Source organism: Lutra lutra, chromosome 11 (genome assembly GCF_902655055.1).
Source record: "Lutra lutra chromosome 11, mLutLut1.2, whole genome shotgun sequence".
Taxonomy (NCBI): domain Eukaryota; kingdom Metazoa; phylum Chordata; class Mammalia; order Carnivora; family Mustelidae; genus Lutra; species Lutra lutra.
Genome location: NC_062288.1, coordinates 53,913,249 through 54,055,616, shown reverse-complemented (window position 1 = coordinate 54,055,616; position 142,368 = coordinate 53,913,249). Strand labels below are relative to the sequence as shown.

Sequence of the window (142,368 nt, the reverse complement as noted above, 5' to 3'; positions counted from 1 at the left end):
GAAGGTAAAAATGGAAGTAAGTCAAGTTGGTTTCAAAAACCTTAAGTGACGTTGGTATTTGGGTATGTATTTTGTTCAGAACAAGATGACGAGTAATGACGATGCAGGATAGCTTCGTATCTGGTCGACAACTGGGATCTGGCCTCAGACTGTTCATCTTTACTACATTCTGACTATATGCCTTCAGTATGTTTCAGAATTCTCTGCCTTAATCTCACCACCTGTAAAAAGGGACTGATGATATAGCCCACCTGGTGGGAAAGGAGAGGGAGAGGAGAAGCAGGCTCCCCACTGAACCGATGCGGGACTCGATCCCAGGACCCTGGGATCATGACCTGAGCTGAAAGTAGCCGCTTAACTGACTGAGCCACCCAAGCACCCCACCTTCCAAAACTTAATCATAAAAGTAGGTGAACTATAATTTGCAGTCAAAATTTTCAAGGAAGTTATGCAATTTCCATTTTCTGACCATTAGCTCTCTTCCAAAATTCTTACAATCTGGCCCCACCATGGCCAGACCCAATGGTCTAATAACATCAGCCTTCCATCCTCTGGCCCAGTCAGCCCCTAGACCCTGTAGCCTGCATCTCACTGACATGCTTCTCTCATGACCTTAGGAAGCAATGCTACCTTGACCCTCTTCCCACATCTCTGATTGCCACATCTCTCTGCCTTCTTGTCTCTCTCTTCACTCTCTTTCCTAATTGTAGAGCTGCCTTACCTGTACTTTCTGTTGTTTATACTCTCTCCTTACCCTCTGTTGCTGGTTCTAGATCTTTCCTCAGACAGCCAGCACTAGAAATCATGTCTTCCAAGACACAGGATGGTGTCTTGGAAGGTGGCACAGGATAGTGTGGAAGGAGGACGGGCTCTGGAGTCCATCCATTGTGCCTGCTCTTTGGTCCTGCCACTTATTATTTGCCCATGGAAGTGGGCGTTCTAATGAATATTCCCATGTCTCAGTTTCCACCTTTCTAAATGAGGTTATTACCATCTAATGCATAGGGTTGTGCTATGTTCTAGAAAGTTCCTTCCTAAGGACCTGGTGTGGTGGAGGGCATTCGATAATACTGTTTCCTCTCCTCTTCTCTCTCACGTATAGGCCATTTCCCACTTCTTAGGAGATGACTCTTGGATATTTATCTCAAGTCCTGATCTCTTGTTGAGCACTCATGGCCTGATGGGTATCTTCCTTTGTGTAATTCACCATCTTCTCAAATTCAATGTCTTGGACTGAATTCATCAAACAAACGAGCTGTTAATATTAACATTTTGCATCATACTTTTAGTTTTTAGGTCTCTCAAGCACTTTCTTTGAACTACCTCTAATTCCCACTTACTCTGTTCAACTCCCCCAGGCAGCCAGTATCAGCTCTTCACCAATCCCGTATAGCCTTTGCATGTCCTCTTCATCACCCTCCTTTAGGGCTTATAATGTCACTCTTCAAGTAATGATATGTAGTCATATTGGGCTCCCACCTTCACCTTCAGGCTTCCCAAACCAACCTACACAGCAATGCCAGTCCAAACTTCCAGAAGCCTAGTTTCGACAACATCTTCCCCTGCTCCAAAAGCCTTTGGTGATTCTTCAACAAGTCCTCAGTGTTCACTGAAGACTTTCTGTGACCCAGTCTGTGAACTTGTCTTTCTAAATTTGCCTTCAACCAATCTATTACATAACCTTACATTTCAGTAAAAACTATTATTCATTTTTCTCAAAATCACACTTTTCTAACACTGAACTTTAATTTAAAAAATTGTGCCAAAATACATACAACATAAAGCTTACCATCTTCACTATTTTTAAGTGTACAGTTCAGTGGCGTTAAGCATATTCACACTGTTGTGCAACCAACACCACCACTCATTTCCAGAACTCTTTCCATCTTGCAAAACTGAAACTCTGTAGCGATTAAATAATAACCACATCATTCCCTCCTGTCCTCAGCCCCTGGCAACCACCATTCTCCTTTCTGTCTCTATAAATTTGTCTCTAGGTAGTTCATACAAGTGGAATTGTACAGTATTTTGTCCTTTTAGACTGGCTCATTAGCATGATGACATCAAAATTCATCCATCTTGTAGCACGTGCCAGAATGGTCTTTCTTTTTTAAGGCTGAATGATATTCCATTGTATGTATATGACATCTTTTGTTTATCAAGTCATCTGTCAATGGACACTTGGGTTATTTCCACATTTTGGCTGTTGCAGATAATGCTGCTATGGACATGGGAAGGACACATCCTACTTTTGAAGCTTTGCTCATGCCATCTCCTCCCCCGAGGAGATAGCCTTTCTCTTCCTCACCACTGATTAGGATTCTCTTAAAACCAAGGTCTGGGGCGCCTGGTGGCTCAGTCAATTAGGCACCTGATTCTTGATTTCAGCTCTGGTCATGATCTCAGGGGTGCTGTGATCAAGCCCTGCATCAGGCTCTGGGCTCAGTGGGGAGGCTGCTTCTCTCCTTCTTCTTCTGTCCCTCCTTCCATTCTCTCTCTCTCATTCTATCTCCTCTCTCTCAAATAAATAAATAAATCTTTAACAACAAAAACAAAAACAAAGTTCAAGGTGTAGGTTGAAGTAACATTGCCTGAAGCTGTCCCAGTCACTGTTACAGGAGATATTTAGAGAATGCTCACTGGCACTTGTCGTGTACACCCTCATATTTCATTTTTGTTTTCTTATGTGAATGTTTTATAAGCTTTTTGAGGAAAAATATAATGGGAAGTCAGTTAATAAGTTACTACAGAACTTGATTTAGAGACACAGAGTAGGTATATAATTAATAAATTTTATGAAGATGGTTATGGGGAGGAGGATATGAAGAAAGTGTCAAATCAGCAGAGACTATTTTCCCATTCAGAACCTGAGGACTAGGGGTGCCTGGGCAGCTCAGTGGGTTAAGACTCTGCCTTCAGTTTGGGTCGTGATCTCAGGGTCCTGGGATTGAGCCCCACATTGGGCTCTCTGCTCAGCAGGGAGCCTGCTTTCCCCTCTCTCTCTGCCTGCCTCTCTGAATTCTTGTGATCTCTGTCAAATAATTAAATAAAATCTTAAAAAAACCAAAAGAACCTGAGGAGTATCTATCAGTTTGGGGCTTAGACCTTCTGTTAATATATATATTGTCCTTGTCTTACCCTGTCATGGGCAGAGGTAATCTTCAAATCTAACCTGAGAATTTAAAATGGTTTTGATAAGCTTGTAATATGGCTTAGAATAAGCAGAATGAAAATTCAATATGAATGATCACAGCTGAGCAAATTGCAGAAATAAGCTCTAGACATGGTCGAATATTCTGTGCCGCAGGAAGATCTTTTGAAGCTAGTTGACCATAGGCTGCACATGGGTCAGCAATGTAGGAACATGATGCCATGGTTAAAGGATGGATTTTGATAGGATATGATACAAAGAAATATAATATGAATTACCTATATAGTATTTTTTTTCCCCCAAAGGGGGAAAAAAAGTGGGCCATTATCAAAGAATTGTTTTTCTATAATTGTGGTTTATGATTTGTGGATGTATCTTGAGAACAATAAACATAAGTATATATAACCATTTACTGAAATATTTATTAAATACCTATTATGTACCAGGCATTACAGCAGAGTTACAGGGTAAAGTACAGTTCCCATAGAAAAGATATAAATTGCAGGGGAGCCTGGGTGGCTCAGTCAGTTAAGCATCTGCCTTTGGCTCAGGTCATGATCCTGGGGTCCCGGGATCAAGCCCCACATCAGGCTCCCTGCTGGGGAGTCTGCTTCTCCTTCTCCCTCTGTCCTCCATTCATGCTCTCTCTCTCTTTCAAAATAAGTAGATAAAATTAAAAAAAAAAAAAAAGATATATGGGCGCCTGGGTGGCTCAGTGGGTTAAGCCTCTTCCTTCGGCTCAGGTCATGATCTCAGGGTCCTGGGATCGAGCCCTGCATTGGGCTCTCTGCTCATCGGGGAGCCTGCTTCCCACCCCTGCCCCACCTGTGTCTCTGCCTACTTGTGATCTCTCTCTCTGTCAAATAAATTAAAAAAAAGAAAAGTTTTCTGTTTTAAAAAAAAATTTGTAAATTGCAGCTTTAGAGATAGGCAGATTAAAGACAATTAAAATTCAACAGAGAGATATATCACAAGATCCTCAAGTAATAGGGAGTGGAAATGTCTAAACGTGACTAGGTTGCAGGACTTGGCCAGGGAAGTCTTCCTGTCTTAGAAGTGAAGCAGTTAGAGATGATGGTGGGGTGATCATTTCCCATACATAAAGTCACTTGAGTCATGACCCACAAGCGAGAGAAAATGTGGCTGGCTCTAGCTAGTCAGGACGGAGATATAACCAGCATTACAGATGTGAGCCTGGACAGTGGTGGGAAGCAGCTGGTGAGAAAAGTATGTCTCAGGTCATAAATGAAGGGCTTTAATTTTAATCTGTAATTTAGTACTTTATCCCTTGAACAGTACTTGACCCATTGCAAACATTGTATATTTACTGTTTGGACAAATAAATGAGTGCGTCACAAAGCCCCTGGGGGAAAATGGTAGAAAACAAGGTATTTGAACCTGAAGACAGCCAGCCTCTAAATGTTATTTTATGAGGAATGCTATGGCATGTTCTCGATCTCGTCTTGAGGATAGCACCAAACAGAAGAACAGAAACCAACAGGAGCGCATTAAGTTCTCTATAGGAAAGACCCCGCTGACTGTGGACAAGTCACTCAGCAACAGCTTCGGTGTTTGAACTCAGGGAGGCTGGGGACTCTTCCTCGGAGAGCACCCAAACACGGTCACGGCCCCCTCTGTGGATAGGTGTAGGTGTGCTCCTGCCTAACTGAGCTGCTGAGAGCCTTTGCTGTGACCTGGGGAGCAACCTCATGCTTCGAGTACATGAGCAACAGCTCTGCATCCAAGCTCAGCGTTCACATAACTTCTTTCTCCCTGCTGCATCCTGACTGATGTGATTACAGTTTTATTTTGACTGCTTTCAAGGTAACCTTTTCTGCCCTTTATGTGTATTCAGGAGAGTTGGCAGGTAGTGGTGCCCAAATTGCTTTATAGTCACCTGTGGGGGCGGAGGGAGGGGGACAGAGGACATTTAAAGAAAGAGCCGTTTGCTGTGGTCCCTCCGGAGACCCTCCTGCCGACACCCCTCATTACCTTTATCAACATTATCAACATTCTGCTTTTGCACTGCAGCTATAACCCGCAGCCTGGAAAACCGGCTGGTAGGAATACTCAGGGTCCATGCCTGGAAGCCCCTCGGAGCACCCCACAGTGTTTCCTGTCCTCCAAGCCTCAGCCTGGCCGCCCAGCCCTCAGCTCTGGGCTGGGGTGGCGGGGCAGGGTGGGAGGGGGAGGATCAGGAAAAATCGGGAAATCGCCCTATTCCAAAAAGGCTTTGCCAGGTTAGAGCCAACACACGGGAACACACAGTCTGATTTTCATGATAAAAGACCATTTTGCATATGAGAAACATGCTTCCAATCCTTGCTCAGGCCACTGGATCTCCAGTGCCATTTTTGCTGGCCCCATCAGCAGCCTCCTGGACTGGGTGGCCGCGGCAGGAGTCGTGGAAAGGCTGCCTTAGGGCTCAGCAGCCAGGATTTGCTAATAGAGACAATACCTTGCCCTGAAGGCAGTTTCCAGCTGCAGCCCCGAAGCACACACGTTGAGAATGTATCACACAGAACTGTCAGTCAGTACTGGAGCCAGAAAATTGTTGTTTCAAATGTTACAGTACAGGAAAATCGCCTCTCTGCACTTGCTGCCAAAAAAATGACAGCTTAATTTATGCCACACTGAAGCTACATTACAGAGCCATTCAGCCTGGCAGTGAAGTACGCTCCATGCTCACGTCTTCCCCCTGTGCAAGTGCGCTGGGGAGAAATACACAGGGGCTATAATGAGGACAATTGGCCGCAGGGCTTGCCATGTCAGTGGAACTAAATACAGGTGAAACAGTATCAGCCGTAAGATACATCACCCCTACCTCATTGGCAAAACCCACTTCTGCCTGTGGGACAGCAAATATTCAGGAAGGCTTGGTGGCAACATTGTTATGCACGGGGTAGATGAAGGAGAGACGTGCTGGTGTCAGCCCCCCGGGTTTTATGTTGAGGGGAGGTGCTGCAGTATTACCCTGTGACTTTGAAAATTATGTCAGTATCCTTGATGCAGACCTTCAAAACTTGGCAGTGTTTACCTTTTCTGGAATTAAAAATCTGACAGTATTATACTGTAGCCAAGTATCTGTATTTTTTGTCTCCAGGTACAGTAGAGTATTAGAGATATGCTTAATAGTCAAATTTTAAAAAAACACACACAATCCAAATAATTATCACCGAGGTTGACTTTGACGCCCATTTCTGTAATTTTCACACACAATGAACCACCATGTACTTGAACGGCAAACAATATGACTTCTTTGGGCAGCAATGACAGAAAAGTTAGAGCTCAGCTAGAGGGGTTCCTTTTCTTCACATTCTCAGCCACGAAACTTCTATAATGTCATCCCGATCCTAATAAATAAATGTCTATTTTCGACCGGCATTTCATATGAGGAATCAAAGTCCCCTCAATAGAATCACATCTGAGGACACCACGGCCACTTAATAAAGGAAGCCAGGCTTCGGAGTCACTTTCCTGAATGCTCTCTCTCCCAGAATGGCCCTATGGAATTGGAATTTAATTGGGCTTCCGAATGTTTTGCCAAGAAATGCTTTGTAAATAATTTGCAAAACATTTATAAGGCAACTGTTGTAAACCATCCCAGCTCAGAGAAGGCAGGTTGTCTGCAATTGGCTTCTCCCTGCTCAGTAAGCCATTCATAATAAAATGAGCGGCCCTCAAAAGAGAGCAAATGCATTTGCAATGGCTGTTGATGTGCTATAAATCATTCTCAATAAAACGACTTGCAGAGATAAATGATACATATCTATTTAATAATCCATTATCCAAAATAAATATTCTACCTTAAAATAAAGCAAATGCACTTGCACTGGTTGTTGATGGGTTAGAGCTGGTCAGGCTAATGGTAACATGATGTGTAAAGCGGAACTCTTGTGTTGTCTTGCGGGCTCGGGGGAGATTAATATCTCTTCATAACTCATCAATAAAGATGCCTTAAAGTAAAAGCATCAACCAAACGTCCCCATATTTCTGTAACCATACTCGTTTAGCTTCTTCATTGGGTGCCATTGTTTTCAGAACACAGGCTTTTATAGAGAATGGTTTTGCCCAGGGACGAGGTGTTACCAGACTATGAGAAAGAACGCCAAAGAGACAAATCTCTCATCTCCAGGAGTTTATCACGGAAAATAGGCAGTAGCTACAGCAGAATGGACACTAAGCAGTAAGAAAAACACTCACGTTTTTAAACAAGCAGGAGGATAAGGGGCTATTCTGAAAAGTTGAATTTTCCCAGATTTAAAGTCCTACTGACCTCAACATGGGGTGTACAAGGTAGACAAGCTGCTCTCCATCCAAATACTGTACTCACGGCTCCTTCTTCCAGCATCCTTTGGTCTGGGTAGCCCTTGGCTCAGTTTTCAGCCCTGCAGGTCCCCAAGCAGGATGACTTGGGACAAGCCAGCTCTCTGTGTTGGATTGCCGATGGCTCTCCAACCAGGAGCCTCAACTGCACCTGATGGGCAGAATTTCCATAAGCTTTAAAAACCTTTAATTCTTAACATTTTATTTTCTTTTTAGGTTTGCATTAGTATTTTCATTCTTTTGCCTATCATTTTGGTTCCTCGGTCCTGAAAATTTGAACTCTAAAGCCTAACACCATTACCCACTTAGGTTAGAGCCTAAAAGGATGACGGCAATCATGGTACTACTGGGTACATGTCATATTCAATTTGTTGAATTTACCATTCAAATATTCCCATGTATCTCCTTGTATAAAACATGACTCCTGCCTTCCCCTCACCATCTGGAGTCCAACAAAGGAGAACCTACTTGTTCGGTGGCTTGTAGCTGAGTGGGGTTCTCTGTTCTCATGCCTGTCTACTGCTCACAGCCTCGTCTGTAATCTGGGCTACCTGTCACAGGACTCTTGCCCCAAGCTGAACGACAGGTGAAGTCTAGCTATGATTAACTGAGAGTTCCATAAGGCCTTCGCACACTCCCACGTCATGCTAGACATTACCCACTCATTTGCCTCGCTTTTTCATACTCCTTAAACTGGAATGTTTCTGTTGCTGCTGTATCTTATGGAGCTGACTGAAAACATTCCGGGCAATCAGCGCCTGATAGATATACTTGCCACGAGTCATGGGCAATTCTTTCACAGTAATTTTTTCCCCTTAGGGTTGTAGTGGTCAACCAAAAGAAGACCAAGTTGGAACAATAAACTGTATTATTCAACAGGAAATTATTGAATGCCTACTATGGGCCATGTTTTAAGCAGAGCATTAAAACTGACATTATCTTTTGCCTCAAGGAATACATCTATAGCTAACCTTTCATTTTTAATAAAAATCTCTCATCACAGTGCACTTTGATGCCCTTTTTTTTGGGGGGGGGATACTATGTAAGTCCTTTCTTTATAACAACAGAGCGCATATGTCTTCAGGATTGTGCCTTTATGTGCCTGTGGCTCTCCGGAGAAAGAGCTCCAGAAGGCAGCAAAATACGGCTATCACTAGGCCAAAGTTTCAATTGCAGGTTTCTCACTGAATTATACTAACATGAAGGCAGGTCCCCACATCTTTTAGAGCAACTGTTCCCCAAACTATGGAAACAACAGGTATAACTCCTATCATGCTGCTTACCTGCTGACGGTCACCTGCCTGCCTGCCGGATGTTGCCCTCCTGCCGGCTTCTGCGTGGCTTCTTAATTTTACTCTGGAAAAGCACCTTCCTTCTTCCCTGCCTAAACCATTTTTCTTTTTTAACTCGGGAAGTTAACTTTTCTTTATAACCCCTAAAGAAAAAAGTAACCCCGTGAGGTGGTCCTTTCTAAGGCCTGTGGTGCTTCCCGTGATGAATCAAGGGACTGAATGCAAGATGCTGAGACCCCAAAGAAAAATGGCTTTGGACAAATCTAAATGAAGATCGAGCCAAACCAGCTGGCTTGTTAGAGTATATTTGAGGGTCAACAGAAGCCCCTGTCCCAGAACTGGAACTTGATTCATTCACAGCTCCATTGGTAGGGAGCTTACAGCATTCCCCATAGATGCTTTAAGCCATATTGCTGTGTTATGGGCTCCACTATGTGAATATGATGATGTTTTGAAAATTTCTATAAGCCCTTTGTAAGAAACCTCCCCAGTAGCCAGCACAATGTGCAGGCATACTGAACGAAATCTATGTCTATCCCAGCAAGACAACGTGACACTCTGAGGCAGCCATTTTGATACAAGGTCAAGACTTTAGTGATCAAGAGTTCTGTCCCCAGTTATTAATTATGACTAATCACCAATAACTCTGAATACTAATTAAAAGTAAATATAGGGATTTTTGTCCTTGAGGTCCAGAGGAAGTGTGAAACTATCTTGCCTTAGCTTCTCTCAAGCCCATTTCCATCCCATCAAAGGTCATACTGACAGGGGAGTCAGCCCCATGGTTCTGTCTGGTGTCTGACCCTCTAACCTAGACCAAAACTCTAACATCAGGAAAGCATACCCTGCCCTGACCCTTTTTAATCAAACAAAGCTAAGGGAGGGATGTTTACAGGATCTTAGGGTCTGAGCTGAGTGATTTCCAGGTGGGACTTACAAGTGGGGGCCTGATTGGGACTGGGAATTGGTTATGATCCCATACTTTTGGACTGATGGGCAGAGCTAGGAGACTTGAAGCAAGTTTTGATCAGCTAGTTGCTTTGGTTAGGTCACAATCTTATGTTCTAATAGCAAGTATTTCCTGGAGCAAGTGGCTAAGGTTTTTTTTTTTTTTTAAGTCTGGCCCCAGCATTTCTTAATTCAGGGATAGGGAGTTACATTGGTCTCAATTCTCAAGATCTACACTTGCCTAAACTATCAAAGAGAGAAGCACCCCAGAAGTTCTCAAATACACATGCTTAGATGAGGAAACTGAGGCAGGGGCAGGTAAAGTCCATTGCACATGGTTATATCATGAATTGATAGGAAGCTAGCATTTGAACCCAGGCAGTTTGGCTCCAGAGTTTCTATTTACCACCATACACAGCTGCCTCAACAAAGAAACATAAACCATTTTATGTGGTTTAGGTTGTAACACATTTTGACATGACTAAGAATTCAGGATAAGGTGAGACTTACTTGAACAGCAGTTAGGGAGTGGGGAGTTCCCAGAGGACCTCACCAAAGGTCTGTCTCTCAGGCCACCTTCTCTCTTTCTGGGTCCCAGCCAAGCACAGGGCCTGGAACAGTAGAGGGGATGATTAATGTCCTAGGGTATGGAGCTGAGGCTGGGAGAACAGGGATCGGCCCTGCCATCTCTGACACGCCAAGCCTTTTGGCACAGCTCAGTGGTTAAGAGCATGGGGTCCAGACTTTCTTGGACTTAAATTCTGACCGAGGGGGGCGCCTGGGTGGCTCAGTGGGGTAGGCCTCTGCCTTCGGCTCGGGTAATGAGCTCAGAGTCCTGGGATCGAGTCCCGCATGGGGCTCTCTGCTCGGCAGGGAGCCTGCTTCCCCCTCTCTCTCTGCCTGCCTCTCTGCCTACTTGTGATCTCTGTCTGTCAAATAAATAAATAAAATCTTAAAAAAAAAATTCTGACCGAGGGTTATTACGGTGCCAATGGATACCTTGGGCAGGGGTGATAGTTATGGCCCTCTAAACTCCATCAACTGCCACCCAAAATAAACCTCTGCTCTTCAGCAGAAACAGAACATCTGCCTATAAATACAGCTTTAGGATGACTCTCCTGGCTCCCATGTGATCCTCAACACTCCTCCCAACCAAATGGCCTTGCCAAACCCTTCCCATGTCAAAGTTCCACAGCCCCGTTCACCACTGAGGGTGGGCAAGGTGTCTGGCCTACTATACCTCAGCTTCTACACCTGAAAAGTGGGAATTTCAGGAAGGATGAAATACAATCTTTATGTAAGTAACTTAGTACAGTAGTTGACACATAGAATATACTTTGTAAGCATTTGTACAACCTGGGTTCCTTTTATAAGTGAAAAATTGGGATTCACAAACTCTTATCAATATTTCAAAGGAGCACTGGAAATTATAGATCCATCCTTGGGAAGACTGTATAGACTAAAACAGGAAGTCCCTTTGTTTTTGATGGTATTATAATATTGTGACATTTGTTACATGCCCCTAATTAAAGAGAGGAAAAACAATTGCTTTAAAATGCAGTTGGAAGGCACCTGCATGGCTCAGTTGTTGGGCGTCTGCCTTCGGCTCGAGTTGTGATCCCAGGGTCTTGGGATCAAGCCCCGCATTGGGCTCCCTGCTTAGCAGGAAGCCCCCTTCTCCCTCTCCTACTCCCGCTGCTTGTGTTCCCTCTCTTGCTGTCTCTATCTCTGTCAAATCAATAAATAAAATCTTTTAAAAAAATGCAGTTCGTATATACAAAAATTAACTAAGCTTTCTAATTTACACAGGCAACATATTAAGGATTATTAATGAAAGTAATAAAATTACAGTTCTATAGATTTTTAGCTTATTAAATTTCCATTATTAGCCTCAAAGAGCATTTATTAGATACTTATGAACTTAATTCAGAATTTAATAAGTACCTGGTACCATATGGAAAGAAACATGTTAATGCAACCCATACGAACATAAAATCTTCTTTTTAAAATTTAAATTCAATTAATTAACATACAGCATATTATTAGTTTTAGAGATAGATTTTAGTTGCAGAATCTTCTTTTTATTATTATTATTTTTTCATCCTTACCAGACTTTAGAATATCTGTATTTAAAAGCCTATTTCACTGATTCCTTAAGGGTTAAAGTCATATCTTCTAAGAGAACAGACTAATTTATTAGATACTGATTTGTGTTGGTTCTGACTCTATTATTTATCCTCCTCTTCCTTCCAGCAGGTTTCGTGTTCCCTTTTCTGGAGGTTGGAAAAGGGACCTGTTTTTTAGGAGAGGTGATCATTGTGCGTGGAGAAAACGATAGCTAGTTGGAGTGAACAGCACCTCTGTTCTGTTCAAGCCTAAACTCAGTGACAATACTAGATGTCCTGCCATGCAAGAAGGGAGAGGAAGGTATCTCTCCAGTTGCAAACAAAAGAAAGAAAGAAGAGATTTCCTTCAGGATGGGAAGAGGGAAGAGGTCCATAGATTGGACCTATGCAATAAATTTATTGGATTGAAATAAATCCAGTTTTTTGGATTTGGATAAATCTATGCAATAGATTTATTGGATTGGAATAGTTCTAGACACCCATGCGGCTTGGTGTCAGCACCCCAGGGAGGTGGCAAGTTCTCAAGGAAACAGCTGTGTGTACACTTCAGGCACTGAACACAGGCTTCCATCCTCTGCAGAGATTCCCGTGTCCCACAAAAACATGGCAATCAAGAGCACCAGTTACAATGTGTGTGGCAGCTTGATGGCCCAGAGGTTCCTGATGTTCCAGGTACCATGTAAGTCTTCAGCATTTTTGGATGACCTAAAGAGAGATGGCTTGGAAGCCCTAATGCTGTTTTTTTAGGAAGGCAGTTCAGAATCAGATTGAAGTTTCTTTAGATAATAAACTTACAGATTTTATCATTTGTAAGCTAACAGTCCTACTACCATGCATGCTTTCAGCACACTGCTTTGCACATATTAGGTCCCTAGTGAGTTTTTTCTGAATCAGTGTGAGATTGTAGGCGGAAATGTATGGTAGCAATGTTAACTGAGGTTTACACAGTAATGTAGACACTTGCCTCAACAGAGATTCGAAACTATCTAGAAAGCCATTACTTCGGTGATTAACAGAGATGTTGCCACAAGGCAAGTGTATATTATAGAATATGTAGAAAAGGGTAAACAGAATAGTGCCAGTTCAGTGTGGCAATCTTTGTGTCACTTGCTAGCTGAAAGGATGAGTTATGCCCTTGTTTAATTTGTCAGCATTTCAATTAAAACATCATTGGTGACCCTTCCTCCTGACACAGGCTATTTTGTTCTTGCAACAAACTTGGCCATTGGCCACATTTTCTGTTATTGATGATGCGAATTTATGTATTGCAAATATAAATGATTTAATTGCATATATAAATGATTTAATTGCAGATTAGATAAATATGATGTAGCCATTCCCAATCACATAATTATTCAAAAGATGATAATAATTTTGTCCCATTTGTCAAATAATGTTACTGCATTTTAATTTACATTTTCAGAAGATTTAATTAACCAAGTTCTAGGAATTTAGACAGGAACAAGCCGTCTTAAATCCTTCCTGGAACAAGGCAGGATATAAATAAATAAACAGACAAGAGCAGATTGTCCCTTTTACTGATATGATTTCTTTCCTCTAAAGATTCCTTTTTTTTCCTCTCAGAGAAGAATGTGGTGTATTTGAAGTGACCCATCAATATTAAAATTAATAATTATAAAAAACATACAGCAAGTGTATCCCGATTTGGGACTAATATTTTAAGATGTACTTCTTTTGAAGCTCTACTTAGGCATTAACTTAGATCAGGGATACCTAACTAAACCTGGGGTCGTAGGAGTCCTTAAACATGGGTGGGCAAACAATTACATCTTTATTTTTCCTGTAATGAAATGTAGCCTCTTCTTCAATTATAAGCGTAGGCAACAAATCGTAGACATATTTGTAGTACCTGTGATGTCACCCTACAACTTGTTAGATCTGACTGAGCCACCCAGGTGCCCCATATATTGTTTTCTTAATCAAAAAATTATTAAGGGCATGTGGATATATTCTCATCTTTTCGAGGCATAGTTTGTATTTAATACTTTTTTGCCAGGTAAGGTAAGGTAAGGAATTCTTCAAATTCCGCTTTCTGTTTTTTTTTTTTTTTTAAGATTTTATTTATTTGTCAGAGAGAGAGAGAGAGAGAGAGCGTACAGGCAGGCAGAGTGGCAGCAGAGGCAGAGGGAGAAGCAGGCTCCCTGCTGAGCAAGGAGCCTGACATGGGACTCGATCCCAGAACGTTGGGATCATGAGCTGAAGGCAGTCGCTTAACCAACTGAGCCACCCAGGCATCTCTCAAATACCATTTTTAATAATATGAATGTATACACTGTATGTTTTCATATTTCCCACAAATCATTTGACTTATATGACAGAAGAAAGTAAATGATTTAAGAGTTTTGATGTGGGACGCCTGGTGGCTCAGTCAGTTGAGCATCTGACTTCGGCTCAGGTCATGATCCCAGGGTCCTGGCAGCGAACCCTCCTACACTGGGCCCCCTGCTCAGCGGGGAGCCCGCTTCTCCCTTTCTCTCTAGTGTGGGGGAAGTGGCCTTTCCCCCTACTTGTGCTCTCTCTCTTCCTCAAATAAATAAAATCTTTCTTTAAAAGGCAAAGAATAACACTTTTCTGCCATGGGGTGTGGGGCATTAAAGGGAAGAAAGGCACAGGGAGAGAGAAATACCAGAAGAAAGATGACAATAGCTGAAGACCCACCACCACAAGCTCACTGAGAGATAACAGAGAAGTCTTGAACAACAGAATTTGGGATTTAGTGAGTCTGAGAACACAGCCTAGCTCTCATACTTCAAGAGGCATTATTATCATAGAAGGAATCACTTATCCCTGTGATACAAGTATGGACTCCAAACAAAGAACTATGCAAAAGAGATCAGAGACTTTGACCACAGTCCATTTTGGTTTCAGGGGGGAGAAGCAATTTCAGAAGACTCGCAGGAGGTGTCAGGTAGGTGTTATTCCATATATGTGAACGTAGTCAATTGCTCTGTGAGTGCATTCACTTAACTAACCTAAGCCCTGAATTCAAGATGTCCGTCCTTAGCTATGAGGACTCTGGGCAAGTTCAGCCAAAAACCTGGTCACAGTTTGTGGGGCCTGCTTGGTGTTGTTGTTTTTTTTTTTTTCACCAACACCAGTTTTATTCCAGATGCCTAGATATTTCCAGGTGATCCATTCTTAAGCCTTCACTTCATAAAACAAATAGCTTTGGAACAAGGCATTATTTCAACACAGGCTCATTAAGTATAATCTCATGACATTCGGTTTGAATAGATCGTCAAATGACTGCTAAAGATTTTGTCTGTTTTGAGCGAATTCTACGTCTTCATAATCTTGTTTTCACTAGCACCTGAGGAATGTTTCCTTTAATAAAAAGTATTTCAAAATGGATCTAATAAACTATTGGAAACTTGGCACACTCTAATCTGGCCTCTTGAGATCCAGATATGTGCAAGTTTGCTTAAAAGAATTTGAGAGAACATTCTTGATTCCTTGAGAAGTTTCTAAGAAGGAAGATCAAATATTGATCATTATGTTAAAATGATATCACAAACAGCTCTGCTTGGTTTGTATGTCACTGCTGGCAAAAGACCAGTGTTTACAGTAGAGAGATGATGAGACAGTCTCTGTCAGGATCTTGAATATTCCATTTGGAAAAGAATACAGGGGCAGATGCCTTGGCAGGACTGAATGTACACCAAATACAAGCAATAGCCAGCAAAATGCTACTTAGGATAGATTTAATTTGTAGGAGCAATTGATCCTTTTAAAATGGTAAGTATATTTCTGGTCATAACAGTCTAACTTCTGAAAACAACTGAATGCATTTCAGCAGCACAATTTTAAAAACAATGACTTTTTTTACAATGACTCATAAAATAAAAAATTTTAAAAAACTCATAAAAAAATAAACAATGACTCATTTTTAACTTCACAGTGGCACCCCCTTGAAAGGAGACCCAAGAAAATTTAACAACTCTCTCCCAAACTAAGAGTTTTGCAAGAAACAGAAGGATGTCTAGTTGCTAAGAAACCTATCTTTAACATGACCACCCCTAATACACAAAAGCCTCAAAAATGCTTTCTAATTTTTTAAAAAAGAGTTTGTTTATTTGACAGACAGAGATCACAAGTAGGCAGAGAGGAAGGCAGAGAGAGAGAGGGGGAAGCAGGCTCCCTGCTGAGCAGAGAGCCTGATGCTGGGCTCGATCCCAGGACCCGGGGATCATGACCTGAGCCAAAGGCAGAGGCTTTAACTCACTGAGCAACCCAGGTGCCCCTTATTTTTGGATATAATTATGATAGAGTTTCACTTCTATTTTAACAATATATCTTACCATATATATTACTTAAATTCCTAATGAATTTGTTATTTAAGCATTTAATTGAATAAGCACATAAATTTGAATCTGGGCAGCCTTTTCCGAGTCTCAAGAGAGAAAATACGGCAGACAAATTGAAATGCTATCATTACAGTACAATAGAATTGTTTGTAACTGTTTCTAATCCATGGCCCTTGGAAAACTAAAAAATGAAACAGTAAGTTCCAAGCAACAGGTTTAAATAGAACACACTTTGTATTGACCCACTTGTACTGTCCGGATTTTGACCACTGTTTAAGAGAACATGGCTTCAGGCCAGCTATAGAACACCCAAAAACAAACCTTTAAAGACTCAAAGGATGTTTTTACCAAGGAAATCAAACACCTAGCCAAAGGGCATCATAAATAAATTTGGTCTCTTTAAAAGAGGTGTCCCCTTGCCCCCAACAGTCCATTAGAAAGCCTCTTTTCAATCCAACCCATCCAGAGAGGAAACGAATTAAATTCACTCCAGATAACGTTGATGAGTCTGGAAGAAGAGCCTGGAGGCCGGAGGAAAGGACAGAAACACTGAGCTATCCCAGCTATCCAGTAGAGAGAAATCTGTGGGGAAGTTTGGAGGAATGAATGTAAAACTGATTCAATAGTGAAACTAAACCAAGCCATTGAGAGCCCATGTCCTTCTGTGTATCAGGTTAGAAGGAAAGGGCTACTAGTGGTGGCGTGCCTTCTTGTACTGCATCCATTTCATTTGGAGAGCTGAAAGTTTAGGGACAATTCCGTGCAGGGCGATACCTGTATATAATTATCTATAGAGTGGATTAGCTTTTGTCTTGGCTTTTGTATTGCAATCTTCAAAGGATGGATAAGTTTATAAAATACAAATATATTACTAAAATAGGAAAGAACAAAGCAAAGACAATTTCTAAGCCTCGATCTCTTATTATTACACTCTTCAGTTACTCTGAAATGTCTGTAAACACTGATTATTCTCAATTTCTGGACTTAGCTCTTTGCAGCCCAGCAAGGGCCTATAGACCACGAGGTGTGGACCTAGGGTGACACAAAGACTTTTGCATCAGACAGACTTATGATTAGATCCCGTTTGTCATTTCTTATCTGAGTCACTTGGAACATTGTTTAACTGTGTATAAGAGCGTCACACACAGAATCAGCATATGCTCCCAAAACTTACGAGGATCATGTGTAAGATCCATTTTGTATGTGTGAAAATACTGAGATATCCCTGAATTCCCGAAATTTTGCTGCCACCTGAAATTGTTATCAGAAGACAGATCCTTTCCAGTTTTCCTCATTTCTGTTGAGAAGTAATTTTAGATCATCACAGACATTAAGGAGGCCAAGGCTTGCTAATGAAGCATCTCAGGAAAGGTCAAAAGTGAGGGAGAATTGTTTCTGGTTGGGGAGATTAGAGAAACAGTCTAACCACAACCACAACAGCAGCTCCCATGAGTGACTCAAGTTGATGAGTCACCCAAGTGATGTCTTAGGTGACCTCAGGCTGACCTGAGGGGACAGTAACAGGTAGTGAAGAACTCAGTAAATATTTACAGGGTGGTTGCTGGAAGAGTAACTTTCTGAGTTGACAACAGATGTGTCCATGAGTGGAAACAGGTACTACGTTATTTCTTATTTGATACCATTATTATCTTACCATCTCAGGCATGCCATCTTCAAGTGTCCTATCATATACACCAGCCTACATGCTGGGCCAGCAGTTTTCCAAATATTTTTGGCCATGAAACCTACCTTGAAGTGCCATCTTGAATTGGAAGCCCACTGTATAAAACAGATGAAATCATGGTTGTGTGGGTTGAAGTGGAAGGAGGAGAAGAAGTAGAGTTTGCCTATTTTGCCATCCAGATTCAAAATGCCTAAGACAAAACAAAGCACAGCTGGAAAATCTTTGCCCTAAAATTCTACTGCCTTCCATGGAAAGTCCATACCAATGAGGCAAATGAATGGTCAAACTGTTAAAAAAAAAATCAGTCACCAGGTGTTCTTCTCATCTGTAATAGCAGCTGTTGCCTTAGCTTTCTGTTCTCCATTGAGACATCTCTGAGATGTTGACACTCATTGATCCTGCCTGCCTGCAGTCAACTATACTTAGTCTTGCACGAAACCATCTTCTCCCTATCTCTTCATCTCCTTCCTTGTCTCAGTGAGTTCTACCTCAATGTCTACTCCACCACACACTAGCACACTTTCTTATTAGAAAACCCCAAACAAACTCAACCCAAGGGCTTTGCTGTATTACTGGAGCCTGAAGGATATTGTGGACAAAGAAAGGTTAGACAAGTTGTACACCTTGTTTCTTCCCTGTCTTAGTCTTTAACCTTTTCTAGTTAGAGTGTCTAGGGTACCATTCCTCTTGCCAACAACCGCATCTGCATCAAGGGAATAAACATAATATTACCATAACTGGACTTGTATCTGTTTCTTTGGGGGATAAATTCTCTGTAAAATTCTATGTCTACAGGTCCTCAGAGTATACACTACCACTTCAGGTTCAGTTATGGGTAAAGGCAAGGTTTATAGAAATCTCATACATTTAGGGATTTGGTTGAATTTTTCTTTTTCTTTTGGAGCTCTTGGTTTTTAGTATATAACCATAATAGTTCTTATAACACAATTACCTCACTAATAAATGTTAGTGAAATCAAAATGCTATAGTTACATGAATATTCTAGAAATACATAGATGACAGCTTCGTTGTGTGCATTCAGGATAAATTATCTCTTCAGACGAATAACATAATGTAGTCCTTCTATAAGTCATGCCAGCCATGTTCTACAACTTTACAAGACAGTAGGATCTGAGTCAATCTCATACTCATGTTTTTAATCCAAAATGTTTAACCTTGCCCATTTACAATGACATCCTTTAGAAGCACATAGCAAACAAGATTCATTTCCTTACTTAGACATTATCTTTAATAATTTCTGAACTTGCTGACACATAAAGAGTATTACTGTCAGTCTTACAAATAATTTTCTTATAGAGAATTTGTTTGTGTTCGGCTGGAGATACAGAAATCAAATAATAAAATATTAGGCAAATCAACTGATGTCTTGAAAAGATACTTCTTTTCCTTCTATTCAGAATTTGGGAAGACAATTAAAGAAAAATTCTATTCATCCTCTGAGAAATTTTTTTATATTGCTCCATATCAAAACCCATAATGTTTTCCATGGAATATCAATAAGCTGTATCAATTTTACAAATCTTCTCTTGATAGCTAACTAATTAACTCAAAAGAATGGTTGGTGGCCAACAAATTTAAAATAGAAACAAATACCCAACTGTGAAAGACTGGGATTTTTAGAACTGTTCTTCAAATAAACTTGCTAATAAATATGCATTTCTTATAGGCAATGAGAAAAGCAATGTGACACTGAACCACAAAAGACACAACCATACTGTTGAGCAAGGCCAAAGACTGTTGTGCAGCCCGTAGGTGCTGAACGGAGGAAGCTAATGAGAAAAAGAGTGATTGTGACAAGCAATTATGTCACCTATGTGAACAGCTTAATTTTCTAAATTAGCCACTTTGATAATTATGACATCTCATTTGTCTTTTAATTCCATAAGCCCTGAAGTTTACCTTTGATTTTTTCCAATCAGATGAGAGTCTTTGATAAGCCAAGGGTCTATTACGTGTCTGAAAAATTCAGATTTCAGGCTGATTGGCCTTGCTGCCTGCTTCAGCTGGAGCAAATGGCTCTCTCCACAAGGGCCCTCAAGCCTCGCTTTCCTCACTTCTGTTTGCAATAGTGATAGAAAAATGGGGAGGGGGGAGAAATTGCAAAGCAAATTAAGTGTCAACAGGACTGAAGAGAAAACTATTCAGCCTACTTCAGAGGAAAGACAAACTGTTTTTCGAGCACATTAAAAATCACTTTAGCAGCGTCCACTTCGCATGCATGCCCCCAAATTACCAAGTTAATTACAAATTATTCTGACGTACTCACTGAGGCACTTACGAGATCTTCCGAAGACTACATATTCTCGTTTATATTGCACCGACTTAGGAGCTTTACAACCAAGCTGGGGCACATGAAGAGAGCTAGGTATATTAGAAAGACAGATTACTTCAAAGAAGCATCTCAATGACCACTGCCAAATGGATTTCTGGATCAGAGTTACATAGAAAATGAAGGCGAAGACTGATTTAATCGATTTCAGGAACTTTGGTAATCAATTGGCCCCACAACCTCTCTTACTTGAATGTGTGTCTACTTGGCGGGAGGAGGCCAAGAAATGCAGAGGTTTATGCTTAGGTTTGTAACTTAGGTTTGTATGCAGAGATTTATAACTGGTTTATGCCTTTGACAAGGATATGCTCGCATGCCCCTTCAGAGGTAAGGGCATAAGATGAGGTTCAGATCATTCAGATGGTACCAGGGAGTGGATACTCTTGGAGAACTCAGGAGAATTGTTTTAGCCTCTCACATTAAGGCAGTGCCATGCATAGTTTGTGTCACAGGTAGGGCAATGGCTTAAGAAGGTGGTCCTCAGGAATAAGAGATGGCCTGACAGTTCACGCACACTCACATACACACACTCACACACACAATCTTTGACAAGATTTGACATCTGTGTGTGAGTGTGTGAGTGTGAATGTGTGTGTGTATAGGATATAGATAGATCCCTATCTATGTGTGTATGTATCTATCTATAGGTAATAGATAGGGGTGTGTGTGTGTGTGTGTGTGTGTGTGTGTGTGTGTGTGTATCTATCTGTAGGTAGATAGAGAGATAGATAGATCCCTATATCCAACCATGGCCTGACCAGACACCATCAATGAGTGGATGACATTTGTATTTTCCATGTATCCTGAAGGCTGTATGTTATACTTTCCTACTCAGGGCTACTCTTCTAGTTTATCTTAACCTGATCTCCCCAAGAAAAAGAAAGTTTCTGTGCATATCCCTGCTATATATTAGGAAAAGTATTAAATTAATGGATAAGAACAAGTGGTTCCCAAACCTGAGTAATCAGATTCATCACCCACTTCCTCCACCAAAAAGACACCAGGCATAGTCAGCCTTAAATGGGGAATCTTGGGCATCTCCACAGTATTCTGCAACCTTTCTGAGGGTTGGAACTGCACCTTGGTGTTTTTGGGCTGATGCAGAACTCTACACCAGTGACTACACAGAATATAGGAAAGGTCTTGGTGTTCAATCCCCAGCAGTATGGGGCAGGAGTCATTACCATGGCTGAGGTCAGAATGAGATTCTCTTCTAGAAAAACAGGCAGGAACTATGAGTCTGAATGAGGAATTCTTTAAAAAAGCAATCCATTCTCTCCCTTTTTAATATATTGAAAATATCTATAGAGCCTCTTCATAAGATATCTGTCAAGCTTATCATTAGCTTATTTATCATCGCTTGTTTGTAATGGAGTGGGTTCTTAGCCTTCTTTATGAAGATATAATTTACATAGAGTAAAATCTGCTTTTTAAGGTGTATAGTTCTACAAGATTTGACAAACGCATACAATTATATAACTACCACCACAATCAAGATCTAGAACAGCTCCATCACCCCTCTAAAATTACCCCATGTCCCTTTTTAGTCAGTCTCTTCCCATACCCCTAGTCCCTAATAACCATAGATCTGTTTTCTGTCCCTGGAGTTTTGCTTTTCCCAGAATGACATGCAAGGGGAATCATGTAATACATAGCCTTTTTGACTCATTATCATGAAATTGATATTCATCCATACTGTTATGTGTAGCAATAATTCATTCCTTCTATAGCTGAGTATTATTTTGGTGTATTGCTGAACTATGACCTAAAGGACAGTCATGCACTGAAGGACATTTGGGTTGTTTGCAGTTTTTGGAGATGTCATAGAAAGCCACCACAAATGTTCACATATTTGAATCAGGATTCATCAGGGATTCAGCTTCTAGATTCTAGGATCAGTGCTAACAATTTCATAGGCGCTCTTCCCGCAGAATGGATCATCTCGGCCCCTGACCTCAGCTTTCCTTGGATACCAGATCCTCCAGGTCTCCAGGAGAAATTTCTCTCACTTCTTGCACAAGACTTAAAATCTACATTAGAGAAAGGCTCTATATCTTTTGTTTTTCCAGTCCTGGAGTCTCTGCATGCTAATTAGTAAAGGATATGAGCAAGTCCTCAATATTTACTCATTGCTACGTTTTCAAAAGAAATTTCTTCCTTACTTGTTGAGGATCCCCACATCTGCAGCTCGCCTTTCTTCCTTTTCCCATGTGGTGTAGCGTGGAGCAGGCTCTTGACACTTCAACAGGTGGATCCAGAGAAAGGCATGAGTTCCTACTTCCAGTTTAGTGTGTTTTCAAGTTCCAGGGAGTATGAACATTTTACTGTTTCTGAAAATCACATAAATGACAGCTAGGAGGGAGAAAACATCTACAGAGAGTGCTCATGGATACACGAGGAGATTGTGAGGTCAAAGAATTTATCTAGCTTTAAGGAAAGGCAGTCGGAGAAAATTCCAATTAAGCAACCATGTATTTCAGGTTCTGGAGAGTCACTCCATAATCATCACGTCTCTCAGAAAGCATTTACCACAGCTTTCCATTTGGAAAGCAAACTCTCTGGTTCTTCCAGTGCATTTAAAATGTCCCCCTTCAGCCGAATATCTATTGCATCAAACGCGACAAGGCACGGCTTCGTTTTTGATGCCAGCTTTATTTTATTGGAAGGTAATGACTACCCGTCCTGTATGTATTTGGGAGTGGAGGCTATGGGGGGCAGTGGAAAATAGTGAGGCCTGTTAATTTTTTCAGGAGATCATTTTTTTCCCTTGACATGCAATTTGACGCTTAACAATTTTTCTGAAAGTCAAAAGGAATACTACGTTCCCTAATTTTCACAGCGCTATAAATAGCCCCTCACAAAGCATAATTGTATAAAAGAGATGACACTTCTTTATGAAAGAATTTCCACTGGAAAGATAAAAGGAGGTCAGAACTCTTATGTGAGACATGTATTTTCAAGTATTCATAAAAATAGAAATCATCAGCAGTGGGAAAATTCTTCATGATAGACAGTCACACATAAGATACCGGAGCCAAAGCCATTTTCACAGGCGCCAACTGTAGTTTGAATGGAACCCAGCCAAGAAGCGGCTGCTGGGCATTTAGCTCAAGTGCCAATAAAAGGGAAGAGTACACACACACACACACGCACAAACACACACACACTCCAGCTTGTAGAGGTATTTGCCAGAAACGTTTTCGGGCCTCTGCCATCTGGGTCCTGCAGCCATCAATCAGGTCCCGTGGTGACTCCAGCTGCTGAGTCCTGCTCCTAGAGGTGGAATAATGTGGGAAAAATGAAAGAGAAAAAATGAAGAGAGCACCGACAGCAGCTGGAAGGATCAGCGAGCCCGCATTTAGATAACATCAAGACTCCAATTCATTCATAATGACTTTGATGCTATGAAAATTTTAAGATGTCTGCTCGTCTTGAAAGTGATTACACATGCATTTTTATTGTTCTTATTATTTATAAATCACCAGAGATGTATAGGATGATTTATAAAACATTGAAAAGGACCAGGACCCTGTCCCACTAGGTTTTGAGGCTTGCAAAAAGATATGTATGTGTGCGTGTGGTCATACATACATACATCCATACGTATCTATACAACATACCATTATAATTGTTTCAGAAATCATTGGTGGTGATGATATTGACCCGCCACGTATCAAGTCCTTACCATGTGCCAGGCACTAAGTGAGGTCTTCCATAAACTCTTTATTTTAACCCCATAAGAAAGTTATTCTCAGCAGCTTTGTCTTAGAAATGACTGAACTGTCCTCCGTGGACGGAATGGCTTGCGCGATACCCCATCATTGGTCTGAGACAGCTGAGACTTGAATCCACGTTGTGCCCTATCTGAAAGCCTGCGTTCTTAACCTCTGCTACACTGCCTTCCGTGCAATTGTGCTGAGTCAGTCCTGCACACCCCACAAAAGTTTCTGTAACCTGCCAATATTCTGAATTTACAGCACGGGACTGATGAAACAGTGGAGCGCTGATGGGTCGTTCTTCTGATGTTTCGCATGTAAATAAGTCTCTTCCCCTCAATTCCACAGGAGATGGCTCTATTCTACAGTCCCCTGGAGGGCCCCTAGCTTCCCACATCCAGCGGGATGCGGACAATGCATCCAGCCCGTGGGTTCTCCGGGTGAGTGAAACAGGGCTGCTCGCTTCTTTTTTCATCCCCATGAGGATGCGTGGGAGGATGCGTGAAGGCTCGAAGTTCAGATTACATACTTGGCAGTGCGTGTTGTTCTCTCTGCTTCAGGTATCTGTGCCCTCTCTGTTGATTACTTTGGGCCACACTCTCAGTTATCACATGTGACAAAATTGGGGATGGGGAGGAAGAAGAAAAACCTATGTAGGGTCACATTCCCATTCATCTCACCACCTGGTTCATTTCTTCCAAGCTCAGAACTCCCTCTGTCATCAGGCAGAAAGGGAACCCCAGGGAAGAAGGCCAAGAGGACCGGGCATGCAGTCATTTATAACCATGGGCAGCTAGGTCATTTTGCATCAAAATGGAACTTCCTCAAAATCTCATCATTCATACCAGAAGTATTTTTTCTCCGTTTTATTGAGGAATAACTGACATACAGCACTGTATGACTTTAAGGCATGTGGCATGATGATCTGATCTACATAGACTGTGAAATGATCACCACAACACATTTAGCTAACATCTATCTTCTCATCTAGATACAATTTTTAAAAGAAGAAGAAGAAGAAAAGAAAGGGAAAAAACTTTCTCCTTGTGATGATGAGGACTCTCAGGATCTACTCTTTTAACGACTTTCCTGTATATTACACAGCTGTGTTAGCTAGAGTCAACGTGTTGTACATCACCTCCGAGTACTTGTTTATCTTATAACTGGAAGTTTATACCTTTTGACCACCTCAGAAGTATTTCTTAAGGAGTAATATTCCTGTGGCTTACAAAAACATCGTGTGCAGTTGAACTTGCTTAATCTGTGATCACTTTGCCTCTTTGAAGACTTGAGGCAAGGGTATTATGCCATTATAATGTTAAAACGCATCAGTGACTTGATCATTTGAAATGCTTTAATAAAAATGAATTCTGTTAGCTGATTCTGATTATCCACCACCAGAATTTATATATAGGCTTTTAAGACATTTTCCACTTGTCAGATTTTTTTCTGTGCGACATTTAAATATTTAGATTCCACTCTTTCTGGGTATTCCAAATATAGGAAACAGATATCTTAATAGCAGAAATATTAACAGAGTACTCTGTGGACTGTCTTCCCCATCTTGACTTGATTATGTATCAGACCTTTTTGCTTGAAGTGAAGTAGCAGGTAGAGACCCAGAATTCAGTTCTGTTGAGGCTAGGTGTCTGTTAAAGAAATATATTATGGCCAATTAGACCACAATGTGGCTCACTGGATTCCTTCAAAAACTTCTCCAAGACTAATAACTATCAGTAAAGAATACCCTGTGTGACATTAAAGTCTGCAACTAAATATGGTGTTTATCATGCATTCCTTGATCTGTTTAGCAAAATTCATTTATATAATATACATATATGCCAGGTACACACACACACACACATTTTCATAGTAAAGTATTGGGAATCCTGCAGGTGGAAAAAATAATTTTAATATATTAAGCTATTTATGTTTTATATTATAAATATTTTCTTTTTACCCTGGGACTTTTCTCCCATTTTGGCTAGACTATGAGTAATCACTTCCTCAGGGGAGGAGGTCTTACCATAATAAAGGAGATAAAAGACATCTGATAGTCCAAAAAGAAGATTCAGAGCATGAGTTAGAGGAAGACTCCCTGTCCCCCCCCATCCCCACCCCTAAGGGCATATAAAAATTCATGGGATAGAGGGAATGCAGAGAAGGGACGTGAAGGGAATTAGATCCAGCGGGTCTGTATAAAGAGTAGCACAATCAATACAGAGAATGTCCTCTCACATCTCCCCCTTACCATCATGACAGGGCTAGAGGGAATTGTAGAAGGGGAGAAAAGTTATATATTAATATCTTTAACAGTACTGTTCCCCCATTTTTTGAACATAGGTGGTGCTTCCATTTCCCACTGGGCCCCACAAGTTATATGGAAAGAAAAGCTCTCCTTACACCCTAACCCATTCTTTGGTGTGACTGAAACTAGCCAAACCTCATGCAACATGACCGGAACACATGTTGATGTCTGTTCAAGCCCTAATAGCAGCAGAAGGCTCTCCCACCACACCTGCATTTCAATATATCTCTTGATGTTTATTTCTGGAGCATTAAGTACTATTGAAGAGTATTTTATTTCTTGTTAACTTTTTTTTTCCCTCTAAGGATTAAGACATGACTTGTCCCCTACTTACCTAAAACAAATGTGTAGAAAATTAGTGAGATCTCAAAGCCCCCAAATCCAACACATTGAAGGATAAAGTCTGAGGATGATTGATGGATCAATCAAGATAATGTTTAATTATTGAGCATCTATGATGTACCCAGCTTCCTGGGAGATGTCTGAAGGGGGAGGGATGAGATTACATGCAGTCTATTAGTTTTCTTTTGCTGCATAATGAATTACCATGAATCTGTATATCAGCTCAGTTTTTGTGGGTCAGGAGTCTGGGCATAGCTTAAGTGGGTTCTCTGCTCAGGGTCTCACAAGGCTGCAATCAAGGTGATGACTAAGCTACGTGCTCTTCTGAAGGTCTGATTAGGGAAAAATCTGTTTCCAGGATCCCTTCCGTGGTGAGCAGAATTCATCTTCTTGCGATTGTGAATTTGAGGTCCCTATATTTTTGCCGGCTGGCTGCTGGCTGGGGGCTGCTCTCAGGACTGGCCACAGCTGCAGTTCCCTGCCAATGAATGCAGTTCCCTTCCCTCTCCCTAGGCAGCTCACAACATGGCTATTGGCTTGTTCAAGAACTGAATTAGAAACTCCCTCCTTCATCCCATCAGCTCTACCGCATCTGTTGGCTGAAAGCAAGTCCCTGGCCCCACCCACACTCACGGGGAGAGGATTAGGGTGATACTGGCCTGACATGAAGAAGCAGCAATCTCTGGCGGCCTTAGAATTCTGCCTACCACATCCAGGAAAAGGTGGCCATGCTTGCGTATCAGCTAGGGAGACAAGACTAACACTTCCCAGTTACTGAGACATGAAACTAAATGCTTCTGTGGCTTTCAGGAAGAAATCCCATGCCCCACCCCACCCCACTCCACCTGTCTTTTAATGATTCTGATAAGGATTAACCAAAGAATGACTGTAAAGCAGGGGCCAATTTGGAGGTCAACAGTAAGTAAATAACTTAGTCATTTGAGCTACCAGATAGCTGTGGATAAATGACCTACTCTGGTGCAATAGATTACTTGATTTTTATTACTTAAAAGAGGAAAAGCTTCCCTCTTCCTCTTCCCTATGCCCAGGCCCAGGGACCCCTCCAAAGGAAGACAAGTGATGCTAGTATCGCCTGCTTCTGCTCCATAGTTGCCCCTCTCTACAACCATTATGGAGAATATGAAAGAAGGAGCCCACCTGCTCACTGATGCTCAGTGGGGACTTAGAGCCAGCTCTCACTAGAGAGACTTCACCCAGCACTTGGCGGAGGCAGGTTTGGGACGGATGGGATTAGAACTCCATCGTCCTCCAGGAAAGATTGCAGCATTCCAGAAATGCCATGACAAGTGCTCAGAAAATGGAGGAAATTCCTGAGTGGTAAAAGTGAAAATGAGCTGTAATGTGGAAGAAAGGAAGTGGGGGATATACAAGGATTAAAGATCTCATTTTCCATCACAACTGAATCTGGAGATCTGTGGAGGCTAGAATGATTCCCAGGAATGGCAATGTGTTTCTGAGGTGTGGTAGCTTGACCACACTGAATTAAATCTCATTGAACAGAGAGAACTCTTATAAAGACAAATCCTTCCATATATATGCCACTCAACTCAATTACTGCAGTATAATTTTCTTTAAAAAAGTATTTTCAGGGGCGCCTGGGTGGCTCAGTGGGTTAAGCCTCTGCCTTCAGCTCAGGTCATGATCCCAGGGTCCTGGGATGGAGCCCCGAATCGGGCTCTCTGCTCGGCAGGGAGCCTGCTTCCTTCTCTCTCTCTGCCTGCCTCTCTGCCTACTTGTGATCTCTGTCTGCCAAATAAATAAATAAAAAATCTAAAAAAAAAAAAGTATTTTCAATCAGAGAATGTATGCTGATTAAGTCAACAGAGAGTTTTCAAAGTCCATCAAGTCAGAAAATTATTTAAGCAAAAATTGGAACATCATTTAGTTTTTTAGAGTACCTTCTATTTCTACTGATTAATCAAGGGACTTGTCTAAGATTCAGTCCATCCTGGTACCTTGTAGACAACATCTTGGAATATTATATAGGAAATGTATTTAGCAACACATGATATAACTATAATTTATCTCCTGCCATGGGGAAGAATTCTAGGCAGACTCTGGAATAATACCCAATGGAAAAGGATGCTATTCCTTAGGTAGGCCATGTTGTAGCATAAAATGTGTTCAGGCAGATTTCTCCATCTTGTTTTACCTACAGAAAACCTGGCACAATGATACTATACTTATACCAGCACCCTCTGGAATTTTTAACCTTACTCCAGAGGTATCTTGGGTCAAATTTTCATTCAGAAGCCCTCTGGTAAACTTTGCTTCTACTGCAGATTAGACCTTATTCCTTATTTTCACTCATTCAGTAATTGTTGAGTATTCTTTATGGTCAAAGCACAGTGCTATTCAACAGAAAAAAATAACAAAATGTAAGTATGAATGGGCCCCACCCTCTTACAACTTATATTTTAGACAAGAGCAACATTTTGCTGGGTAGTTATCTTTCTCTCAAGTCTTGTGAGATGGAACGTTTAAATGAAGAAGTCTGCTCATACTTCAGGCATAAACACACACCTTTTCATTCAGGAGTTGTCATAATGATCCTTCCTCAGGTCAATTGCTAAATCTGAAAACTTACTGGTCTTTTTTTATATTTTTGTGATTTTTCCTTATCAGCCCTCCACTCTCTTTTGCAGGGCTGAATCAAGCATGATATTCTTTTTATTTGTATTTTCATTTCATTGTCATCCTCTTAATATAAACCTCTTTGATTGCTATCAACTGTAAAAAGTGTTCCTGGCTAAATACAATAGATAGATCTCTGAAGCATTTCATGCAAATTGAATTTTTGTAAATTGAATCACATTTATACTTAGACTATAATTTTAGAAGTATAGTACAAAAGAATGTACATTGCTTCAAGAAATGGTCGAATAAGTTCTGATGCCTAGTAAGAATTATTAAATGAATATGCCTGCATCACATTTTATGGAACATACAAGGTAGGATCAATAAATGGGACACAGAAAAAAATCCACTGTCTAACATTTTGCCTGAATATCAAACACATTCCCACCCCCGCCCCCAGAAAACCTTACCTGCATTTTAAACCTCGGATGCTCTATTTAAGTTGTTGCTCTCTCTCACTGTGGTTGATTCAATTATTTTGCTCAAAGAGAAGAGGCCTGGAGCCCAATTCTCTGCAAATTAAATTTTGCCATTAGGTTAATTTGGCAAATTGGGATTATCATGTGAAATGTTTAATCTACTTCTGACCTTGTCTGACACCTTGGGAGAATTTCCAGTTTTCTCTTTTCAACACGAGTCAATATAGTTCAGGATATAAATCCTACTGAAAAATTCAAAGGAAGATGGGTATAGATGCAAAATGGAACCGACTTTTGTTGAGTGTCTTCTATCTCAAGTCCCAAGCCAAGTACTTTAGATATATTATTTCTCATTTCATCCTACATCAATGCTAAGAAGAATTTTAGTGTATCCATTTGACAGTCAAGGAAACAGGTTTTGAGATATTAAGTAACTTGCCTGAAGACACTCAATAAGAAATGCAGTGCAGTACATGAGAAGAATAGGAATTTCGGAATCAACCGGACACTGGGTTTGAATACCTGCAATGCCACAGGGAAAGGTGTTTAACCTCCCTAAGTCTCAGCTTCTCTATCTACAAAATAGGTCCAATGATACCTCTTTCTAGACTCACTGTAGTTAAAAATAATACACATACAATTCCTAGCATGCAATAGGTGTTTGACACATGACAGTGATGGTTACATACCAAACTCAAGCCTAGATCCAGATTCCCAGCCAGTGTTCTTCCCAGACTCCATCACTTAAAGTGGTTCCCTGGTTAAGGACATCTAGAAACCTCATAATAATCCCGTACACAATAGTATGCTTGGAAAAAGTCCATGAAAAACTGGGGTATCATGGGTTTTTTCTTTTCTGATTTCTCTAACACCAATCAGCAAAAAAAGTGAACAAGGTAAGAGCCCTGATTCCAGCATAAGCAGCCAGACCTTGGGCAAGTCACATAATCCTCTGAGCATCAGCTCCCTGACATTAAAATGGCAAAGCTGGATGAAGGAGATGACCTCTAAGATACCTCTGGCTCTAAAAGTCTGTGATTCTCATTTGAGCAGGACCTGGGAGACCAATCCCAGCTCTTCTTTGTGTAACTCTTCTCTTTAATAAGTCTGTCAGGCAGAAACTAAACCCACAGAAGTGAATGATCAGTTGACCATTTAAAAGCCCATTTCCTCATTCTCTGTTCCAGTTTATCAAGAATCTTGTCATTGAACCATGCATGTAAGCTGGAGCCACAAAAAAGTACCTACAAAAGAGCTGCTTTCAGCCAAGATGGGTTGAAACCAGCCGAACAAGATGATGGTGAGAGATAACCGCTGGTCTGCATGTATCGTAGACCATGTTACTCTTCATGTCAAATTAAAAATTGAAAAGCCTCTTTGAACAAGAGCAGCTTTTCTGTAGCTTCAGCATCTGCCATCAGCAAACAAAATTAACCATCTGAGGGCCATTCAATAAGGAACTCACCTGCTATTGCATTTTGTCAGGTCCACAGATCTGTGTTGTAATGGATAATGTAAAGGATAAATCAACATCAGCTCCTGTTTAAAACACATGGCCCAGTGCTTTCTTCCAATGGACCTTCCAGCAACTGAAGAGTAAAATTCATTAAAATTATCTTGATTACTTATTAATGCTCTTGGTTTCTATATTTTCAAGCTGTATCTTAAGAAAGTATGATTCAAAAACTCAAGTCAATAAATATTAATTGAGTATCTGCTATTTGCCAGGGTCTAAGATAGGCATTGTGGAGACAGAGCAAAGACAAAGGATTTTTAAATGAACAACACATAATATCTGCCTTAAAGAAGCTAACAGTTTAATAATTTCCAAGCCACAAGCTATTTTTTAGCCCTAAGACTTCAACACGGAAACTGAGCTAAAAAAATTTTTTTAAGGGTTTGAAATGAATTTTCCCTGAAAGAAAAAAGCTGGGCTGAAGAAAGCCCAGCCCAATGGGCGTGATGTTGAGGGGTAGGAAGGAGGGAGGAAGGATAATCCCTCCTTGTTCTCTCTCCCCACCCATCAAGTTTGATGATTCTTCCCATATTTCTTTGGGGTTTGTGATCCCAATCAAGGCATAGAGGAGAGCATGGAGCCAGTGGGTTGGACAAAGTTGGCAGTTAGTGTTGTTGTCTTTTAAAATGCCTTTCACCTCATTCTAATTTATATGTTTGAGAATAAATACACAGTGTGGAAAGTCTCATGCAGCCACGTAACTCACAATACAGCTTTTGCCATAATCAAGGAGTCAGAGAAAGGAGAAGCAAGGATGAGAGGTGGGAAATCATTTCTCTCTCTGTGTTGCTCTCTCACTCATAAGGAGAGAAATAGGCTATGGCATTTTGTGATCTGATTTGATGATGAAAATTTAATTTAAAGGTAGATATCTGTACATTGAGATTTGTGATGCTAAAGATTCTACTCCAAGTACATTATTTTACTGATTCATACAGTTTATAATCAGAAATTTTGATTAAATTTTAGATATGTTTTCTTTATACATTATTATTGATACACTTATACACAAATCATACACAGGATACATATTTCACTTATTCATATTACATGCAATGAAGAGAATGGATTCTGGTTTATATGGTTTAAACTCAATGTATCTCATAAGCTTCTAATATTACTCTTCAAAAGACTTAAAAATACCAGAACCTTATCATGTTCTACATTTTGAGTTTGCTGAAGACAATATAGATTTTTTTCCTATAAAATGCAGTAAGAAATAGGAAACCTTCAGGGAAATACTTGTCAGCATCTTGCAACCCCTTTCTCATTCCCCCTCCTACTACCATCCCTATGGCCTCTGCAGTTGTTTCCTGTTTCCCCCTTCAAAGCCCTCCCCACTATACCTACCAGATTCGTCATGAAATTCCACATTCTTTGTAACAGTCACTTGCATAGTCTTCAATATCTCCCTAGTACTTGTGAGACACAAATTAAAACACATGAATTTCACACTCAAAGCTCAACTGGCTCCAGCATACCAGTTCAGCCTTCCTTTGGCTCAGTAAAGCTGGGAATTCAACATGGAACTTTCATCAACACTGTTCCTTCCTGCCTAGAATGCCCTTCTCTCATTTGTCATTCTTTATAGGTCTTTTCAAAACTCCCTCCTTGATCAGTCCAGCCAGCAGGAGTCTCAAGGATGCATGGAGTTGTGAGTTGAGATAATCCTCCTGATTCACTATATTGGAGTTTAACTCATATCCCATAGTCATGTAAAAAGCCATCCTCTCCTGCCTCTTCATGTCCATCACATTTCTATTTAACTTTATCTGGCTTATGTCTTTTTTTTTTTTTTTCTTTCCTGGCTTATGACTTAATTCTGATGGAGACAGGAACCATGATTATACTTTCTAATGATATATTTATGATATATATTTATATCATATATATGTGTATATACATACATATATATATATATGTAATTCTAATTATACTCCTTTCTAATCCCCACGCATCTAGGAATGTAGGAGCTTTGTTCAGTTTGTGTTTTGAAATTTTTTTTACCTTGACAACTTTTTAAAGTAACCAAATGATCTATTGTTAGGAAACGACTCTAAGCATGCTTAATCAAGCAGAAGAGCAATAGTATCAGTTCCCAGAAAATCAAAGTCAACTGTTTTTCACCATGCTGATAATTGGTTTAGATATACTTGGTCAGTTACTAAACACACAGATCAGGCATTGGCAAGATTTACATATCATGTGCCCTTACTGGAGACACAGCAGAAGTGGTGGCAGCTCCTTACGTTACCACTTGTCCTGATGATACCAATTTCTATGGGTCTCCAAAGGAGAGCTGTCCTGTTGGAGGGAAATGAGAACAGTTCTGTGAGGTCATCTGTATGGGTTAAGTACAAACGGGACCCGCAGAGCGCTAAACAAAATAATAGCAAGAATTCCAGGGTTGGCAATGGAGAGGGAAAAAATGGCCAAGCAGGGAGGGGTGAATAAACTCTGCAGTCCTAAAACTCAGAGACTTCTGTTCACTTGGGAAGTGTCTTTAATGATTATTGCTTCCTCCAACAGAATGGCCTCAGGGGTACTATTCCCATTTTAAAGCTCCAGCTCAAGCAAGGATAAACCACCCTTTCCTCCATTGATCTTGCTCTTTTCTGTAGAGCTGAAGGATGAACCTCCATGTGGGCAGAGGAATTCTTGCCTTAGAGGTTCTTCTTCCCTTTGATGGTCATTCTTGCTTCACCGCATGTAAAGGAATGCATCAACTTCCTTACACTTGCTGTTCAGGATTGCTAAGAAGTATCTAGAGACAGAAACATCCTGAAGGACAGAAGGTATGGCTCCTTCTAGCATATAGGGAAATTGGTTGCTCACATCCGGGATATGAGTTAAACTCCAATATAGTGAATAAGAAGGATTATCTCAACTCGTATTTTCACAAAGAAGGGAATAGACTTTCCCTCATTCTTCCCACATTGAGTTCTTGATATTCATTTTAAAATTCAGGATATCATTTCCCTAACAAAGTAGACCATGAAGTTTAGACCAGAAGGAGACAACAATGTAATTTTTCTTAAAAAAAAAAAAAAAAAGTCCTGGCTTCCGTACTCTTAGAGATAAACTACATTTGAGTAAGTTATAATAAGGCTGGGAAAGGAGGAGTGCTCATCTTAAAAGAAAGATTTTGAAAAGAGGTATGTATATACTTGCTCACAACACATCCATGAGTATTTTTCTTATAAAAGACACAGATGTGCAGTATAGGTGTTATTAAGCACTGGTGCCTATAACCATACCTTGCAACATGGTAGATGGCCAGTAATTATTTGTGGAATACATACCAGACAACAGTGACATAGAACTAAGATCATAATGACTACCATTTGGGGACTTAGCACATGTTATAAACTCTTTATATGACCTGTAATCCTTATAAGATTAGAGATAAAAGGATTATTACTCCTAATTTTATTTTTATTTTATTTTTTTTAAAGATTTTATTTATTTATTTCACAGAGAGAGATCACAAGTAGACAGAGAGGCAGGCAGAGAGAGAGAGGGAAGCAGGCCTCTTGCTGAGCAGGGAGCCCGATGCGGGACTCGATCCCAGGACCCTGAGATCATGACCTGAGCCAAAGGCAGCGGCTTAACCCACTGAGCCACCCAGGCGCTCCTATTACTCCTAATTTTAAAGATGAAGAAACAGATATATTGTGGATAAATAAGTAATGTTCACATAGTTAGTGGTCACACAGCTAATGAATGATGATGTCAGTATTTGATTTTAGTGTTCTTACTGGGAAAAAACCTTTTTTTCCCCTACCACACCAATGATGTGGGGGCGAAAAATAACGCCTCTAGTATTCTTACTATGCAGATGCACATTCTTCTCTGTAACAAATTTCTGCTCCCAATTTTACTCTGTCATGCCAACTTCCTGCCCCCACTCCCTGCCATGATATCACTATGGCCAGAGCCTCAAGAGTTTGACTGGCTCAAGACTTCAGAGTCTAAGAGGCTTCTGGATTCAAAGAGGCTCACAGCTAAAAATCTAGAGGCAAAAGTATTTGGAGCTCAGTGCTGAAGCTGCTAAGGGCTTAGAAGGAGTTTTCAAGGAACTTAGAAATGGTGGTCTTAGGTTTTGCCTTGGTTAGGATGCTTTTGACTACAAGTAACAGGGAAATAATGAGGAAATTCATCTCAAAAGATAGGAAATTTGATGGTAGAGAAAACTGCAGGCACATTACAATCAACTATTCAATATTGCCATCAAGAACCTACTTCTTTTTACCTCGCATCTGTCGTTCTCAGGCTTTAGACTCAGCTGTTTTCTTGTAAATGATGCAAGATGGCTGCCAGGGGCAACTGAGACTGGATGTTTCCTTACCTTCAAGAGAGACAAAAAGAGAAAGAGGGAGAGAAGAAAGGGAAAGGAACCAAAAAGTACAATTTCTTTCCTTCGGTCTAATTAGGGTGCCTTATGTCACATACCTATTCCTGGATTAATAATAGCTGCCAGGGGAAAGCCATGTACTCGTCTGAAGGTAAATATCTGAGAAAATGGAGAGTTCTGTTAGGAAGATAGAGGAGAATGGACTCTGAATGTACAACATTAAGGTGCCATTGTCAGAGGTGGCTCGAATGATTAAAAAAAAAAAAAAATCAGGTCGTGGCCCATGGTCCCATGCGTGGCCACATGGACTGTAGCCTTGAGGCAGGTCGTCCCCAAACAACTCCAGTTTGGGGAAAGTATATAACACAAGTATGTATATATTTTCAGCTTTTCACAAGAGTCATAATGTTTTAGGCATTTCATTGGCAGGACTCTGATAGAGAGGATGTTGTCAGAGGTTTACAAAGAAAAGAGTAACTATGTAAATGACCACATGTCCCGGCAGATAATGCTAGTCACTCTGAACAGTTTAGGTAACTTGGATCATTCTGTAGTGGTTCTGTGTAAACCTCTGACAATATCCCACTTAACACACACGCACCCTGAGAGACAGCTCAGGGGGCTGGGTTAGAGCGTGGGCTTGAAAACCAAGTGACCCGAATCCTCCACCCTGTCCCCTCATGCTAGATAGTCTCGGGCAAGTCACTGGACTTTCTGTGCCTCAGTTTCCTCTCCTACATGTAAAATGGCAATGACAAGCAGAGCCACCATAAGGTCGCTCTGAGAATTGAGTGAGGTAATAAATACGAGTGCTTAGAACAATGAATGGCCTGGTAAGTGCTATCTACACGCTAGGTAAAATAAACACCCAGCATTTACAAAGACATGGTCCACCTCGACCACCACAAATATGTGGGGCTCACACACATCCCTGCACGTTCTAGTCCCTTGCACGTTTATTCCTTTTGGTGTTCATAGAGGTCCTCTGGAGGCCCCGGTGTTTCTCTTTACAACCCCTGCTTAAGCCAAGGACCCCAAATCTGCTCGCATCTGACTTCACAGGTCAGCCTTTCTTATTTCACAGAAAACAAAATGGAAGATGGGAATTGCCATCTGTCTGGTGTTTAATGGAGAGTGCTCCCCCCTCTCTCCTCACCATTTTTTTTTATAGTTCACCTATCGTACTCGCGTGCAATTGAATGCCTCTCCCGTACACTACACTTGCCAACTCTATCTCCAGTAATTATTCTGTTTTAGTCCACTGCACTGTACCTGCCAACAAGCTGAAATGTGCAGGTGCCGGTGGCTCAGCACTGCCTGCCTCGCTCGCTCTCCCATTTGCATGCACCCTGTGGTGGCAACCTAATGTGATGGCTCTGACATCGCTGACAAAGGAGACAATGACAGGAGGCCAGGGCTGCACAAGTGCCTCTTCTATTTACCATCCAGATGATTTTTTTTTTTTTTTTGCATTCCCTTTCCCTTCTTTTTCCCAAAGACAGACAAGGTAAGCAACCATACATACTATGCTTTAGGCTGGCATGAGACCCTTGGAAAATACAGCAAAACAAATATCCTCAGTGCCTCAAGGTGGACTCTGGCCCCTTCTCCCTCACCCCTCCTCATCCGCCTAGAAAGTACTCAGAAAAATGAACCATAGTGCGATTCACTGAGCACTTCTTTTGACTCATGGGAGTACAGTTCCCACCCCCCTAAACTTTGGTCAACAGAAATGCCTTTTAAAATGCATTCTATCTTCCTTTAGGGAATGTGACAGATAACAGCTAAAAACGAATAGTTTTTGCTCTAACACACCATTTTTGCTCATCGATTCTTTTCTTTATTCTCTCAAAAAAAAAATCCTTTGGGGCTGGAATTTTCTAAGATTGGACTGAACTTAACCATTATCTAAAAAAAAATTCATTATTTCAAAATTGTTGAGCTATATTCTTTCAATTATTTTTGAATTATGGAAAAAGTACAGTTTTCCCACTCGGACAATGGACTCCAACCATTTACTGGTATGACTCAAAAATAGCGCTTGGCTCCAATCTGACTAGACTCGTTTTTTGTGAAGAGTGAAAAGGAATCCAAATCTTAAAGTCGCATGCTTGGAGCCCTTAACATCATGAATTTCTGAAATTGCAAGTCTGAGTGTGCAATTATTACATTTTTGTCTCAATCTTTTTTAAAGTGCTTCTGTTAAAACCCTCATTTTGAAGCAGCTCCAATAAAGTATTAGTGACAAAAAGCCAAGAAGCTTCAGACATTTTCTGAATTTACTCTCTGAGTCAAAGTGTAGATCAAATGCCTCTTACAGCCTCCCGCCATTTTCAGAGCTGTGTCCTTGACCACAATTCTCTTCTCTCAGACATGCCTTAGACTCACCCCTCTCTCAGTTGCTTCTGATCCTTTTTCCTCCACCTTGTCCCATTTTCCTTTCCCGAAGCTAGCCTCCTAGTACTTCTCTCTATCATGAATATGTTTTTCGAGTGTATAATGTAATACAGGGGCACACAGGAAGCACTGATTTTAAAGGGCTGTGTCCACTTTTTCTCACCTTTCCCAGGTGCTCAGTCTCAGATGATTTAACAGGTAGTTAAATCACTGCCTGTTAGCTGTCTCAGCACTCACAGGGGAGATGGAAAAGTCGCATGGTTTCTGAACGTCAAGAGAATGTTGTAAGGACTGATTGTTTTATGACCTAAAATGGCTTCAGGTGCCTCGAGTGCGAGAATCAAAGAAGGTAATTTGGGATCAGCTGAGATACTCCCTTTATTTTTGGAAAAGAAATTGAGGCCAAGAAAGATAAAGGGACCAGTGGCTTTCTTTATACTTTTTCTCTACCTGTTTTTATTGAAGACTGGCAATGTGCAGCTACTGTCCCAGGGACACCGAGTTGAGTGAAAACAGGCACACTCACAAGAAGCCGACTTGCAAGGAGGAGACATGTGAGCAAACTGCTGTAACCCGCACGGGAAATGCAGCAAAAGAGATGCTGATGGCAGAGAGCTCGAGAGGAATGAAAGCCAGCCTTCACCTTCACAGGATGGGCTGTGGGAAGGGAAGGAATCAGCACTCTGAACGTGTGCCTTGTTGAGGGGCACTCGGACACCTAATGGCAGAAACATGGCTGGAATCTAGGTCCTCTAACCCTCTTTCCTGAAGGAAGGAGCACTTCCCGGCTCCTCTTTTGAAGCCAGTTGTAAAAGTCAATAGCATGATTTTCCCACCCTTTGTTTTTGAACATACCTGCCCCCTGGTGACCACCTAAACGTGGGAGTCAAATTCCAAACTGTCCCAGACCAAACTGGATTGGCACGATGCACGCTCACCAGCTAAAAACGTCCTACAGTAACCCTAACAATCGAATGTTACGTGTTTTGGTTCTCAGATGATTGTTTTTTAACAGCAGTGAATCTGAATGAAAGAAAATAAACAAGAATGTGATTCTCCATCTTAATACCTTTTGTTTCTAAACAGCATAATAAGGTATGTCCAAAATTATTTCTATTTTATTTGTTTATTGATTTGTATGTGGACTCCTTTCTAAAAGGATTTGAGGTGACACAGAAGCCCACACAGGGTAATAAGATTAATTAGAGCAATCGTAACATGTGGGAAGATGGGGGATGATAAGATCCAAAGGTGTACCTTAAAATGATAGATCCACTGCAAATATATTGTATGTACAACTGCTTGGGCAAACACAAAGGAATTTCATATGGAAATCGGTCTTTTTCAGGCATAGTTCAGCAGGTGCGGTCAGAATAGCAATCACATCTTAGAGGCCAACAGCTGCAGCCTTGCCAGAGTATGTGGCCCTAGAATGTCCTACTGCTTCCGAAAGAGCACGTGGAGCCCCTTGGACTGGTTTGCCTTCAGTTTTCAAAAAGAAGGTTTTTTTCAGGTTAAAATGTCCACTTTTAAAAATCATCACAAAGCTGCTACTTTTAATTTCTTTCCAGCTTTACTGAAATATACTTGACATATAATATCATATAAGATGAAGGTGTACAACCTCGTGATTTGACCCACTTCTTTATTGTGAAATGATTACCTTAGCGGGATTAGTTAACACCTCCACCACCTCACATGATTACCCTTTCTTCTTTGTGGTGAGATCCACACTCTTGGCAGCTTTCATGTGTGTAATACGTGTTAACTATGCTTACCATGCCGGACCTTAGGTCAACAGCAGCTATTCATCTTATAATTGAAAGTCTGTAGCCTTTGACCAACATATCTCCCTTTCCCCCACCCTCTAGCCCCTGTTAGCCTCTAGACCCTTCTGCTGTTTCTATGAGTTTGGCGTTTTTAGAGTCCACATATAAGTGATATCATAGAGTGTCTTTCTCTGTCTGAATTATTTCACTTAGCATAATGCCTTAAGTTACATCCATGTTATCACAAGTGGCAGGATTTCCTTCTTTCTCATGGCTGAAGAATATTCAGTGTGTGTGTGTGTGTGTGTGTATGTATGTGTGTGTGTGATATCTTCTTTCATTCATCCACAGATGGACGGTTAGATTGTTTCCATGTTTTGGCTATTGTGAATAATGCTACAATGAACACATGAGTGCAAGTATCTCTTTGAGATCTTGATTGCAATTCCTGTGGATATATACCCACAAGTTGTATTGTTAGATTAATGGTTGTTCTATTTTGAATTTTTTTGAGGAAGCTCCATACTGACCAATATACATTTCCACCAATAATACACAAGGGTTCTTTTTCCTGATGTCTTCACCAACACTTGTTATCTCTTGCCTTTCTGGAAATAGTCAAAATGAGGTGATAGCTCACTGTGCATATCCCAGATGATAAATGATGTTGAGCTTCTTTTTATGTGTCTGTTGTCCATCTGTATGTTCTCTTTGGAAAAATGTCTATTCCGGTCCCCCGTTTATTTTTTAATTGGAATTTTTGGTTTTTGTTACTGAGTTGTATGTGTTCCTGACACGTTTTAGATATCAACCCCTTATTAGATAGCTTGCCAACGAGTGCCTGCCTGAGTGGCTCAGTCATTAAGTGTCTGCCTTCGGCTCAGGTCATCATCCCAGGGTCCTGGGATCAAGCCCTGCACTGGGCTCCCTGCTCAGCGAGAAGCCTGCTTCTCCCTCTCCTACTCCCCCTGCTTTGTTCCCTCTCTTGCTGTGTCTCTTTCTGTCAAATAAATAAAATCTTAAAAAAAAAAAAAAGATAGCTTGCCAATATTTTCTCCCATTCTGCAGGCTGTCCTTTCATTTTGTTGATGGTTTCCTTTGCTGTGCAGAAGATTTTTTTTTTTTCTAAGATTTTGTTTATTTATTTTACAGAGAGAGATAGCAAGCAAGTGAGAGACAGAGCAAGCGAGCACAAGCAGGGGGAGCAGCAGAGGCAGAGGGAGAAGCAGGCTTTCTGCTGAGCAGGGAGCCTGATGTGGGGCTCAATCCCAGGACTGTAGGATCATGACTTGAGCCAAAGACAGACATTTAATGACTGAGCTACCCAGGTACCCCAGTGCAAAAGATTTTTAGTTTGATGTAGTCTCACTTGTTTATTTTGGCTTTTAGTGCTTTCGGTGCCATATCCAAAATGTGGCCAGGACCAATGTCAAGGAGCACTTTTCCTATGTCTTTTTCAGGAGTTCTATAGTTTCAGGTCTTATTTTTAAATCTTTACTGCATTTCAAGTTAATTTTTGTGAGTGGTTTAAGATAAGGGTCCAATTTCATTCTTTTGCATGTGATCACCCAGTTCCCCAAGACTATATATTGAAGGGATTATCCTTTCCCTGTTGAGTATTCTTGGCTCCTTTGTGAAATATTAATTGACCATGTATGCATGGGTTTGTTTCTGGATTCTCAATTCTCTTCTGTCTAGGTGTCTGTTTTTATGCCAGCAGCATATTGTTTTGATGACTATAACTTTGTAATATAGTTTGAAATCAGAAAGTATGATGCCTTTGGCTTTCTTCTTTCTCAGGACTGCTTCCACTATTCAGGTTCTCTTGTGATTCCATATGAATTTTAGGACTGTTTTCTCTATTTCTGTGAAAAATGCCATTAGAATTTCAAAAAAAACATATTAGTAATATTAATTCTTCTGATTCATGGAAATGGAATATCTTCCATTTATTGTGTCTTCAGTTTCTTTCATCAATGTTTAATAGTTTTTAGTGTACAGGTCTTTCGCTTCCTTGGTTAAATTTATTGCTAAATATTTTATTGTTTTTGATGCTATTATAAATAGGATTATTCTCTTGCTTTTCAAGATAGTTTGCTGTTAGTGCTTAGGAATGTAACAGACTTCTGTATATTGATTTTATACACCACAATTTTACTGAATTTATTAACAATAATAGTTCTAACAGTTTTTTGATGGAGTCTTAAAATTTTCTCTATACATGGTCATATACATGATCACATCATCTGCAAACAGAGACAATTTTACTTCTTCTATTTCAATTTGGATAACTTTTGTTTCTTTTTCTTGCCTAATCACTTTGGCTAGGACATCCAGTACTTGTTGAATAGGAGTGGCAAGAGTAGGTACCCTTGTTTTGTTCTCGATCTTAGAGGAAAAACTATCAACCTTTCATTATAGAGTCTGATGTTAGCTGTGGGTTTGTCATATGTGGACTTTGCTATGGTGAGCTACATTCTTCCTGTACTTAATTTATTGAGATATTCTATCATGAAAGGATATTATATTTTGTCCAATGCTTTCCTTTCATTTATTGACTTCTCAATAGATTTCTGTCTTTCAGTCTGCTCATATGATATATCACATTTACTGATTTGCATATGCTGAACCATCCTAGCATCCAAGGATATATCCCAGTTGATAATCTTTTTAATGTGCTATTGAGTTTGGCTTGCTAATTTTTTTTTTGAGAATTCTCACATCTATTTTCCAGGGATATTGGCTTATAGTTTTCTCTTTGTAGTATCTTTATTAGGCTCTGTTATTGGGATAATGTTGGCCCCAGAAAATGAATTTGGGGATATTCCCTGCTCTTCAATTTTTTGGAAGAGTTTGAGAAATATTGGTTTAATTCTTTAAATACGTGGTAGAATTTATCAGGGAAACCATCTGGACCTGGATTTTTCTTCATTGGGAGGTTACTGATTACTGAGTCAATCCCTTTGCTCATTATTGGTCTGTTCTGATTTTCTGTTTCTTCAAGATTCAGTCTTGGTAAGTCGTATGTTTCTAGGAAATTACTGTTTCTAGGTTATCCAACTTGTATAATTGTTCATGGTAGTCTCTAGTGATCCTTTGTACTTCTGTAGTATTAATTATAATGTCTCTTTCATTTCTGATTTTATTTTTCTGAGTCTTCTCTTTGTTCTTAGCATAGCTAAGAGTTCATCAATTTTATCTTTTAAAAAAAAAGTTTAGTTTCTTTGATTTTTTCTATTATTTTTCTGATCTCTATTTCACTTATTTCTGCTCTGATCTTTGTTATTTCCTTCCTTCTGTTAACTGTGGGGTTGTTTGTCTCTTTTTTGGTTCCTAGAGGTATAAATGAGGTTGCTTATTTGCAGTCTTTCTTTTTTCCTAATGTAGTCATTAAACTCTTTAAAATTCCTTTTTAGGCCTACTTTTTCTGCATACCATAAATTTTGGTATATTGTGTTTCCGTTTTCATTTGTTTCAAGATTTTTTGTTTTATTTCTTCTTTGACCTATTGGTTATTCAAAAGTGTGTTGTTTAGTTTTTCCCAGATTTGTTAATTTTCTATTTTTCCCCATGTTACTGATTTCTATTTTTGGAGAACTGTGGTCAGAAAAGATGCTTGGGATCTTTAATTCTCAGTAAATTTTATTATTTTTAAAATTGCTGTGACTTATTTTTTGCCTATCATATGATCTATTCTGGAGAATGTTCTGTGTACATTTGAGAGAATGTGTTTTCTGGTGCTAGTGGATAGGATGTTCTGTGTATATGTTATGTCCATCTGGTCTAAAGTATACTTCAAGTCCAAAGTTTGCTTATTGATATTCTGTATGGATGATGTATCCATTGTTGAAAATGGAGTATTGAAGTCCCCCTCTATTAGCATGTTGTTGTCTAGTTCTCCCTTCAGATCTGTTAGTATTTGCTTAATATGTTTATGTGCTCTGATGTTGGGTGTATATATATTTATGATTGTTATATCTTATGGATGGGTTGACCTCTTTATCATTATATAACGGCCCTGCTTTTCTCTTCTAAACTTTTGAGTTAAAGTCTATTTTGTCTGATGTAATTATGCTATCTTGCCCACTTTTATTTTCTTCTTGCATGGAATATCTTTTCCCATACCTTCAATATGACCTTGTATGTGTCCTTAAAACTGAAGTGAATCTTCCTATTATGAAACATAAGATAAAAACTATAGTCAAGGGAATGTTCAGTTTTTGAGCAAAATTTAAAAGAAATGTAAAGGCCCAGGATAGGCTGTCAAGACAACAGAAGATTCTCCAAGTAAGAAATGGCCTTGGGGCAAGGATCGAATGTAGGATAGTAAAATATTTCAGGGTACAGTTGAAGTCAAGGATAAACCTTTGTTAAGATCTCAGAAAGATGAGACTTATGAATGCTTTCAACTAGACAAAAGGTTTTCCAAAAATCTTAAGAATGTGTCTTCAAGGCTTTCCTGATTAAACAAAAGACTTTCAAGAATATTAGAGGCATTGTCCTGTAGCAGCTCTCAGAGATCCTAAGGAAGAGAAGGACCTATCTTTTTTTTTTTTTTTAAGATTTTATTTATTTATTTGACAGACAGAGATCACAAGTAGGCAGAGAGGCAGGCAGAGAGAGAGGAGGAAGCAGGCTCCCCGCTGAGCAGAGAGCCCGATGTGGGGCTCGATCCCAGGACCCTGGGATCATGACCTGAGCCGAAGGCAGAGGCTTTAACCCACTGAGCCACCCAGGTGCCCCGAGAAGGACCTATCTTAAAGAGATTTGTGGAATAGAATATAATTTGATGTACAGGAATTCCACAAAATTTTTAAAGGAATTGTGTCAGTTGGAACTGAAATGGTCAAAACAAAAAGCCCAAAATGAACCACAATGTAAGGAAGTCAAAACACACAACTGGAGAGTCCATGTGGAGATGTTCTCAAACATGGGGAGAGAAAGAGTGGCCCAGTTTAGTGCAGCCTTTCAGCCAGCCTGGCAAAGACATCAAACATGTTAGTGAAGCCTTTTGAGTTCCTCCAGACCAGACTAGCCACCGACTGAATATTACTAAGTGAACCTGTTGATGCTACATAAGGCAGTAGAATCTCCCAAGTGAGCCCTGTTCAAATTCCTGACCAACAGACTGTGAGCATAATGAAAGCTGGTAACTTCAAACTACTAACTATGAGAGGCACCTGAGTAGCTCAATTAGCTAAGCATCTGACTCCAGCTCAGGTCATGATCTGAGGGTCCTGGGATCAAGTCCCACATGGGGCTCCCTACTCAGCGGGAAGCCTGCTTCTCCCTCTCCCACTCCCCCTACTTGTGTTCCCTCTCTCGCCGTTTCTCTCTCTGTCAAATAAATAAATAAAATCTTTAAAACAAACAAACAAACTTCTAACTATGAGGTGGTTTCTTAGTTATAATAGATAATTGGCCAAAAAAAAAAAAAAAAGTCACTACCAGAATGATGGACAACAGTAATGATACAGCCATCATATTTCTCTAGGCTTTAAACCTTTCAACATATTCTCTCTCAGTAGATATCATACAACTCCCAAATATGATATGTACAACCAGGGAGAATCTGGACCCCACCAAAATTTTTGTTATGTTTCTTTCACATTATTCTATCCTTAAGATCAAATGTCTTACATCTTTTCCCTAACTAGGTATCCAAATATCCTACAACCATTCATCCCCTGAGCAGCTATGAAATTGATCTTAATAGATGCAAATCTGATCTCACTATTCCCAAGCTCAAAATCTTTTAATAGTTGTCCTTGAGATAAAGTCCACATTCTGAACCATTTATCACTCCAGTCTTTTCTTTGCCATTCTCTCGGCGCTCTATAGCTTCAAATCAAATCTCCCAACAAACTATCCTAAATCTAACCTCCAGGCTCTGGCACAGGCTATTCCCTTTGCCCTGGACATTTTGTCACTTAGTCCTCTTGGCTGACTCCAAATCAATCAGATCCTAGTTTAATTTTTATCTCTTTAATGAGACTTTTCTTGAGACTTTGCTCTTTGCTCCTACATCTTGTGCTTGTAGGAGCTTTAGTGCTTATCACTCTCACTTGAACTAAATCTTACTCCAAAATGTGTGTACACTTTTGGATAGGCTACTTCTAATGACCTTATGTTTTTAAGCATTTAAAAAATTGATGAAATTATTTTTTGCATCCAATACACATTTCATTATAAAATTAAAATGCAAAGAGGAAAAAGATAAACAGGCCACACATTGCTGAAATAGTGGCTCAGATCTTTCATAATATTAACATTGATGTCCTCCTGAAATTCCATGAAATTAGAAATAGAGATACCCAGAAGTATTGCTTAAGTGATTAAAAATCTCAAAAATAAAAATAAAAAGATTAAGAGTCTCATTTGTCTTTCCTATAACACAGTAAATCAAAAAGGGCTCTGTCTATTCTATAGGTTATAATGCTTTCCAACTTAGTTTTTGCTGAAAGGCCACTTTTCCTTTTTTTAATAACAGCTTTTAAAGTGAAGGATTTTGTAATAACGGGTTAAAAGATGAACCCTATATTTTCTTCAATTATAATTATGTGGTAAACTTAATGAAATAAGTTTGGAAGTACCGACTCCCAAAGAAGTCAACTTTTTACCTCGCGTTTCTCTACCCCAGAATCAGTAGAATAATTGGGCCAACTAGGATGCTGTAAGAGAATTTGAGTTACCATTTTCTTTCTTGTCCCAAGGATGGTACATGTCTATCTAGTAAGTTCTAGGTGCTTAAAAGAGAAATGAATTCATTACATATACTAGATATCTGAGGAAACAGTGTTTAGGTAAAGTCCTATGGTATTGTGGTAGTTTACTTCTCACCTTGTGGTTGCTTTTTCATGATAATGATTTGAAATACTTCCAATTAAAAAAAAAGCATCTCAGAACAAGCACTGGCCCTCAAGGGAGTTCACCAATATAGGTGCTACTTAAATGCTTTAAAACAAAGATTTGCTTCGCCAGAGAGTGGCTTCCCTTTAATTTAAACCCCATAAAGCAAAATCATGAGAAAACAATGGAGCTTTGTTGGAGTAAAGAAGGCCCTATATCGCCTTCTGTGTTAGGATCATGGTTTTCTTTTTCAAGTGTGATTTCCCATGAACTCTTGACATTTGGTTTATTTTGCAAAGACTATCTTCCCTCTGTCTTGCAGAGCTTCAGACCTTCAGTTGCCAGTGGCCAGCAGACCTGTTTCCTAGAAGACCGTTTCCCAGTGGGCCATGCCATCTTCCTCTAGGGAAGGTTGGGACACTTGCCATGCTTCAGGGGAGTCATGCTCTCTCCAAATGGAACTGGAGCAGTTAGGTTACCTGTAGTTTCACAACTACAGAAGGCAATTTTGGAGTACATGATTTGGCTTGTGCCACAGGTATGCCTTGCAGGGCCGCATTTAGACAATCACTGACGCCAGTCTTCTACTTTGTGCTTATGGCCAACGGCAGTGATGCCACAAAAGGTGTTGCACTGCCACAGACATTATTTTTTCTTTCTATCTTCATTTGATATGGTTTTGATAAAGATATACAACATTAATAAAAGGGTTTCCTCCTTACCCTGGTGCCTACCAGGAACATTACAGTTGAGAGTCACTCATCACAACATCTATAATAAACCTTTTTCCCAGCGTTGCATGTTTTAATTTGATCATAAAAATTTTTTTCTCTTAGCTGAACATGACACCTCCCAGCTTGGGAACACTTTTATTTTTTGAGTAAAAAGTGAATCCACTCGGCAATTTCTAATGAACATAAATAAGTGAAAATTATTTACCCTTGTGCCATTCCTCCCCATTTCATTGCTGTCTTTAGTGACAGAAGTACCAATTTTCAATGTCTCAGAGCCCAATAATTAAAAGTAATTTACTTTGTGTTCTCATACTACAAAGTGAACACATCAAATCACGGGGGCATACTTGGGTTTATATGGAGGAAAAGTTCTAGTAAGTTCCATACTCTGTAGCATCTAGAGGTAATTCCATGCCATGTCTCCAGTGACTCTTTCTTCACACTTTTATGACACCATACCTTTAATACGCTATGCCTTTAGAACACAGGAGGTGTGTAACAACAGTTTATTGACTTGGTTATTTTGTTTTATAAGAAGAAGGTCTTCCTTCTCCCCAGAGAATATCAGAATGTCTCACTCATTAGGAGCAGCTACTTTTCTCTCTTTCTTCCTTCTTCACGGCCCTCTCCTCCTCCCCCTCCTCCTCTCCCTCTCCCTCCTCCTTCTCCTTTTTCTTTTCTTGGTAAGACTTTGAGTGAAATGCCAATGAAGAGCAGGTGCAGATACAAAGATGTATTTGCTGATCTAGAGAGCAAATTTGTGCTCCAGAAAATCCATTAATGCCAACTATGAATGGAAAGAATATTCTGGTCCAGTTTGGCAGGGTACAAGGATCAACCCGCACACACTGGCAAAGTTCATTTTAAGCACTGGAATAGATAAGGGGTCTGGAAGTTTCCGTGTTCCCAGGCCATGATAATCTTCATCACAATAAGATTCCTAGTATATCTTGAAGCTATTTCAGATCTGCCCCTGGGACTGTGCCTAGACCCAGAACGCTTCTTAGCACTCTGAATCAACCAGATGATGACTCACCTGGCTGTTTGAAATCTAACTTCAATTCCCCAATAATTCTAACTTTAAGCATAGCCACTGCCTCAAGCCTCCTCTACCTTTGTCCTACCTACCACTCAGACCCTCAAGACAAAGAGAGTGATCCAGAGCAAACTCTGTGATCATTGGGCACAGCCCTAAGTCCCGTGACCGTCCATGGGAATTCTGAAAAAAATATCAAAAAGTTTGAACAGGATCACAGATCAATATGAAACAATACTTAATTACCCATTTAAGTAAAGTGACAATAAAAGATTTTGAAGGAAAATACAGGAGGTTACACAGGTGTTAGCAAAACTTAGCTGTTTTAATATTATGACTTAGTTTTCCCAAGTAATCCAAGACCTAGTGATAATAAACAGAGGAAAGAGCTTTGATAAAACACAAAACCTTTGCTTTCTAGGGAGATTACTTAAAAGGTAAAGAAAAACCTTTCAGTCTCTTATGGGGCAGACCAATAGTCTAAGAAAACTTGATCTGTTTAGCTAATCAAAGGAAATTAACTTTTAGTTTTACTGAAGTACACTATTACTATTAAAGCTTATTTTTAAAACCCTCATAATAGCAATTCAATGTCAGCCAGCTTAATTACACAAAATAAAATTCGTTCTCCCTCTTCCAAATTTCTATTCAATTTGTCCTTTAGTTTCCCCTTGACCATTTTGTGATCACCACTTTTACTTTGAGATAAACTTACTTTCTTTTCCCTTAACAAAAATGCATTTTCATACTCTCATACCTTTTCCTAGCCAAAAACACATCCTACTTGCACTTATTTCCCTCATTATTTCAGGTACTTTTAACCACATGTATTAGAATTCTTAACCCTTGGATACTTGAATTTCCAGTGAAAACTAAGTAGTAAGCAATTATGAACTGTCTGTCATACCCATTTTCTTTTAGGCTAGCAAATTTATGAAGGGCATTTCATGAGTTCTAGAAGGATATGCTTCCCCATAGTGCAATTTTTCAATGTCAGTTGAAGTATGTTTACCAACAGACCCAAATATCTTTAATTTCTCTGTAAGAAGAAAGCCAAAAGTTTATAAACTTACGTTCTGTCATTCATGTTTCATTATTTTATCTTATTTGGAAATTATCCAGATACTCAAAGATTTTTACCATTTAATTTAACTGAGCAAAACACTGAAGTTTCAAGTTATCAAAAAGATTTTGGGAAGTTATTTTAAAATACACATATGATAATATATAATTATTGCAAAGAAGTTCACCTAAGAACTCTTATCCTGCTTACATCGACCTACATCATTGCCCCCAACAATGATGTTGAGACTACTCATGAACACTTCGTGAGATATGAGACACATTCAGCTAGTACACCAGCTCTTTTTCTTGCTGTCAAACTTGGCAAGAGACATCAGGAACTTATTTGATCTTTCCTAGTCTAAGTAGCTGAAAGTATTATATTTAATGCTGATAACTCTGATGACATGTCTATTTGAACTAAATCAATAAACCTAAACAAGCTTTAATACCAAATAATTTTTCAGATAGCATGAACCTGAAAAGCATTTGGATTATTTTCTGTTACATTTCTGAGAACTTCAGCAATAGTTAATTTATAAATGCTTAATTTTAAGCCAGCTAAGTAGAGCTCCTTACCAATTAATTTTGGCAGTACTATTTGGAGGTAGAAAAATACTCCATATCAGTAATATCTATATTTATTTATATATGCTTATATATTATATATACAATTTATATATATAATTTTTATATATAATTTAATGAGATATATATTATTCACATATATATAAACCTACAGACAGAAACAGATCTTACAGCTTTATTTTTAAATTTTAGCCATGAGATGGGCATGAGAATACAAAATTCACTGGTTTATAAAAGAGTAGTTGGATCCAAACTTTATTTTTGGCAAATGGAATAAATTAACATTACCTGCTTAGATAACGGCTAAAGCTTTCTCTGCTAGTATTTGTGGGGAAGACATTTAAAATATTTCGTTAACCCAATTTCCAAATATCTCTGACTTCCTTTTTTTTCTTCTTATGAGAATCATTTCTCTAAAGTTCACATTTCAAAGAATGAATTTTGGTCCTAGAGAAGATAAGGGTAGAAAATCTACATCACAAAGGCACAGAAAAAGCATCCAAGTTTTTACCAAGGAGTCTTGGGATATCTTTGCCTCTTATAAGAGGTGTAAAGTAATTACAACTAAAACTGTTCCTTTTCTTAGGTGCAAGCAATTCTGTTTCCAATGTCATGATCTTTTACAATATCTCCAATCATTATGAGGTGAACAGAGCAGGTTTGGGGATTGATAAGCTGAGGTGAGCTTTGGATCACTTCCAGAACTACATTTCTGGTTCTATACAGATTTGTAAGGCAAAGAAGTTGTTTCTAATTCCCCAAAGATCTGGATTGTTGCCTGTATATCAAAGGACTCCTTTGGACCTTTCCAATTAAACTTGCTTCTTTCTGTCAAGGATATTTCCAACTAAAGGGCTTTATAATTTAGAAGATCTGCTGCTGTCTGCAAATTCTTTGTGGTGGAAGTTCAGGATACATCTACAGAAGTTATTTCATAGGAAGACCTGAAGCTGGCAGAACCTCATAACAGAGCCCTGGAGATCAGGAGGAACTGTAAGGAAGAGCAAAGTGAGCCCTAATGTTCCTCTTGGGTGCTTCTGTTAAATTCACATCCTGGTTTTTATTTATTTATTTATTTTTAAAAATTTTATTTATTTATTTGAGAGAGAGAGAGAGAGAGCATGAGCAGGGGGAGTGGGAGCGGGAGAAGCAGACTCCCTGCCGAGCTAGAGACTCCCAATGTGGGTCTCAATCCTGGGACTCTGGGACTATTACCTGAGCCCAAGGCAGATGCTCAACCAGCTGAGCCACCCAGGTGCCCCACTTCGTGGCTTTTAGTGTTACATGAATAACCTATCTACCCCGGGCCTGGCAAGCCAGAGTGCTCTCTGCAAATCTTGTGGGAAAAGGGAGGCTAACACAGGTAGATGGGGCCTGATTTTGAGAAGAGGGATTTACATTGGATGTGGACATTAACTTTTGCTTGAATTTCAGGTCCTTCATCTTGTTAAAGGAGTTCCCAAGGCTCGCCATTATATCCTTTTGTGTTCACTTTAACTTGTTCTTTCCAAAGGTACCAATAAATTAATTGTTTATGATGAGAGCTCTCTAAAAACAATGCCAGCAAATATAGAAGTTTTCCCATTCTAGCCGTTGATGAGTAGGGTCTATTAATCTCATTCACCTCTTCATGGATTAACCCAGGATGTGAGAGGATTCCCACAAGAGAGTATAAAAGATGCAGCCCACACAAGCTCTAGAAATTGTACTTGCAGAGTCAGCCTAAGAAAGCGAAGTCCTTCATTGTCGTAGATAATAAGACACTGTAAAGTGAAAACAGTGTCTCTGATCTCTCACAGGAACATGAGACACCTCTATTCGTAGATCCAACTACCTGTGACACCAGGCAGGCACCACAGCAATGGGGTTTTTCCAGCACTAACAAGACAACCAAGATTGAGATGACAAAGACCTCCTATGGACTGGGATCCTTTATGACCAAATCCCCTGAGAGCTGGCACAGACGGACAAAGAGAAGGCTGCATGTGACTTCATGTCTTGGAACCCCAGTCAGCTGGACTGGCCATCAAGACGCACAGTGGTCTGTGTACCTTCTGACTGGCAGACACCAAAGAGAATGTTCTCACTGGCCACAAAGCCAAGCTCTTAGGACAGAGAACAAGACAAAAGGAAAACCTCTTCAGACTATGGTTTTCTTCTTTATGACAATCAACACAAAAGACAGAGATCAAAGAAAACAATGACCACCTCTGAGGGGAAAGGGTCCAAAGGAAAACAAGACTATAAATCCTTACCAGAGTTGCTATACCCAAGGAAGGAGTTCACACAAATATTTCCTCCTGCTAACCTAAATTTAGAAGAAAGGACCCTCACAACTCTTGCTTCCAACAGACCTCACAGGCAGAGACTAACATAGCAAGAATCCTCACCTCCTGGCTCTCATAAGGGGTCCCATGATCTCTCAGCTGCAGCCGTGTCCGAGTGAGCAGTGTTCAGCCAGTTAAGGTCCCATCTGGGTCACTAAAACTGTAGGGCGCAAAGGTTTTCCCTTCTTCCCTTCTAGGTTCTTTGGCTAGTCATATAATTAAGTTGACTTTAAGATTAGCAGGAGGAAAAATATATATAAGTTTAATAACACATATACCTCCTGTAACCATGAAAGAGACCCAGAAAAACTGAGTATCTCCCAAAAATGTGTGAAGCCGTCACCCTAAATACATCATCAGTGAAGACGAAAAGAAGATTGGGGGTGGGGAGTGAGTTATGGGACGTTACCGGGAAAAACACAGTAAACAAGGGTAAGGTTGTGACGCAGGTATAAATTGTTGAGTTCTTCACTGATAAGTGATTCTAGAAATTGAGTCCTCCCCTTCTTCCTGATACAGCAGGGGGACAAATAGAGATTTCCTTTATACATGTAAATGTCTCTTACAAAAGGCTAACTTCTCAGTTTTTAGAGGTTTTCCTGTGTCTGCTGTTTTTTTAAAATTAATCAGCCCCAAATCAGCAATATGCCAAAGAAACATATTTTGGGGTGGCAAAATCTGTTCACAGATGTCATCTATGGCCCAGCCCAAGTGTCCTGCCCTCTGTAAGCTTTCTCCAGACACTCTTACTAAAGATACCCTTGACTGCACAGGCCATAATCATATGGCCGCTAGAGTAATTTATAGCATGTCCTGCCCCTGAGGTGAGCCCCACAGGGGCCTCGGGCATTCCTACCTTGTTTACCATCATATCCCCCAAGCAAGGCACATAGTAGGAGCTGAATACATGTTGGATGAAAAAAATGAATGAATGAAGCTGCTACTTAGGAACTGGATGAAATTAAACATGATGCCTAAATATATAAATTATTTCATCCCAGATTAGGCTTAAAAGGGTAAGAATAGCAGTGTGTCACCTCACTGAAATACTGATTCATTCTGAAATACCGCAGATCGGTTAGGAGCAGAGTTGAAAATCAGGCAAACCGGACAAACTGTCTGACATTCAGCAAATTACCATCTCTGAATCCGTTTCCTCACTTGTAAAATTTTTAAAAATTAAAACAAAATTCTTGAGTGTACTGAGATGGCTGTTTTCCATGGTAACCTTCAACAACAAACCCACAGATGCATGCTTCCTCCAAAGAACGAGATGAGAGAGCTGAGAGACTGAAGAAAAATGCAACCAGCACCAGAGTGCTGTTTCTACATTTTTCCCCGTGAGCAGTTGGTCCCTTGCCCTCGCCACTCCATCGAGCCCATGAAGTATAGCTCAATGAATAACTAACAGATGATTACATTTATGAGGAAAGAGTACTCAGAGCAGACAGCTACTTCCTACAGGTGACAAGCAATCTTCCGCCGGGGCTTCACCTGACGAGTCATTTTGGGACGTGATCACAAGGGTTGGAGACTGATGAAATTATCCTGTCCAACATCAAACACAAAGTGGTTGTAAATCAGCACAGGCTGTGGCAGAAGGAGAGCAGCTCATTCTTTATGCTTTGCAGACAGTCTTCCACCTGGGGGCCGCATCAAGCATCCTAACAATCATTAAGTGACCTATAAAGAGATTTAATTAAAAAAAAAAAAACATTAGTGTATCTATTGACTCGAATCCTTCAGCTGTCTTGAGGAAGTTGATTTGAAGGCAAGTTATATGATTTAAAAACTTGAATGTGCTGAGGCTAACTCAGCATAGCATGGCAACATGTATAAATAAATAGATACCTGTTCGTTATAACTCTCCATTTGACCTTGCCACACGATTGTATGCTGCACTCAGACTATCATCACGCTTCCCGAGGGTCACTGAGGGAAAAGCAAACCAAAATAAAAAAGCCCGCCAGCCAGAGTCTACCCTGGTCCGGGGAGCTCTGCAGAATCAGAAATTGATCTTGCAAATGACTTCTATGAAAAAAGAAGGAATAAAATATGGATGATTTATTTGTGGTATCTGCGGAACAGCACTTGATTTACACATGAGCTAAAGAAATGTGGAGAAAGTATTCTGAAGTTGCCCTATGGTCGGAATCGTATTTTAAGAGTAAAAAATTGGCAGGTTTCATTGAATAGGGAAGGAGCTTTCTAAGGATCCCATTTCCCCATCACAGCGAAAGGGATTTATATGCATTGTTCCTTTTAGTGGTGTTGGGAAGTTCCAGTGTAAATCCTTTAGGTTTCACTGTGGGTACTAGCTATTCAGAGGTTCCCAGTGCTTGACGATTCGCACAAAATTGTGGTTTAAAAAAAAAAAATGAATGGAAAACCTATTTTTTAAATGGTTCTGCCAGAAAGGTAGCTGAGCTTACCCGGGGTCGGGTTGCCAGCTTACACAACCCTAACGCCTTCCTGATTTACTTGCAGAACCTGCTAGGCAAGGGCATTTGAGTGGCTCTGCGTGAAAGGCCGGTGCACATTTAAAAAGGCCGTTTGAATAGGAATTGTGACTGATGGAAAAATACCCCCTGGATTTTATTTAGTTCTTAGTTCTGCATTTGTAATTGAAATGAAGCTTCTAAAACATCTTGTTTCCTTTACATTTTATGAAATCATACCTCTGATCTCCTCAGGGTGTTCTTCAGGTAATTTCTCATCGATGATTGAGGGACATATTAGTTTAATTTTTTTTTTTTAATTTACAGCTTCTCACAAAATAGCCAATAAGGCAGTGGGGGGGGGGGGCGTTGCGGAATAAAAGAAGAAAATACCGCAGAATGTAAAAGAAGGAAAATGCCTCTATTTGAAAAGAAAAGGAAAGTGAATGTACAAGGAGCTCCTGACGGGTCCCAAGGAGCATGCTTGATGGTCTGCGGTGTTCTCTCCGTAGTTGAGCTTTAATTACCCTGCACTTTGTTCAGGGGAAGGTATGTATTGGCTCCTGGCCAATGTGGGCTAAGACTCTTCTTGTCACTACAGTGTCTAACAGCATGTACAGAACAATATCCCAATTAGATCTTTAAGTGTTAGAAATATGATACAGCAGGGCATTTTTCTCAGAGGCTGATCAGTGGGGAGTTTCAAAAACACACAGAAGGTAAGCTTTATTCTAATCCTTTAAACATCAGCCCGAGAAGGCAGCAAAGCAATGAAAAATATAACTAGATGTGTGAATATCTCTTCAGTTTGTAATTTTGTTTATCTTAAAGCAATTCATAGGTCAGAATGGTCAAGCATCATTTTTAAAGAACGTTCCTTTTGCTATTGCTACCTTCCAAGACACAACTTCATTTCTTTGGTAACAAAGGCAACTTTTTTGTGCCTCTTGATTCATAATGTTTTATTGCTAACTGGAGATTTTCTGAATAAATTAACCTGAGGGATGCTTTAAGCAGCCATGTAACTTACATTTCTTCTCAGGTTAATTCTCCAAACTAATAAAAAAGTGAAATGCATCTCTCTCCCGTCCCCTCAGGCTGTCTCTCTCCCTCCCCCTTCCTTTTCTCTCTCTCTCTCCCTTCCTCTCTGCACTCCCTTTCCTCTCTCCACTCCCCCCATATAAAAGAGATGGTAAAAAAAAAAAAATGTGGCAGAGGGAGCAAGCTCCTTTTATTCTTCTGCTCTATTGAGACAATGATTATATAAAATGTCTGGACTAAGTTAAAATAGCCAAAGACAGCCTTTAATTTACACCCTGCAATGGGTTAAGAGTCCAGTCAGTCTTCTCTGTTTCTAGCAGTCACTCTCTTTACAATAATTGAACTAAGTTATTTTAGATGTTAGTATTTAAATTCTTCCCATTGGCCCTACAATCAAACACCACGAGGATTACCAGCTCCATGGATGATTAACTGTTTTCAGACTGAGCGTGTAAAGGCTTCAGATATGCCTGGGCTGATGACAAGGCTGAGAAGAGAGAAGACAGGGACCAGGGCTCAAAACCAAAAGACAGCAGTTATGAGAACATAGGGGAGAAGGGAAAAGTAAGTTCTATTTTCGCACACAGGTGTGGCCTCTCTCGTACACACACACACACACACACACACACGCATGCACACTCGCACTCACACAATGAGACTTTCTTCTATGAGATCAACACAACAGATGGCTTAAGTGTGATTATTTGGTATCATGTTTCAAGTTTTCTTAGTTCACTGTAATCTCAAAAAGCAATGAAATACTGCTTTCTACTGTTGATCATTTCTAATTAGGTACTCCTCTCAAAAAATACCCCATAGATGCCAAAAAAATGGGCACATTCTGTCTTCCGAAGTAGAGGCTAACATTTAAAGAAGAATGAGTGTCTAAGATTCTATAAATGAAGTACCTTAACATGCTGAAGGAAAAGATGGAATCATTATTGGGAAAGGGATTTAAATGAAATTCCTCATTTCTAATTTCTAATATCAGGGTAAAATATGATTGACACAGCCAAGGAGAGAAGTCTGAGATTATGTGATGTAAAACTGCTGTCTTCATGAATCTGCCTTTTTAAAATGGGCTTCACTTCAAAGACTGACCGGTAATGACTGGTGTCTCTGACCACTCTCCCCGGTTTCAGTTCTACCTGGACTCCCCCCTCTGCCCTTCCCCCTACCCCAAAGAGACTGTGGAGCTGGAAAAAAACAAGGCATCTGATATCACCGCATATTTTAAGAACCAAAACCACCCTAATGTTTATTAAGGCATAGAACTGATAAACTTGGGAAGTCTTTTATGGATCCTCAAGGTAGCTATAATCTTGACAGGAGTGGAAGAGAATTTATTGCTGGCCCTCAGAGTCCATTTCAGGGCCTCTCTGGTGCTTAGATTCAAGGATTTTAAAAGCTGACCTAATGAGGGCACCTGGGTGGGTCAGTTGGTTAAGCGGCTGGCTCAGGTCATGATCTCAGGGTCCTGGGATAGAGCCCCACTTCGGGCTCTGTGTGCAATGGGGAGTCTGCTTTTCCCTCTTCCTCTGCTCCTCTCCCTGCTTGGGCTCTCTCACTCTCTCTCTCAAATAAATAAATAAATAAATGTGGTTTTTTTTGTTAAAGCTGATCTAATTAAATGTTTTTATTAGGAGAATAAACAAAATAATAATTCAGATTACCCTTGAATAAACTCAATTCAGTAACCAAGTCACTTACTCTCAGGTAGATGTCTTTCATTGATATGGTAGCTTCCAGAAACAACACAAAACCTTTGTTTTTCTCCAACATCCTTTTATGGATCAGATTGGCACAAGAGAAATCAAGTGACTTGCCCAGGTCTGCATAGCCAGTGAGGTGAGTTGACTCCCTCCTTAAGTTTCTCTGTGCTGCTCTCTAGCCTGCCCTTCTTAGCATTGACAGCATGTGATTAAAAAAAAAAAAAAATCATGTTCCAATAAGATATCCAGCTTGTCAAAGTGGAACCACTTCTTTAAGTCGCCCTTCCACTTACATCAGTGGACACTGTGCCGTGCCATGCTGAGCCACACTGTAGCACAAGTAAAGCAATAATACAGATCTTGTCTTTATTTAAAATATTGGTATTGTGGAACACCAGGCTGGCTCAGTTGATAGAGCATGAGACTTTTGTTCTCTGGTTGTGAGATCGAGCCTCACCTCGAAATTACTTAAACATAAAATCTTTTAAAAACTTAAGTAAAATATTGATGTTGTATTTCTGGCATTTTTTTTTCAATAATTTTAATTCTTCAAAAGGTCATTCAAAGATCATTTTGATGACTGGGATTTGGGCATCCCTACACCTCTTAAATTTTGCATCCTATGCAAATACCTTACTTGCCTCATCTAGCCCCTGGTACTTTAACTGCGACTAGAAGTTTGTACCCAATTTCTCACAATCAAATGTCTCAGAGAGGTAGACTGCATTGGAGAAAGTAGAGGGAAGAAGCCGTCACTTCTGTTCTGTGTGGCTTTTAGCCGTGAGTTCAGGGTTGGAGTGCAGCTTTACGTGCCCCGAGATGGGGGGCTTGTCCTCACCTGCCTGGGACGGAGGAAGTCAGATGGCAATCTCAACTGCTCTGGATTCCTTAACAGAAGGCCTGGGACCTGGTCTGGGTCACATTAGGAAAGCTATCATCAAACCATTATTCTCTTGCTCATTTACATTCTGCTTCAAGCTAGTGTCCTTTGGGGGGCTCTGGAGGCTTGTAGAGGGAGGCGGAGAAAGAGTGACCCTGTAGGGTGTCATCAAGTTGACAGGCCCTTCATCCTGGATTGTGTAGGCTTCAGAGGCCCCTGGCTTCCCTTTTAATAAAACAGACCTGGTGTATGTATGTTTGTGGAAATACAGCAGTCATTCAATGTATACTCACTAGTGTTTCATTTTAAGAAGGTGGAAACACATTTTGCAAGTGTTCTCTTAGCTTAGACAACTGGAGCAGGGAAAGGCAGTATAAAAGTAAATTTGTAAAAAAAAAAAAAAAAGCCTGAAATACTAGATTTTATTGAATTCTTTCAATCAAACCTAAATCCAATTGTAGTGATGGTGACAACCTCACAAAGATTATTCTTGTATTCAGCCTAGCATTTAGCATGTAGTTCTTCATGTACCTGGTCTTGTTCCAAATCAGAGTCCTGATGACAGATTCGGTAAGATAGGGCTTGTAAAATTAAAATAAGAAAAGGACAGAAAACTCAGGGGTGCTTGACAACTACTCAACAACTATTAGATACTGCTTTTCTACTAAAGGAACATTCTGGGGCAAAATATTAGTCTGCAGCAGAATCTGATCTTGCATTAATTGTATGACCCACCTGAGTAGAGCAGACATTACCTACCTGAGTAGAGCAGTCACATTAAATATTAAAATATTTACATTTAAAAAAGATATCCCCCCCCCATAAAAGTTGCAGGTACATGGGAGGAGGAAAAAAAAAATTGATACTCTTTGTGTCTCGTGCTCTGTAAGTTATGTCTGTCTTCATGGATTTTGATAGCTTATGTTTTGCCAGGTTTTCATTTTATCTTAGCTAACACCCCGAACAGAAAACACAGCAAGTAGGTAAAAAAATCATCTGTGAACCATAATAAATGGATTTCTGCCAATGACAGGTCATGATACAGAAAAAAATCTGTGATGACCCTCTTTCCTCTACACTCATTTATCTCTTCCTGGTGTCCACTGATAGATTCTTGCTGTATGATTTATTGCAGAAAAACACCACCTAGAAATGGGCTTTTGATAAAATTGTTCAAGGATTCCTGGACAATAAATCCTAATCTTAACATGCAATGCTGCAGAATGTTTCACCTTTCTTATGCTATAAATAAAATATGCCAAATGTGATAATAAATCCATACATTTAAGCACTATCTATGTAGTTTAGGAAATAAAGTCATAGTATGTCTGCCTGATGTTAATAGCAGCCCCAAGCCTGAGGATATTGATGGCAGTGTTTGTGTATTTGCCATCCAAATTTTTAGCACTTTACAGTACTTATGAAATTTCATGGCTTTTATATACCTGGGAAGGCTTGATCTGCAGAGCATATGTGGGTTAAGCATAATCAGTTTCTGGTGGCTTGAATCAAAAGAGATGTTTCCTGAGCATAGACAACTAGCTCTGGGAGACAGCTAAAATTTTGAGTTCATGCAGAGACCTTTCTCATAATTAATCATCTACTGAGGAAACGATGAGAGGCTCAGTCACTTGACCATGACCCCACTCATGGCCCAGGGTGTGAAGGGTACAGAGCCCTACCATTTAGGCTGCTTCTCATAAGCTCTAGGACAGGTACCCAACTTCCATACATGGTAGAAGGTTGAGGGAGCTAAGCCCTGCTGATCTTCTTTGAGCTGATTTGCTCATCACTGCATGGAAACCTGAAGACTGATTTTAATTACTGAGTTCTTCTAAAGCTTAGAAACAATTGCAAGCATCCATCTGTTCCAAAAGATGGAGGCAAGATCTTAATCGCTCTCAGGATTTCTCAAACTTGACACTACCGACCTTTGGGGCCAGATCATTCTTTTCTGTGGATGGCTGTTCTGTACGTTATAGAATGTTGAGCAGGATCTCTGGCCTCTGCTCACTAGATACTAATATCCTCTTCCCTATCCTCCCAGGTTGTGATAACCAAAAATGTCTCCAGACATTGCCAAATGTCTCCTGCAGGGCAAAGTCCTCCGCAGTCAAAAACTACTGATAAGCCTGTAAAATACATGTTAATAAAAACCATGACATTAGACAGAACAAAACTGAACTTTCATTTGCAGAAAAAGGAAAAAGCAGTAAATTCAAAAGGAAAAGATGATGCGTTTGGGAATGAGAGTGAGTTGGCTTTTGTTTTAAAGAAGGCTGAAAATGTCTGTGGAATGATCTGCCACACACAGAGAAAAGGAAAAGTTCCATGAAATGCGGGTAGTTTGGCTAGTTACTAAGAAATATCATGCATTAAATACCACATTTGCATAATCATTTATGTTGAACCTGACAGAATTAAAATGTAGATATAAAAATAGTGTGTACTTGAAAAGGGTAACCACACTAGAAAGAAAGAAATGGAAATGAGAATCAAAGAACCTAAGGGAAGTTTTTTCCTCCAACAAATTGGAAGTGGAGAAATCCATTATATCATGTGTAGCTTTCTTTGTGTCCTCAGATATTTATTGAAGGTCAAAGACAGAGATGGCTAATGGGTTATGATTATGTGAAATGAAGTGAGAAACAATGTTTCATAACAGCAAACACTTTTTATAGTGACAGTGTATTATGTTCACTAAAACGTCTTACAGCTGCCTTGTCCCTGGTGTCCATAGCTCAAAGCAGGAAAATAATATGTTATTCAAGAAATACATAGAAATTGGGGGTGTGACTTGTTCAGAGCTAGGGCTCTTGTCTCAAGACCCAGGAAAATCTCCCACTAGGCTTTGTCCAACTTGAATAACTATTTACTCTAAAAAAATATTATACTGCTTCCTTCACATCATTTTTTTTTCCCACCTCAGCTCTGAAAAAAAGTTGAATTTTAGTGATAAAGAATTTATGAAGATTTATATCAGGGTCCCATAATTCTGAGCTTGAGAATACCTTTATAATACCAAAAATTTTTTTAAAATATTCTCATTCATGCATTTATGCCTTAATTTATTCAACAAATATTTCTCGAGTGCATCTTAAATGTCAGGAGCACTTAAATGCCAGGACCCCTTGAGATGAGAAAAGGGAAAGAGTCTCTGCCCCCATGAAGCACACAGTCTAAGGAGAGACACAATGTGTTCTCTGCTACATCTGGGGACTTAACGCAGGGCTCAGCACAGCACACATGCTCCGTGAGGGCTTGTTGACATTGAACGCAGATACACATGTAGAATAAAACCCAGACATCTTATTCTGGCCTGTGAGATCCTGCAACATCTGGCCCCTTCCTTCCTGCTCTTCTCTCTTAGCATCTTTCCCCTCACTTTGCTCCAGCCACATGGGTTTCTCTCTGCTGCTCAGGTAACGCCATGCTCCCCCCACCCAACCCCGCCCCACACACCCCAGAGACTTTTCTCCTTGCCTGAAAAGATCTTCTTTCCAAGTCTTTGCCCGGCTGTCTCTGGACAGTTTAGTGTTCAGCAAATGTCCCCTCTTCACTGAGAACTTCCCTCACCTGTCTCTCATTGTCCTGCATTATTTTCTTGACGGCCCTAAGTATCATCTGATATTTTCTTATTTACTCGCCTCTTTGTTTACTGTCTGTCTCTCCATAAAGAATGCTTGCCCCATAAGGACAGGAGCTTTGTCAGCCATGCTGATCGATTTAACACCAGCGTCTGAAACATGTCTGGACCACAGTAGATGTCCAAGTTTTGGTAGGATGCTGAAGAAAAGACATTCATATATTAATTATAAGATACAAGGTTCTACTAAGGAAATAGGGAATTATCATGGAGAATAGCAAGAGGAGGTCTATAAGATATGATTAATGAAGAATTTGCTGAGAAAGTAACATCTAGGCCATGGCAAATTTTATCAGGAATAAGGTGTGCACGGGCCACAAAGGAAAATAAGTTTTTTGTCTTGGAGGGGCTAAGAGGAAGCTGTGTGACTGGAGTTTAGTAAGCAGGCTGGGGGTGGGGTGGGGAAATGGGAAAGCAAGGGCAAACAAGAGTTATAGATGGCAGGAGGCAGCAAACAATGGCCCATGGGCTAAATCTGGCTTGCCACATGTTTCGAGCAGTGCAATTTGGATGGAATACAGACATGCCCATTTGTTTACATATCACCTAGGGGTTTCTCACCACCACAGCAGAGTTGAGTAGAGACTGTCCTTTTTACCAAATTTTTATGACCCGGCTTTCTTTGAAAATGTTTACCAACCTGTAAGACCTTGGAGCCGAGAAAAAGGGCTTGGGTTTCATTTTAACGCAATGCTATGGCAGTTTCCAGACAAGTCTGCAGGTTATTTGACATTCCTTCCTTCTAGACGTGGAGTCTATGTCCCTTTGCCTTGACTCAGGCTCTCATACTACTTCTCAACCAGTAGGATACGGAAGAAATGATGCTGTGTACTTTGGTAGGTTCGGGCTTTAGGAAACTGACAACTTCTGCTTATGTTTCTTACTGCCCAGCCATCATGGTGTGAGGAAGACCAAGCAGCCCACGGGGAAGTCTGCAAGGTGAGGCCCACACAGGTACCAAAGGCCAGCACAGACTGGCCAGCCATGTGAAGGAGGCTACTTGAAAGTAGATCCTCCAGCCCCCAGGAGAGCCACTAAAGTTAAGCCATGCATAGCAAAGAGGAGCTGTTCTCACCCCAGTCGCAGATTTGCTTGCGAGCAAATTAAATGATGAATTGTTGTTTTTAGCCACTATGTTTTAGGGTGTTTGATTATGCAGCAATGGCAACCAGAACAAATGGGAAGGCATTAACAGCATTTTCTCTACATAGTGTCAGATTTCTTTGAACACACAGGATGTAAAATCACTTCCTCAATGTTTAGCCTGTCTCTGTTTTCCTTTCAAACCGTTTTCCATCTGATCACACAACTTCATTCATTCAGTAAATAAATGAATGCCTGCTGCATGGGGGACTCCATGGCGTAACTAGTCAGGGCGTGGTCATTTGAGATTAAAACAGGATACTCAGTTTGAAAGTGAAGACTCATAATTCCAGTACTTCTGTCAATACAGAGGGATATGTTGTCTAAACAATCACTTATACAAAACGCTTTTTCCACTCTTGAACTTGAGCTGTGAAATTTAGTAAGGCCCCCTCTTCTGCCATTTTCTAAGATTTCAAAGAACAGTTCAGTGATCATTATAGAACTCTCATATTAATAGATAAAGCTGGCACTTCACAAATACTGAATTATCCTCCTATTTATGAGTTGGCCATTTTTCTCTAAATGCATACATTTAGTGCCAGGTCTTTCTTAATATATAGACTCTCAATCATTACAAAGAGAATTGGCCGTTAAAATTAGGAAAACGAGTACCTGAAGATGAAAAGATTCAGAAAAACTACAAACATTAAAATGTTCCACACAGAGTCTCTTTTGGAAATCTGGTACTTTGAAGATTGACGTAGAAAAAAGCTGATAGAAAAATTTCTTTAGCGCTATGCAAATTTTCAATTTATGAAAAGAAGCTATATTGTCTCCTACATATAGGGAATAAAAATCACTGGGCTTTTTTTTTTTAATCCTTTCATTTTACAGGCCACAGTAATAAGGCAAGTTACAAAAAAAATTTTTTTTTTGTTTTCTGCCAACTTTACGGTTCAAACTCTGAGTAAGACGGAGCTAATTTATGGTGGAGAAAATGATCTGCATCTGGAATCTCTAGCTGAACCTGCCACATGACTGAGCTAGCTTTTATAAAGAAGCTAGAAATCTGGCGCCACAGCAAATGAAGAAAATGAGTTTAATCACTTAACAAGCTTGCTGCCTTGGATCCTGATTGCTGGAGTTGAAGGAAACACCTAAGAACAGCAGGTAGAAACACTGAATGTCTATGGACCACTGATGACTGGGCATGCCAAACAAGCCAAAACAAGCAAATTTCCAAGGACAGTGAGGATGGAAAAATCCAGGGTTATTAGTGCAAGAGGGGAATTCTGTGTTATCTATGAGGGAGTAGTTGACAAGGTAGCAACTGAGGGGATGTGACTCTAGCCTGTAGGGGAGAGGTTCCTAGTATGTCCAAGTACCATCATGGAATTAATGCTTCAGCCCAGTGGAGTATTTCTTTTCAAAATTCAGTCATTAAGTTACTGCCCAATGGCGGTCCTGAGTCAGAGATGGAGCACAGAGAGACAAAACATGCAAACTCAGAAACATGGAAACTCAGAGCAAGGGAGAGAGAAAGAGCTACAGGACCAAGCAGAACTCTGGAAATTGATTAAAAAGTTCTCTTAAAGAGAATACTGAACACGTTCGTAAAAGAAGGCGTCCTAGAGAAATGGTTTAAGAATGCAAACTCTTTTAACAGCATCTTTAGTGTTCGGCAGCTAGGCTGAATGACAGTTTTACAATGTTCAACTTATTATTAGGCATATATATTATATTCATTATTTTGTATTTAAAACATAAATACTTAATATATGCAAACACTGTCTATTTTAGACAGTTTTTTATGTAACATAGAACAATTTTTTAAAAAGATTTATTTATTTATTTATTTATTTGACAGAGAGAGAGATCACAAGTAGTCAGAGAGGCAGGCAGAGAGAGAGAGGGGTGAGCAGGCTCCCCGCTGAGCAGAGAGCCTGATGCGGAGCTCGGTCCCAGGACCCCAGGACCATGACCTGAGCCGAAGGCAGAGGCTTTAACCCACTGAGCCACCCAGGTGCCCCAGAACAATTTTTTTTTAATGTAACATAGAACTGGGTTGGAATTCTAGCTCAATTACTGTTACATTGAGTGAACTATTAGATATTCCATACCTCAGCACCTAGAAGATGTATGAAAATATAAATGTATAAAACAACCTCATTTGGTTTATTTAACAATCAAAGAGACCATATATGGGAAATACTTGGGACAGAGTTGTAGTTTTTTTAAACTTGAGGATAATAGTTCAGATACCAGAAAATAACATCCCAGCATAGACTGTAATGGGACAAAAATGGCATGGGTCACACAGAAAAGGATCAGCATAGATTTGGAAAATGGGATAAAAGAATATTCTGGACTGACCTAGAGCCAAGGCTCTTCCCTCATTCATACTGTTGAGGAGTTTCTATTAAATTCTTAGCACTGATACAGGAAATTCCACCAAACAGCTTTTGTAGCTTCTTGAATAAAGTTGCAGTTTTATTAATAGTATAGAAAATGTGTGTATGTGTATGTGTGTATATATATATATCTTTATCCCATTTTGAGAGTTCAGTCATTCTCAACATTTCTGAGAAAATATCCCTTTATAAATTTATTCACTTTTTTAAAGAGTAAACTCTACACCCATTGTGGGGCTCAAACTCACCACCCTGAGAATAAGAGTCACATGCTCTACTGACTGAGCCAGACAGAAGGTAAATTTATTCACTTTTATCAGAGGGATAAATGTAAGGATGTTAGAGGTCACTTCCTAGAGGCTGCTGCAGCTCAAAACACCCTTGACCTTTTAAGATACCAGTAGAGGAGCAAAAATGGGGAAAGAGGTGGGGGTTAGGGTGGGCAGGTGGCAATCAAAGCAGACATCTCTCTCCCTCCTCCAACCCAGTGGCAGACCACAGCAGCATCCCTCTAAAAATGCAGATACCCTGGATGGAGTCATGTACTTAACATTAATAGACATTGTCTTCAGTTGAGACCTTACTAAGATTTAGTTGGCAGGCATCTGAAAGCCCAAATGGGATAAATATCAGGCTTGTGGAGCAAAAAGAAAAAGAACAGGGAGCTCCCAAGAAAGATGTAGAAAGAACAGGTGATGAAATGTAAAATGTGAAATATAAAAACTATTTAAAAAAATATAAGAGCCTCTGAGTCATTGTCCCATCTTCCAATAACAGGGATTCCAGGTCATCGCCTTTTCCCACTGCCTGCGAGGTCGTTATCCAAACCACCATGTTCCAAAACAAACAACCAGGAGCTCCAAATCCAGTCCTTTACAACAACCAACCACTATTTGAAAAGATTCAAACCATCCCCTGCTAGAGTAACCTGCAGAATTAGTGTAGACCCTTTAATTACAATATATTCTCTCACTGAAGACAGATACAAATTAGGTCATAAAAACGCAACTGTTTAGTGCTCGCAGTGTAAACTAATGAATTACAAAGAAGTCCACACCCTGCAGTAAGAGTAAGAAAAGAACCACAGAGAAGGATGGCAGCATGTCCGTTCCCTAAGGAGCGGGAAGTGTGCTGGTGGAAATGAGGTGAGAAGTCACGGCTGAGACATAATAGACACCAGGGGAGGAAAATAAAATAAGACGGGACGGTTCACACAAACACCATTTTGTGAGAACCATGAGTTTCTTCATGATGAAATCGAAGTCAAAAATCAATTCTTAGGCATGGGTTCAAAGACACCTCTTTATCTTCTATCTATAAGGACTCTAGTGTTCCCTCCTCTAGGAATCTCCAAACTTGGCTGCCTATCAGAATCCACTCAGGATACTTTTTCAATTCCAGATTTGGTGGACTGCAGACCAGAACCTCTCAGGATGGGCTTTGGAACTTGCGGGTTTGGGAATCCAGGCTCTGGTCCAGTGCCTTTCAGTCATCATGGCTGTTGGGTTTTAAAATGTTAATAATGAACAGTACAAGGGATGCTCTAACAGACACCCATGCACCTACCACCACTTTAAACAGTTTATCTTGAAATAAATACTTCCATAAAGAGAGTATGTAGAAAACCTTTTTCTTTTTAAATTAATGTTTTCAAGTTAAACAACAGTTGAAAAGTCAGCCTTCCTATTGGTCTCACACAACCTGTGATGAGATCTTGATTTTAGCCCTTTTGTCAACCAAGCAATTCATGACATGGTTTAAGCAATGAGATATGACAAAAAGCAAAGTGCTCGTGTGGCATTTTACCTGCCTTATACCTTCATCTCCCCCAGGGGGACTGGAGACAGAAAGGCATAATCATTGGTCTCAATATTTTTTTTACTCTCTCTATTGAAATAATTGTAGATGCACAGGAAGTTGCAAAAATAGTCCAGGGGCACCTGGGTGGCTCAGTTGGTTAAGCCTCTGCCTTCGGCTCAGGTCATGATCCCAGGGTCCTGGGATCGAGCCCCACATCGGGCTCTCTGCTTAGAGGGCTCTCTCTCTGCCTCCTTGTGATCTCTCTCTCTGTCAAATAAATAAATAAAATATTTAAAAAAAATAGTCCAGAGAGCTCCCCTGCACAGGTCCCCCAGGTCCTCCAGGCCCCTCAAGTTTACATCTTATAGAGCCTCTTACATAATTATGGTAAAATATCAACTTCAGAAAAATGCCATTGGTACAATCAACAGGCCTTATTCATATTTCGCCTGTTTTACACACACTCATTTGAGTGTATATGCCTGTGTGTGCAATTCCATGCAAGTTCAGCCTCTAAAGATTCATGTCACCTCCACCACAAACAGAATATATACACAATTCTTCCATCACCACAAAGATCCTTCTTGCTACTCCTTTGTAGTCACACCAACCCTCCCCTACATTTCTCCTCAAATCCCCCCATCCCATCCCTAACCCCTGCCCATCACTAATCTGTTCTGTATTTCCTCACTTTGTCATTTTTAGAATGCTATATAAATGAAACACAGTATGTAACCTTTTCAGATTTTTTTTCCCACTCAGTATAATTCCCTTGAGATTCATCCAAGTAGTTTCATATATCAATAGTTTGTTTCTTTTTATTGCTGAGTAGTGTTCTATCATGTGGATGTATCCCAGAGTGTTTAATCATTCACCCACCGAAGGACACTGGAATGATTTCCAGTTCTGGTAATTATAAATAAAGCTGCTATAAACATCCATGTACATATTTTTATGTGGACATAAGTTTAGATTCTCTGGGATAAATGCCCAGGAGTGTGATTGTTTGGTTGTATGGTAAGTATGTGTTTAGATTTTTAAGAAACTGCCATTGTTTTCTAGAGTGTGCAGCAGTTTCCATTCCCACCAGCAATATGAGTGATTGAGTTTCTTCACATCCTCACCAGCATTTGGTATTGTCACTATTTTTTAATTTTAGCTGTTCTAATAACTATGTAGGGATATCACATCAGCTCTTAATTTGTGCTTCTCTAATAGCTAGTGATGTTAAATGTATTTTCATGTACTTATTAGCCACATGTATATCCTCTTTTGTGAAATATCTATTCACATCTTTGGCCCATTTTCTAACTGGACTGGGTTTTTTGTTTGTACCCCCCCCTCAACGGAGCTTGAGAATTCTTTATAGATTCTAGATAGGAGTCCTTTGTCAATTATGTGGCTTGCATGGGGCACCTGGGTGGCTCAGTGGGTTAAAGCCTCTGCCTTCAGCTCAGATCATGATCCCAGGGTCCTGGGATTGAGCCCCGCATCGGGCTCTCTGCTCAGCGGGGAGCCTGCTTCCTACTCTCTCTCTCTGCCTGCCTCTCTGCCTACTTGTGATCTCTGTCTGTCAAATAAATAAAAATAAAATCTTTAAAAAAAAATTGTGTGACTTGCAAATACTTTCCCCAGTTTGTAGCTTGTCTCTACAGAGCATTTTGTAAAACAAAAGGTTATATTAAAAAAGAGAAAGAACACTATTTTACAGACATGCCAATAAATCGGAGGGGTAACTGAAATTTGATTGTAACAACAGGAAAATATTAATATTTCAGCTAAAAAGTTCTCTAAAATTCTACTGTGCTCATGAATTGGTGGAACTTATTTGAAAGCAAAGACTCCGATAGCTCTACTTTTTTAAAGGAAGTATTACATTCTTAATTTTAATTATTATATGGAGGATAAACCTGTACACATATGTTAATGAGTGATACATGAAATAAGAAATAATAAACATTCTCACTTTATAGAAGTTAGTTTTTGATGGAAGCAGAATACTTGCCTATCGAAATTCTTCCTTTTTAAACTCTCAATGCCCATATCTTTTGTTCTCTACCTTTAATGTGAAAATGTCAAGTTTAATTGTTTGTTCCTTCTTCTGTATTTCCACATTTTCCAACAGTTCACTACTTATCTCTTTTTAACACTTATTGGGACTTTTTCCCTTTGTATTTAACTGGCTCTTAACTATGTGTTCTTTCTCTCCCTTACCACTCAAATTAGTTCCTTGGATTGTCTTTATCTCCCTCCCCAGGTCCTACCTTACACCCTACCATTGCAAAGAATACAATAAACATTGACATTATCTTAAATGATGTCATACCAAGATCTCAAACTCTAATTAATTAAAAATTTATCCATGAAGTTCATTTTTGTCTCTAATTTGCCTCATCAGCTTCATTCTCTAGCTAATATGAAACTTAGCTTAAGTTCTTGGAGCAATATCAATTGAGGAAGCCAGAGACTCACCATCTGAATATGTTGCAGGTTAAGTGAAAAATGCCTATAATGGATTCAGCAAGGGAAGTTTGCTATCCTTAAGTTCTGTCTCAACTGTGCCTCTCTGTACCTTTCTTACTGATCCATGGCTCTGCTCAGTTAGATGATGAGAAGATTTTGGTGGGCTTTTGGCAAAAAGGAGACAACCATGTCTCCTGCTCCTACCATGCAGAGAGTGACTTTCTATTAGTGTGGTAAGAATATACCAATGTAGCCTCTTCTTCCTTGGCTTAATCTTCCAGGTCCTTTCCAACATTAAGTTTTAGCTGTGGCCTTTCTGTGTGATCTGGCATCATGCTGGTGGCCTGGCCAACTTCACAATGGTCTCATCCTTCCCCCATTGCTGCACGCAAGACTGATGCCCATACTACAGTCTCTTCTCTCATGTTGGGCCTTGAAACCTCCTTGGCCTCATCAATTCAGTGTAGCCTACCCAGTCCTACTGACCATGGAATCATGCTGGAACCCTTTTCTGTCACCTGCCCACCCCATCTAATCTTCTAGTCCCTATTTCTGACCTAAACTAGCATTCACTGGTCCCTACTTACCTCTGTATCCCAGTCTTGGGAACCTTATCCTAACTGTTTCTGTGAACCTTGAAATTTAGGGTTTTGACTAGTTCTTTCCAGGATTCTAACCTGCAGTTTCCAGGGCATACTTGGCTTTCTTTTTTGTCTCTTAACATCCTTGTATACTCAAATGGGAATTTTCACTGTATCTCAAGCTATGGATCTGGCTGGTTCTGGCTAAGTCAATTTATCACTATTTTCCCCAGACCATCCAAGAGAATAAAGGTTGAGGTTGATGGATTCAGTCACATTCTTTGACCTTTGACTCTCTACCATATAAACACCACCTTTCACTCCATTTCAACAGCTCACTCATAAAACTATTATTCATTGAGCTCTTCTTAACCATTTGTTTGGTTATTTAATCCAAAATATTTAATCTTGAGTTTTGTGTCTTACAGAGGTTATCCAGATTGCCCAAGTCATAAGAAAGTGAAACCAGCAGGAAAAATGGATTCAAGACCTCTAAAAATCCTCTTCTCCATAAAAGCAATGAGAGTGCTGGTAAAATTGTCAAAATAAGCTTCTTTAGAACCTGAAATAAACCAAATTTCAGCCTTAATTTCAGTCAGGGAACATTTGTTAAAGAAAAAATATGGTGAAATCTTGGTAAGAACAGGTTATTTTGTGGCATCTGAACTTGTGCTATTTTCATTTCTCCCTCCCCAGCTCTGTGGTAGCTTTGAAAACCATCAGATGCAATCACAATGAAAACTAGTAGCCTACAAGCCACAGAAATAGGCAGAATGGGGTTGGAGTTCCTCCAAATCCATTACTAGAGAATCACCATTATTTGACCTACCTGGCAGTTCCACTTGTAGGGCTTGTCTTTATTTGAACTGACTCAGAGCTCATCTGCTGCAAACACGACTTTTCTCTGGAGGCATTTGTTGAAAGTAACAAATGGCAATGTTTTAAAATCAAAGCTGCCTTTGGTAGCAGTAACAGTTGGGGCCAAAAAGAAGCTAGCCAAAAATCTTAAAAGGAAAATCTGGGAAATTTGATGAACATGAGATCTGAAAAGATGTCACATATATCTGAGAATCCAGAAGATCGTGCATATACATAGAACTGAGAGCATGCCCAGAACTTTTGTGCACACTCAGAAAAAATCAAGAAGACTCTAAACTCTTACTTTGAGGCTCTATACAAATAGGCAGTGAAACCTAGGCAGAATTGTAAACTGCCTCCCTAAATACTTAAGGTGTACCCCAACACTAACATAGAACCTCAGGGCCAAAGCTGGGACATATATTCATTCTAAGCATTTAAGGAAACCTTTGTCTAACTAAACTCTAAGCTAACCAAACAGACTTCATGGCCTCACATAACAAAGAATACAGTCTTCAGCAAATTAGTTAAGAGACTTACAAAAACATTTAGCAGAAGCAACAATGATAAATAGCGGTGACAATAAACCCAGAGGAGATTGAAAAAATTTAATTTCCAGAGTTGTCACATCATGTTACATAAAATGTCCAATTTTTGATTAAAAAAAATGTTGAGACATGTAAGGAAACAAAAAGAATGGCCCATTCAATAGAGACTATCCCTGAGGAAGTCCAAACATTGGACTTACTAGATAAAGGGCCTTAAATTTACATCTTAATTATGTTCAATGAACTAGAGGAAATGTACCTAAAAAACTAAAAGAAAACATGAGAACAATGCTTCACCAAATACAGAATATTAATTTAAAAATAGAAACTATGAAATAGAGACAAGTACAATTCTGGAGTGAAAAGTATAAGTGTAATGAAAATGTACTAGAGGAACTTCATAGCATATTTGAGCAAACAAAAGAAAGAGTTAGCAAACTTGAAGACAGGTCAATTTAGGTGATCCTATTTGAGAACTGGAAAGAAAAAAAAATGAGGAAAAATGAACAGTGATTCACAGACGTGTAGGACACCATCAAATGACCTAATATATGCACAACAAAAGACCTAGAGAAGGAGAGAAAGAGAGGAGCAGAAAGACGATTTAAAGAAAAATTGTCCAAACTTCTAAAATTTGATGAAAACATTAATCTACACATTTATAAAGTTCAATCAATCCCAAGTATGATAGACTCAGAAAGATCCACACCTAGACATAGCATGATCAAATTGTTAAAAACCAAAAGCAGGAAAAGAATCTTGAAAGTAACAAGGGAAAGGACTCACCTCAATAATTCTCAATGGAGTAGAAGACTTACTACTTGCTAGATGGCAATATTCCCCACATTGATCTATAGACTCTGTGGGCACCAACAGTTACTTTGGGCGCCTGACCTTAGATTCCTCTAGCCTGGCTGCTCTTTGCCAGGTTCACTTTGACCACGTATTTAATCAGGTCTCTTCTGAAGCTGTTTCAGTGCTATACCTCAGTTTCCTATTTCTATTTAAACTTCTTGGCTTTAACCCCTCGATCCCTTTAAACTTGAGTTGAGTGATTTGTCCACAGTTGCAAATACCATAGCCATGAGGCTGGAGGTGCCCCAAATCTCCACTAAAGGACCCAGCCCAACCTGGACTATGCTGGGAGACTTCTGGGTGTACTTCTATAGGAAAGGAAGAACCAATAGCCTTCTACTTCATGAAAATAAAGACAGGTATGAGCTCCAAACTTATCTTCTCTCCATTTCCCCCCTCCATCTCAGTCCATCCTTACATCTTATTTGAGAAGGAATTACCTCCTGACTCTCAATACCCACACACTTATCTCCTCAAATATCTCAATAGTCTCCTCTCTTATATCTGTCTTCATTTTTCCAGCTCCATTGGATTGCTCCACACAGACTCTAAACCTTATGAAGTCATCCAGCCATGCTACTCCCTCCCATTCACAAATATTCCTTAATCTCTACTTTGATTTCCTATCTAAATCCTTGAAAGGGAAAGCCACACTCCCTGCCTCCATTCCAGTCATTTAGCCAGGCAGGTGCCTTCCTCTTCCATAATGCCAATTGTTCCTGGAAATAGCCTCTTTTGGGACCTTGTTTTCCTAGACTACTTTCAGCTGTGACAAGCTGCGCCTCTCCCCTGATGGTGTACAGATCTCAGCCACTCTGCATTCACCCTTCCCAATTGTTTTAGTCATGGTTTCAGCTGATGTTACACATTAGAGTCATCACAGAGCTTTATAAATTGCTTATACCTGGGACCCACCTTGGATATTCTGATTTAACTGATATGGGGGGAAATTCAGGGAAGTTATACTTCTTATAAACCACTCAGTTGCTTCCAATGTACAAACAGACTTTCCCAAGATTCTGTCCTCAGTTCTCTTCTCCTCTTCTCATTCTCCCTAATATCTGTGGTTTGTTTTATCATCTCCAATGCCTCCAGCTTTACCTGTAACCCCTAGATAACTCTAAACTTCATCTCCAGAGTGGAGTTTCCAATCTCCCTTAGCACATTCTGCTAACTTCTCTATGCATATTCTGCATTGACTTAAAATAAAAGACTGTAGTCCTTAGAAATATGCTGTTACTATTCCTTTTTTCTGTTTCTAAGCAGCAGCAGCAGCATCCACCTATAAACTAAGCTAGAAACCTCAGAGTGAGTCTGGATTACCTGCCCATTACATGCTAACAGTAGCTTACTTATCCAGTGCTATCTACCTCTTACCTGTTGAAACATCACGACTTTAAACTAAAGCCCACCTCAGTTTGCAGCTCCCCCACCTATTAGCTATATTACTTGTGTCACTAATTTCACATTTCTAAGACTCTTTCTTTTTGTAATCTTTTTTTTTTTTCACTTTTAAAGATTTTATTTATTTGTCAGTATGAGAGAGAGAAAGAGAGTACAAGCAGGGAGAGGAGTGGCAGACAGAGAGAGAAGCAGGTTCCATGCTGAGCAAAGACCCTGGGATCATGACCAGAGCCCAAGGCAGTCACTTAACTGACTGAGCCACCCAAGCACCCCTCTAAGACTCTTTAGAATGGGCGTGACTATACTATCACACAGTACCATTCAGAGGAATAAATAAAATGAGGCATTTAAAAGGCCTCTCACAGTAAATGACAGCTGTGCATATTGTTGTAAACTTTGCCCTCCTGATCCCACTAGAACTGAGTCCAAGCCATGATCCTCTCTTCCTTGGACAACACTGGTATGTTTCCTCCTGCTCTGCTTTCTGAAACACAGATCTGATCATATCACACACCACTCATGAGACACCAGTGGCCCTGCCATTCTCCTAAAACATCAGAACCAAGTGTGACAGCACGGTGGCTGGGTGGTGGCTGGGTTGGGAAGTAGAGTTAGCCTTCTTATAGGCTTCAACAGCACTCGTCCATTCTTTGCTAAAGACAATTGGTGTTTTCTCACCTTTATGTAAAATGCTATGTGATGCTTCTTTACATGCTTCACTCATCCTCCATTGAGGTGGCTGCCCCAAGCCCTTGTATACAGAAATGCTGAGGCTACTACTGTCAACTGGGAAGGTTCTCCTGTCACCCGCTCTCTCATCTGCTACTCAATGCCCCTCCACACTCAGAGAATTTCAGAAGCAGCTCTATAGGCAAAATTCTTGGGGCCAGAAGAAGTCAAAACTGTGTTACCACAAGCTGATCACACTCAAGAGAGCATGGAAGCATGGTAACCCTGGGTGGATTTTTTTTTAATTCCTATTCATACACATCTCTAATAACAGCTGCCTCCATGGTTGGTGTGACAGGCAGAAGCAGGGCAAATGTCAAACTACCAATGATAGTGACAATTCAGTGGGTCCTCCATTCACTAAGTACTTAAAATTCTTTTGCATAATTACGCACATCTCTCTTTAAAAATATGTACATATTAGTTTTAGCACAACTAATGATAGCTTTTCTGACACAGGATGTCTTTAGTTTTTCTCAATAAATTGCTATTTTTTTATTTTTTTATTATGGGTTTTGGAATGAAGATTGATTTTTGAACCATTTCGGGGGGATAATAGCTGACTTTTGTGCTACTGTGCCATTGCGCAATTCACATTTCAATAATTAAATATAAACACGCTCTCTCAAGGAACAGAGTCACTTAAAATATGGCAGCGCTTCATTAATAATCGATTTACAGAATCTCTCGTTGTGGAAACAACAGCCTCTCGAAGCTGTCATGACACTGTCAGTCTTGCCAAAGCAGGTAAGAATTACTTCTTGAGCTCCAAATGAAGTCACAAATAGCAATGGTTTCCTTGGAAACTCAGCAGCAAAGCCTCGAGCCACTGTACCTATAGGACTGGGGCTTCCGAATTAGAAGGAAGTTTCCCTCCAGTCTTCCCAAATTGAGGAACTTTTGGCCCAGTGTTAGGAAAGAATCTATATATATTTGCTAGTGAGGCAGGGGTGGGGGAGGAGATAGGAGACCCTGGGAGGTGCAGGCGTGTGAGCTGGGTTGCGGTCAGAGCCCTGCAGCCACAGGCAGCCTAGTTTGCAATGCTAAGGAGGCTGAGAGCAGCAGGACGGGCTCTCCTTGGTCATGAGTCACCCCATTTGAAAAGCCTCTGTGTTTTTCGACTGATCATCATCAAGTCACAAGGCGTAAGGACACTCCGGAGAAAGGAGACAAAGACAATGCAAGTCATATTTTTTTAAAGGGGCATCTAATGACTCTGGTCCTTCATTGTTCTTTTCATGTTATTTGTGGAAGCAGAAAAGTTGGTGCTCCCTTGATAGTTTTAAAATTCTGGTTGCTCTACTTGGGAGGCTGTGCATATACTGCACACTTCTCTCCCCTCTCTCATACTCTTTTTAGTATTCTTTCAAGGGGAAGTCTCATAAATGTACAGGGGAGATGTGAAGGAGTCTTTGGTGCAAAGTGCTTCTCTCACTTTTCCCTGTGCTCCCTCCCTCCCCACACATACCTCTTGCCTTGAGGAGGGAGCCAGGGTCCCAGGGTCACACGTAGAGACATAATTCAGACCAGATGCAGATTGTGAAGGGGCAAGAAGCACCTATGACTTACAAAGTAACTGCATATAATAACGTGCTGGTATGAGAAGATGGGATGACTTCAAAAAGCTTTAGCAGGTCCTTTAGAAAAATGCATTTGCCTGAAAGGTATAAGAGCTGCTGGATCACCAGCCTGCATTTTTCCCTAAATGTACTTTTCAGAGCTACCTATTTATAACTGTAAGTACCGAGTAACAAAACATGAGAAATATGGACTCTTACTGCCCTGCATTTATATAAACTACAGTGGTATAATACATTGCATCTGGAAATTATTACCAGGCACAATTCCTTAGAATGAGGATTTATCTTCATTCACTACCCATGGAAGCTTATATTCTATAGTAAATGAAGCATACTATGTGCATGATTTTCTTTACATCATACTCATTTGTTTATGAAAGATGATTCAATCATACTTGATGATATTCACTCCCTTGAATAAATAAAAGCAGCTCACTGTTACAAGTCCCTGTCGCCACGGTTTCTGTTTGTGGGTGTGGGTTCCATGCACTTTGAGGATACAGTAGTTACCATCACAAACTTTGGAACTAGGCAGACATCAAGTTCAAGTGATGACGTCTGCTATGAGGTTAGAGGCAAGCCTCCAAGACTCAGATGTCTCATTTGAAAATAGGGGTACTGGCTCCTACTTCAAAGAACTGTTGTAGGAATGGAATGAAATAATATCAGTGAACACAGACCTGAGCATGACACACAGCACATCAGGAGAACCATTTGATTTGGACTGACTGCATTTCATATTTGTAACTTATGCTTAATATTTTTGTCATTTGTGTAATTAATTTTTTACAGTTTATAAGCTTTCTATGGATAATATATTTAATTTAGATTGCATTTATTTTTAAGCTGAATTTTTATTAAATTATGCTATTTTGATCCAGTCAAATCTTTTAAATTATATACATCTCTTCTACATATCTCAAAACTATCGACACATTCTAAGGTCTAGTTTGCCCTAAATATGCCTAAGTATAATTTATTGAATGCCACATAGCCTAAATCATCTTAGTAGTTTATTCTTTCAAATACCATTTTTTTGGTGTGTGTGTATATATATATATATATATACACACACATATATACACATATACACATATACACATATACACACACAAATAGCCATTGCTATGTTCCAGGAGCAATATACTAGGCCTCTATGCTAGGTCTCCTAATCTTTTGTAACTGTACTTATTGTCATAACATAATTATCATCATCATTACAGAATTATACTGAAGTATAATTTCAATTACATATCAATTTTTTCTTCTAAGATTTTATATTGAATTATGTCCAGGGAAAATTTGATTCATGACACTCCATTTTGCCTACACTAATTAAGGTACCTGGAATACCTTAATTTTCCAAACATGTATTTTGCCTTTAGGTATATATCTGTGTATATTTGTTTCTGAGGTTGCCTTGAGTCACATCTTTTCGAGACTTTTAAGGTTATGTGGGTAATAAACACTTGGTTTTCAAAGACACTGCTCTGTTTTTTGAGGGATAACATTTTTGTAACATTCTGGTTTTACTGAAATGGTCAGATAGTCTAACATATTCTAAAAAAGTTTTATGTGGCTGAGAAATAACTCTCCTTTGGTAATATTTATGCCTTAGTATTATTTATAACTTGTTCATCACCCTATATATTTGGTATATATAGGGTATATTCTGTATGTTTCTCTTCATTGTTCTTGGGATTGTGGTATTTTTTCTTGGCAGTTAGAAATGCTGGTCAGGTAGTCAAAACCCTCCATGAATACTAGCCTTAGGTTCCTGAAAATCAAGTTCATAGCCAACTGGTTGAGGAGAAGGTCCTGGACTGCCTAGGTGTAGTGGGTATCAGAGGGAGGAATAAGTGGCAAAACTAAAAAAGTGGTTTTTATCAGCTGGTGCAAAATAAGACCTAATGCTTATTATCAACAACCCTTCATTTACAGTTACCACAACGAAGAGTTGAATCCAACCCTTATGAAGAATCACTCTACCAAGGCTACATTTGGGGGAAATTTCTCTTCCCCAACTATATAAATACCGACAGGAGACTCCAAGCTTTTGACTTAAGAACTATGGGATTAAAGAATTTCAAATCTGGGAAGGACTTAAATTCCTAGCACCTCTCCTCATTTTATGGATAAGAGACTAAGGCCCATCAAAGCTAAAAGACCCATGGGAGCTCAGGTGGAAATGCAGGAACAAGCATTTGGGGACTCTACTTACTGATCTAGAATCCTTTTTCACCTTGACATTTTGAAATCCCAAGTGTATAGGGGACAAAGTGAGAGATGAAGTGAAGACATGTTAAGTTTCTGTATAACAAGATGACATTTAACAGAGTTTTGAATGGGATAGTATAGAAAGAAGTTCCACATTTATTAAATATTTTTTATAAAAATTTGAGTTAAAATTTTGAATTCTTAATTTGCAAGTATTCTACATCCATTCATTTTTCCTCGATCCTTAACTTTCTTGACTTCTCTGGAGAGAATATGACTTTTTTTTTTTAAGGTATTGTTTATTTATTTATTTATTTATTTGAGAGCGGGAGAGAGAGAGAGAGAGCGAGTGCATGAGTGGTGGGAGGAGCAGAGGAAGTGGGAGGGGAAAAGAATCCCAAGCAGACTCTCTGTTGAGCGTGGAGTCCTCTATGGGGCTGGATCTCATGTTCCCAAGATCATGACCTGAGCCAAAACCAAGACCAATTGTACATGGTCAAATACTCTATACAAATGTTATTTACTGTTATTCAGTCTATTGCTGTTGTTTTTGTCCTACCTAATCTCTCACTTGACATTCTTTTTATGTGTTGTTTTATGGAATCCCTTACAACATGAGTACAAACTCCTCAAGAACAGGATCCAGGCCATAAATACCTATATGATTCTTCCCCATCCCAACTTACAGTGCCATGCCCAGAATGTTCTTCAATAAGATTTTGTCAAATGAGTGAATGAATGATGAATGAGCACTCTAGTTTAGTCTTGGTGTTTCACCTTAAGTCAATGATTGATTAAATGTACTAGAAAATACTTCCATTAGGGCCATAGACCAGAACCACAAGTCTGGCGTGGTGGGCTGCAGAGCCGAAATTAAAGCTCTTGCCTTTACAGTAATTAATTAACACATGGAAGAAAAGGCCCAGCTTGCCCCAAGCCTAGTAGGAGATTGGTGGCTTAGTACTCCTAAAGCAAGGCTCCCAAAGTAAGGCAGCCTTTCAAGAAAACTGCAGTAGGAAAATTAACATGACAAGAGATGTCTTCAGGCCAATGCCAATATCCTGACATGGAGGATCTCAAAGGGGTGGAGAATCAATTTATTAAAAAGACAAAAAACAGGTGTTGAGAAGAAAGTTGGTTTGAGAATCTTGCAAATTAACTCAGTGTACTATTTGGGGTTTAGGTTCTAAAAGTGTGTTTCATGATCATTTTAGTGGTTGCCTCAGATAGCACTGAATATTGTAGCAAAATATACTTAATTAATCTGCTATTGGTGGACAATTATCCTATTTATAAATATTTTTATAGTCATATTTCATTTTTTACACCCGTCTTTAAGGACCTCTCTCAGTTAAATTCCAAGATGTAAAATTATTGACTCAAAGGTTACGTATATTTTAAAGACTTTAAAAAAGTTTAGCAAAATCAGGGTTGGCATGATTGATGACAGAGTTCAGCATGGGAAGAGAAGAAGGAAACCCAGTAACTGAGTTGGTCTCTGCTTTGGTTCGGACCCTTATCACTTCTTACGTAGATGTTTGCAGTGGCACCCAAGTGGTGTCCCTGCAATCAGTCTTGAGGCCAGAATGTCCTTTCTAACTGTGATAGGATCTAGGAAATCAGATTATGAGTCTCCCTTGTAAAGCACACAAGCACCTCTGTGATCTGACCCCTGATTATCAGACCCCGATGCTTATCTCTAAGCATCCCTACCTGCACTTTGTGCTGAAGTCATGCCTAACTACATGAAGTTTCCTGAAGCATTCGAAACCTTCCTAGATCTCCATGTCAGCACTTAACACTGCTCCTTAACGCTTACATTCTTTCTCTGCATCCATAAGGCTAATTCAACTTGTATTTTGAGACCGAGCATCACATTCGCTGGGAAACTCTCTAGTCACCTAAGTTTCTGAGTACCCAGTACATACTTCCACCATGATCCTTCAGATATCATCTCACCCTTGTTGGTTTAGTAGATTGTCTTCCTCCATAGGACAAGAGCTCCATGAAGACAGACTGTATTTTGTCTATCTACCTCTAGTGCTTAGCCCAGGGTTTACCCCATTGTAGGTACAGTAAAATAAACAACCCAACAGACAAACCAAATCAAGGAGAATAATATGGGCAGAGGAAGAGTAGGCCACAATGAAAGCCATGAGTGAAGACAGGAGTATGGGGGATTTAGAAGAGGTCAGACAATAACATTTTAGGATTGAAAATTTTGAATTTTTGACATGGAGCAGATATCAAGGAGAGTAAGAAAAAAGATTTGCTGTTGGTGGTGAATGGCTATACTTGTCAAATCTTAGGAAATCAAGGAACAAGGCTCCTGAGCATTTGAAGGGTCATTAATGTGGATATCGGAATTTTCAGAGATAAAGTCATGGAAAGGGAAAGCCAAGAGGAATTTAGGTTTAGTCTAGAAATAGTCACAGGGACAAGATGAAAGGTGCAAGATGGCTGTATGTACGCTTCTGAAATGCCAACAGCACTGCCTTCTGTATATAAATGGGTTTAGGATACTTCCTGTACTTAAGTTTAAAAATTTAAGGACATATATAGGCCATAAAAGTGTATTCTTACAAGTTTTTAGTGTCTATATCATTACCAATTTAATAGCAGTCAACATTTTAAAGTACTTTACTCTGTGCCAGGCACCTAGCATTAGTAAGCTCTTCACACTCAATAACCCACTTAACCTTCACTAAACTCAGAGATACTATTTTCACCCCAGCCTACCAATGAGGAAACTGAGGCTCAAAAAGGTCAGAGTGACATTCCCAAAGCCTCACAAAAGTGTATCACTGAGACAAGATTCCAATCAAAGTATGTTAGCCCTTGACTTTTTCCCTCACAGTGATGTCTCATTTGCTCTTGCTGGAGAATGAGAGCCCACCACCACCACCACCACATCTTCAGATGTTGTCATGGTATCCAACAGAATTCAAAATATATTTTCCACAAAATGATGGAGATTAGGTGTTTAAAATTTCCTTAATCATCAGCACCACATAATCCTATGTATCAAAACCATAATGTGTCAAAACACAGTAAAAAGTATTTATTAAGGACTTCTGATGTCCTAGATACTGTATTCTTCTATGGAAAAGTACATTAGAATATCAACAAAAATTGAAAAATATATTCTGAGAACTGAAGTTGGATATTGCCTACATTAAAAGGAAAAGAGAGAAAGAGAACATTAAAGGAAGTCAATTGGCAATTTCTCTTTTCTCCTTTCGGCTCAAGATTTTCCTATGTGGAAATCTCATGCCCTCAGTAATCTTGATGACACCCTATCTCAATGGTTTACAAAGAGTGGTCCCTGGACCAGTATCAGTATCAACCAACTTGATAGAAATGCAAAATCTCACTCCCCACAACTGAATGAGAAAGTTTGCAGGCAAGCCCCCAAATATGTGTTTTAACAAGGTCTCCTGATGATTCTTTCTTTCTTTTTTTTTTTTTTTTTAAGATTTACTTATTTATGAGAGAGAGAGAGAGAGTAGAGAAAAGGGCAGAAGGAGAGGGAGAGAATCTCAAGCAGACTCCCCACTGACTGCGGAGCCCATGTGAGGCTCGATCCCATGACCCATGAGATCATAACCTGAGCTGAAATCATGAGTCAGAGGCTCAACTGATTGAGCCATCCAGATACCCCACCTCCTGGTGATTCTAACACAGGCTTCAGTTTGAGAAGCACTGCCCTGTCTGAAGGTGCCAGCACACCCTTCGAGACTGCCCATTAGTGGCCCCCAAACAATAAATGTGCAAGTCTAGGTCCCCAAGCCAAGGGGATAATTGAGGAATAGCAACAGTGTAGCTTATTGTGCAACAAAATTAAATTAAATGTACTACCTTAATAGCAAGGATTATGTGATTATGTCTTAAGAATGAAACATTGTGCATAAACTGCAAGAACTCTCTGTCACATAAATGTCAGTGCAATGGTAACAAAAGCAACAGTATTTAATCTTTCTTTTTTTTTACTTACAGAAATTATAACTTCTTCTTACTCAGAACTCATTTCAATTTTTCTTCATTTATCTATTTTTTAAGGATCCTTCCCTCTGTGCTTTTATGATTTTATACAAATTCACATTATTAAAAATATGCCTGAGAGCACTTGGTTGGCTCAGTCAGTAGACCATCTGACTCTTGATCTCAGAGTTTTGAGTTTGAGCCCTAAATTGGATGTAGAGATTACTTAAACACAAATCTTTAAAAAATATATGGCTAGGTCTTTCATGAATATCAGGGGGAATGAGATATTTGTGACTATTTCCTACATGTTGGTGGGGTAAGTATGGGAAATAATAGGGAAAACTTCCTCCAATCTTTTGTGAAAGTCTGTCACAGACTAGTTTCCCCCTGGGTATTGCCAAGGAAAATGTATATGTTATTCATTCATTAAAATTCCTTGCTGATATCTAAATGGCTAATTCTCTACCTCGCTACAAGGGAAGCACAATCTCCAAATTTGATCAAAGTTAATCAAAACAGAGGTGTGTGACTCATTCAAAAGACAAAGCATGCCTATTAAAAATGTTCCAAAAGAAGATACACAGATGAAGCTGCTGGAGGCCACTCTAACTTGTGTTATGATCATTTAAAAGGAATTTTCAATGACTATTTACATTAGTATTCAATCAAAGGTACCTTTCATGACAGCCCCCAAATTACACAGAATATTTACCCAGGGCGTGAAACACAGAGCACCTACATACTTCCCAGTCAGTGGGCTGCTCTACTGCCTTCCACTTTTCACTTCCTGGTAACTCTGTCATCATAGTTTGTTGCCTTTTTTTTTTTTTTTTCAAACTCTCTGTGAAAAGAAATAGGATGGAAGCCATAGATTATAAGTAAGAAATAACTGAAGGTAAGAACAACTGGATTTTATTTGCTTTGGGCGTGGTTGCTAGTACCACTTTTTTGTTGCTCTTAAAATTTTCAACAAACCAAAATTATGCTTAGTAACTTGGTAACATGGTAAAAAGTGTAGCACTTTAAAATAAAAAATTAAACTGATGAGGCCAAATACTTAATATGGCTTAGATTTTAACCATGAGTTTTTAAAAAGTTTTCATTTACATAGCTGCTTTCCTACCCTCCTGAAGATCTGATTTCAAGAAGCATTGTAGGAGGAAAGAATTAGTTCAGTTTTTACCTCTGTTCTTTGAATACAGTAATGCTAAATGACCATTATTCAGAGCAAATCAAACTCTTTATTTTTAAAGCTTCTCCATATCCATCAGGATAATGTCTCTTATGATTTTCTTCATGTCAACTTCTCTTTCTTTCAATTTATTTATTTGAGAGAGAGAGAGAGAGAGAGAGAGAGAGAGAATACCAGGAGAGGGGCCGAGGGATAGGGAGACAAGCAGACTGAGCTCAGAGGCATATGTGGGGCTTGATCCCAGGACCCCGAAAATGTGAACTGAGCTGAAATCAAGAGTCAACTGCTTAACCTGAGCCACTCTTCATGTGAACCATTCTTAATGCCTACCTTCAAATCATATAGAACTCTCTTTGCTAGGTAGATGTTTTTGCTTACCGGCCATGTCAGATTTGGTCTGAATATGGTAAACTTACTGTTATAAGTCTGAAGAGAGTTTTGAAGGGAAAAAACTCCCAAACTGGTGTATTTTGTGATATATTTATAGGATGAAACTGTTTTTTTTAATTAATTAATTAATTTATTTATTTATATTTTTTTGAAGTTTCTTTTTTTTTTTTTTAAGATTTTGTTTATTTATTTGACAGACAGAGATCACAAGTAGGCAGAGAGACAGGCAGAGGGAGAGGGAGAAGCAGGCTCCATGCTGAGCGGGAAGCCCTATGTGGGGCTTGATCATGACCTGAGCTGAAGGCAGAGGCTTTAACCCACTGAGCCACCCAGGTGCCCCGAAACAATTTTATTTAAATTGAGTTTCTTCTCCTACCTCTTAATATTTACTTTGTATTTTCAGGGCCAAAGATATGTAGCAAAGCTAAATTATAGGAATTGTAGGAGTACAACTTCTGAAGTCATTATATAGCATTAATGTTCATGTTATCATTTCAAGATTTCACCTTTCACACAAGCCTTCTTGTAAAAACTCTCCTTAGGTCTTACAAGTCACTACCTTCTCCATTTTATAATCAGGTAAAAAACCTGAGAGTATGGCCCTCCAACGTTTAAAACAGAAGGGGGGATGGGAATCGGGGACCCAAATGGAATTACGGTTTGCTGGGGCAACTGGAGCTCCCAGCTGGTTTGTCACACTGCCCATTAGTCAGTCACCACCAATCACCTGGACAGAAAAGGAATTTCATCTGTGAATGAACACACATACAATCCCACCCAATGGACAACAGGTTAAAATAACTGGACATCAGGGCTCTGCCTTCAGAGCACCTGTTTGGGGGAGTCCAAGAATAATAGCTATGCAAACATGAACATCTCTTTTGAATATCTTCATGCAGGAGGACCTAAAGTCATGTTAATTTAATCTCCTTTCCTAAATGTTAACAGCGGTGGAGAAATGGACGCTCTCATCCCTGTAATCAGTTGCACAGTGCACGAGGGCAGCGGTCTCTTGTGCCTCATCTGTGAGCTAATCTTTCATTTCATAGCAGATCTTTCCATATCAAACAACACAAATGACTTAATTTGCATGACAGGATTTGTAACGGGGCAAATCTAGTGTCAAAGTCGATTAAAGATTACACCAGAGAACTATCATAATCAGTCCTCTAATGAGCCTAAATAGTACATGTAAAGTCTCCCCTTTTTGCCATTCCAGTCATGTATAAAAGGGAATGTGTTTCTTTTCATCGATGAGCCAGTCCTTTGGTTTGCACATTACGCCCTACGTTGAGCTAAAGTCATGTCAGTCTGGTTTCAGAGGGAGAGAAAGGGAAATAATAAAGCAAACATCACTTCACAAATGACATTGCTTGGTATAAGCCAACGTTTGAAGCCCTTAATTCTTCTAATCTGCAAAATAGTCAATGCTAATGGGTTTTTGCCTTTGTGAAAGCTGATGCATAGAAAGAAAAACTTTAATGAGCTGCCTGGGCCGTATGCTTACAGATACCTGTCAAATGTCTGTCATCTTAGCTATCGCTGAGGCATTATAAAGAAAGTAAGAAGGAAGGAACGACAGTATTTGTACAAGCATTTTCATGCTAAAATGGCACAATTTTCTTCCTGTCATAATTTCATTGTATCTGAAAGTCAGAAAAGCTTAACCCTTTCCCTCGCACGTCCTGTGTGGTTGTATCACCCATCTTGGAGCGAGTGGTTTTAAAAACAGTGCTGTGATTTGGTAAACAGCGTCTTCTGTTAAATTTGTTTTTGAAAATGGAATTACCTACATTTTAAAAAATGTGACAACAAACTATTTGAATCAATTGCTTCACCCCAGGGAGATCAGGAGTTTATTAAATGCAAAGCCTCCGTAATGTGCGAGGCTGTCATTTGAATCAATTCTTTCTGAGTTCTTAATTTAATATTTCTTTGTATCTTTGTATGCTTAACACACATACCAGGGCAATAAGGTCAACAAACACCCCTAGTCTCACCTTCTCTTTTATTCATAAAAAAACAGGGAACGCAAATGTATCTTATTACACCAGCACCTGCGAGCTCTGCTGTGAGAAGGTGCTATTAGTCTTATTTTCTGGGATTTATAATAACACAGTCATAAAAATGCAATATGAGTTGAAACTTGGCAGGAGAGAAAAAAGTCTCCGTCCAGGTGTGACTTTTTTCCCTCTTCCAAATGAAAAAGAAATGTAAGTGTACACACACACACACACACGTATACACACTCGTGGACTTCCAAGTTTTGGGTCAAACAGACTAGAGTTTTAAAAAAGAACGGACTCTTACGATTCCTGGGTGGACAGTGATGACAGAAGCGTATCCGCCTTGGACTGTTCGCATTTGCCACACCCTTACACCCAAATAGAGGTAGAAAGAAAAGAAAATGAAGTGCTTTCTACAGAGGGAGGAACTTTCTCTAGTGGAGCATGGATGCATTCAGGGATGCAGTTTTGGTCTTTCCCCTGACTTACTGTGTAGACCAGAAAAGCTTCTGTGTTCTTACTTCTGGATTCTGAGAAAATCATAGGATAATCCTCAATGCTTATAACAAAGCGATAGGGATAAAATGAATATTTGTGAATCAAACAGCTCCTGGTGTTTTACACCTGTGAATTTTGCAAACAACACTGACCTGTAACATTGTCTCCCCACAGAAACATATTTTGGCCCCTTAAAAGAGTTATGTTACTCCAGGCTGCCGACTGAACTCCAACTGCCCCAAATTAGTGCATGGGTACACATCCTCTAGCAGGTTCCAGGCATTAATGATGATGACGGTAATAAGGTGGTCACCCTGTGGATGGTGCGTGACTGGGAATCCCTAGGGCTTTCTGCCTTCCTGAGGCCAATCTTTTCCCAAAAAGACACGTCAAGGTTCAGTAAAGCAGAATCCTCTTCAGTTTGCCTCAAAGTGTTGTTGTAACACCCGGGGCTTTGACTCATTTGCTTTCCCTCCCCTGTTGCAACATAAAAAGACCCACTTGAATGAGCTCATTGGGCTGTATTGTTTCCCAAAAAACTATTGTGACTTGAGGTAGGAAGTGTCAACTGTTGCAGCTGCAGGTAGGATCTGAGGGCCCTAATCAGTCCTCCAGACCTCTGCTTCCTTTTCCCAGAGTACAGTAAGTCAAAACAAACTCAAGCAAAGGGCAAATTTTAGTCAAGTGGCATTAAAATTTTAAATTAGATAAAGCAAGCCAAAAGCATTAGAATAAGGATGCCTCTAGCATTCAGTGCCTTGATGTGGCCAAAAACCGGGTCTCCAATTAGACAGCTCTTAAGGCCAGGTTTATTGAAAAGAAATTAGGCCAGTGTTAATTTGGAAGTGAATTGTTTTAACATCCTTTGGTAGAGATGTTCAGCTATTCTGAAAAGAAACAAATTCGCTTCAGCAATATAAAAAGCATCCTCCTTGGGCCTTACTCTGATTTACAAACAAGTAGACCTCTTAAGCTAAAAATGAACAGCGGAGCCAGTTCCCTTGGCTGTGGGGTCCTCATTTATGCAACAAAGATTTATTATGGACCCTCGATTCACCAGGCCGGGAGCCATGGGATCGTGTTTTGGGACAAAACCCATCTCCGTGGCACTAACAGATAAGTGTTCCTCAAAGTTACAAAGCTCCCCTTCTTCAAGAAATCTGGTTTCTCTGGGAAAGATATGTTTTGCCTGTGAAGCCTCATTTATTGAGTTTAAATATAAAAATCTACTAAGGAGAGCCGATGTCTAGAATTATTTTGACATTCCTGGTTGTTGTTATTGCTTTGTCCTGTTTTTAATTCGAAAGATAGATCAGTAGCCTGGGTCTACTTCCATGCCGCTCCCCATCCCATGGTGCATGTTCAAGCCCACCTACCCTATCTGGAAACTCACACGTATTCATCACTCTCTCCTTAAATTTCAACCTGCTATTTATCAAGAGGCCCCCCAGCTCCCTCCCTCACTTCCCCCCAGCCCCAACCATTGTGTCTGAGCCCTGGGGCCTTTATACCATGTGGGAAATAGAATTCCCAGACATTAAGACACAAACTTTAATAATATATATTAGCCATACATGTACGGGTTTGACTCAGATTTCAACCACTTTCCAACAGGAATAATTTAACGTCCCTGCCCTATTGTTCCTGTTAAGGATATGATAGGAATTAAAAGGCTATAAGCTGTGTTATGAAACAATGCTTTGCATTTTCCTGGAGCAGTTGTGTGCCGAGAGAGACACGGCCATTTGTCTCGCAGACTTCATTTTTCCTACAGTCCGAAACTCTCCTTCCCCCTGGAACACTGCTTCTGTGACCCGGTTGCTATACCTCTGATCCACTGCACCCCAGAGGCTGTCACAAGTCTCCCTCCTTCCCAGGAGTTGAACACACAATAGAGAAAAGGCCCTGGCTGGGAGGTTCAGCCGCCATTAACCCCTACCAGCTGTGCCTGTGGGGAGCCTTCTGGCCTGAATGTCCTTTCTCTGCGGCCGCCTTCATGCCACTAATCTAACCATTGTTAAGGAGGAATGCTGACAGGAGAAAAGAAATTTTTCTTGTGTCCATGCAAGTGTGTGTATCCATGTGTAAGTGAAGGAAGAGTGAAGGCTAATTTCTATAGTTGGCATGAATGGAGGGATTGGGAAAAAAACCTAGTTAAAATGTGTTTACTTGCTTAAAAGGTTCAGTCAATTTAAATAATTTCAGTAGTGTGCTCTATTTTTTTAAGGGAGGGGGGAGAAACTAGTTACTATTATAATTTTCTCTAAATCCTCTGAGATGTTTGGGCATGTTTGAGACTTTTAAAATTCACTGCTGGCAGAAAAAAAAAATTGAATTGAATTTCTTAAAAATACTGGCATAAAGTTACAGACACAGAGAATTACTCACTTCTAATGGACCTTAAAAAATTAGAGAAAGAGAACTGGTTATACGGGTCACATTTCCTTCAGAAAAACCATTCACATTGCATGCTTAGGAAAGTTTTTAAAAATCTTTTAGAATTTAAGTGGTAAAGGATTTAACTTTACCAACCACTTTTAGAAGAAGTTAATGAATCGAAAGAGATGCTCTATTTTTTTTTTTTAAATTTTGCCTTCAACAAACTTTGAAGTTCAATAAAGGGATGTGATTTTTCTTTTTACTTTCAAAAAAGACCTATGCGGACAGAACAAAAGTGACTACCTGAAGGGCTAGCTTTGCAAACTTAGAAAGCCGGGCAGGTGACAGCAATACCCACAGTTCTAACTGCATCGCCAAACAAATGTCCTATGCATTTGAAAAGTTTACATAATTTTATCTTCGAGGACTTCATTTGCTTTTTCAAAAGCACTGGCAATGGAGAGAAACTATTCTTAAATTTAATGCTCCATGTTATTATTTGATAAAGTTCCATAAAACACAACAATTGGCCTATTTCAAATCAAATTAAGAATAATTCATGTAGAAATGTATTTTCTGGGCAATTAGACTGTCTCGTAGTAGGGCAAATGTCTGATATAATAAAGCTCTACTTTGCATCTGTTCCTATGTTTAGACCTCCTGCAATTACCGGTCCTGAACCAGCAGCAGCCAGAGAACGCACCACTCACAGGTTGTGGCCATTACCATTCAGCATTCTCTTTCTTTGCCCCTTTATTACCTCAATCATTTGATTGTGATAAAACAGGTTTGTTTTAATGAGGTTAGACTTTTCTACACTTGCACGGATGCATTTCCATAAATGCCATAGCAGGTACACTGTTTTCCAAAACATTAGAGGTGAATACCCTGGCGGTCATCCCATTCAGGTGCAGTGGGCTTGTGAAGCCAAAACAACAGCAACAACAGCACAACACAAAGCCCAGCTCTTCAAACACCGTGCCTGTCTCTTAGCCACTTCTTAGACTCTTCCATTCTCCAAGAAGGAAACAAGCCTAGAGAGGAAATGAAGGTGGCAGCATATGAACTGATGGAATAGATGAAAATCAAAATGCACTTTTGATTCCATTCATTCACTCAGTCAGTCAGTCAACCATCCATTCAACGAATATTTATTGGATTTCTCCAACATGCAAGCCACAGTGCTAGGTTGTGAAGGAGACACAAATGCAGAGGCCACACACGGCCTGCACTCAAGAGGTTTCCTAACTGACATGAGAATTTCTGTGTTATATAAATGAGTAGATCATTAAATAGAAATGTAATAATGCTGTCTGGGGGTGTTCAGTTAAGTTATTGCAAAAAAGTCAAACCTACCCCTCCAACTCTCATAGTTATAACAATGATAATTTTCCAGCTCTATCACCACCCTTTATGTCAGAAGTTCTCATGGCAAACGAGTCTAACTCTAGAAAGTGTACCCTAAGGAAATTATCCTTAGGATTTCTTCAAATTGTCCCAGCTCCTTGGATATGAACTATGTTCCTGGACTCTTATTTTTTGAAGTGCTTGGAGAAAGAATATTGGTGCTCAGAAGACCCTAAGACAGAAAAAGCCCTCGAAGATCTCAGCATGTCTACTGCTTAGCAAATGCCAAAGGACTTGTTGAGTGGGGATGCTAATCTCTAGGTACAAACCCCTTTCTTCCTTGTCCAAGAGTTACAAGAAGAACAAGCAAGTGATTTTAACCTCTGGGGGTTTGCTCCAATTCAGTTCACCCCACTGTATAAGAATATAGTCATTTCATCCTAAATCTAGCAAGAATAATAAGGCATTGTTTCAGAAATTCTCTTTGCCTCCATAAGTAAATAAGCAGCAGAGGAGAAATCCATATTGTTTAGAAACTTAAAAACAAAGGAAATAAAGTTGCTTTAACTTTTTGTTGGTACAAAAGGGAACATGGGTCCTATACTTTCTAGGTAACTAAAAAAACAAACCTGAGTTTTGTTTTGGATGACCGATAGAAATTAAAAATGTAACAGAAGAGCAACATTTCAAACCCAATATGATAGTTGTAGCCAGCAGAAAAGTGACTAATGTCCATGGTAATGGATAAATACTTGTATAAAGACAGATTTGATCTTAATTATGACACCCACTACAACAAAAAGCCTTACTGTTTCCCAGAGTCTGAAGAATAAGTTTAGACCCATTAAACATGCTTTCCAGCCTCTTCTCCCTCTATTCCCTCAACACCTCATCCTTCAGTCAACTCTCCTACTCCACTTTGTATGTGTCGGCTGCAGGCTCCACACTCTCTGTTCCTTTTCCACATCCTGTTCCTTCATCGGCCCTTCCCTTCCCCAACTCTGCCTATGGACTTCCCATTCATCCCTCAATGCCCGTATCAACCAACTTTCCTCTGATTCCTTGCAACCAGACTACTCATTCTGTACGTTATTATGTTTTGTTTTGTTTTGTTTTGTTTTTGTAGAGGTCATACCATCAGTCTCTAGAAAACCTTTTTAAACACCATTAATAGAGGAATTTCCCTTCAATAATCAATCCCATAAAAATATACTTGTACATAAAAGAATGTTCATGTGACGCTATTAGTACTTGCAAAAAAGAGAACCAATGTAAATGCTCATCAATAAAGAAAGGCTCAAACTAGATTGCAGGTATGTATTAGAATATTTTACAGCAGGTAAAAAGGACTAAGTAGTTTGTTGCATTGTCAAGAATTTCAACATATAAATTGGGCAAAAGAAAGAAGTAAACCTACAGAGTACTGAGTATAGTATGATGTCATTATTGTGGAAGGAAGGGGGATAATAAAAGAGAAAGGCTGTTTAGGTATATATAGACATGCTTATAAATTCATGGAAAAGGTTCTAGAAGGATGGACATTTAACTGGATAATGGTATTTACCAGTAAAGAGGATAATGGGATAGGATAAAGAAGGTATTTGATTTTTTTATATTTGGATTTTTGAATGTTTACAAATTTGCATTGCTTTTTTAATTGAAAAGAAGTAAGATTTCCTTCCATTGAACTCTACTATTTTTTACTCATTATAGTTCAGGTATGAATATTTCTGCCTATTTTTAAGTCTCTTGAAATAAAGCCCATGTGTTGTTCACCTTGGCATGGCCTGCTCTATCCACCACAGCTGTGCTTTTAAAGTTGTGTAGAGTTACTTACTGAATTGAAAGGAGATCCATAAGTACACTTTTGAGTGCTTGGAAATTCCGCCAGGGTATCATCTCTATTGAGGACAAGGCCCCAGTAAACCCAGGAGTAAAGAACAGCTTTGTCCAGGGGCAATATGAGCAGTGAGCAGCGGGAAAAAGGAATGACAAGCACCGTTCCAACTTCCCTCTCTGTCCTAGCAGTTAGATACTCCCATCCCACCTATCTCAAACCTGGGTATACATATAAGAAATGAATGTGTGAGAGCATGAGAAAATGAAAAATAAATAGGAAAATTGTTTTTAAAAAGTCAACCCGAGAAGCTGTTATCAAAAAGACAAGAGATAACAAGTGTTGGCGAGGGTTTAGAACACATGGGCACTGTTGACGAGAATGTAAACGGGTGCACCCACCGTGGAAAACAGTATGGAGTTTCCTCCAAAAATTAAAAATAAAACGATTATATGACCCAGCAATACCACTTGTAGGTATATAGCCAAAGGAAGTGAAATCAGGATCTCAGAGATATCTACACTCCCATGTTCACAGCAGCAGTATTTATAACAGCCAAGATATGGACATACCTGAGTGTTTGCCAATGGATAAAGGGATTAAAAATGTGATATACGTACACACACACATACACACAATGGAATATTATTTAGCCACATAAAGAAGGAAATCCTGTCACTTACAACTACGTGAATAAACCTGGAAGACAGGATGCTAAGTGAAATAAACCAGACACAGAAAGACAAATACTGTATGATCTCACTTATGTGTAGAATCTAAAAAAGTAGAACTCATAGAAGCAAACAGCAGAATGGTGGTTGCCAGGGACTAATGGGTGAGGGTACTGAGGAGATGTTGATATAAAGATACAGATTTTTAGTTATAAAATGAATACATTCTGAGGATCTAATGTACAGCATGGTGACTACAGTTAATATTACTATATCAGGGACGCCTGGGTGGCTCAGTTGGTTAAGCAGCTGCCTTCGGCTCAGGTCATGATCCCAGCGTCCTTGCTCGGCGGGGAGCCTACTTCTCCCTCTGCCTCTGCCTGCCATTCTGTCTGCCTGTGCTCGCTCTCTCTCCCTCTCTCTCTGACAAATAAATAAAATCTTTATAAAAAAATATTACTGTATATATACTTGAAAATTGTGAAGAGAGTAGATAGATCCTCAGTATTCTCACCACATACACACACAAGAACAGTATCTGTGAGGTGACAGATGTGTTAATTAACTTGACTCTCTCCCTCTTTTTCTGTCTCTCTGTTTCTCTATATAAAATCATCACATGGCACACTTTACATGCATACAATTTTTATTGTCAATTATATCTTAATAAAGCTGGGGGGCGAAGTCAGCCCAAGAGAGGACAATCATAAAACTGAAAGACTAGGGCGCCTGGGTGGCTCAGTTGGTTAAGCGACTGCCTTCAGCTCAGGTCATGATCCTGGAGTCCCGGGATCGAGTCCCACATCAGGCTCCCAGCTCCACGGGGAGTCTGCTTCTCCCTCTGACCTTCTCCTCACTCATGCTCTCTCTCACTGTCTCTCTCTTCTCTCAAATAAATAAATAAAATGTTAAAAAAAAAAACCTGAAAGACTATGACACATCTAACTGGCTCCCAAATCAATAAAACTTTGCTATACCACTGTTTGTTTTTGCCTCTGTCTACCCCACTCTTTTAAGAAGGGTGGGGGAGAGAGTGTGAGTCATGAAGCAGTTAAGAGAACAGTAGTCCTATGGGACCTGGTTTCATACCCAGCTCTGCCACTGACCACTGTGGGGATATTCCTTACCGTCTCTGATCTCCAGTTTCCTTATTGGTAAAGTGGACAAAAATGTAACTGCCTAAAACCCCGTTTTGAGAATTCAGTGAAGTGGCAGATATAAAATACCTGGAATGACTAAGGCTTGACTGTTCATAATGGTGGGGCCCTCTCTCCCCTGACAATGACCCCCCTTCTAGACTTCTCCTACCACCAGGTCCACCTTGTACCCATGGCCTTCCTCTGGCACCTGATCCCATTATCATCACCACTGGGGAGCGAGAAGAACTTGCTCCAACCTCTGCAAGACTGCCCATTTCTTTTCCTCCTCCGATGCTGGCAATGTTCTCTTCTACTACCTGTTCAGTCCCTAAGCTTCCAACCAACCCCTACTTTCCTCCCTCTGCCTCTCTGCTCCTTCCAAAACTCAGAAAGTGTTAAAACTTTGATAAAATTACAGGTTGTAGGGACTCAGAGTTCAGGCCTCAGAGCCACCAGTTTGGCCCAGAAACAATTCAAACTCAACAACTTGGACTTAGGTTGGGACTTGGACTCAAGACTGCTGGCAGGGATAATTCCGTACTTCTAGGTAACAAGAATGTACTGAAAGAATCACTATGAAAACAGGGATTTCATGGGAAAATTCATTTTGAGTTTTTTTTTAAAAAGATTTTATTTATTCACAGAGAGAGATCACAAGTAGGCAGAGAGGCAGGCAGAGAGAGAGGGGGAAGCAGGCTCCCCGCCCAGCAGAGAGCCCAATGCGGGGCTCAATCCCAGGACCCCGAGATCATGACCTGAGCCGAAGGCAGAGGCTTAACCCACTGAGTCAACCAGGCACCCCTTCATTTTGAGTTTTAAGCAACTGATCTAGAAATGGTCCTTTAGAAGAGAAACCCCTTATAATTGTGGAGCCACCTGAACAGGAACTAATGCTATTGAAGAGAGGGTTGCTAATTTAACAAATTTGACCTGCAGAACATTATCTGAAATGTCAAATATGCCCTCAACTTTACACAAATTCATTCACTCATTCCAAATATTATTGAGTGTATGCTACATGCCAGACATATTTCAGGCACTGAGGATAGAGAAGGGAAGCCTACCCTCGGAGGCTTCTAGTCTAGTGGAGGGGGGTGATCCAAGTCAATGCTAGAACAAGCAGTTTGGAGAAGACACTGATCGGGATGGGTAATGGAGGGAGAGAAAGAGTTCCCTCCAGGTAGTGCTCAGGGAAGGTATCTCCAAGGAGGTGACATTTCAAGAGAAGGAAACCATGGATAGAACTGTGAAAAATGTGTTCTAGGCACAAGAGCTACAACCTCAAGGAAGAAGCCAGCTATGTTCAAATCAGATGATAACCAATTTTCAAGAATCAAACCTGCAATTAATTACTTTCTTGCTAAAATGTTATTTCACTTCTCCCCTTGTCAACAGATATGGTTTCTGTGATGGAGATCTCCAGAAAGAGCAAGAAAGAGACAAAGCAAGGAGATGGTATTAATCAGCACATATTTCTCTCTCCTAAAAATTATGGTAACTTCCTAAGCAGGTGGTACAAAGCAATGCTGATTGGTTTACTGAAACAATAACCAAAGCCAAGTAATATGATATTCTAATACTGTTTATACAGATCTAAAATGTCTAGTAGGCCCTTGTCTCTGATGATAGTCGGGAGATACTTAAATGTATTCTTTATGTCACTGAAGATAAAAAGATACTAGTCCACAACATAGTTTTAACTTGCACTTCAAGTGAGGTTTTACAAAAGTCAGTAAATATAATGCTTCAACACATATTTGAGGTACAAATTTGAGCAAAAATTCTAACGAACACAACTGCACTCTCCCCCAAATGAAAGGCATCAACCGAAAAATGGCAAACCATAAACTCAACACACGACCCAAATGTAGAGGCAGTGTGGTGCGCTGGCGCCCTCCTTAATGTTAGTGGGGTTCATATTTCACAGCTCTCTTAGGGATGTCACAACTTCATCTCATTCAAAGGTGGAAAGATGGAAGGACCTGAAACCGATGAGCCTGGCCCTGACCTCACCTCAGGAACTAATCGTCAAACCTCAGGCACGCATCTTTCCTTCCAGCCCTTCCCTGGTTTCATGTGTTTATTTAGTCTTTTGTTCAACTTGGGAGTCGATTTTGAGGAGTAGTTTTCAGGCCTCTTCTTTTTAAATATTGGATTCCTTTTCTGGTGGAATCTTACAGAGAAGTCCGACAGAGGAACCTGGGGTTCCTCTAGCTGTAGGCGACCCTTACTCCCCTCTTGGCATTCATGGCACCTGTCTGTAGAGTACAAACCAGTATTTGTATACTGCAGCCTGTGGCCTACTAAAGGTGACAACAAGCATTTTTTAATGAAGTAAAACAGGATTGGAAATAGTAGAGTACTCCATACATAGTAAGGATAAGTGTTATTTTGTGGGAAAAAAAAATTGTTATATTCAACATATATTCCATGCCTATACAATGGACACTGAAATCAAGTGAACAAAACAGATAAAAGCTCTTGTCATGATGGAACTTACATTCTAGCATGGTATTCATATATATATGTTTTATTATATATATAAAAGAAGGGAGAAATAACTTTGAAAGCCACTGGTATAGCTAATCTCTTAAATATAATCCAAAGGTCATGATTTTTATCAGAGCTGTTTTAAATTACTTGAAAATTTGATGGGTCTAGAATATATTCATGTATGTGTAAGCTTGACACATACATTAATTCACTGGCTTTTTAAAAAATTATTTTTTATTTATTTATTTGAGACAGAGAGCGCAAGCAGGATGGAGGTACAGAGGGAGAAGCAGACTCCCCACTGAGCAGTAAGCCTGATGGTTTGACCCCAAGACTCTGGGATCATGACTTGAGCTGAAGGTATATGCTTAACCGACTGAGTCACCAGGTGCCCTCAATCAGTGGTATTTTAAAGCATTTAATTATCAATAGCCCAGATCAATTGACCAGATCCCTTTTGAAAATCAAAAATCATACCACTATTGCCTGGGCTGATGCACTGAACCACAGGGAGAAGGACTGGGAAGTGTTCTTAGTAGGTAGCTGAAGTGAGTGGCCAGAATTGGAGTTGAGGGCACCTGTAAACCAAAAGTCCTCAGTGCTGTGTGAATCCACGTAAGGAAGGACATTTCTCTTGTCTTTACCATCTTTCATTTCTTAACTCGAGGTCAACTTTCTCTTTTGACATCTTTTTTTTTTTAAGATTTTATTTATTTATTTGTCAGAGAGAGTGAGCACACAGGCAGAGAGAGAGGCAGGCAGAGGCAGAGGTCTGAGAAGCAGGCTCCCTGCTGAGCAGAGAGCCCGATGCAGGACTCGATCCCAGGACGCTGGGATCATGACCTGAGCTGAAGGCAGCCGCCTAACCAACTGAGCCACCCAGGCGTCCCTCTCTTTTGACATCTTAATGACCTCTCCCTTCAGTAGTTAGGTCTTTGTTACAACTTCTGCTATAGTAAGACTTGTCAAATTTCACTGTGCATACATGTGAATGTAAAATCATGGGGGATCTTGTTAAGGTACAGATTCTGGTTCAGTAGGTTTATTGTAGGTCCTGGGATACTACATTTCTAACAAGCTCCCAGGGACCATGTTATGAATAGCAAGATAATTCTCTCTCTCTCTCTCTCACACACACACACACACACACACACACACACACACTCTACATGTTTCACACACGCTCATAGTGGTTTGTCAGTGTGCTGAGGGCAGGGACTGTGACTTAGTCATCTCTAGCTGACTAGTGGTAAAGAGCTATATGGTTTATAGACTATGTTCTAGAAAATTCAGTGATTAATAACAAAGCCTTTTTAAGTTTCAACCATCTGGACTGAAACATTGGAAAATGATGGAGTAAGGGCTAATGATTTAGGTCAAACATCAGCTCTGCTGTATTCTACTTGAAGTCTTCATCAATTTTATTAGTTCATGGTCTTTATGAGCAGTATGAAAGTGTTGAAATAGTCACATAACACTGAGCATAACATGAAAATGTTACAGTATCATGCAGAATCCCTCTTTTGTAAGAAATGTTTATATATAAAATATGTGCTAAAAAATGAAAAGTTGGGGCATATAGGGAAGCCTGGCTGGCTCAGTTGGTGGAACATGCAGCTCTTGACTTTGGAGTCAGGAGTTCAAGCTCCACGATGGGCACAGCGCTCAGTTAAAAAAACAATAAACAATAAATAAAAATAAAGACTAATATATTCAAAATTTAAAAAAAGAACAATTGGGGTATATTTATTTCCATTTTAAGAAACATATTTACCTGGAAAAAAAATCATCTTTAAGACTTTTTCTTTCCTTTTCTTTCTTTCTTTCTTTCTTCCTTTTTTTGTTTTGTTTTGTTTTTTGTGTGCAAAAAGGTGGTTTTATTAAAGCATGAGGACAGGACCCATGGACAGAAAGAGCTGCCTAGACTTCTTTAAATTAGAACCTGCAAACTATACAGCAGTAGGCAGAATTTGGCCCATAGCCATGTTCTATTTATGTGTCTAAAAATCATTTGTCAACAGTTAAAAATTGGGTGATTTCATATAAACATTAATCCAGATATATGACTCCTCTTGAAAAATCAGAAAATCCTGAATTACTGGGGCCTCTGCCCCTCACTGAATTAGGAGAGGCTGTTGCTTCTAGACAAGACAGGCCCTTTCCACTGATATCGCTTTCCTTTTCTCTCAGGCTGGGGGTCTGCAAATCCCACAGTACATAGTAAGGTCTCTGTATATTTATGTTCTGACTTGAATTATTTCAGTTCATCAAACACATATCTTTCCCAGAATATATTCACTGCCTAAGAATGTAATCAGAGTGGCGCCTGGATGGCTCAGTCGATTAAACGTCGGCCTTCAGCTCAGGTCATGATCCCGGAATCCTGGGATCAAGTCCCGCAGCAGGCTCCCTGCTCAGTGGGGAGCCTGCTTCTCTCTCTGCCCCTCACCCCACTCTCATGTCTCTCTCACTCTCTCTCTCTCTCTCAAATAAATAAAACAAAATCTTTAAAAATATAATCAGATATATTGTTTACTTAGGCATTTTAAAAGATTATCTCCCACTTTTCATCTATCAGCAAATGTGTTCTAATGAGCAGGATAGTAATTTCCTTCATATTTGACTTCTCTTAATTAGTCCCTCTTTCTCCCTTAAAAAGATACTCTATTATAGATGCATTTCTATATATTAAACAAAACACTTAAGAGAAGTACATGATAAATGAAAACATTTAGAAAGTTGATGGTAAGGGGCCCCAGGGTATTTCAATCAGTTGGGCATTTGACTCTTAGTTTGACTTGGGTTGGAGCTCTGCTTCAGCTCTGTGCTCAGCCCAGACTCTGTTTGCCCCTCTCCCTCCCTCTCTACTCCTCTCCCCCCACACCACCACTTGCTCACTCCTGCACATGCTTTCTCTCTCTGTGTCAAATAAATAAATAAATAAATAATCTTAAAAAGAAAAAGAAAATTGGTTGTGAAAATTCCATCTTTCAATATGAGAAAGATTACAAGGCTTCATCATGTTTCTCTTACATAAATGATTTCATTAGAAGCACTGGATCTCATGGATCTAAAATACATTTACATAAAAATAGTTGCCGCCAATAACTAGGCAACACTCATGCCATGATGTATAAGAAGGCAATGCCACCCCAACACCACTACATTATGCTGGATACAGCTAAATTTAGCTTTACTTTGTCTATCCTCCTTATTCCTCTTGGAATTCTCCAAGTACACTCCCCAGGACATTTGAACTTGCTGTTTCCTCATCCTGACATACTCTCTCCTCAGATATTCACATGGCCTACTTGCATACTTTTTTCAGTCTCTAATCAGGTGACCTGGACCGCCATAAAACAGCAGCCCCACCACTAGCTATCAATGTATCCTGCTTTATTTTTCCCAATGCTATGTATTACCACCTGACATGTATTTACCAATATCTGTTTCTACTCCCATGTCCCTTTTCATATAACCCCTTGAAGAAAGGGACTTGTTTTATCCCAGTGCCTTGATTGGTGCCTGGAAATTTGTAGGAAAAGATCTGAAGGATGAATGATGTTGTGTGTCTCTGAATAATTACAATTCTGTTATTTCTGTTTTAACATTTAGTATTTGAAAGAGAGTCAATAATCATTAAAGATAAATACGCATTACATTTCCCCATATGAGTTCAGGTATCTCTGAAGAGGGAAGCATAATAACCCACAAAATGGATATTTTTTTCCTATCTTCTATTTATTAGCTGTTTTTCCTATTCTCTATGTATTTTTGGACACAGCACATCCTGTGCATCAAACATGGATTTTTTCCTTAAATATGATTTTATATGATAGTTTGGTAAGGAAAACGTCTATGTGTCTTTCCGATGTCCTCTTTGTATTCATTAGTGCAGAAAGGGAAAAGTCCCAACCCCCAAACTCACCACATCCTAGCACACAACCGACCCTCCATCTAGGGAAGGACGACTGACTTCCTTTTATCAGAATATCACGCAAGGAAAGCCAGGTGGTGAAGAAGAATGCCAAGGCGATTTTGATTTTCTGAAATGCTTTAAGCTGATGTTCATCTGTTTTGTGAACATATACACCCCCAGTAAGGCGACACATCAAGGATTCAACAGCTAACTTTTCAGAAAATGTTCACACAATGACGACATTTTGAGACATCAAGAGCGTATTTCTTTCTTTTTTTTTTTTAATTTTATTTTTTATAAACATATATTTTTATCCCCAGGGGTACAGGTCTGTGAATGGCCAGGTTTACACACTTCACAGCACTCACCATAGCACATACCCTCCCCAATGTCCATAATCCCACCCCTCTCCCAACCCCCCCCCCCCGCCCCCAATCAACCCTCAGTTGTTTTGTGAGATTAAGAGTCACTTATGGTTTGTCTCCCTCCCAATCCCATCTTGTTTCATTTACTCTTCTCCTACCCCCTTAACCCCCCATGTTGCATCTCCTCTCCCTCATATCAGGGAGATCATAGGATAGTTGTCTTCAAGAGCCTATTTCTAAAGACCGCATCAAGCAGCAGACCAAAGGCATGTTCAGTGAGTTGACCAAGCTATTTACCCTTCTCTGGAGCCCTTTCAGAGCAACCTAGCTTATCAGTGAGCTGAGCGGCCAGAAACACATGTCCTGGAGGGTAAAGGAGACAACTCATTCTCATTCTAAAGTAGTGAGAGTGGAGAAGTGACTCCTGCATTCACTCAACTCATTCTGTCATCCTTATCTTGAGGAAATAACTTATTTCTCTCTCAAAGATAATGCTATGTGTCACGTTACCACCAGGCCAGCCTCTGAGGGCTTTAGAAACACAGCACCCTGAGAACATTCAATGTATAGAGTCCTGAAACAGCGTAACATACATACAGATTACAGGAGGGTTAGCATATTGTGACGATGGAACATTCATCTGGGGCAAGACACATGGAGAAATCTGTATTTTGTTGTGGTGACACCCAAATTCCCAGATACATTCTTCCACACAAAGAAGAGATAAATGTATAATTAAACAAAGTAAATGTTTTAGAAGTTCCTTTAGAAAAGAGAGAAGGCATATGTCAACCAAGGAACACGGGTTTCTACGATATATTATGAACTGTCAGCAAGAACTCAGTGAAAGGAACGTTCACACTGTGTTCAGTGTTGAGAGCCTTGGTACCACGAGCACATACACTGGATTGTCCTCAGATATCTATACTTCGGTACTTCAAAGTTCATTCTGGATGGTACCATCAGACAGAAGAGAGCCTCCCATCAAGGCATCACCCAGTAAGGACTTTCAAGGACGCTTCTCCCCACCCACCCACCACGTATCTTCTTTGGAGGTTTTCTAATTTTGAGACCATGTCTCCCAAGAGTTTAAAAATTTATGAAATGATGGTAGTTGCTTATGATGAAAATAGAAGAGCGCTTGACTTATTTCTCTGGGAGGCAGTCTGTAGTCTGGGACCACACCATTACCTGAGCCCTCCTCTGATCTCAAACACTTTGGGTCGACTTCTGGGTCATTCCTGCCCCATCACATGCTCATCGGAGACCTTTGAAAGGATGCACACATGTATGTGGCAGGAAAGACAACATTTATTAAAGAAAGCTTAGAAATCCATTTTCAAAGGAAAAGATTTTTAAAGACTGCTTCAGAGAAGAGTGTAAGCCTTCTCTGAAGGTTTCTATCTCTTAGAAACCATGAAGTCTTAGGAAGAGAAAAAAAATACAACTATTAAAATGCACATACACTGCTGGCTGGCACTGTTGTGACAGCCCGCGGTGTGAGCGCCAGTCAATTATCTGCACAAATGCCTCTTGTGCTAATGAGCACTCAGAAAAATCAGCAGACTTTTCTGGCAAGGAGAAAAGATCAGTTTCATTGCTTGCAGAACTAATTCAGGGTACAAAAGTGAAGGCTCCCTGATCGCTGCCTCTTTTACTGTTCCTTTTGTCAAGGCTTTTGATGTGTACTGAAGAGCGGGGCCTGTGTTTGGGCCTCTCCATCTCCAGTTCATTGCCTGCCATTAACATACATATCCATATGAAAAGTGCGGGAAGTCACTAACAGCTGTCCAGAAAGGAGCTGGAGAAGGAAGGAGAGAAAGGACCGATTCCTTCTCAAAATGCTGACAATACTATTTAGCCCCTTTTTGGCAATGATATACCTAACTTTTTAAAGCCGCCTTTCACTCAAAAAGGGACTAGGCATAATACAACATTCAAACACATAGTGGGTTTTCATTTTGAAACAGTCATTTGCTGTATTCAGGGGGAAAAAAGTCTGTAGTTACCAGATGCAAAGGAAATCCATCATTCATGATACATATGTATATGGCAGACACACACACATGTACGCACACGTGCGCATGCACGCGTGCGCACACACACATACACACACGCCCACTCGACATTGCTTTTGCAGGATGCTAAGCTCACAACTTCCACTTTACCCAGAGGAAAACCCCCTGCAGCAGATGCTTGGGAGAAGTTCTATGCCCACTGCCGCCTTCAGCTTGTGATGCTGACAGTTGTCTGTGGTCCATTTGTTATCAATGGATACCGTGTTAGTGAAAGAAAATACTGTCAAAATGATGCCATAAAATTTTAAAAGAAGATTTAATAATTTCTCTCTAGCGGAGTTGATGAATACTCCTTTCAGGAGAAGAAAAAAGACAAGTTGGGAATTTAGAGGTCATGGTTTTGAACATGTGGAATTCATCTTACACGTTTTTAAATCCAATAAGACCATTTAAGATAGCTGCGTAATTGGGTGATTTTGTCACATCATCCATGGTAAACAACTTTTAAAGAAAGTGATAAAGGTCAGCTAAAGCACATCTTCCAAGAGGGAAATAGCTTTCCTTTAAGAAGAGGTTCTGAAGGCCAGAGTGGGAAGAAGTCGGTTTTTAATGGATGAAAAAGGGAGCTTCCCAATCATTTGGTCTGTGGCTGAGTTTTGTCAAACTTAGAAAGGCTATAATGGATAAATGCTGCTCCTTCTCCCCCAACCCTTCCCTGCAGCCCACCCCCCCGCCCCCGAGTTCACGACCCTGGGGCCATCCCAAGGCGCATGGCGCCCAGCATTTGCTGGGCCTGAGCTGGAAAATGAGGGGAAGCAAATCTGTGCCAATGATCAAGGTTTGACATAGTTCATAATCAGGATCTTCCTTTTTGCTTTTCTTTCTTTCCTTTTTCCTTTCCTCCTTTCTTGCCAAATCAGGATCAAAACGTTGGGGGGAACTGCTAGCTCCCATTCCATAAAGAGTCTATTCCGGCAAGGATCCTCCCACCTTGCAGAAACAGCTTGTGCCGCGTAAAACCCAGACTTTAATCCCACTTGTTGCTCCCTCAACTCCCCCCCCCCATTTCTATTCTCTTTTCCACAGCATCTCTCCCAGATCAGTCACTAAAAATCTTTAACTCTGCCTATTTTGATCTGAAAATTAAATCTTATTTATTATGCATCCTGTTTGTTGTCCTCAAAGAACACCAGCATTCACTTAAAGGGGTCCAGAATGACTTCTTAAACACATTTCTCTCTTTGCTGCAATTAAACAAAGTGGAGCTGTGATTAGTCCTCCACAGGGGGGAAAGAAAAAGACACCCTTGAATCAAAATGGGGGGACCTGGCTGGGCATTATGGCCTCACAATGCCGGAGTTTATTGCTGAAACCTTCTTCTCCCCTAGCTCGGCACTCCATGGGAACTTCAGTCAGGTGGAAAGTTATTCTCTTCTCTGCCGGAGCAGCTCCAAGTAGCGTAAGATCCACTGCAGCCCCTAAAGCTCTTCCTCGTAACTGAGACATTTAGGATAATCTTTATGGGAGTTTTGCATGAGCTTCTGCTTTTTGTTGCACTTAGAAGGAGAGTTAATGATGAGCTTTCACTAGCTCCTCTCTCTCTCTCTTTTTGAAATCTAAGCCAAAAAGTGCCTGTTTAAGTTAAGCACCACCTCCCTCCAGCCCTTGGGAAACCACTCAAGAGGGCTTTGCTTGGCTCTGTGTTCATGACACATAATGAAAACAATTTTACGCTGCGGAGGGAAGTATTGGGCAATTACTGATGTACCAGCCACCTGCAGTAGCGAGCCCTTGCTGCAGCATTGCGCGGTTCATGAATATTTTATGGTGTGATGTTATTTTGAATGGCTGGGGCAGGTGAAGGGGGCCAAGGGAGTAATAAGGAACTCTGCTGGAGGCTGTGTAGCTGCTCTGTTTCCCTGCAGAGCCCACAGTGTAACACCAAGAAGCATCCTGACCCCGCCTGGATCGACGCGCGGACAGCTGAGGCTGAGGCAAGATGGTATGACAAGTCATGGTGGGCACCCTTTACAAACCCTTGTCTGCCGATTTTACACACGATGTCCAGCGTGAAAGGCCCCGGCATCAATCTTGTCTGATTTAATTTGATAAATTAAGTGTGGATAAGGATTAAATGAGAATTTTGTAATGGAGAAAGCTTGTCCTTACTCTCTAATCCAGTTAAGATAGTATGGGAGAAACCCTATAAAATATAAAGCAGTGGCTTGAGAAAGCGAAGGGAAAAAGAGAAGGGAGAGAATCGCTTGTTACTTCCGTGATATTAGGGCCATCTAGGAGTTGGATGAAAATGCAAGTCTTGCTTTCTGGTGTTTGCATGTGAAATACACATGTCCTGTGTACAAACATATCTACCATCATATGTGCACATTTTACAGAGGACCTAGAAATACAGGAGAGAACTAGGGATCGCAACACGCTTTACATGATAAAATATGGCTGGTGAGAATTGTTCGTGAATAGGTGCAATATTTTGAGTATCATTTCCTTTTTCAAATGTTATTTTCCTAACAGGAAATGTCAAGATTTAAACTTGGCATCAGAGCATAAAGAATACATCTTCAGCATTTCAGACTTTGTGATTCTTCCTCCTGGCATATTCAAGATTTCAGGCACACACACAAAAAATCATATTGTATATGACCAAGATACAAACAGTATAAAAATTGTTTTATTTGACAGTTGTATTTCTATAGAATGGAATGGTATGAACAAACACTAGTTATCTAGATGTTGATGGAAGTTCAAAACAATGCCATGTGACTCTATTAAAATTCTTTTTTTAATTTGTGTGTTGTGTGTGTGTGTGTGTGTGTGTGTGTGTGTGTATGTTTTTAGAAGGGTGTGCTTTTGAGGAAGAGCTTGGAAAGGCTATACATTAGACTCCAGGCTGAATAGCTTTGTTGTAGAGAACATGCTTAGAAAAGGATACAAAAGATTTGCAGAATCCTTAGACACAAAGTGGCATAAAGAACAGAAATCCTGAACAGAAGCACAGAAGGAAAATGTAGCCAACCAGACATTCTGAGAATAATGTGAGGCAACAGAGGAATTGCCAATGACAATTTTAAGAGTATAAAAGATACTCCTTAATTTTTGTAAGCGATAGTTTTACAGGTACGCTCCTATATTTCATAACATTAATTTCAAATTCATACCAGAATGAAATCCTGTGGTATTATGTTAAATTTTCTACTTTAACATTGACCTTGTAGTAGAATATTGAAATACCACTGCTTCCAATGGTTGGCAATCCCATTTACACTTCAAAAATTATAAAGTCAGGATGACAAAATGATAAGTGTTTATACAATCTGGGCATGAGCCACTTTATCAAATGGCAGTACATTACCTAAATTCTAATCTTATTATTCAGTATTGGCATTCCTATCTGGTGTGTCCATTGGAAGAATTGTCTCAGCTTGCTTGAATATGCCATTTATCGTCCATACATAAGGTACGATGTCAGTCCTTTTTAAAATATTGGTACTTTTCATTAACAAAGAGGAAATGATGACATCAGATGATCTTGATAAATCATGTCACTGGAAGCCACCTCTCTCCACAAACAGGTTGAATTCAAGAGGAAGGCAATAAAATGGCAAACAGTAGGAATGTAGGAATATTAATAGGAATTAACATACATTCAAGAAATTCCAAAATATTTAATTTTGTCTCACTATATGTATTTTTCCTGCCTCATAACGTATGTTAAAGGTGCCCCGATTTAGCAATTTTACAAAGATCAAATTATAAACATGCAGTAAATTTCAGATTCTTGTAATTAGATTTTTACCTTACGAGATGTTAAATTCTGATGTAAACGACATTATTTAAAAGCCTGTCTTCTAAAAGAAAATTGCTATTTGACAATTCTATAGAATATTCAAGAAAGGTAATTATACGGCTCTGGTTGTTAAAGATGCAGGTGTTGAAGAAAGTCACTGCTTTGGTTTTTGCAAAAAACTCTGAGGAAGAGAGAGAAGAGGTGATGACATAACCCCAGTGCCAAATCTTTATCCTCAGAATATCAGAATGTGGGTTCACACTCCCTCTCCTCTCACAGGTAATACAATAATGATCAGAAGAAAACAATTCCCAGCCAACCCACTGATGCAGAGAAGCTGGAATGACAGCAGGCACCAATCAGATACTGAAATAAAACATCGACCATAAAATGGAAGAGAGAGAGCATCTTTTTTCTACCAAAAAAAAAAAAATGCCATATAATCAAATAGGACCAAGAAATGACCACAGCAAAAATTGGTCTTGACTGACCCTGCTTTGCAGAAATGCTTTGGGCTTTAAAGTTATTTACCCAAATACAGGTAACACTCCTAGCAGCAAATTAAATTCTGAGAATCACAAATTTAACTAAAATCTTACCTAATTATTTAACTCGAATGTTTTGTAATATTATGAAATGTTGGGTCTAGAGAAGCTATAACTGTTTTTATTTTATTGAAGAGTAAAAAGTTTTTCATGAATGGTGGATGTGGAACACCAAGTAGACACACACACACATGCACACAAACACACTCTGAGTGGCCAGTGTTATTGGAAAGGACGTTCTAAGTGATATTTAATTCTTTAGCTCAACAGCAACCAAAAGGCTTGTTCTGAGTTTGAATATATATCAAGTTTCCAAAAGACATTTATGCCATCTTTTCTACTGGATAAGGAACAGAGGTTAACAGATCACTGGTCAGTAAAAAGACAAGGCAAACACAAAGGTTTTACGTGTTGGGCACCTCATTCTTCTCTTTTTAGCCTTTCCGGATGTTTTTAGAACAGATACTTAGAACTGTTTGAATTGAAGAAGAAAAGGTGAGAGCCGCGGTATTTTTTAAGTCCCTAAACTATTCTAAACTGTGTTTTTAAAAGAAATTTCAGAAAAGAACAAGAAAGGCAACCATTTTTTTCTTACTACTGCTGAAAAACATATCTGAGGTATCATTCTTGGGCTCTTCTTTTTAGTAAAGGTTTTTGTCTCTCTTCTCTTTCCACTGAGGACGTTTTCTCTTCTACCCAAGAGCTGAAGTACTATCCTGACCACTGAGCTAGCTCTACAGTATTTACTTCTTATTCTTTAATTAATGGGCACTCATATAATTATTCAACTCTTTCAAACATATGGATAGATTACAATGCAAGCGGCACCCCCTAGGGTTGGATGGTACAGTGGCCCCTGAATGCATGGATCTCTGCTTGGTAGTACATAACTCCTGCCTCCTTGATGACCAAGGGTTTAGTTTTCCCTCCCATCCTCCTTTCATGCTTCTTTGGTGTTCTTTCCATAACTGATGGTCCATTGAAATAAACTCACCAACTTGAAACTACTCTATTTCTCCCTCTTCCCATTTTTATATAGCAGCCTAGGTTCACAAAGCACTTTCCACAGTGAACAGCTACTTTTTTTTTTAAAGATTTTTTTTTTTTTTTTTAATTTGACAGAGAGATCACAAGCAGGCAGAGAGGCAGGCAGAGAGAGAGGAGGAAGCAGGCTCCCCGAGAGAGCAGAGAGCCCGATGCTGGGCTCGATCCCAGGACTCCGAGATCATGACCTGAGCCGAAGGCAGCGGCTTAACCCACTGAGCCACCCAGGCGCCCCTGAACAGCTACTTGAGTCCCACCAAAGTCTGGTCAGAACAGCAGGGAAAGTCTTCTATTCTGATGGCACACACTGGGGACTGAGGCTTTGAAAGGGGCAGCCTCTAAACTTGAACTTGGCTTTGTTGACTCCTGATCCAGTGCTCCTGCTACTCTCCCACATTGCCTCTCTTTGGTGCCTGCTTTCACACAGTTCTGAGTCACCAGAACTTAAAGCAGTGGAAGGCACCTGCATACTGGCCAGACAGAGTTTGGGGCTGCTGTATCTTCTGGTCCATGGCAGGAAGACTGAGGCAAAGGGAGGGACAAAAAGGTGGCTGCTATATTATCTTTCATGAAAGATAATATAGGTTTAAGTAAGAAAGAAAGGTTTAAGTCTGTGCGGGGTAGGGGAGTAGGTGGGGGTTGAGGTTGGTGGGGGAAGGGAGTAGAACAGCATTGTGGTTGACAGATTGGATGATTCAAGGGTCATTTGAAGCAAGTAGGTCTTAGAGCTCCCAACTACTTCTCAGTGACACCTATTACTGAAAAAACAAACAAACAAACAAACAAACAAACAAACAGCCTGTCAAGGGAGTGTAGACATAATGGTGATAACTTTAGACCCTGGGCAGTTGACCTTCTCATGAACAGAAATGCTGTCTGAGAAACTTGATGGGCAGAAAATCTGGAGTGTCTTCTATGGTACTTACACAAAGGTAACTGGCTTTCAGCTAATAATGAAAACATGTTGGTTATGATTTCTCCTTTGAAGTCCAGCCTCCCCAAAACTAGGTTCAGGAAATAGCATGTAGGTGTCATGAAGTTTTATTAACCTGCATAGAGCAGGTGGCCCCAGGGGTTTACTCTACATCGCTTTTAGGACAGAGGAGCTGCACCATTTCATGTGAATGACATCCTTGGTCTACACTACATCAAAATTCTAGCACATTTTGTAGTTTTCTGAAAAATGCAAGTCCTGATTCTCAGATCTTATCTCAGCCCACCTTTGCCCTTGCTCTTTACATATCAGCCTCATGGATTATTTCTGTTCCTCAAACATTTGAAATTGGTTCCCACCTTAGGATCTTCGTGCTTGCTGTTTCTATGGAGGGGAACGCTTCTTCCTTAGGTGATCTTGCTGGCACTGTCATTTTATCCAGGTTTCAGATGGAACATCGCTCCTCAGGGAGAAGTCCACTTACAGTTATCCCTCAATTGTCACCGGATCTGATTTCATTTTTTGTGGTTTTTGGTTTTAGGTTTGGGCTTCCCATCTTAAAATCTTTCCCCTTTTAACATGTTACATTAGTATAATACACTTGTAACAATTTATGAACCAATGTTAATACATTATTATTAACTAAAGCTTATCATTTATTCAGATTTCCTTGTTTTTCTACCTCATGTTCTTCTCTGTTCCAAGATCTGATCCAGGATAACATATTACATTTAGTCATGATGTTTATTCATGTCTCTGCTGTGACAATTTCTCAAACATTGCTTGTCTGCCTTTTTGGCTGCTGATTGCCAATGCTGAGAACAGTATATATCTACTATATAACTGGTATTCAAAATATTTGCTGAGTGTGTGTAAATGAGTTAATAGCTTAAGTGAGGAATTCACCATTGGTGTTATATTACTTTGCATTCGTTTAGTACTTAACAATGTACAAAATGCATTCATTTATCTTATTCCTTATCCTAATAATTCTGTGAGGCAGGCCCTGGGGACATGTATTACATACACCCTATGAGACTTAAGGTTCAGAGAACTTAGTGAATTGCCTTTGGTACAGGAATGCTGAGATTACACCCCCAGTTCTCTGATGATCCTATTCTTTCTAGTACCTCTGTGGAAAGGATGGACCAAGAAAGAAAATGCTATCACATTCAATTTTATCTTGGGTGGTGGGTAAATAAAATGTCAAAGCCTCTATAATCTTCACTGAAATACAAAACAACAAGTTGAATAAACAAGCACAAGATACGATAGATAGAGCAGACAGACAAGATAGATTTATGTTTGACTCTAGAATTAGGTCAAATTGACTTTACAGTTGTACTTTTTTCAGCAAACACATAAACTTCTATCTGTTGAGTGAATGTTTAATGACTCTTACTTGTAGGTACATTGTTAAGGTTTAATTGGAAGAGGTACCTTATTAGCCTAAGGCAAAATTTTAAGAAGAAGTACCATAGTAGAACTGCTGTGGCTTTGGTAAAACATGTTATACTTGTTAATCCTGGTAAAGGTAAGTTAGTGGGAAGCCAATTAAACAATTAATTTTTGGTGTTATAGAACAATCAAACATTTAAAAGATAGAAATCTAAATTCTAAGGTTTTTATAGGAATTACTTTTTTATTATAAATAATAGTATACACTCTTATGGCTTCTGTAATTTAACCTGTCATCTAACAAGTGAGGATGCAAAAGGTGAAAGAAGTTGAGTAACTTCCCCCGAGTCAACATCCACCAGATTAATGATAAGAGGTGAGTCTTGATCTCAGGTATTTTGGCTTCCATTCCAGTGTTCTTTCACATCCTCAAATTGTGTGTCTAATACTTAAATCAAAGGAATGTGAATTGATATTCTCTCTTTTTAAAAAAATTAATTAATTCATTTGATAGAGAGAAAGAGGGAGAGAGAGGGAGCATGAGGTGGGGAAGGGGCAGTGGGAGAGGGACACAAACAGACTCCCTGCAGAGTGGGGAGCCTGACGAGGGGCTCAATCCCAGGACCTTGAGATCATGATCAGAGCTGAAATCAAGGATCAGACACTTAACATAACTGACAGAGCTACCCAGGCACCCCACTGAGTTGATATTCTAATAATAGAGCTTGTCTCTTTAAAGTAAGTGTAACTATTCATTGCCTTCTAAAAAGTGATGGACCAATTCTTTATGATGAATAAATACTATCACTTCTACCAGTCAAACCTGTGTTGGATGAAAAAGAGCATGATCCCCAAATTTTTACAGAAAACTATAGGAGAAGTAACATCCCTGGGTCAATCAACCCTCCTGTTGCATATTCATTATATGCTTCCTCAAGAGAAAAATTAGCAACCTTTGAGGATGCTTCTGAAACAGGAAAAGTATTCTAGAATAATGAAGGATTTTAGATACCAAATCAATCCATGCCATAGTTGAGTAACATGACGATTAAAAATACCATTATAAATAAGCAAGAAACACAAAGGGCTCTCTTCGTGATAAAGAATGGGTGGGCCTCCATACTGCCATTACCATCCTCCTATATTGCAGGAATTTCAAATGCAATAGCCAAGTTTACGTAAAGCTGGTGAATATTATTTTTCAGCTCCACATAAGGTGCATAATGCCTCAAGGTCTGATTAAAAAAGCTTATTTGAAGGCAAATGCTTTAGCTCAAAATGTTATATGGCATTTGGTGATGTTGAGTAGGCTTATGTCATAAGAAAGGGAAAACCCTACAGATTCAGGGAATGAGACAGAGGGAGGTCTTTGTTGTTATTGTTCATGAATTGAGTTACTTCAGACTTCTGACCAAGGAGGTTATTAAAAACGAGTGTGTCTGGTAGAGATGATAGCCTGGGCATAAAATAAAGGAGCCCAGAGAGAACTGTGGCAAGGCTCCTGGGGTGGTGTCCCAGCTTTACTTTATCCTATCAGCCAAGGTGAATGTAAATGATTATCAAGAGAGTGGCAGTCTCGATGAGGGGAAGGCAAATCCCCAATTACGTAAAGAAGTAACAGCTATCTATAGAGTTAGGCTGCGACATGCCTTCCTATTTAATGAACTGATTTATTTATAGGCAACATATGTTATTTTTTTCACAAACACAGCCTCAGACTTGTTCATTTTTGTTAAGAAACTAAGAGATGCAAGATACGTTAAGGTATTTGCTCAAGGATGACATTTGAGCTGTCATCAACAGAAGAATATTGCAGAAACAAACTGTGGTCAGATAAATTAGTCAGGGAGTCAGCGTTTATTGAGTTTTTTCTGTGCCTGTGGTTTGGGAAGTAGAAACTCAAAGGCATAGTTATTGTTAACAGAAATTTACAATTAAATCTTAGACTATAAGAGGGTGGTGGGGTTATGGACATTGGGGAGGGTATGTGCTATGGTGAGTGCTGTGAAGTGTGTAAACCTGGCGATTCACAGACCTGTACCCCTGGGGCTAATAATACATTATATGTTAATTTTAAAAAAACTTAGACTATAAATTAGGAAACTACCTCTTGTGTGACTCTGGCCGCCCATTCAACCTTTCAATTTTGCTTGCTACAAGAATAAAATCTTTGCTCTTAGAAGAATCATAGCATAATGTATAAGACCATAAGCTTTAGATCCAGATCAAACTACACTGGATTCTTAGTCAACATTTACTGGTTATGTGATTTGGGCAAGTGATTTGACTTTTCTATGGTGCCTGATATGCATAAGTGCTCCATAAATGGTAGCCATTGTCAGTAAGACTGACAAATCAGTTTTATTAACATTAATCAGAGAGTAGTGTTTAAGGACCAAGAAATTTGTGAGGTTAGCACTATAAATAAAAGTTCTCTGGGATAACTCATGAAAGAGATGTGCTCTATAGGAGAAAGAAGGAAATCTCTCATTATTTAAGAAAACTGTAAATATGCATCTCCACCATTGAATTGTGGCATACTGTGGAGATAAGAGTATGCTGTATCACAATGGAACAGGGATGTTCATGGCTGATAATTTGAAATAGCAAAGATATGGGAAAAACTTGAATTTCTCTAATAAAAATTATAATAGCTTATTGAGTGTTAACTATATTCCAAGTACTATTGGAAGTTTTAAAAATTAATAATTTATTTCCCACAAAACCTCTACGAAGTATGTACCATGATCATCCCTACTTAACATACAGTCATGTCAAAGAACTTATGTATATCTATATGTACTCTCCTGAAATGTTGTCCAAGCAATAATAGGCAACATTCAAAATTCCATCTCTCTCTCACATACACATACACATATATAAAAGTGGTCAGATTGGATTTAAAGAATTAACCCAACAAAAGATTTCTTATAAGAGACTCAGTTTAAATATAGGACACAGCTTTTCAGAAAAGCTAAAAGGATAGGAAAAAATATCATCCAGATACAATCTACAAAAATCAATTGTATTTCTAATGCCAACAATAAAACATAAAATACTAAAAATATTATCTGCAAAAGAATAAAATATAACAAACACTTTGTAGCAAATCAAACAGAAGATATTTAAAAGTTCTATACCAAATAGTGCAAAATGCTATTAAGATCAATTAAAGAAGACCTAAATAAATGGAGGCATATACCATGCTAATGGATTAGAAGGCTAAATTGTACAATGATGTCATTTCCTCCAAAACTGATCTATGGAGTCACTGTAACCTCAATCACTAATCCCAGTTGGGTGTGTGTGTGTGTGTGTGTGTGTAATTTGAAAAGCTGATGCTAAAATGCATGCAGAATGTAAAGGGTTAAAAAATAACCAATGCAATTTTGAAGAAGGATGTAACTTCTAAACTACCAGATCTAACTACCAGACATAGTAATGACTAATAAACTGGTATTGGTTCAAGGGTAGACGATAAACCAGTGGAACAGACTAGAATTCAGAAACAGATCCTAACACATAGGGTCACCTGATGTTTGACAAAGCTGACACTACAATGCGATGGGGAAAGGATGACAATTATTTTTTTCAATAAATGGTGCTGGGTCAATTGGATATCCATTTGGAAACAAATGAATGTTAAACCTTTCATCTCACACCATCCTCAAAATTCAATTCTACTTGGATTGTAGATCTAAATGTGAAAGGTAAAAAAAAAAAAAGCTTTTAGGAGAAAACTTAGGAGCATATGTCATGACATTGGAACAGGAAAAGATTTCTTAAACAGGGCACACACACAAAAAAACACTAATCATAAAAGGAAAAAAAAAGGATAAATTGGATTACATTAAAATTAAGAACTTCTGGTCATCAAAAGACACTGTTAAGGGAAGGAAAAGGCAAGCCGGACTGGGAGAAATTATTTGCACTAACATCTACCAGACAAAGAATTTATACCCAGGACATAATGGACTCCTATTAAATAACAATTAAAAGCAAACAACCCAACATAAAAACGGGTAAGACTGAATGGCACTAAACAAAAGATCACCAAATGGCCACAGGAAAACAGATGAATGCAAACATAAACTGCAACGAGACACATTTTCATGCCCATTGGAAAACTACACTGGACAGAAGGGTCCTGTCAAGAGTGGTGAGGAGTGCGGCAATGGAGCAAAATTGCACATCTTACAGAAGCGTACATTGGGACAATCACCTTGAAAAACTATTTGACAGTATCACTTGGAGCTGAACATGTCCATTCCTGTGACAGCACAATGAGTACTTTGTCCTGCTCCCATGTGAATAAGTGTAGGCATCGCTTACATGGAGATGACGAGACAGTCTGCTTCCCGCGACACTGTAAGGGCAACAAGCCCACCTGTGCGGTCCTGGGAATCAAAATAAAGGAGACCTTGAACTTGGCCCGGAAGTCTTGCCCACCTTGCAAAAACAACTTTATCACCCACTTTTGCAGCGCCAATATCTGAAAACAGGCCATGACTTTTGTGGACATGACAATCACGTAAGAGAGTTGTTCTTTCCCACCACAAATAGGTGAAACCACTAATGTGAACCTGGAAATCTGGAGGGGTTTTTCGGTTTAAATAATTTCTTCATTTTCTGTTTGTGGGAGCCTTCTAAAGCCCAACTCTTACACCAGTTTGCAAACAAACGTTTTTTTCTCCTTCAAATCTACAAACCTTCTTCTTTTTAAAAAATTTATTTGACAGAGAGAAAGAAAGAGCGAGCACAAGCAGGGAGAGCAGCGGAAGGAGAGGGAGAAGCAGGCTTCCCAATGGGCAGATAGCCCAATGCAGGGCTTGATCCCGGGACCCTGGGATCACGACCTGAGCCGAAGCAGACACTTAACCCACTGAGCCACCCTGGCGCCCCTACAAGTCTTCTTTTGACAATCTTAAAACTGATGAATTCTGCTCCTAGTTATATACACAACACAATTGATGCTAAGCATCAAGAATGTGAATCAGTGAATTGTGGTATAAAATGGACTGAATAGGATCACTAAATGCACTGCAGTTTACATATTCCGTGGAATATTATACAACACAAGAATAAACAAGCCATGGTTGCAAGCCACAACAAAGACCCAACTTGACAAACATAATTTTGAGCAAAAGAGTCCACAAAATACTACTTTATGATTCCATGTATATAAAAGTTTAAAACAGGACAATTTATCTGTGGTGCTAGATGTCAGGGGTGTGAGATACAATTACCTGCAGGGCTGGATAATGATTAGCTTGAGGAGGATTCATGTGCTGGGAATATTCTTTCATGACCTCCATGCTGATTACATGGCTGTAGTCACTTTGTGAAAATTCATCAAAGCGGACAATTAAGATCCGTGCACTTTTTTTGTCAGTATGTCATACTTAAGGATTATTTTATTTATTTTTATTTTTTAAAGATTTTATGTATTTATTCATGTGTCAGAGAAAGAGACAGAGAGAGATGGAGACAGAGCACTAGCAGAGGAGCAGCAGGCAGAGGAAGAAGCAGGCTCCCCGCTGAACAAGGAGCCCGATGCGGGGCTCGATCCCAGGACCCTGGGATCATGACCCAAGTCAAAGGCAGATGCTTAACCAACTGAGCCACCCAGGCACCACATAAAGATTATTTTAAAATGGCAAAGAACATAGACAGATGGTAGACAAGAGCGCATGCACGTGCGTCGGTGTGAAGAGCAGCACGGAGCCCAAGGCTGATGGTGAACGAGGCTGGGCTGACTCGTGTGGAGAACAGAGGACGTGTGTATGAGAGAAATAGTCTGAACAAGTCTCTTAGAATGAATTCTTCCTCAAAACGGGGAAGACTTTGGTCAGGGATGGTGGGGATGGGTGAGGGGGCTGGGCTGGTAGTGGTCTGAAATAGGAGAAATAGAGAATTAAATTTCAACAACAAAGAGTGAGAAGAGCCTCAGGCTATAGTGTGAGGAAGGTAAGAGTCAAGGCGTTCGTCGGGTTCCGGCCTTGCCAAGGGTTAAAGATCAGTACGTTTTCATCTGCGTTGTTTCCTCCAATCCGGCCCATGATCAAATGGGTTAACTGAACACCTCTACACATCTCATGCGCATGATATCCTCATAGGATGGGTGTGAGTGTAGAGGCAGTGCATTGCACGACAGCAGCCTCACTGCTAACACTTCCTGACCATCATCTGCAAATACCTGTCAGTATTTCATGATGGGCTCCTACATACCCAGGCACTGGTAAAATGGAATAAAAAATAAGATGTTAGGTCCTCAGAAAAGCTAACAACATACACAGAGATATAAGGCTACCACATATAAAACTACTGAGTGGATCTAAGAAGGGCATTCTAGTGTCTGCCTCGGGTGAGAAGCTACACCCAACCACCTGGCAAAGGTTCTCATTGTGTAAAGGGACTATGGGGGTACAGTACCAGGAAACATCTGGGAGAATTTCCCTGACAATGCCACTGGAACTGCATACATGTTTTTCTTGTTTTTAATGATTTTATTTTTAATCTCTACACTCAACGTGGGGCTCCAACTCATAACCCTGAGATCAAGAGTTGCATGCTCTACTGCCTGAGCCAGCCAGGTGCCCCTGGAACTGCATACATCTTTATGTTCCAGTCATATTTAGACCATTCATGGTATCAGACATGTTTTTACATAGGTGTGGGGACTAATTATTATTTTCTAACACATCCAAGTCGGATAGCAGCTTGATGACCCTAAGCAACAAAACCTATGGGTCATGGGACATGGAAGATTCTAGATTGGAACTTATCTTGTCCCAGTCATTCTGGCAGTTTTCCTGTGAAATGAAACATTTCCAAAGCAACACTTTGGAACCCTTAGGGACACCCCTGCTGATCATAACATAGAAAGCCAGTATGCCCACTCTTCCACTTCATTTTTTTAATGATTTTATTTATTTATTTGAAAGAAAGGGAGAGTGAAGGAGAGAGAGAACAGGGTGATGGGAGGAAGGAGAGGGAGAAGCAGACTCCCCAGTGAGTAGAAAGCCCACCATGGGACTCAATCCTAGGATCCTGGGATCATGACCTGAGCCAAAGGCAGTTGCTTAACTCACTAAGCGACCCAGGTGCCCCCCATTCTCCCACTTTAAAAGGAACAACTAAACTGGCACAAGCTATGAGAATGAATCAAAATGGTGCCAGAAGTAGTGAATTTCCCATTCAAAACTAGCAAGACAAGTATTAGATGTGGAGTCCAGCATTGAAGTGACTGGGTACTGGTGTTCTGATAGGCATCAAAGATTATGAATAGGGATTCACAGGCAGATATAAGGACCCCCAGAGATTTCCAGAAATATTTGGGAAGAAAAGACTGGCCTGTCTTCCCACAGAGGGGATCAGAGCATCAAAATTAGAAGCATTCGTGTAAATGTCACCTCATCAATTCCCTCAAAAGTATTTCTTAAGAATGTGTTCCCCTGCCATGATTTAATCCCTGGGCTTGTAGAAGAAAGAGAGAAGGGCCCTGTTTTCAAAGAGATTATATTCTAGTAGGGGGAGGGGAGAGAGAGAGAGAGAATATAAACTTGAAAACAAATAGGTAAGTTAAGGAAAAGGGCTATAAGGAAAAAATAAAATGGCAAAGGCATGAGGAATGCTTGGAATAGGTGCGTCCTTTAGCCAGGGCTGCTGGCTGGCCCACTATGAGGACGTAAATGATGAGAAGGAGAAAGCAGCGAGAAATGGGGAGAGAAGCCACAGCACAGCTTTGAGAAGCCCTGGACGTGCTGGTTACAGCAGCACTGGCAGACTGACTTCACTTCTAAGTCACTGTCACGTGTATAAACAACCACTGTCACCAAAGCTTCTTGGGGAAGTATTAAGGCCTCTGATAGATGCTAATGAATGCACTGGAGTTGAAGGAGAAAGACAATTAGAGGAATTGTGTCAACTCAGCAGTGCCCTTGCGCTGCTAACAAGTCTGAGGACAGCCTACTCAGAGGCACTCCCAAGCTCCGTCCTGACAGGTGCACTGCAGAGCTGAAATAATGCCTGAGTCCTGGGTGATGCTGAAGTTCTAAGAGTGCACAGAAACACCTCTACCAACTCAACCACACTGATGACACTACAGACTTCCCATGCCTCAGTAGAAAGAGCTCAGACCCAGAGTTTGAAGACATGAGTCCAGGTCTGAGCTCTACCTGTCCAAATTGAGTAAATGGAAATAAGCTTCTTTCTTCATCTGTAACCAGAAGGATGACCACCAAGATCACAGAGTTATTGCAATGATGAGATGAGATCAACACCTATAAAAATGCTTGGTTCATTCCAAAATATAATGCAAATAACTGTCATCAGAATCTATGCATCCTGAACCAAATCCAGCCCCCACCTGGAATGGCCACTCTCTGAAATGCCGGCTACCGTGGATATATACTTTATATCCTCTCTTTAATGTCTGAGAAAAACTGAGTGGCATCTTTAGAGGAAGCATCTGACTCTAGCTGCTCTCTAGTAGGACAAATTGATTCTCAATTTCTTGGTTCAGGTGCTGTGTTTATCCAGTGCATTGTACACAAGTTTGGGGCATGATTCCATTCAGCCCTAAGCAAGTCCCATTAGAAATATTTGAGCCACACCTCTGTTCATTCACTTCTGTTTCCCATGGAGCCTGTAGCTATTCCTGACTCATCATTCAGTGTCCCAAGTGAGAGGGAGGAGGACTGCAGCTGGAATGTTCCTTGGGACAGTGACCAAAGACCACCGCAGTTCCATGTATTCAATAATAAATAGTCCTACTATGGATTGTACTTTTCTGGTCACTTATCTTCCTCTAAGTTTCTCTCTTTTCTTATGTATTTTTCTTTCTTCCTTCCTTCTTTCCTTCCCTCTCTTCCCTTCTCTTCCCTTCCCTTCCTTCCTTCCCTCCTTCCTCTCCCCCTTCTCTACCTCCTCCCCCTTCTTTTTCTTCTTCTTCCTCTCCTCTTCTTCTCTTCCTCCTCTTCCCCACTTCCTCCTCCTCCTCCTCCTTCTTCTCCTTCTTTTCCTTCTTCTTCTTCTTAAATATAGATGACCTATTTCTTTCCAAAGAATGAATCTTGGGGCTACCTAACTCTGAAAGGGAATCTTCTAAACAGAGGAAAAGAAAGTTCAGACTGGCTTAAACTGATAGGAGTTAACCATATTTTCTTCTTTGTTCCATTCCACTACCTTAACTAGTTCTTGGCATACAATAGATCCTCAAAATGAGAAAGAGTGCTAGTCTCCTAGTATGCATATCATACTTTGTCCTTTGTCAATAGAATGCCCTGGTAGAGCTGAGCAAAAGGCTGCTTGCTTTTGGGTATTTTCAAGTTCTGGCTAATGGGAGCAGAACAGATGTATACAACTTCCAGACTGTGATTCTAGAGTAAAACAGTGGGGCCGTTTTCCCTTTCTTCATCCTGGTGGCTGGAATTATGATGCAATAATGGGAAGTGAAACCACTGGAAAAGACTGGGATACAGAAACCGTGTGTTGAGCACCAACAAGGTAGACGGAGCCTGGATCCTTGAAGGACTGGAACTGTCTTATCAGCCTGGTGGGGGTACTGAGATTATTTACAGATAATTGAATTACAGAGTAATAACATTCTTTCTTATTTGGGTCTTTGTTATAGGAGCCAAACTCATATCCTAATGTAGTTTTCAGCATAGGAGAATAAACTCATTCTCTCCACAGCTCTGCCACTAAATGGATATATGATCTTACATAGATCAGTTTGCCTTTCTGATCCTTAGTTCCTTTAGTTGAAAAATAGAATTGATAATAATATGTACCTCATGTGTTGCAAATATTAAATAGGAGTGGACAAGTGGCCATCATTTGTGAACTCTAAGGCACTTTACAAATACAAGGGTTGAAAGATTAAAATGTAATTTCTGATTCCTCCTCAAACATGTTTGGCTTTTTAACATTTTATTGTCTAAAAGGCTCTACCACTTTTCTCATTGACTTTCATTTATTTAATAAGGTCAGCAATATAATTTGTAGAATATATATATAAACTCTTTTCTTCTAGGAGTTAATAAAATGATATTTATTTTGAATGGAAAAAATAAGACCCATTAATTTTTATTTTTCTGCATTAGCCTCTGTAAAAATGTTTGCTCACCATAGTGCAAGGGAGGAAAACTAACCTTTCCTTCTATGCTTGTTAGTTCTTGGCTGGGGATTTTCTAATAGAAGACAGATTAAGAAGATAAAAACATGCAAATTTGTTGGATGTACATTTTATATCTACTTACAGGAGCTCTCAAAAGGAAATGAAGACCCAAAGACCCAGTTAGAGTTGAATGTTTAAAGAATGAATTGGACAAAGAGTAGTATACTATAAAAACAAAGGGGTTGGCCTAGGACAGTTAGTGTACAAGTAAGGAAGCTGAGGGTTAGTTTCACAGGGCTTGTTTTTGTTGTTGTTTTTTAAGATTTTATTTATTTATTTGAGAGAGAGAAAGAGAGAAAGGCACAAGCAAGGGGAACAGCAGGCAGAGGGAGAAGCAAGCTCCCCACTTAGCAAGGAACCTAATGTGGGGCTCAATCCCAGGAGCCTAGGATCATGACCTGAGCAGAAGGTAGACACTTAACTGACTGAGCCCCCCAGGCATCCCTCACAAAACTAATTAGTACAGATTTTCCTCTGCTTCCACTTCCCATCTTTGGTGATAAGAATGCTACTCACCTCCGGGAAGAGGGTGGACATCTTCTTATGGGGGTTTTATCTCCTCATCAGAGCACACACTTTGCATATGCTGTTTCCTTAAGCACCTTTAGCTCAAAATAACTCTTATGCCAAAATGGGATATTTGGGGGTGGCATATTTCACGAGCCTTCACCAAGCTTAACCAATGTCTATTTCTCCATCAGGGATGTCATGTAAGTGAATGTGATGATCCAACTGTGGATTTGGAAGGAATAACCAGAAAAGGGGACATAAAAAGTCGTGTGCCCGTGACAAGTCAAGATAAAAGAACTCAGAGTGTGCAAGAGGTAAATAACCAACACTTTGCACACAAAAAAGGTCTAGAACACTCTGTCCAGGAAATAGAGAGAACAGACTCTGATATTCTCGGTAGAGCCTACTGTCTCCTGGCTTCAGATCCCTGAGCTCTAGATTAAGCCACAGTTTAAATTCCACATTAAAAAAAAAAAAGACTATGTATTTATTTGAGAGAGCGAGAAAGCACAAGCAGGGTAAATGGCAGAGGGAGATGTAGAAGCAGGCTCCCTACCTCCCAGGCCCCTAGGATCATGAGCTGAGCCAAAGGAAGACACTTAACCAACTGAGCCACCCAGGAATCCCTCAATTCCATATTTAGAATGTACTCAGAGCAGAGGTGGACGAGCACAAATACAGAAGGTGCAACTTGGCCGCTGGACATGTTCTAGAATCCCAGTAGCCATTTGGGTTTGGATCAGGGACTGGCCAAGCAAAGACTCCAAAGACTCCAACTTTCCAGGTTGGCTTTTTTGATCACTCCTTATCCTTCATTTTCATTCCTTCCCATTCTACCTTCTGTGGGATCAGAGATGAGGCAGAATAAAATGAGCATTTTGGAACCACAGAAAGAGGGTAATATTGACCTCTTACTTTTGGATGATCAGCAGTACTTAAATAAATGTTTTATCCCTGTTCAATACAATGGGAGACTGAAGTGAATATATGGACCATATGGCTCCTTTTGTTATCCTTTTGTCCTCACATGTAAGACCCTGACTGCATTTTTTTCTTTTCTTAACAAAAGTTCTTCACTGACAAATTCTACCATGTTTCTATACAAATTTAAAGACGATCCTTAGTAAACAAGAACATTTCAACTTTGCACCTCAGGGCTCACGCACAGATTTTCTTCTGTTCCTTTTGTGTTTGCCATACACTGGGTAACTTTCAGGAGCTATCACACATACAAAGGGTTGTTCTTCTGGATGAATAACAAACTGGTGCATTCAAAACTGCCCAGTACATTGTAATTACAAACTGGAAACTCATAATTGGTGCATGAACCACTTCCTTTATGAGTTGCTTGGCTTTACTCACAACTCTTCTCATTGGAAGGACCGTCTTCTGGCTCTACCTTTAATAATGGTGATAATCATAATAACTGTAATAATGGAGCATTACTTTCTAATTACAAAGAAAATCTCTTCTGAAGGGCTCAGGGCACTTCACAGACATTATCTCATTCATTCTTATAACTTCTCTGTGCTGCTTCTCGGTCGCTAGCACGGTCATAGTATCAGCTTGGTCATGTTCCTCTTCTCCATACTCTTCATAAAGCCAGGATGGCAAGGGGAACCTTGACCCTTCCCAAACTCCAGTGGAAATTTTTGCCTATTTCTGAATGTGTTAATTATGCAACTAGAGACATCAGTAATGCAACACAAAGCATTACAATGCAAGCCACACTTTGGTGGAAGAGAAACTTTTCGGCATACCCTTCTAAGAAAACAACACTCTGCATTCTGTCTGTGGAGAACTGCCAAAGACACAGACTCACTCCACTTGCTAACAGCATCCTACTGTGCTCTTTCACATAGTCCCCTACAACAGGGCTCAGCAAACTGTGACCCCCAGGCCAGATCTGGAGAAGAATGGTTTTTATGTTTGTAAATAGTTATGTGTGCCAAATAGTTAAATTAGTCCCTAAATAATATCCTGGATTTTGCCTCTTGGGTCCCCAAGTCTAAAACAGTTAGCACACAGTTCTGTACCAGTTTGCCAACCTCTACTCCCGAGAATAGGAGACAGACACGGAAATCTGGACAGTGGGAGGAGAGCAGGAATGGGTAATCCCTGCACCACTCCAGGGCACAATTGAGAAAGATCCTAATGCTAAGATTCATCATGCACCTGACAGAAAAAGGTTCCTGGCCATGATTTGCTGGTGTTCTATATGCCCCTTTAATTTCCCGGTTAGATTATCACTTGGTTTTTAAAAACAGTATATCTCTAATACGGCTCCACGACGTGATACTTTTTTGTTTCGGATCTTCAAGCCATGGCACCGCCACATGGTTTGCTAAAATAGTCATGCGTGTGTGTGTTTTTAACAGGATATATTGTTTGTGTCTGGGCTGTTTTATTTGCACCAGAAAAAAAGGATTAAAAGCATAGTTATGACACACCTTAGAGATGTTTACCAGTCTTTACAATCAGTGAATAAGCAATGGGTGTGGTAGTTTTGACTTATTCACGTTCATATGGTGTTTTGCTTTTCTGATCTCTCAATTTTGGATGAAGCCTCAGTCTCAGTTTCAAGGCATTTAATATTCAGAAACGTCTTAGAGACAGAATTTGATAAAAACCTGCAGGGAAAGGACAGTCTGGTTATTGGGCCTGGTCTTCCTAAGCCACAAACAACAGTGAAACTATAGTTTCTGAGACTGGCACTGACTTTTCTTGTCTTCTAGGTCCTCATGCACTTCTTAGCTTGGCATTTTGCTAACTTTTCCCTTTAGTATTCATTCCTCCCCTTTATTCCCCCTGTTGGACCAAAAATATGGTGTAAACAAGGTAATATTGGGACACTTTCATATTTTGAGATCAGCTTTCATTTAGTAAGGAATTCATAAATATTTAGTACACTGGGAGAACACTTTTCATTGCTGACTTTTGGGCCATGTCTTCCGTTGGCTGCAACCAAGGCAGTAAATAGAGTTGATTCTGACAAAGAAGGAATAAGGGCAAGGTCGAACACATGTTCCTCAGGCACAGTGTTCTTAATATGTGAGTATATCACAACAACAAATCTGGTCCTACCTGTGCACCTGGATATTGAGTATCACAGACAGACTTTACCTCTTCTTCTCCCTTCTCACGTTACAGAGCAGAAAGGATGAGATGATATGCAATTGCTGGGGGAGTAGTCAATAGACCAGACCCACGGCTTGTGTTCTTGAGAATCACGGTGACTGCAGAAGGGATTACTCACCAGTCATGGCACCCTGTAAACCAAGAAAACATTTTTGATGGTAACAGGTAACAGACAATAGGAGGCAAGTTGTAAAAACAATATTAAAAGTCAATGTTAAATTTCTATTTGAAACTTTAAAAAGTAACCTTTGCTATGACCCCACATGCACCACCAACAAAATAGAGACAACTTGAATTTTATCAAAATTAAAAATATTTGTGTCTTAACAGACACTATCAAGAAATTGAAAAAGGTAACCTACAGAATGGGAGAAAATACTTGCAAATCATACATATGACAAGAGATTAATATCCACCGTATTTAAGAACTCCTATCACTCAGCAACAAAAAAATAACCCAATTTAAAAATAGGCAAAGGATTTGAATAGATGTCTTTTCAGAGAATCTATACAAATGTCCAATAAGCAATAGGAAGAGAAATGCAAATCAAAACCACAATGAGATACCACTTCACATGCACTAAGATGGTTATAATAATATCTATCATGATCATAATAAACCAAAAATAACAAGTGCTGGGGAGGAAGTGGAGAAAATAGAGCCTGTGTGCTCTTACCCCAGATACAGATGTAGTGAAAAGAAGGGCCACCTGTACCCCAGTGTTCATAGCAGCAATGGCCACAATCACCAAACTATGGAAGGAGCCAAGATACCCTTCAACAGACAAATGGATAAGGAAGATGTGGTCCATATATACAATGGAATATTATACCTCCATCAGAAAGGATGAATACTTAACTTTTGTATCAACATGGATGGGACTGGAAGAGATTACTCTGAGTGAAGTAAGTCAAGCAGAGAGAGTCAATTATCATATGGTTTCACTTACTTGTGGAGCATAAGGAATAACAAGGAGGACATTAGGAGAAGGAAAGGAAAAGTGAATTGGGGTAAATTGGAGGGGGAGATGAAGCATGAGAGACTGTGGACTCTGAGAAACAAACAGGATATTTGAGGGGATGGGGGTGGGGGTATGAGAGAGCCTGGTGGTGGGTTTAAGGAGTGCATGTGTTGCATGGAGCACTGGGATTGGTGCATAAACAATGAGTCTTGGAACATTGAAAAAATTAAATTAAATTAAAAAATAAGCCAAACATGTAAGGATAAATATTGCATGATATCACTTACATGTGATAACTAGAATAGGCAAATTCATAGAGAGTAGAACAGAGGTTAGCAGGATCTGGGGGTAAGGAAGAAGGAAAAGTTATTGGTTGATGGATATAGAGTTTATGGTGGAGATGATGAAAAAGTATTGGGTATACATAGTAGTGACAGTCACACAACATTATGAATGCATGTAATGCCACTGAATTGTACACTTACAAATGGTTAAAATGATAGATGTATATTTTATGTATGTTTTACCTCAAGAAATGTGATTTAAAAAAATAATCTTTGATATTCACTTCAATCCTCATTGTTTTGCCAAAAAGCTAACATTTTTATTCTTATTTTGGGCTTTTGTTCTCATTAGGAAAGTAGTTTTCAAACTTGAAACTGAAAGCAAAGTTCCCTAAAACAGCAGCTGTGATTCTGTGCTCCTCTCCAGGAACTGGAATCGTGTCTGTAGTTATAATTTCAGCACATGTGGACTGAGCTTATAATATGTGTATTATAGAGCAGAGCTACAATTCATCTTAATGATGGTATGTGAAAGAACATCTCGCCAGGGCACCTTAATGAAATGACAATTGGTTGAAGACTTAGAAGATTAAAAATACCCAAGACTTTCAGAAGCCATATCAACTCTCATTTGGATCTTTTAAGGGATAGTGTAAAATAATGTTCTCTACCAAATAACAAGAAAGCTTATAGCAAATAGACCAAAAATCCTTTTAATACATTTTTTAAGGATGCAGCCATTAAAAATATCTAATCAGAAAAGTTAAAAAAATGAACCAAATTCTCGAGTTTGAATATATCATGTAGATACCTCTAGAAGAAAATTACGAATGAATGGACTAAAATACTGCCAAAAATAGTTAGAGTCTCTTAAAATAAAATACTTATAATTCCCTTCATGGCACAGATATTCTTGGTCAAGCCTTGTAGTAGACACAGTATGTCTTTCACTTAACTCTGAGAACAGTCTCATGAGGCAGGTAGTAGTAGTAAACCCATCACACTGATAACAAAGCTGAGGCTCAGAGATGTTAAGTAAGTTGACTGCAGCTCATAGTAGACAAGGCTTCATTGTTATTAAGGCATGACTATCATTCAACTGCAAAAAATGTGGGCATACTGTATGTTCCATTTTATAATCATTACATTAACCAAAACAACAAAGATAAAAATTATAGTCAGGCAGACCTCCTTTTCTAAGTCCAACACAACAAACAAAAAGGAACATATTTCATAATAAGAATTCTAATTCTTTCCCTGGATAACTTGAGATAACCATTCCCAGTCTTAGTTTCCTCAAAAAAAATATCAGTGAGTACCTCTTATTCCAAGTACTGTACAAACCATTTCCACATGCCTTATCTCACCTAATCAATTCAACCTAATTTTTTGTCATTTTTCCTTCTGCATAGCTAGCAGACATGAAAGATGTGATAATATCCTCTGTGAAAACTGACATACCAGTATGTAGTGGTATTTTTTTTTAAAGCTTTTTAAAAGTATCTCTACACCCAATGTGGGGCTCGAAATTACAACCCCAAGATCAAGAGTTGCATGTTCTACCAACTGAGCCAGCCAGGCACCTTTATCAGAACTTACTTTGTTAACAAACTACTATGATTTAAAATTAACTAACAATATTTCTTGTATTTTTCCTGTATTAAATGCACATACCAATCCTTTATATTTTTAAAGCAATGTATTTCAGAATTAGCAAATAACTTTTTTTTATTGTTTTAAAATTTTTATTCCAGTCTTGTTAACATACAGCATTATGTTGTTTCCAGCATACAATATAGTGATTCAACAATTCTGCACATTCATTATTCAGTGCTCATTGCAACAAGTGCACTCCTTAATCCCTATTACCTACTTCACCCATTCCCCCCACACACTTCCCCTCTGGAACCATCAGTTTGCTCTCCATAATTAAGAGCCTGTTTCTTGTTTTCTCTCTCTCTCTCTCGCTTTCTCTCTCATTTTATTTTATTTCTTTTCAGTGTTCCAAGATTCATTGTTTATGCACCACACCCAGTGCTCCACACAATTCATGCCCTCCACGATACCCACCACCAGGCTCACCCATACCCCCACCCCGAGCTCCTCCAAAGCCCTCAGTTTGTTTCTCAGAGTCCACAGTCTCTCATGGTTTGTCTCCCCCTCCAATTTTCCCCAACTCTCTTCTCCTCTCCATCTCCCAATGTCCTCCGTGTTATTCCTTATGCTCCACAAGTGAAACCATACGATAATTATACAGTGCATAATATGAGCACCTATTGTGTTTACCAATAACTTTGACTATTTGGATATCTTTTATCCAAAAAATCAGGATACTCTGTTTATATGGCTAATTAAGCCATAAGGCTTAATTCATATGGCTAGGTGGGTTAGAAATGAAGTCACTCTGTCAAGGCTATTATGGAAGGGCCAAAAATGTAGTAAAAATGTAGTAAAAATTTATGACTGTCTACTTTATGTCCATCTTGTGCTTTTTGTAGGGTTGTAATTTATTATGTAGCAAAAGGCCAAGAAACAAATATTAGAATACATTCATAATCCTGTGAATAGGCTGGGAATTTTATCTAGAATACATGAGTTAATAATTCAGGTTTTAAAGTACAGTCCTGTCTTACTGTGCACTTTAAGCCCTCAGGTTTTTTTGCACACCATGCAGCCAACAAAAATAGAAGTAGGATTCTATAATCCATGCACTGTTCTCTATACTAATAAACAACCATTTGCCTAAGTCTGTCTTTATTATACTTATTTACCTAATCTCATTCTTTCTGGCTTCAGACTTTGTGACCCAGTGCTATTTATGCACTCACTTTAGCATTCATGCTTGCTTTATAACACTTCTTCTCCTGCTTAAAACTTCTTTTGCTTTCCTGCTCAGGGAACAAAAGCTCCCGAAAGCAAACCCAGCAAACCTGAGCGGATTACTCAGCCCGGCCTGGGTAAGGGTGGTGCAACTCCGCCTGGGGCAAAGACGCTTGAGAATCACTACAACAGGCCCCTCCCCCAGAAGATCAACGAGAAACCCAGCCAGGACCAAGTTCACCTACCAAGGAGTGCAGTTTCAATACCAAGGAGAGCGGCGGAATTCCAGAGGAGAAGAAAGCAAAGCACGGAACTCATGGCTTTCTCCCCATGATTCTTTAGCCTTGCACTTAATTTAATTTTTTTTTCTTTTTCAATTTTTTTTTCTCTTCTTCTGCTAAATTTTTTAACTTTTACCGTTTTCTTTTTTAATGTTTTTTAAATAGTTTATCTAATATAGCTATATATTTTTTCCTTTTTATATTTTTTATCGGCTTCCTTTTTTTAATAGTTTCTTTTTTTTTTTTCTTTCTGAGCCCCTTTTTATCCCCTTTCTCCCCCCTCACGATTTGGGATCTCTTCTGATTTGGCTAAAGCATATTTTCCTGGGGTTGTTGCCACCCTTTTAGTATTTTACTTGCTCCTTCATATCCTCTTATCTGGACAAAATGACAAGGCGGAAAAATTCACAACAAAAAAAAGAACAAGAAGCAGTACCAAAGGCTAGGGACCTAATCAATACAGACATTGGTAATATGTCAGATATAGAGTTCAGAATGATGATTCTCAAGGTTCTAGCCGGGCTTGAAAAAGGGATGGAAGATATTAAAGCAACCCTCTCGGGAGATATAAAAGCCCTTTCTGGAGAAATAAAAGAACTAAAATCTAACCAAGTTGAAATCAAAAGAGCTATTAATGAGGTGCAATAAAAAATGGAGGCTCTCACTGCTAGGATAAATGAGGCAGAAGAAAGAATTAGCGATATAGAAGACCAAGTAACAGAGAATAAAGAAGCTGAGCAAAAGAGAGACAAACAGCTACTGGACCACGAGGGGAGAATTCGAGAGATAAGTGACACTATAAGACAAAACAACATTAGAATAATTGGGATTCCAGAAGAAGAGGAACAGAGAGGGGAGCAGAAGGTATATTGGAGAGAATTATTGGAGAGAATTTTCCCAATATGGCAAAGGGAACAAGCATCAAAATCCAGGAGGTTCAGAGAACCCCCCTCAAAATCAATAAGAATAGGTCCACACCCCGTCACCTAATAGTAAAATTTACAAGTCTTAGTGACAAAGAAAAGATCCTGAAAGCAGCCTGGGAAAAGAAGTCTGTAACGTACAATGGTAAAAATATTAGATTGGCAGCAGACTTATCCACAGAGACCTGGCAGGCCAGAAAGAGCTGGCATGATATATTCAGAGTACTAAACGAGAAAAACATGCAGCCAAGAATACTATATCCAGCTAGGCTATCATTGAAAATAGAAGGAGAGATTAAAAGCTTCCAGGACAAACAAAAACTGAAAGAATTTGCAAATACCAAACCAGCTCTACAGGAAATATTGAAAGGGGTCCTCTAAGCAGAGAGAGACCCTAAAAGTAGTAGATCAGAAAGAAACAGAGACAATATACAATAACAGTCACCTTACAGGCAATACAATGGCACTAAATTCATATCTCTCAATACTTACCCTGAATGTTAATGGGCTAAATGCCCCAATCAAAAGACACAGGGTATCAGAATGGATCAAAAAACAAAACCCATCTATATGTTGCCTACAAGAAACTCATCTTAAACCCGAAGACACCTCCAGGTTTAAAGTGAGGGGGTGGAAAAGAATTTACCATGCTAATGGACATCAGAAGAAAGCAGGAGTGGCAATCCTTATAGCAGATCAATTAGATTTTAAGCCAAAGACTATAATAAGAGATGAGGAAGGACACTATATCATACTCAAAGGAACTGTCCAACAAGAAGATCTAACAATTTTAAATATCTATGCCCCTTACGTGGGAGCAGCCAACTATATAAACCAATTAATAACAAAATCAAAGAAACACATCGACAAGAATACAATAATAGTAAGGGATTTTAACACTCCCCTCACTGAAATGGACAGATCATCCAAGCAAAAGATCAACAAGGAAATCAAGGCCTTAAATGACACACTGGACCAGATGGACATCACAGATCTATTCAGAACATTTCATCCCAAAGCAACAGAATACACATTCTTCTCTAGTGCACATGGAACATTCTCCAGAATAGATCACATTCTTGGTCCTAAATCAAGTCTCAACCGGTATCAAAAGATTGGGATCATTCCCTGCATATTTTCAGACCAAAATGCTCTAAAGCTAGAACTCAATCACAAGAGGAAATTTGGAAAGAACCCAAATACATGGAGACTAAACAGCATCCTTCTAAAGAATGAATGGGTCAACCAGGAAATTAAAGAAGAATTGAAAAAATTTATGGAAACAAATGATAATTAAGACACAACGGTTCAGAATCTGTGGGACACAACAAAGGCAGTCCTGAGAGGAAAATATATAGCAGTACAAGCCTTTCTCAAGAAACAAGAAAGGTCTCAGGTACACAGCCTAACCCTACACCTAAAGGAGCTGGAGAAAGAACAAGAAAGAAACCCTAAACCCAGCAGGAGAAGAGAAATCATAAAGATCAGAGCAGAAATCAATGAAATAGAAACCAAAAAAACAATAGAACAAATCAACGAAACTAGGAGCTGATTCTTTGAAAGAATTAATAAGATTGATAAACCCCTGGCCAGACTTTCAAAAAGAAAAGAGAAAGGACCCAAATAAATAAAATCATGAATGAAAGAGGAGAGATCACAACGAACACCAAAGAAATACAGACAATTATAAGAACATACTATGAGCAACTCTACGCCAACAAATTTGACAATCTGGAAGAAATGGATGCATTCCTAGAGACATATAAACTACCACAACTGAACCAGGAAGAAATGGAAAGCCTGAACAGACCCATAACCAGTAAGGAGATTGAAACAGTCATCAAAAATCTCCAAACAAACAAAAGCCCAGGGCCAGATGGCTTCCCGGGGGAATTCTACCAAACATTTAAAGAAGAACTAATTCCTATTCTCCTGAAACTGTTCCAAAAAATAGAAATAGAAGGAAAACTTCCAAACTCATTTTATGAGGCCAGCATCACCTTGATCCCCAAACCAGACAAGGATCCCATCAAAAAAGAGAACTACAGACCAATATCCTTGATGAACACAGATGCAAAAATTCTCGCCAAAATACTAGCCAATAGGATTCAACAGTACATTAAAAGGATTATTCACCACGACCAAGTGGGATTTATTCCAGGGCTGCAAGGTTGGTTCAACATCCGCAAATCAATCAATGTGATACAACACATTAATAAAAGAAAGAACAAGAACCATATGATACTCTCCATAGATGCTGAAAAAGCATTTGACAAAGTACAGCATCCCTTCCTGATCAAAACTCTTCAAAGTGTAGGGATAGATGGCACACACCTCAATATTATCAAAGCCATCTATGAAAAACCCACCGCAAATATCATTCTCAATAGAGAAAAACTGAAAGCTTTTCTGCTAAGGTCAGGAACACGGCAGGGATGTCCGTTATCACCACTGCTATTCAACATAGTACTAGAAGTCCTAGCCTCAGCAATCAGACAACAAAAGGAAATTAAAGGCATCCAAATCGGCAAAGAAGAAGCCAAACTATCACTCTTTGCAGATGATATGATACTCTATGTGGAAAACCCAAAAGACTCCACTCCAAAACTGCTAGAACTTGTACAGGAATTCAGTAAAGTGTCAGGATATAAAATCAATGCACAGAAATCAGTTGCATTTCTCTACACCAACAACAAGACAGAAGAAAGAGAAATTAAGGAGTCCATCCCATTTACAATTGCACCCAAAACTATAAGATACCTAGGAATAAACCTAACCAAAGAGACTAAGAATCTATACACAGAAAACTATAAAGTACTCATGAAAGAAATTGAGGAAGACACAAAGAAATGGAAAAATGTTCCATGCTCCTGGATTGGAAGAATAAATATTGTGAAAATGTCTATGCTACCTAAAGCATTCTACACATTTAATGCAATTCCTATCAAAGTACCATCCATTTTTTTCAAAGAAATGGAACAAATAATCCTAAAATTTATATGGAACCAGAAAAGACCTCGAATAGCCAAAGGAATATTGAAAAAGAAAGCCAAAGTTGGTGGCATCACAATTCCGGACTTCAAGCTCTATTACAAAGCTGTCATCATCAAGACAGCATGGTACTGGCACAAAAACAGACACATAGATCAATGGAACAGAATAGAGAGCCCAGAAATAGACCCTCAACTCTATGGTCAACTCATCTTCGACAAAGCAGGAAAGAATGTCCCATGGAAAAAAGACAGCCTCTTCAATAAATGGTGTTGGGAAAATTGGACAGCCACCTGCAGAAAAATGAAATTGGATCATTTCCTTATACCACACACGAAAATAGACTCAAAATGGATGAAGGATCTCAATGTGAGAAAGGAATCCATCAAAATCCTTGAGGAGAACACAGGCAGCAACCTCTTCGACCTCAGCCGCAGCAACATCTTCCTAGGAACATCGCCAAAGGCAAGGGAAGCAAGGGCAAAAATGAACTATTGGGATTTTATCAAGATCAAAAGCTTTTGCACAGCAAAGGAAACAGTGAACAAAACCAAAAGACAACTGACAGAATGGGAGAAGATATTTGCAAATGACTTATCAGATAAAGGGCTAGTGTCCAAAATCTATAAAGAACTTAGCAAACTCAACACCCAAAGAACAAATAATCCAATCAAGAAATGGGCAGAGGACACGAACAGACATTTCTGCAAATAAGACATCCAGATGGCCAACAGACACATGAAAAAGTGCTCCACATCACTCGGCATCAGGGAAATACAGATCAAAACCACCATGAGATATCACCTCACACCAGTCAGAATGGCTAAAATTAACAAGTCAGGAAATGACAGATGCTGGCAAGGATGCGGAGGAAGGGGAACCCTCCTACACTGTTGGTGGGAATGCAAGCTGGTGCAACCACTCTGGAAAACAGCATGGAGGTTCCTCAAAATGTTGAAAATAGAACTACCCTATGACCCTGCAATTGCACTGCTGGGTATTTACCCTAAAGATACAAACGTAGTGATCCGAAGGGACACGTGCACCTGAATGTTTATAGCAGCAATGTCTACAATAGCCAAACTATGGAAAGAACCTAGATGTCCATCAACAGATGAATGGATAAAGAAGATGTGGTATATATACACAATGGAATACTATGCAGCCATCAAAAGAAATGAAATCTTGCCATTTGCGACGACGTGGATGGAACTAGAGGGTATCATGCTTAGCAAAATAAGTCAATCGGAGAAAGAGAACTATCATATGAGCTCCCTGATATGAGGGAGAGGAGATGCAACATGGGGGGTTAAGGGGGTAGGAGAAGAATAAATGAAACAAGATGGGATTGGGAGGGAGACAAACCATAAGTGACTCTTAATCTCACAAAACAAACTGAGGGTTGATGGGGGGAGGGGGGTTGGGAGAGGGGGGGTGGGGTTATGGATATTGGGGAGGGTATGTGCTATGGTGAGTGCTGTGAAGTGTGTAAACCTGGCGATTCGCAGACCTGTACCCCTGGGGATAAAAATATATGTTTATAAAAAATAAAATTAAAAAAAAAAAAGAAGTACAAAAAGACAAACTAGGGGAACAAACAAAAAAATCAAAATGGGTAAGGAATGACTGAGTGCTTACTTTGGAGGGAAGTGTTGGGGGGAGAGCACTCTCAGTGGAAGAGTTAACCAGTGGTTTAGGTCAAAAGGCAGGTTTCTGGAAAGGTTATCTATAGCTTGATGAACACACTCTTCATGCCTATGGCTCTCCCTGGTCTTACTAGATCCTGAAATTAGTGCTGATCTGGCCTGAGCCCACTGAAGTTTATTTCCTGCTCTGGCCAGGATTATCATGGAACTGAATGGGTCTGAAACCACAAACTTGATGTCCTTGCTGCTTAGAAAGAAGAGCTTGGGCAAGAAAAGAGATGATAATTAAAAACAAAACAAAACAAAACAAAACAAAAACTTCTTTTGCTTTCCTATCATGACTTAGCTTACCCCCTGGCAAGCCAACCTTCAGGGTCTCTACATAAAGATCCAGCATGGCCCATTTTAGCCTCTCAAACACTGACTTGGCACATTCCATAAGCATAGCACTACTGCTGGGTTTGTGCTTTTCTCCGAGCAGAGCCTAGATGTGCTAACTAGAATTAGGATGATAGTAGGATAAAGTTATCCTTAACTCAACAGCATAAACTAAGCAACTTATTATAAATCAGACACTAACGCTCCAAAATCCTCAAAGGAAAACAGATCATCTTTTATCATATTAGGTTATCTTTTCATACACACACACACACACACACACACACACAAATATGTGTGTGTGTGTGTGTGTGACAGATAAGGTGGGAAAACTTGATTTTGATGGCCATTATGTCATCTGTGAAACCAATTAAAAAATAATGGATCAATATGACTAAAGGACTGAGTACCTGAGAGATAACCTATCCAAACTGCCATTAGCACTTTTATAAAGATTATTTCTACATCACAGTTGACACTGATAAAAGAAATTGAGGTGACACAAAAATAGAAAGATATACCATGCTCATGGGTCAGAAGAATGAATATTGTCAAATATCCATGCTACCCAAAGCAATCTACACATTCAGTGCAATCCCTATCAAAATACCGATGGCATTTTTCACAGAACTAGAGCAAAGAATCCTAAAATATGTATGGAACCACGAAAGACCCTGAAGAGCCAAAGAAGAACAAAAAAGTACAAACTGGGTGTATCATGTTCCCTGCTTTCAAACTATACTACAAAGCTATAGTAATTGAAACAGTATGGTACTGGCACAAAAACAGACACATAGAACAAAAGAACATAACACAGAGTCCAGAAATAAAGTCACATTTATATGGTCAATTTATCTTTGACAAAGGAGGCAAGAACATACAATGGGAACAAGACAGTCACTCCAATAAACGGTGTTAGAAAAACTTGATGAATGCATGCAAAAAAATAAAACTACACTACTTTCTTACACCATATGCAAAAATAACTCAAAATGGATTAACAAATGTAAGACTGGAAACCATAAAACTCTTAGAAGAAAGCATAGGCTATAAGCTCTTGGACATTGGAGTGGGCAATATATTTTTGGATCTTTCTCCTCAGGCAAGAACAACAAAAGGAAACAAATAAATAGAATTACATCAAACTAAAAAGATATTGCACAACAAAGGAAACCATCAACAAAATAAAAAGGCAGATGAATGGGAGAAGATTTTTGCAATGGTATTACTGATAAGGGGTTAATATCCAAAATATAAAGAACTCACAACTCCGCATAAAAAAAAAAAAAACCTATTTAAAAATAGGCAGAGGGGGGCGCCCGGGTGGCTCAGTTGGTTAAGCGGCTGCCTTCGGCTGGGGTCATGATTCCAGGGTCCTGGGATCAAGCCCCGCATCGGGCTCCCTGCTCAGCAGAGAGCCTGCTTCTCTCTCTCCCTCTCTCCCTGCCGCTCTGCTTACTTGTGCTCTCTCTCTAGCTCTCTGTCAAATAAACAAATAAAATATTAAAAAAAAAAACAGGCAGAGGACCTCAATAGACATTTTTCCAAAAAAGACAGACAGGTGGCCAACAGATCCTTGAAAAGATGTTCAACATCACTAGTCATCAGGGAAATGAAAATCAAAACCACAATGAAATATCACTTCATACCTGTCAGAATGGCTATTACCCAAAAGACAAGAAACAACAAGCATTGGTGAAGATGCAGAAAAAAGAGATTCCTCATGCATGTCCGTGGTAATGAAAAATGGTGCAGCCAATGTGGAAAATATTGAAAAATTGAAAATAGAACTGTAATACAATCCAGCAATTCCACCTCTGGATATTTAACTGAAGAAAACAAAAACACTAATATGAAAAGATATATGCACCCCTATGTTCACTACAGAATTGCTTAGAGTAGCCAAGATATGGAAGCAATCTAAGCATCCACTGTTAAATGGATAAAGAAGATGTGGTTTATACAGACAATGAAATGTCACTTAGCCATAAAAAATAATATTTTGTCATTTGCTACAACATGGATGTATCTAAAGGGTATTATGCTAAGTGAAACAAGTCAGAGAGAGAAAAACAAGTTCCATACAATTTCACTTATATGTGGAACCTAAACAAAACAAAACACAAACAGACTCAAGGATACAGAGAATACACTGGTGGCTGCTGTGGGGAAGAGCTAGGGGATGTGCAAAATAGGGGAAGGGGATTAAAAGGTCAAACTTTCAATTATAAAATAAACAAGACATGGGAATATAATACACTACATAAAAATATAGTTAATAATATGCAACAACTTTGTATGGTGACAGATGGTAGCTAGATTTGTCATGGCGATCACTTTCTAATGTATATAAATGTTGAATCACTATGTTGTACACCTGAAACTAATATAATATTGTATGTCAACTACACTTCAAATAAAAAAAAATTGTTATATCTACTTAATGCTTAGTAAAAAGGGTTAAGTGTGATGGTTTAGTATAAGCTTTCGGAAACAAAACAGTTATCATACTGAGTCATCATAGCTGAAGAATATGCCAGAAATAAGGAAAGAATAGTTTAAAATAAACATATAGTGGCTAAATATAAACTTGAAGAAATGCTGATTAGATCTCAGCCAGAGGGAGGAAAAAGAAAAGCGCAGATTAACCTAGACCGGAGGTTTTCAGTTAGGGGTGATGGGTACCCCAGAAGACATTGGGTAGTCCAGAGCTGTTTTGGGTTGTCACAACTGGGGCAGTGGAGTGTGTGCTACTGTTACCTTGTGGGGAGAGGACAGGGATCCTGCTAAACATCCTACAGTGCACGTGACAACTGCTCACAACAAAGAATTTTTCAACTCAAAGTCCAGCAGTAGTGCTAAGATTGAGAAATCCTAGTGAAGGGCAGAACATTCTGAAACCAGGTGGCTGACATTTAATCAGTGTGATTACAGGGAGAGCCACATACGACTGCACCTTGCAGAGTCTAAGCACTTGGCCACATACCAAGTTTCCCTCTGCTGTTTCAATTTTCCCTGACATCCCAAGTCTACTGATTAAGTATAGTGTTCTTTGTGATGTCTGTGTTCACCTTTGGGTCAAAATCTTACTCAAGACAGTTTCTAAAAACATGAGTCCCAACACAAAATGGCTAACCATTTCACAAGCATTTTCTCCTAAAAGTGGTAATATTCTCATGGGCAGTAAAACATAACAGGTCACAAAGAGTGAGTCTCTAGTTATGGAATCTGGGCATAAGCAGACTTAGATTGGGAAGTTTTCATTTGTGGGGGTACTTTGGAGGACTTAGAGCTCATACCTCCCCCATATGAATGACATTTTTTTACCATATAAGACTAGCTCTGGTAACCATGAAAGTGACAGCTACTAACAGAAGGGGTATGTATCAAGGGACCACAGTCATTCACAGACTATGAACAATCTAGGAATAAGAGACTTCTAAATACTAGTAACATCATCATTCTGATGAAAAGAGTGGCTATATCAGTTTTCCTGTAAATTATTTCAAAAATATTAGGGAATGCTATTTGCTTTTTAAGACTTCTAACAAAATCAAAACAATAAATGGCTCCTTTAATTATGCAAAATGGACTTCTGTTCAAAACAAGGTATACTGAATCTCTGTGCTCTTATGCCTTGGGATGTTATTCTGTAATATATAATAAATAGCAAGTAATAAATATGCATATGAAATATTAAAGTTAGAATCAATATGTATCAGTACATAATTAAAGAGGGAAAACCCATTATAAAAAGGGGAAAATCCACTGTCTGGGGCAATGGGTTTCAAAATGCCTCCCTCTGAGCCCTGGGCCCCCTAGTTATTCCATGGGAGGCATGAGGAGGAGGGGGACGCAAGCTGGAGTAGCTTCATCTTTATGTGTTTGCATTTTGACTTTTCATATAAGTTCTTAGAGAAAGGGATTCGGTTGGGGAAAAATTGAAAATAACTGCTCCAAGGTGTTTCCAATTTAAATTTAAAAATATAGATAACTTCAAAGATATTTTTAATTCACTTGAATTTTTAGACTAAACACACCACGAAAAGTTTAGTGAGAAGGCAAGTAAGCAGCACAATGTTGCTCGCAGAATGTCAGTTGGTAATAACTGGAGAAGCCCTTCACAGAGGACTCAGTTGCTCCCTCAAACTGTGTTATATTCCAAACGAACTCAGATAACTTTGTATTTCTGTTACATGTCTATTCATCTGTCTTCACAAGACTTGGCTCCTAAAGGACCTGGTCATGTTAGACTTTTAAAAAAATTTCTAGCACGAACACAGTGCCAGGCACATTGCCAAGTCCTCAGTTGTATGTTTGTTGAAGTAAATTACTGAATGTCATGAAGTAATTCTCTATGGTCATACTTCTGCCTTCACATAAAATATGAACAACATTAAATGCTATAGCTGTTTCCCCCCCTTCTGTGGGAGACTTATTTATTGTCTGAGACCAAGGAGAACTTGTTTCTAGAAACATAAAAAGTTGCATTTTTTTTCCTCCAGAAATTCCAAGAAAGGATATACCACAAATATCACAATTCCATTTGCCCTTTATGTAATAACTAATAAAACTAGAAACCACCATGCCTCAGTCCAAAGAGCTTACCTTCTTCATACACAAAAACTGGGGAACTATTTATGCATGCAAACCAAATAATGGGTACTTGGCCTATTGCTAATCTAGATGTCTCAGGTAGGTTCATGGGAAACAAAGCAAATTTATAATTTCAAGTGATAGCCACAAAAGTCAAGGTCATCTCAACACTCTGCAGATCAACTTTCAGATTCCTATGGGCTCAAGATCCTGGATGTATAAGTTTCCCCACATGGAGAAAAGAACCATCACCAACAAAATAACAATGGTTTCTAGAGATCTATGTAAACTGTAACTAAGGATTTCCCCACAGTTCTGAAATACGACGACTTCATTTCTTTTCCTTTTAATGTTTGTGAGTATCACAAGACTAGAGTCAACCAGAATATCTTGAAAATGTACTTCTTTGAAAATAATGTTAATTCAAACTTATTATTAACTTATATTCTAAGACTATAATTGTCTAAAGCCGTAACCTACAGTTCATATTAATAGCAACAAAGACTGAAACTTTATGTAAAAAGGATCATGGAGACTAGCAACAAAGACAAAAATAAATAATATAGAAGAGAAAGGAGAGTCCCAATTTCTATTAAATATATACTATAATTAGCATCCAGTCATTTAGGATTCCTGTAGCACATTCTGAACAGATAAACCCTACACTCATTTTGGTCACTGCTTTCCACCTCTTTTCTAGCCTTGGTCTGTGTTTTACTCATTTCCAGTTTCTTTCTTCACCTTCCCTTTTGTATGTTTTCCCTTCTATGTCTTGCTTGAGCTAACCCTTGTTTTGTACTGTTGCTCACTCAAATCCCATTGGGTAGTCAAAACACACACCACAGACACATGCAAACACACACAGACCAGACATACAGACAAACATTTCTACCATTCTCAAGATCACTCATTCAGTCTCGGTGCAATTTTCAGCATTTCTTCTCAGCAATAAGAAGCTGACTTCATTGGGAAAGTCAGGCGGGGATTTTGGTCCATGAGAAAAATACGCAAAAGGAACACGTGTGCCTAGATAGACTGAAAAACAAAAGCAACACAACAAATTTTTAAATTAGGTAATGAGGGCACATATAAGAACGTATATTTTTCTCCTTATAAGAATAGTGCATATTTTTTGAAAATGTAGAAAATACAAGGAAATATAGAGAAGGATATCAAAATCACCTGTCATCCTGCAATAACAGAGGTATCAATTCTCACCCTTTGCTGCATTTCATTCTAAACTTTACTGTGAATGTTCATATACATGTATAAACACACAAATGAAAAATAAGAAGACAGGAGGCTTACTCAGTGTCTCAGTGTGTGTGTGTGTATACACAAATATTTAATTATGCATTTAAATATATAGTTAAAATTCTATAGACTAAGCAATTTTTAAACATTCTAGAATAATTTGGCTTTACAAATGAGGGTTTTTTTGTTTTGTTTTGTTTTAAGAAAGGCTGGGGCGCCTGGGTGGCTTAGTCATTAAGCGTCTGCCTGTGGCTCAGGTCATGATCCCAGGGTCCTGGGATTGAGCCCCATATCACAGCAGGCTCCCTGCTCAGCGGGAAGCCTGCTTCCTCTTCTCCCTCTCCCTCTGCTTGTGTTCTCTCTTTCACTGTGTCTCTCCTCTGTCAAACAAATAAATAAAGTCCTAAGGAAAAAAAAAAAAGGCAAAATAAAACATGTTTTCTAAGTCATTTGCTACATGTCCTCAAAGTAAAGCTGTATCACTGTGATTGGTTGGGAAGGTACAGCGTGGATCTAGAATGGTGTTGCTACTGAGATGAAGTGTATGAGTTCAATCCCTGAATGAATGAGTTTAGCACCACACACACAAAAGCTCTATTTCATGGCATGAGAACAGCCCCCAACCCCGAAGAGTGGCTTCATACTTACGTACCATTGCTCTAGAAATGGGTATCTGAGGAATATGTGTGTCTGGTGAAATCCAATGTTTCATAAGCCTATCAGGGCACTGGAGCCCTTCCTTTAGAGTAAGGACTGTTCCCATCCTAAAGAATTACTTATCCACAGGATGCACTTTAGGAAATTCTGGCCACAATATTTGAACTTTCCAGAGTGATACCATATGGGGAACTTAGTGATCTGTTTCCATGTAATTCTAGAAACACAGTGAGAAAAATCCTGGGCTCTGCAATCAGATAAATTTGAGTTTAGACCCTTAAGCTTTGTAAACCTCACTTTTCTCATCTATGAAAGAGATTAATAGCAACACTTTGCACATAGTTGTGTGGAGTAGAAATAAAGTGAAAAAAGATTTGTCATAGTATCCTCTCAATAGATGGTGGATATTTTCCTTATGATTATTGTTGTCTTTTTCACCTCATTGGCTCTATTCCATCATACAATCCCTTTCCTCAACCCCAGTAATTCTCAACAGACATCCTGCCAACCATATGCAAGGTGTGCCACCAAGTCTTGAAAAATGTATGAATTTTGTTGTTGCTCTAATTGAATCTGTACTGTGTTTTGCCATTGCTTTTCAATGGAATGTTTAGCTAAGAGGACATGGGGTATCCAGTAAAAGTTGAGGCAATTTCATTCTAAGCAAGATTTGCAGAAATATGTGACAACTCTGCCTTATGAGTATACATAAGCCAGGGAGTAGACTACTCAATCACAATCACATTGCCACAGAGTGACCAATTGAGTAGTGTGAGAACTAGGGCACTTTTATACATGCTGGGATTTATTCTTGCAGTGTAGTGCCAATTTGGGTGATGATTACTGATGATTTGTTTAGTGCTACCCTAAGCCTTTTTATCCCTTGAAGAGTGCTACCCACAATTCCAGCGTGCCCTGAAGAAAATTGCTTCAAATCCTAGTCATGTCAAACCACGTGTGGTCCTTTGATACACCAAACACTTTCTTGCTTCTTGACTTGGCACAAAACACAAAATCAAACTCTTTTCCTTGTCATTCTAACAATATATCTACTTTCAGCACATTCTTTGAATGTTTATTTACTGTCTAAAATCCAGGGTTGGGGTAAGTTATCAATAGTAGACTAGGAGATAGAAGACAAAAATGAGAAGATAATAATGCTATAGGAAATTCAAAAATGATAGAAAACTTGGTGAACGAAAAAAAGGATTTTAAAAATAGGAGTATTTAGAGCCATTGCATGGTTGTCTGTGACAGA

The 142,368-nt window shown here is 39.6% G+C and overlaps 1 long non-coding RNA gene across 5 annotated transcripts; it reads right to left on the bottom strand.

Annotated features, from left to right (window-relative positions):
* Positions 1–24,301: 24,301 nt before the first annotated feature.
* On the bottom strand, positions 24,302–124,433 carry LOC125081345 (uncharacterized). 5 transcript variants are annotated; one of them, XR_007121648.1, is made up of 10 exons: positions 124,304–124,433; positions 53,772–53,960; positions 52,341–52,437; positions 38,439–38,569; positions 35,614–35,674; positions 35,414–35,509; positions 32,512–32,579; positions 31,111–31,234; positions 29,637–29,738; positions 24,302–27,899 (listed from the first exon to the last, which is right to left on the bottom strand). It is a non-coding gene; the product is annotated as an uncharacterized LOC125081345 (long non-coding RNA). The 5 variants fall into 5 exon arrangements; XR_007121649.1 differs by lacking the exons at positions 52,341–52,437; positions 53,772–53,960 and having other exon boundaries at positions 24,302–25,567; positions 26,437–27,899; positions 124,304–124,425; XR_007121651.1 differs by lacking the exons at positions 52,341–52,437; positions 53,772–53,960 and having other exon boundaries at positions 24,302–26,560; positions 27,727–27,899; positions 124,304–124,425.
* Between the last annotated feature and the right edge of the window lie 17,935 nt (positions 124,434–142,368).